Below are 130682 nucleotides of genomic sequence, written 5' to 3' on the forward strand. Positions count from 1 at the left end.
TGGTGACAGTTTTGTTGGATAAAGAATGGTGCATTAGAGAAGAGTTCTGTGATGTTGTGAATTGTTTTGTGAGAAATATCTTTGTCAAAAGGCAAAAATGTTGAGTTTTCATTCCACTTGGCAGGTATGGTAAGTCATCTGGCCTCAAAGGGGCTCTGTGGAACTTCTGTGTTGTGTTGCAAGCCGGTCGTTAGTTTGTTAGCGTACTCCATTTCTAACCTAACGTGAACTACCGTTTCCCTGTTAGCAGAGAAGAGAGAGGCGCTGAGACGAGGCACTCGAGAACAACAGCTTAAACATCGTCCCCGGGTTTGTATAGGCAACCAGGAGAGATGCATGTAAATTGCTACAAATTGTTACGGAGAAGCCCTTCAAAAGCTGCTCAGTCTGAAAGAATTGAATTAGCCTGGCTTTCAGTGGAGGGTTGTAGTAAACCTTGATGCGTGATGCTTGATATTGGCACAAAAACACTGATCATCAGCAGCCTCACACCAAATGTCCTGGTACTGGTATTTTGCTTTAAAAGCCCGTATCGGTCACACCCTGGCATGTCCTCGACACGTCCCTGCACGCACGCCGTGCTCCCCTCTCACCATGAGCTTGCCAGTGTGGAGCTGGTGCAACAGGCAGGGCTGTCATCCACAGATCAGAGGCAACAATGGTGCCTTCCTCGGGCCGCCTTTGAATATGTCACTGTGGGAACAGCATAATCAACCCCGTGTCACCACCAGCTGCTCCATCCGGACCACATTAGAATAAACAACAGGCTACGAAGAAGCAGAGGTATAAAGAGAGGGGACAAGTGGGCAGGAAAGAAAGCAATACACTTGTCTTGTCTGCCAAAAATGGAAAGATGATATTGTTCTTGGTTATTTGGCCCAGCGTCAATGCTTTGCTCCATCTGTGGCCGCTGGTGAATGAGGGGGCATGAAGCACAACTTGAGCCAGTAACTGAAGGGAGGAGAGGCATGAAGAACCTCCTCTGCTCATCTGTATAGTGCGCCACAGACTGATCCTGCTATGTGCAGGGACAACCCTCATTTTGTATTTCAGGAGTCTCCTTGAGGGGTTCAATCCTAAGTTTCCTTCTGTCAGTGCAGTTTTTTCCCCCACACAGCTGCCCTCACTTTTGGATTTTTTTTTTTTTTTTCATGCACACAAATGTGTGCAAACAGTTTGGTTAATACAGTGGCAAAGATTAACTAGTATCTCCTTGGACTGAAGATAATGGAGAAACCAAGAGAAAGAGGGATGAAAACAGTCTGAGCACCATGACCACAAGAGCCGCCATTGTTCTTTATCATGAAAGATTTCAGGCTTGGATATATTTGACGACAATGGGCTGTCCTTGGAAAACTCAGACAGAATATGAATGGAGGTTTTGTCATCATCTTTGACAAAGGACCGGTTCTACCTGTATAGAGGAGGCTATGCTTACAATTTCTCCAAGGTCAAACTCAGGTCACCCTCAAACAGGCCAAACATTTTGAGCCTCCAAAAAGCCCCCCGACAAGTCAAAATGTGTTCAGGTCTCTTTGAATAAACACTGATGGAGTAAAATTTCCCACCATCATTCCCCATATGCAGCAAATTACGTTAAATATAGGTTGCATGACGCATATACCACTCTCTATTCATCCTGTTTAAAGTGCCCTCTCACTAGCCCGGATCTCTTCTCATCTCCAGTACCTGTGAATTATACAAAATGATGCGTTCGCCATTGATTTTATCAGTCCACTGTAGTCGCTAGTAATTCCATTATAACATGTCTGTTAGTACAATAGCCAGATATGGCCTGAATAAAGGAAGCCTTTCTTTGCCTTGTCAAAGCCTTGCCTGTCTTCCAAATTACTTCTTCAGAAGTTAAAAGGCCCACTGCCTAATCAGTCTATTATACAAGACTAATAGATGACCAGTAATTGCAACTAATAACTTATTACTCATCTACACAAATATTCTAATAGCTTGTATTTAGAAGCCAATTTTTTCAATGGACATAGTAAGAAGGAGGGGGTCCTATTCACAAGCCAGACAGACAGCAACACAAAGAAATACTCCCACAAAGGAAGCTGAGAAAGCAACCTGTAGCATGTTTTTTCTTCTCTTAGCTGGATTAATATCTAACCTTATTCATGGGGATGTGAAACCTCAGCTTCGTCTTCATCTCCAGAGCTGTCTAGCAGCAGGGCTTTGTTTGGTACCCGGGCCCCTTTTGAGAGAGAGACGGCGCGGGGAATTATAGATAATGTCCTCCATCCTCTCCCCCTGCTAGCCTGCTAGGCCTCAGACACAGAGCTCAGTGGGGACCGGAGAGGTGGACACACTGTACATGATTTGAGCTACAGCAGCCATTGTAGTCCCGACAGGGCTCACAGGTGGAAATGCATTCAGTCACAGCCAGGCGGCGAGGAATTACCTACGTGACAAAATAATAAAGCCTTCACATTTGTTTTGTTACGGTACCTGTTGTGATTGGACAATCTTAATTTTTTATTATCTTATAACAGAATAGAATATTAGAATATTTAGATGACGATGAATCAAATTGAGTGCTATAGTGAACATCAGCAGTGTGAAGCTAAACATTAAAATTAATAGTGGCATTAGGGCACTCGTTACTTTGCCTTCATTACTCAGCCAAGCCAGAAGGTACCTTTAAACTATTCCAAATCTTTCCCCCCACACATCACATTATCTATGTGAAGAAATAGAAAATAAGACATTGTGGTTTAACAAGCAGACATTTTAGAGGTCTTTACTGACCATCAACAGCTAACGCAACGTTAGCCCATTGAAGTCACTGCACACCGTTCTCCAGAAATTCTGCCCTCATGGCTCACATAACCTCCGACTCCGAGCAAAACTGGTAAAGCACAACATCATAGTGGCTAATGATAGCAGTGCAAATAAAGTGTTAGCAATGCAGCTATGAACTGCGAGGCGAGAGTCACATGACCACCGTGGGTGTACAAGCAACCATCGGTGAGCTAATCAGCTAGCGTGTTTACTGCTAGCTTACCACTATTGACTGTGCCAGTTTTTATATTGCATTTTTGTGCTATGTGCTTTCTTCTAGCACACAAGTAAACAGGCTAACATGTACCACACCAGATACCTGCCATCTGAGCACAGAGAGACCAACCTGAACCTACAATAAACTCAAGATGAGACTGCAAACAAGCTGACCCCCAAACTGTTAAAGAAGGCTATAATAAAAAATAAAATCATTTCACATGTGAAAATAGCCTCCTTCACAGGTGAAGTAGTAAATTTCATATGATTTCATGGGCAATGTTTTGTTTCTACATGTGGAAATAACAGGCCTAATGTGACAAAAGTCAGTCACATATAAATAATATAAATGTAATAAATATGTGAAAAATTCATATGAGAGCATTTTCATCCAAAAAAACAAGACTTGTGAAACTATCCACTTCAAATGTGAAATTATTTTGTTTTCACATGTTGAATTACATGTGAAATCATGATTTTCATATATGAAAAGGCAAATTTTCACATGTAAGTGCGACTCTCAGTGTATATTTTGTACAACACGCTACTAATAAGACGCTGCGAAATCAGCAGAGATTTGGATCCATTCAAGTTTTACACCATGTGATATGTAACAGTATAGCGGCATAAGTGTAAATAGAACAAGCATAAATAAGTCGTTAATGAACCAGGCTGGGATGAGATACTTTTGGATTACCTGCTGTGACACTGGAATTTATATTGAAATTAACCTCATTTAAGTTTTCCTGCCTCTTTGAATTGAGAGTGCATTGGATTTTCACAATGAGGCGGAATTAAATTCAGTGGAACACAAGTCAAAATAATTTGCAAAAAACATTTGCACCTGTGACAGTGCTTCACTGAGCATCAGTTCCTTATCTATTAAAGGTTGCAGGTTTAAAAAACATATCATGGTCCATAGTGTGCAGACATACTTTGGACTGAATCTACACTTGGGAGGAAGCATCATTAACAAATATGTTTATTGACCGCAGTGCATTGAGGATTGAATGGGCAGAGTACAATAGCGGTAGTTAAAGGGGCAGGACACACAAAAACCCACTGGGAGTATACAGCCCCTGCTGATCAATGACCTCATCCAGAGTCAGTTTCTCTTTCAAAGGCGGCGAGACCAAAGAGCAGTGAGGCCTTTTCAGCCCCGCAGATAACAAACCAACACCAGACACCCAATAAAGAGACTTCCACTTCATTTAAAAGCAATTAATATTCTTGGCCGTCCGGCGTGATCTCTTTGGTGTGGCAGGTCTGTACACGCCCCCTGCACTGTAATGGAGTTGACTGGTTAACTTTGAGTCTGTGGCCACAGTGTTGGCTGCCTGGGTGAGAGCACTGATGCACAGTGGGACACAGTGTTTAGATCAGAGTGAATGGACCTGTCTCACACCCCACTGCACCCCAAAAGAGCCTCCTCTTCTCCGTCTCTTTCTCTATACGTGTCTTGCTCTTTCCGTCTCTCCCTCTCTCTGTCTTTCCCGTCCTCTTTCTCTCCTCCACGTTCTCTCAGAGTCTATCTCGGCTTTTGTTTCCTTTTTTCCCCCCTTTCTTTCTTTTTTAAGTTCTCTTCTTCAGTCGGTATGAATTGGCTTTCAATAGGAGCAAGGGTTTAAATAGTTAGCCTTTGTAATGTTTGGTAATGATTGTCTCCTGGGGATGTGAAAGACAGGCTAGAGGGAAAAAAATATTTTATTCCTTTAGGCACACACGCACACACACACACACACACACACACACACACACAAGGTTATCATAGACAAGAGCTGGGGAATAGAGTTCACATATTTTATATTAAATTTACTCTGCCTATACATTAACATTTGAATAAAGGTCGTAAATGCAGGAGTACAGTTCTTTACAGCCTTGTAGAACCTTTGATTGTTTTCATCAAAATCATATATTACTCATCTGCCAAATGTCTTTATTTTGACTTTTTGCTTCTTGCTGCTGCTGCATGATTGTAAAAACCTGGACCTTTCCCAGTTGAGCAGCTGAGAAAAACACAATTTAGACCGACATGGCAATGACCCCGCCAGTGACAGACATAAAACAGCGAAAAACATATACTTGAAAGGAAATAAAAATAAGCTGAAGTCACTTCGCTGTAATTGAAAAGATAGAAGCCTTGGCAGTTTTAATGTCCTCTGTGAAAGCAGGCCGCAAGTCATAGTCCATCCATTTCCTGTAATGCTTAACCTTTTCATAAACGCAGGTCCCTGGAGTCTCTCCGTTCATGCATTTGCCTAACAAATACAGACACACGCATTCACATCCATTTACGCTTAAAAGCAATTTAGAGTTTTCAATTCAATTAACCCGCTTGTCTTTGGACTTTGAGAAAGCTTTGAGTGGTGCTAGAGATAAGTCAGAAAACACTGTGAGATTCATCCTCTGTATGCTATGAATGACTATAAAAAACTTTGAGTCCATCCATCCAGTAGATGTTGCCATATTTCACAATGACAACTTTGACCTGCTCGAGGCACTAGAATAACCTGATGTGCCAGATGGTTTGTTACGCAGAACCATCTGGAAAGGTGCCGTTAGAAACTGTTTGGGAAAGGGCCAGCGCTTTCAAAAAAGTACTTGGCAGATGATTAGACGAACCATCTGTCTATCAGTTTTTCACCGGCTAACTTTGCCCAATCAGATCAACAATAGGAGAGCACTATCACCAGCAGAGCCAGTTGGTAAACCAAACTCTTACCGAAGCCAGACTGGAGAAGAGTGAAAACATATTTTTCTTTGAGAAAAGCCTTTAGTACCGTACACTCCAGTTCTAATGCCATAGCAGCATCTATGCCAACCTCCTGATGAACCGCCATTGTTGTTAGAAAATTAACAGTCACAGTCTGCCTGGTCAGCAGATCTAAACCACAGCTGTAGCTCCAAGTAGTTCCTCAAAGGATGCTGATTGGTTAAACCACTGTGGTTTGGCTATAAGCATAAAGCTTGAAGCCTGGCAAGGTCAATTTTAGAGATCATCACATAATCTCACAAATCCAGCTGCTTTGCAAGGCAAGCGATCGAGGAAGAGTCAAGGGATCACCAAAATCATGGGGATTCATTGTCTGGGCACCGTGGATGTGTGTACGATTTCATAGCAATACTTCTAATAGTTGTTTAGATATTTAAAAAAATCTCAACCTGGTGACGCCAGGGGTCACCAAAGTCAGTAGGATTCATCCTCTGGGAAGCATGAATCATGTCAATCCATCGGACAGTTGAGGAGATATTCATCAACAACATCACGAAGTCCTTTCAAAGGTCTTAGTGTCGTCAAAATGGTGAGGAGGTAGCCATTAAAACTGCATAATTTAAAGCAAAGCAGAAATGACTTCCTTTCTTTGAAAAAATGTGAAATATCTACTTTGATTTTCATCCTTTATTTTTAACGTGCGTACACACACAGTATACAATGACACAGCACTAGATGTCCTTGAGAATTGTGGGAGACCTTTTGCAGTTGAATGGTAATGACTAGTGCATTAGCAGTCGCCTGGTTGTTTAGTAGGCTGAGGGTAATGGGGAAATCAATGGTCACATTCAACACATCTTTATTCGCAGATTCACACCACTGAAAGATAAAGAGCTTTATCTTAAACACAATCAATGCCGATAACATCTTTCAAACAGTCGTGTGCCACTAAGTCAAGTCGGTGCGCCGGCTCAGTCACACGTCAGCAATGTCAACAAGGATGATAAGTTGACCAGTTAACTGTTGCTCTCTTATAGACTGGCCTAAGCAGCCTGTCGATAGCAGCTTGTAGCAGCCTGTGGGCTTCAATTAAATCCAACTTTTAACCCGCCAGTTAGTCAATGAGGGCTAGACATGCTACTATTACTGCCTCACACTTGTTTCTCTCACTCTGCTCCACACCCAGACAGTACTCCATCTTCATACTGAGGATTTTTTATCTAACCGACACATTTTAGTGTACCAGATTGACCCGAAAAGTTCTGCACACATTAAATTATCATCAGTACAGGGATGCAACACTATGTGTAATTACATTTCCTTTCATAACAGGTAAGTAAGATGATCGATATCTGTCCAGAAGCTACAGTCAAGAGGTTAGCTTAATGCAATGTTCCAGATGATTGAATCTTAAAACTTTCCGACCTCCTACTAGGAAAAAGTACATCGAACACTCAAAGTCGTGGTTTCTACTTGTTAACTCGGAGCACATGCATCTCCCCCAGCTTTGTGGTTAAGCAGACATCTGATGTCACACAATGGCAGCACCCATGTGGAGAAGGGAAGGACGTATTGGAGTATTATGATACATTTCTAAGTATAAAAGTGGCGTATAATGGCAGCTGTTACATCGTCGTTTTTCCTTCTCTGTTTGGTTTATACAAGGCGTCTTCACTACTGAGGGTTCAATTGTGTGTACACCTGCATATACACATCAGTTGGTAACAGTTAGCCATGTTTTTTGTAAACGTTTGGTATCTTAGCTTAGCTTAGCTTAGCTTAGCTTGGCATGAAGACTAGGGGGGAAACAGCTAGACCGGCTAAGTCCGAAGGTAAAAAAAAAAAATCTGCCTACCAGTGCCTGTAAAACTCACTAGTTAGCACATTGTGAAGACAAGACTGCATTCAGCCAAGAAATAGTCTGGTGCATAACCCAAGTAAAATGACAAATTATTGTTTTTATTAAGCAAACTAGAAATAATGTGTTAATTAATGAGCTTTAGTTTGCAAGAGCCAGCCTAGCCGTTTCCAGTCTTTATAAACTAAGCTAAGCTAAGCTAAGCTAAGCTAAGCGTTTCCTGGCTTCATCTTAATATTTAACGTATTCTCTCTGAAAGTGAAGCGTATTTCCTAAAATGTCAAAGCATTAGTTAAAATCTTTGTCACATACATGCGCTCTTCTTAACGCTCAGTTACAGACTTTAAGTCTTGTTGGGAAAATCATGTTTCTTCAATACCCCGTTCATCAAAACCAGGTTTGTTGTTTAGATGGAGAAGAAGAAATCAGATTAGTGCAGAAAGCCACATCAATCTCATCACTTACAGTAAGTGCATTTAGAAGTGCTATACTGCATAACCAGAGACTGTTTGCTCCCATTGCACCTGAAATGATGTGATTTGTGCCGTTTGTCCTGTGGGTGTGTGTTTGTTGTCTACCCATACATGTATTCATGTTTGGGGTTTTTTGCCTTCATGTCATGTGGTCGGTGATAGAATGAGACAGAAAACATTGGTGGAGTAAGAGTGGGTGGACTGACTAATTTGAGGCATACTCAGGCCATTATATTTGTCATCCATCATTTAGTTCTGCTTCTTCTGAATCACCAGGAAGCTGGATGTGGTTTATTCTTTGTGTGCCTTTGTGAGCTTTTCCTGGTATATGTGTATGTGTGTGTGTGTGTGTGTGTGTGTGTGTGTGTGTGTGTGTGTGTGTGCGTGTGCCTGGTATGACTGCCAGCAGGCGAGGCACCACTTCACGTCCACTTTGTCATATGTCAGTCATTGCCAGGAGGTCCACCTCAAATATGTGCTTCACATGCTAAGATACTGAATGCACCAATCCTCAGAAAGGCATTGTTTATTGGACTCAGTGGCAGTGTGCTATCTGATGTCGGTGTATCAATTTTATAAAAAATCTGTCTAACATGTGGATTTGAATTGTGTGGGTCGGTATGTAACTTGGACGTGCAGAGCTCGCAGACCTGACTGCTTCATGTGAGGGGCTGAAACAAAAGGCGTTACAGTTTTCAGAAACCTGCGCAAATGAAAATTCATCCTCATTATTCACAACATCAAACAGGGCTGGGGCCCAAGCGGGCTCATTTGCAGCTGAATGTGGGAGGCAGTGGAAACAGTGGCCTGTTTAGCATGTGTTTGTGTTGCAGAGGTGGTGGAGGGACGGAGGAGGAGAGGGTACCAGTGGGCCACAGCTGGTGTGCCACAGTCTCAACCTTCTACCTGCTGCTATCACAACTGACAGGCTGGGCCATGACCAGGGACTAATAGTCTGTCTCTGACTGAAGTTCAGGCGGTGGACTTTACCCACTCACAGACCTTGTTAGCTTCATGTCTGCTTCTTTATCCACCTGAACCAAAATTGTCAGCTTGTTTCCACCGCTGCTGTCTTTCATGTCAGCCTGTCTGCTCACGTGTCGGCCTCGATTAGCGACAGGGACTGAAAATTCCAGTACATCATGCGCCCCGGCATAATGCAGGGCAGTTCCCTCCTTAATTTTCCCCTTTCAATAAAACCAGTTCTACTTACCTTTATGCTACAGGCAATGAAAGATGAATGTCCAACTCATGTCCTTCCCTACAACTCCCTACATTTGTATGCATGCACGTCAACACGTATTACAGTGTCTTTTCATGTTCCTCTGTGCCCTCATTTTCCTGGTATGTGTGTGTCTCATCCTTCTGTGAAACCAGCTGTGTGTGTTTACTCTACCTGGTTAACCTGCTCCAGGAGAGCAGGCAGCCAGCAGCAGCCCCGTCATTTCACATCCACTCTGTCAGACCCCCATTATTGCCAGGAGGACTGCAAGTCTATCTCAAAATGTCCAGACGCTGGGTGTACAGCCAGGTCACTTTCAGTTGAAGTTGGTGTGTATGGCTTTGTGTGCATGTGGAGCAATTTGTTCCATCTCTCTCAAGCTCTATCTGACCAGTTGCGCGTGTTGACTCTACCTGCGTTCGTCTCCTGATCTACCTGCTCCAGGAGAGCAGGCTGCCAGCAGCAGAGCAGTCACACCACATCAGCTCTGTCAAACCTAAAGCAGGCAGAGAAACTAAGACAAGCAGTCGCTGCCTTTCTGTCACACAAGTTTTTGTTTAACCAATCACACTCCATCAGAATAAAAGAGAAACAGTTTATTTTTTCTGCACAGGTTTGTTAACACAGAACGTGGACTGCGGCCTTGAAATAGCAGCAGTGTAACATCACATTATGTTTGGTAGTTCTTCCTTCTTCTTCTGTGCTCTAAGAGCAGGTGCTGCAGTAGACTGAAGACACATTAATGGCAGCGAACAAGGACTATTCAGTCTATTTCTCAATAACCAGGAATGGCAGATATTGTATACTCTAACCAGAGACTCCTATCATCGAGTTACTACGATTCACCTGGTGTCACAGCTCAGATAACTGATAAAAGCTCAAAGCAGCTCTCTTGGTGCTGAGAATTTTATATACATTTTTAATACTTATACTGCTAATAAACAGCTGTTTTGCTTCAACTTGCGAGGTAAGTAAAAATTGACTGCAGAATGTAATGTCTATCGAATCATGACACCATCAGCGCTCGGACTGATTCCCCATCAGCCTCGATTTCACTTTGCTATTTTGTCTGCAACAGACAAGAAATCTCCTGGGAAAATAAAGTCTGACAGCCTGGCACCATTTCTGTCTGCTTTCAAGTCTCCATGATGGACTAAATTAATGAATAAAGTCATGTTTTCTCTTGTGCTGTTGCTCGTAGCTACTCTGAGGAAAATGGAAGCAATCTTGGTTGTCGGTGCGACAGCAGCACCAACAATGATACCACTCTCTATTTATTTCCTATATATTTCCTCTCTATGGTTTCCTTCATATCAAACCTATTGTTTTATACAATTTATGGTCAGCATTTATTCTGCTATAGCCATTAAATATATTTACACTCATTATGTAGGAAAGCCTGAATAGTTGTGTCGTCAGTGTCTGTACTCACTGCATGCAGAGCAGAGACAGAGAAGAGGAGAAAAGTCTGGATCCATTCTACAGTTATGAACCACTGTTTGTGTTTATTAATGTAATGTAACTTATCTTCAGGTTTCAAGTGTTAGTTCTTGCATGTAAGATATACTGTTATTGTCTTTGTAGGTCACAACCAACCATATTTATCATCAGCATTAGTTACCTTTCATTATAGTAGTTTGCATTGTCATTGGTAAGGTCTGCCTTTCCTGCAGTGAATGCATGCACATGCACAGGAAAAGGGAAAAAATGCATGCACTTGAACAGCTGGTCCTGGTCATTTTGAAAAATATACTGATTTTCATGTCAGTACATGTGTAGTTACAGGTCTGTGGATCATCCAAGGTAACTCGGATTGTGTAGAGACATGCTGCTGCCGAATTTATTTGTGAGAAGTGTACCATTTCTGTAAATGACAGAAAAAGTCAAAACTCAATTTACTTCCATTGTATTGGCGTGAGAGCAGACAACTCAGGACAAAAAATCAAACTCTGGACCGTCTGCGTGGCTCGATGCTACTACATGTAAGTGAGAAAATATGTATGATGGGTTAATCCAACTGACAGAATGACCAGTCTTTATATTCAACAGCGAGGATAAAGAGCTGCAGAATACTCAAAAGCAAACTATGTTTTGTCTGTGTTGGTCAATCTGTCTTTATCAGGTGGAAGAAAGGCAGGAAGTTATTGTACCTGTCGAATGATGAGACGCCTTGATTTGAAGAAAAGATCCAGCTGCCTTCAGAATTCTTAAAAAATAACTTGACATTTTTAGCTACGTTTTTGTTGTTGTCATTGTTGGTGGTGGTGGTGGTGGCGGCGGTGTCAGAAGACTAAATACTCTTCAGCCTCCGAGGAGTGGTTTGAATGAACTGGAACACTTTGAAGCTTGATTGTTTGAAGCTAACCTAGCCTTGTTGAAGGTTAAGCAATCAGAGTTTGACAAATCAAGAGGGGATCCTTCGAGCTACAGTCTTTTTAGTACCAGATTTTGTGCTGTTTCTGCGCTGCAGGTACTGTATACTAATATGGAGGGGAATTGCTGTACTGAATAGGCTGTAACTTTAGAAGATACCCATTTGATTTATGAGACTAAGACTGGTGAAACCTTGTGGAATGGTGAGTTAAAGTTTGGAATATATTTTTGCACAGAACTAAGTCTGTGTACCCCATTACTTAGACTTAAAAATGGCTTTTATATGTGTCATATGTAACCTTTCTGCATTCGAATGTCTTCAAGGATGGAGTCAGAGAGCGGAAAAGGAAGTCAGAGGACGAGACAATGTTAACATTGAAAACATTACATCATCCATGAAGATTTCTGCCTATCTGAGAGTAAAAAACACACGTGAAAGAGGTATATGTAACCTTGTCCGTCATGTCTGTACTTTATAACTTTTGTATCTGTATTCTGGTAATCTGTTGTACGGCAGACTGAAAGTGTGAGCAGTTGACACCAGAGTATGGACAATTCTGATTGCGGGCATTGCAGAGAATCACTTCCACTACTGCGTCTTACATCTTTCCCCAGAGAGACATAGTAACACCTGGCAAAGTATACTCCAAACTACCTCTGTGGTCGTTCTTGCCGCGGTGGGAGTTTTTTCAGAAGCACGTACATGGGCCAGTGGGTGTGTGTGTGTGGCAAAGGGGGAACACACCACCTACTTCCACCCGTTTTGCTCGGACTATGCCCATCGTTAAACTCGTGAGTTCTCAAATTCCTGCTTCTCAAACTTGCTGGTAGGGGAGGGGACAACCATCATTTCGGAAACATATCCACACAAAGCACCATTGCCGATATGCGTATCATACAAGAGTGGGCTATTGGCCTTGAGGCCTGTGCTCTCCAAGTACCCTTCTAGTTTTTCTGTTCTTTGGCGTCAACTTTATTCTGAATAAATAATACATTTATTTCAAACCACAACACGGTCAGTGGGAGGGAAAGAGAAAAAGATGAAGGTGCCAGACTCTCTTCTGATCTCCTCAACTCATTTCATTTGTTGTCGCTTTGTTTCCAATGTCATTCAACCATTTTAAATGACTTAAATGTGGTATTCATTTTAAGAATACCAACACTATGTGAGATACAGGATGATAGTCATCAATTTGAAAAGATCAGTAACAACAATTCATCTTTTTCAGAATAATTCTTTAATATATACAGTCATACTGATTTTTAAAGGAATCCTTCAATATCAAAACTCAATATCTTGCATAGTTCCCCTGTTTTTGAAGGGAGCTTGTTGAATAATTCGACATGAGACTTTATTCAAAACTTCACCTCCACAAGACTCCTCCAAATTCTTTCAGTAAAACAGATTATTTTGAAACCTTCACATTTCCTTTTCCCTTTCACTGTGTCCACCCTTTACGATGAATACAAAAGACGGTATATTTGTTAGTTCAAAACCCCAACACAGGTCTGACACATTCGCATTCTTTATCATGTTTCATCCATTGCTTGGCCAGTAGAGGCAAGCGGCTGAAAAAGTGATCAAGGATACCTACATCAGGCTTTAAAAGAGACCAAAATCGTAGCCTGGAAACAGGTCGGTGTGGTGGTTGGCCTGCCGGTGAAGTCTGGTTTTGGATCAAATTCTAGGCTGGGAGTCAAACTCTCTCAATCAAACTCTTTTTTTCCAGTGTTCCCACTAATGAACGGCACTAATTGATTGAAAACGCTGGTGGGAGGGGATGAGCGAGCAGGGTGTTATAGTGTGAGAGAGTGAACACAAACAGCGTCTGGATCGGGTCCAGACTGATGTGGGGGCCCACGGCGGAGAGCCCTGACTATTGTACACAGAGGAGAGGATATAATACGGGGTACAGTGAACACAGTGGAGCAGACACATAAAGGGACAGACAGCACCGACCCTCTGAAGCCGCTCGCCTGCTGAGAGTGAAAACATTTTGTGGTTAATTGCAATAATTCCTGTAGGTTAAGTCATGGTGTGCATTTGTGGCTAATTATAATGACAATACGTTTGGTATACATTGTGGGGAAACACTGACAGTAAATCACACTGGCATTTTTTTTCTTTTTGTCTTAGACTGACTTAATGCAACAGAGTAAACCTCAACCACCAAGAAAGTAAATCCATCACGTTACATTCAACTGCAAAGAACCACGTGTCTGTTTTTCTCACGGATTGCAACCAAACTAGCTTGTGTAAGCAATTACTGAGCTCCTCTAATGGGAAGAGAGGGGTCACCATCCCTGTGAAAAAAAATCCCTGATTCGATCACTTGCAATTTCATTCTTTCCAAAATGATCCAAAGCTTGTGACCAGCAGGTGAACAAGGATCAAACGGTGAATCAAATGCATTGCTTTGTTGTTCAGTTTTACCTTTACTCACTCGTACTCAACCCCACCATCCATTTCACCCTCACTAATGGAAAAACCTCGAGATGTCTGCACGGCTCCACTTTGGCCAGTTGTTATCTGTAAGGAAAAGGCCACATTTTTCAGAGGCAGAGTCAAAGCTTTCACTCAAATCCATTGAGACCAAACAGGCGGTGATTGAATTGGGGTAGTAGTCGCTCGTACAGAGAACAAGCACATTATATTTCTTGTCATTCTTGTTTTCTCAGTGCTGCCACTTTCTAATGAATGAAGGTATTATTTCTATTGTAAGCATCAGGTAAAATATAAAATATTAAATTAGATACATGTTAAACTTCTTGTTTAAACGAGTCAACAAAGGAGGCAAAAATGTGCAGCAATGTGAGGCACAAAATGTGATCGAGCTCGCCTCCAGAACTGACACTGCCATGGGCAGAGCCCAGAACATTTTGGTTACTTGTACATGTGGTTTACCAGCAGTGTTGAGCAGTAACAGATCACTACTACTTAATACCAGCAAAACAAAAAGTAGGGCTATATCTGGAGAATAAGTAATGACAGTAGATTACAGTTAGTAATCTCAGTGCCGCTCCCTTACTTTGACATTTTGTGGGGTCGGCCTGTTCACCATCTTATCGAGAGTTTCAAGATTCAAGGTTTTTATTTTTCATTCATCATTTCACAACACCTGGGTTGCCAAACTGAGTTTGAATTTCATTTATGCTACATCACAGAAAAACACAAACAAAACAAATTATTTTGTAGAGTGGAGTGTTGAGGATGAATTGAGGAGCCTCACAACCTGGGGAGAGAAGCTGCTCCGTAGTGTGGCGGTGCTGCAGCGGATACTTCTGTATCTTTTGTCAGAAGGCAGCAGTGTGAACAGACTGTGGCTGGGGTAGGTGTTGTCCCCACAGGAACTGTGCAGTAAACCTCTACAAAAGAAGGTAGAAATGTGACTCCTGCAGCCTCCAACGTTGTTGTATTTACACGCTGTGTCTTTTTAGCGGGCCTGCTAACATTAGCAGTGGCCTACATTCAGCGCTGGAGGGTGTGTTAACCCTGTGGCTTCACCGTAACGACGGAACTTGAGGAGTGCTGTGTGCTAACGTTAGCCTAGATGTTGATGCTCAGTAAATATGCAGGCTGCTGCTTGTTCAACCATGAGGTGTCGTTTTGTAGTCCATAAATATTATACAGAATATTTGACATGTGAGTGCTGAGGTTCTGTAGTTGCTGAAAGGCACGTTTGACAGGGCTGCTCCGAGTGATAAAAGTAATGTAAAGAGTAATCTAACAGCTAACTTTTGCTGTATCGTAACAAGTGAGGGAATGTAAATCAAAAAGTAAAAGAGAATGAGTGATGAGTATTGACCGATGTTCTTATATTCACTGAATATGAACATAGACACACATTTTTTGCAATGATTCCTCAAATGTGTTGATCGAATACTTGTGACAAGGGTGTGAACTTAATGGAGACAGGATATCTCACAGTTAAACAATAAACTGGATTGGGAATTATAAATTACCCCAAGCGTGTTAGTCTGCATTATATTATGTAAAAAGAAAAAAGAGAGAGAAAAAAAACCCATATCGGAGAAAATATACGCCGACACCAATGTATTTATTTCCTCAGGAGCACTCACATTTGAGTGGATGAGTCTTCCACATTTTTACGTGACTGAAGAACTTGCACACTGAAATTCTCAAGTGGTGTTACTGACCACTAGTTTTTCTTCGATTTCTCCTTGATTTTCTAAAAGATTACAATACAATTTGGAAATGTCTCTTCATTTTTAGTATACCGATTCATAAAGTGACTATATTATACCTCAACCAAAAGATTCAGCAGCAGTGTAAGTTGTCACAGAGAGGACACAATGCATAGATCGTATTACATTGTGAGTAATGGGAGATTTATGAGACCTTGACATGTATATATATCATATATAACCGGAACAACCTCAACACCATGAAAGAAAAAAGGTGAAAAGATGTGTATGTGTTTGTGGCTCCTGCTACATGTATCTGTGAGCTGAAGTGTGTTTTTTAGTGTCACTACCATGACGCTATAATAACCAGAAGTGGCAGAGACAGATGAGATTGAATATAGTGGCACACTATAGGTAGATTTCACTGCCATGTCAAGGTCTACGTTTACAACCTTTGCATCTTGTAGAAAGGCGTTCAGCAGCCAATTTAAGTGTTTGTCGTCAATGTGGGGTGTCTGCTCTTTATTTGCCCGTTGCATTTATTCTACATTGTCACACCACACCCAAGCCAATTGTGTGCAAAACAGAGCACAAGTGCTGGGTAAATGTAGAGAGGAAGGAACCCCCATTTCAAGACAGAAAATAATACATTGGAGACACAAAACAGGAGGTAAAGAAGAGAAGTCTGTCATTCTCAGGTCTATACTGCTTTAGATTCAAGACTTGGTCACATTATAATAGTGAGTACCACATCACTGGCATGCCTAAAAATGGCTGCAGTTGTATTCCCTGCTGCTCTATGTGCGGTGGAGGGTGTTCGACCGGTCAGCGCAGTAGAAGTGGAAGGAAGGCTACAGCTGAAATGAACGCATGCCAAGCTTGCTGGGGTAAACCGCATCTAATTAGGTGGCAGCTTTTATTTTCCCACCTCATAACTCAAGCCTTGATACTTAAAACTGCAAAGGCTTGTGGGAATGCATATCAAGGAAGATGAAATGTAAGCAATTAAAAAGACACAAAGTCTTTGAAGCGCTGCAGGAATTTCAATATTGACCTTTTTGATTGTCTTTAAATACCTTCTCAGGGATTTTCCTTTACAAATGGCTTCTTGTATGATTATTTACAACCCCTAAATCTTCTTGTCTGACCTCTTGATTTCTAGTTTTTAATGGACCTATGTGGGCACGTTCAATCTGCACTTACTTTGTTAACAAAAGATTTTGGCTTTCTCGTTCTCCAGAGCAACTACAGTAGATACAGTAGATGCCTCTACGGGTTTAGTTAGACTAGTAAAGTACATTTACTCGAGTGCTGGATTTATGGAAAAAATTCAAAGGGGCACTCCGTAGTTTGGGAGAAGAAATTTAAACTCAGATTTTTTACATTTACCATATTAATGAGGTAATAATACAAACTTAGAAATTTTTTTTTTTTCGTTGACTGAATAAACAAGCTGTTTCTCAGAGGAACACTGTTTGAAGCTGGAAAGGTGGCGGGGTCCGCCAAAACAAAGTTTGTTTATTCAGTTTGTTTGGGCATTAAAAAAAACAGTCAATGAAGAATTCTTCCTTAAAACAACATAGTGCACCTTTAAGTTACTGAACTAAAGTATTCCAATTTGATTCCACGTTATTCTTCCTATCCACTACTTTAATTTGACTTTACAAATCATTTTTTTACACGCAAAACAGGATGGGCTTATAAAATATGACCGATTGTCAAACATTCATAAAACGGTTAGAGTTTGGCTTCAGAAATGAAATCAGCTCCATCATGACATCAGAAATGTCTCAGGCACATTAATGCATGATCATATTAAAGCGACACTCACAGGGGCAAACATCTTTGTTGTTGCAAATACAATTTGCATTGCGCTATTGCTATATTATTTATTTAAGTGAAGGGTCTTAATACTTCCTACTGTCAATTCAGTATAATGGCTTTAGAGTGAATGATTGGGAAAATGGAGATAGTTAATTTAAGGAAGAGCTAAATCAACCGCTTGGGCTTATTATTATTATTATTATTATTATTAATATTATTATTATTATTATTATTAAAAGAAGAAGAAGAAGATGATGATGACGATGATGATGACGCCAACAGGCCCGACTGACTGAGCGTCGATGCGGCTTTATTACTGCGCCATAACAGCAAATGTAACACTTCTGAAACCGACTAAATGTCTTCCCCTGCCTGCACATCGTTCATCTGTTTCACCGCATTCTTAAAGCTCAGTGTGTCACACAATTCAAAAACGCTAAACTTTATGAACATTAGGCAGAGGAGGCTCCAGCTTTAATCGGATTTGACATGAAACACGTAGAGAACGTTGTTTTAAAGCTGAGAGACATGAAGATAAAAAAAACAAACGACATTTCTGATATTTTAAATTAAATTTATTCAAAAAAACAAAAAAAACAACGACTTAATGGACAGGAGTAAAATATTGTGCTCATAGACAGTATCACTTATAAACAAACGTATACAACACTTCTCCACTGAAATGTGAAATATCATACTTTACACGTCTTTACATAGGCTATAACTGCGATCAATACAATTGTCTTTCTCTAGAAATAGTTCCTTAAATAAAGTGGGCGCTGCTGCTGCTGCTGCTGCGTGTGTGTGTGTGTGTGTGTGTGTGTGTGTGTGTGTGTGTGTGTGTGTGTGTGTGTGTGTGTGAGCAGCGCGCCTCGGCAAGAAAGTGCAAATTTTAAGTACAGCGTGTTGTTGGGTGAGGCGCAGGGACTCTGAGATCTTTTTGATGAAGTCATGGGGATTGGCTCGATTCCATTCTAATCATCGTGACGCGTCCGTGTGTTGTGGGAATGAGATGCCCATTGCTGTTTTTAAAGTGCAACTGACAGTTTGGAAGGGAGTGTGGGGTTGTTGCGCATCCGTTGCCCATTTTATTCACAATAAAAACCAAATTAAAATAGAAAGTATCGTATTCTTTTGCAGCTCATAGTTACACACAATGCGCCTTTATCCAGTCTGATGGAATGTAGCGCTCCTTTTTTTGTTTTTTGGATTAGGACTTTAGTTTATTAGCTTTTGCGAAACCCATAGATCATTTTTCAGGGGGGAGACATTACAAAACAAAGTTCTGTTACCTTTTTACACCGCGGAAAAAAAGGAAAGAAGGAAAAAAAAGAAAATAGACGTAACTCCAGCTTAATAAGTCATTTAGTCTCATATTCAGCCTTGAAGGCTTTTTCCTCTTAAAGCAGGAGTGTAAGTGATGTTCCTGTTTTCTGTGCAGTCGCTTTGATTGCTTTGTTGGAGTGTAATTACCTTTAAATGCAGCACATAAAGACACGGCTCCACTTGTGTCAGAAAATATTTAAATAATTCATTTGTAATTCATAACGAACGAACATGTCTGCAGCAGCCCGAACAGACTCTGTTTTAGCCAAAGGCCTCAGATTCTGATTCTTTTTTCTTTTTTTTTCCAGAAGCGGAGAAACGTTACTGAAGTGTCTTTGAGCAGGACACTGAACATTTGACCTGCCCGAACAGCTGGATTTATGGGTGATGGTCTTTTCTATTGAATATGCTACAGTGGAACAGCAGAGAAAAGTCCTCTCAGACATTTCATCCGCGAATGATTTCGTTTGGAAACATCTGTGGGTCAGTGTCTAAACTGTAAAAAGTCAGGACTAAATGTGTTGCTGTGTACAGATCGAGAGTCAATGAGCAGTCTCTGTATGTGTGCGTGTGTGTGCGTACATGAGAACACCTCAGTCATTGTTTTTGCTCGACTCTTGGTCGCTCTGGTCGTCGGTGAAGCACACGTCCACGTCACTGTCATTGTCGCTCTTGTGCTCCGCGTCCTCGAACAGGCCGCCCGGCTTGTCGTCCAGCTTCTTGACGGTCTGCCCGGGGTGTCTGGACTTGACGTGCCGCTCCAGGTCCCGCCTCCGCACCAGCACCTTGCCGCAGAAGTCGCACCTGTAGGGCGTGTTCCCCTCCGCGTGCAGCCGGATGTGTTTGTTCAGGTTGCTGGGGTCTCCGAACGGCCTGAAGCACACTTTGCACTTGAGCGGCTTGTAGCCTGTGTGAGTCCTCATGTGGATTTTCAGGCCGTATTTCCTCGAGTACAGCTTGCCGCAGTACAGACACAGGTGTCCCTTTTTGGGTTTGCCAGAGCCGGGCGTGCTGGCGCTCCCGGTGGGCATCGAGTCCAGCCTCGTCCGGTTCTTCTCCGCGGCGATTTCAGACAGCTGTTGCGTGTGCATGGCGATCTCCCGGTCGATGTTGGTGATGGAGCCCAGGTCTTGGCTTATTGATGGCGCGCCAAAGTAGGACATGGACTCTGGGTACTTGAGGAGGTTGCTGAAGTGGAATTTTAGCGGATAGTAAGGTGAGCTGTACAGAAGCTCCCCGTTGTAGACGGTGAAGGGCATGAGTGGGATGTTACAGTCTCCACCGTAAGTCTTGACACCGTCGAAGTGAGGGAGAGAGAACCTCTCAAAATGGAGTCCAGGGGGCATCTGGGGGTAACGGGATGGAGACAGGCCGGAGTGCATCCGACTCTCCACGTGCTTAAAAGCTGACGTCTCCTCCACGTGAGGCAGCAGCGGGAAGCCTCTGATAGCGTTTGTGCACGGCACCATTGGAGATGAGGAGTCCACAATTGCAGGTGCGCACTTAGGAGGGTGGCTCCCTCCCCCGTTTAGAGTCTCACCCACATTACGGATTGGCTTCATGTTTCCAATCAGCTTGCTGAACCCCAGGCCGCTCAGCTTCCCGTTGGCGTCCTCTCTGGAGGAGTCCGCGCCCGGCACTTTGGAGATGCCGGTCGGTTTGAAGGCAGAGCGCACACCAGGGTGGAAGCCCATGCTGCTCAGCACTGAGGATGTTGCGCCCAGGCTGAGGATGTGTCCTTGGTTTCTGGCTGAGGTAACGCTCATGTCGAGGGCCCTGTCCTGCTCCTCTGAGCTGCTTTTCTTTGACAGTCCCGCTTTGTTTAGAAACGGCGAGGAGGGCACGGCTCGCCTGCCAGAGTCTGAGATGGAGGAGTTACTGTGACCGCTCCTCGGAGAGGTGGAGGTGTTGGGGATGTCTCCAGACTTTGGTGACCTGCTAAAGGTCTCCGTGCCTCTGGCCTGCTCGCTGCTCACAAACCCCCGCCCGTTGCTCAGGGCGCAGTGGAAGTGAACGTGGGCCTTGAGTGTGTTCGGGTATTTGAATATTCTCCAGCAGTACCAGCAGATGTACCGCTCCTCACCTGTAGAGACAGCAACAGACATGACATTAATGATCGGATGGATATGGGTCGTTAAGTCACACAACACAGCGTGAAGCCAGATAATTCTAATGACAATTTACATTTGATTCCTCGTGCGTAAAAGTGCACGCCCGTGCGTAAAATGTTAATAACAGGTTTGGCAACCTGTAGAAAAAAGACCTGCGAGTGCCAACACAGACAAGTGACCCCTCTTCACCTTTTAGCAGCATAACATACTTGAATAGAGGGTGTGACGTAATAAAAATCCATACATTTTTCACTGCATTAAAAGGGATTAAATCGAGGGATTTTCACATTAAAACAGAGCGATCTTGATTTGAAAATGTCCCTTCAAAGAGCATCATGTTCATCAGCCACTGCTGCAGCTCACCTGAGATTTACATTTAGACCTAATGGATATGATCCGGTTTCTAAGATCTGCTGCCAAATGGTAATAGACACAGGAAGCCATTTCAATGACCCCCAGACGAGCACTCAGAGGTTAATATAGATGTAATGATTTTGTAATCCTCATACGGGCCATTGTTTATGATCGCCATCAAAAGAGCAAACGCCCTGCCCAATCTGGCGCTCACAAACCGATGCATTGAATGCGGGACTTTCGCTTTCCCGTGGAAGTGACAGCAGCTGTGGCTTGAAATCGCAAGTCTCCAGAAACAATGGCGGCGGCCCATCTGTTGACGCCTCATAATGGGAGCGAGCGTATGTCCAGGAGCGCACACGGTGTGTAGGGCCGGAGAATCAGGGCAATATACACCCCACATAAAAGTTAGCATTCATTAGGCCACAATACCTTGACGCACCCACCTAATTTACCGTGAAGCACTTGTTTTTGAATTTATTTGCTTTTGAATACATGAATATTAACGACGCGCTGACATTTGTTAACCTCCGTCTCGCAACTGAATCGGCAGCCTCCTCTTCTTCCATGGCCGCCGAGGCTCGTCAATTTCTGCTCTTAATTGCTTTTTTTCCTTCTTTTTTTTTTTTAGACCGTGATTCAAGCACCCTAATTACTTTATCACAATTATTTTTCCATTCTCTCTCTCTCGACGCAAGTCTGATATCATTTCAAGCTTCTACATTTTACTCTTATTATAGTTAAGAGGCTCCTCCAGATAAAATGTAGAATCCAAAACCGTCGTCATTTGCTGGAATTCCCTGCAAAGTATCTGTTGATATTAATCTTTTCTCCCTTTTTTTTGAAAACGGATTAGTTCATGATGAGCTGGTGTTCTGCCAAGATTAGCGAATAATCCCCACGCGCTGACGCCAAATTATTATTACGAGGATTAGAGGTCCTGAACACGAAGGTCCTGGATGAAACTCATCCCAAAAAAAAGACTGTACGCATGAGTTGTCTCTAATACTCCTGCAATCGAAATCAAAATGAAATTATCATCAGCATTAAAGAATAATGAATACTGCACCTTTATCTCTTTAAACACAGACCCGATCATTGCAGGCCTGGAGCAGCATTTCATTTATTGAACGAAACGAACGAAAAAAATTTTAAATTCTTTTCTTTCAATTTTTATTCAGTGGAAAATGTAAACGTTTCTCTCGATCCTTCGTTAAATGAATCAACGGATGACGAAACGTGAATAAATAGGCTGCCTGAGGAAAAAGCAACTTCCAATCAATTTCCATCTCCGAGCGATAAAGGAGACACTATTGGCAGTCATTTAACTGCGCAGTGATGGAGCCCTCAACACGTCGATGATGTGTCAGTGTCAGTCCAGACACCAGAATTAATAATGATAATATTTAACATTTTTCGGCGCAAAGAAATACTGAAAAACAGCTGAAATTCAGTTCTTTCTCAAGGTTATTATTATTATTATTATTATTATTATGACAACTACAATTCGTATTGCTCCACATCTGCTGACATCATAATTTGACTTTAATTCCCGTCATTTAATTTTCCAGACAAAAGGCCCTTTCTTTAAACCACCCTCCTCCACCTCCTCCTCCTCTTTCCCTCCTTCATCATTATTAGCAATCTCGTTTACCTTTCTCGTCGTGCGTGGGAGTGGCAGTGGTCGGGATGTCGTACCACTGGGCCAGAGCGTTGGAGTACCAAACACTGAGCTCCTCTCCTGCGGGGATTTCTCTCAACACGCGATAGAAAATCTTCAAATAGAAAAAAAAGGAGAGAAGCAGAGAGGCTGGAGTTAATTCAAGTGTCCGAGAAAAAATAATCTGACACTGGCCTGAAAGATTGGTATGACAAAAAAGAGAAAAAGAAAAAAGAAAAAAGAATTCACCTGTCCACCAGGTAAGTCCGACACAGCCTCCAGGTTTTGCTCCTGGCTGTTCCTGGCGGCGCGGATGAATCCGATCCAGTCTGGCACGGGACAGCCCGACTCGTCCACGAACTCCCCTCGCACCAAGCGGATCTGAGCCGGCAAGAAAACGATTAGAATGAGCAAGAGTGTGACGATTGACAGTATGATGAAAGATATCAACACCAAGGCCACAATAAAGCTAAGTCTCAAACAAAAGGCTGTTTGAATAAACAGTTTTGTTTTAAGAAGTGTTTTTCTTTTTTCTCTCTTTTTCCAAACTCCATTTAAAAATCACAGTTATCGGTTATTATGCATTTCTCTGTTTATTCATATTTTATCGAACGGATCTCCTCACTAACATCTTCCCCACTGACTTGTCCTGCTTTATTACCTGGAGGTGCTGCGGCCACGCATGACCGCGGCGCGCTTAATGCGTCTTTATCCGCTCTGCTGATAATTTACTAAAGAGAACGACGCACGGGCCTAATTGAGTTGATATGGGAAACGAATTTGAAGGAGTGTCAGAGCGTTTCTAAACTGTTCAAGGACATTAAAGATCGAAGCGCGACATTTGACACAGAGATTGCACCTGATGATCGCCGGCAGCCCCGGGGGCCACGCATTTAGACGCATCAATCACAACCCGCTGACAGCTCCAACAATAACAGGGTGCGGTTATAGATGCGTTTATGGCCGCAAATTGTTTACTCCTCTGTGTGTGAAAATAATGACCTGCTGCAAGTTTGATTTTCATTTTTAAAGTTCTTACATTTTAATATTTAATGTGTGAAGACTTTTATTTCCTCTCTTTTTTCTGATTCTTTCAGTGCGCTTCCGCCACACCGCTGCTAATCTAAATAATCACAGTCTGAAGACATGAATACAGTTCGTTTCATTTTATTTATTATTATTAATATTATTATTTTCTTTTTTCCCTGGCCTGAGGCTGCGGGCCGGTCTCAGTGGCATCTTTCTGTGGCCGGATTACATTAACATTAAACGGCTCATCGGGATAACAGGCCCGCCAGGCAGTGAAATGTGAGGCGGCTGAGGGCATGAAATCCCACACAGCAGACCCGGGTCGCCCATTAGGCCGGTTAAGTAGAAGCACAGACTGACAAGTCGGCCACTAATGGAGCTCAATTATTTCCAACTTGACAGGCCAAACCAATTAATAACCGAAGGCCCGATGGAGTTTGACAGTGCAGCTTTAAAATCCAAATCCGGTGCGCTCGTTTTTAATACTGGACACGCTTTAATTTACAGAGGAAAACAAAATTGTGTTTTTGGATGTGCAATATTGTATTTTTTTATTTTTGTGCAATCGCTGGTTAAATGTGCACTCAACAACTAGACGCAGAATAGTTTATTTCTTTTTTAAAACTTTTTTTGATGCAGTCCTGGAATAAATAAATTGCTGATGAATAAATTCATAAATTAAAAGATATAGCAACGGAACTTTTAGTTAAAGCGTCTGATTGACGCGCAAATATTTCAAAATAAGACGCATTGTTGTGCTGCACTCCAAAAGCATAAAAACATTTTTAAAAAATTAAACATTTAACTTAGAGATAAAGTTTTTAAAAGTGCTCTAAACTCACCTTCTTTTTGGGTCCAACTTCCTTACGGTCCGACACGTACTTCCCGAGCTTGAAGATGCCCGGTACCGGTCCTATCCGGAGCCCGGCCGGCACGCTGCAGTCCGCAAACACACTGACTGTGGTGGACGCCCGGGTGGCTTGCATGGCGTGGGGTGAGATCAGAACCATGAAGACTGATGGAGACCGAGTGGGAGAGTGCAGGGAAGAAGAAGAAGAAGGAGGAGGAGGAGGTGGAGGAGGAGGAAGAAGAAGAAGAAGAGAGGATGAGGACCGGCCGATATCCGCCCTCAAAGTGACGCGGTGGCGTTATGCTCTCCGGCTTTTCTAGTGATGGTGCAGAGGCAAGGTAGACCCCCCCACACACAACCCGCCCGCCCCTCCACATCCACCCTCCACCCCTCCCGACCTCTCCAGCTCAGGATGCAAGTGTGTGTGTGTGTGTGTGTGTGTGTGTGTGTGTGTGTGTGTGTGTGTGTGTGTGTGTGTGTGTGTGTGTGTCTGTGCGCGCGCAGAGAGGTGATGCTGTGCTGTAAGGTAGTTTAGAGGGGAGGGGGATCGGCCCCGAGTTTGCTGCAGCAGAGCAGGAGTGTGTGTGCGTGCGTGTGTGTGAGTGAGTGAGTGTGAGAGAGTTGGGCTCTCCCAGCAGCTGTGAGGAGAGGGAAAACGGGCCGGCCTGGTCACATGGAGACTTTCCCTCACCCCGCCGCATAATGAATTGCTCCAAAACGGTCAAGAGACACAAAGGGCCAGGCGACCTTCCCATCCCCAAAATCCAATTTGTCAAGGGCAGAGAAAAGAGGGTGCAGAATCAAAGGTCCAGAGCGACCATTAATCCTCAGCATGTGGCTTTGTCCTCCAGACAGTTCCGATATTTTAACTGACAAATCCACTGTATAATTTATCCATAAATCCTCACCCTTTCCCATTCTTCCCTTTCAAGCCAGGTTTTGGAAATCAGTGGCTACTTTAAATCTACTTGGCTGGCATTCTTTGGGGTTTTATCCACTTCAAAGCGCTTTATTCTGCCTCCTCCTTTGTGTCCTTAGTGTAACAAAGGGAGCAGGAAAGTTTAGAGGACTTGTTAACTTCTATTGACTCTCGGCGTGTGCCGGGTTGAGATCAGGCAGGTACTCAAAAGGCAGAACCACCAGCAGGAAGAGAGGGAGAGGGAGAGGAAGAGAGAGAGAAGTGGAAAGTAACCGTGTGGACACTTGTGGTTTCCTTGTCTTCAGCTCAGGTGTGTGCTGCTGCATTCACGCGCAAGGGCAAGAAATATGAATGCAGCTATGCAAATGATTTTTTTTAAGTTGTTTTTTATAGTCTTTTTTTTTTTTCTTCATATTTTTCTTTTCATTTATTTTGTATAATTGCTGCCATACGAAACAGGGCAATTCACAACATTACATGTAAAAAAAAAAAAAATTTTAAAGATATTTTATAGCAAAAAATTGCAACAGATTATAAGGACAGCAGCAGAAGAGCTGAAGCAGTGGTCGAATCAAATGTTTAAATTTTGATTTTTCAATACGGTTATTGAAATCCAGGATGACAAAGTCCCTTTAGAAATGATTGAGATTGAATAATTGATTCAAAGTGCTGCCTGTCTTTATTGACTTGATTGATTTTTCAATATATAGTTTTAAAAAATCTAAATCCAAAACATTTCTGTCCTAAAAAAAAAAGTATTTCCAAATCTTTCTCATGAGCTCAGAAAAAAGCCCCGTGTTCAGCTCTGTGATGGTGTGTTTTCAGATAATCCATGATTTATATAATGTAACTGTACTGTTACTGTACAGGATGGGGAAGCAAAATGATAGTACACACATACAGATATTAAAATGCGACATTCAGAACATTCGACTCAAAAACCTTTGAGTTTCTTCATGGATTCATCAGTCTGTCTATATATTAATACTATACACTTCATATCATATCATATCATTACTTCAGAAGAGGATCCAAATGAATGATTGGAAGACAAATGACGTCTCTCACTGACGGCCTTCAATCGTGATAAATGCAGTGATCGGAGGAGAGGCAGCCTCCAACATGTGGCTCTGTGCAGCAGCCTTTTGATGCTGCGCTCATGAGCAGGGGAGAAGAACAAGAACCTGCAGGCGATCAATTCAGACCGTGAACACGCTGACCTCTGACCTGTCCGCTGTGGACCCTCTGAATATCTCTCTGAATGATGAGCAGCAGCCTAGATACACGTGATGTCACAACTATAGAACAAATCATATAAAAAAACCCAGGTGGTATACAAATAAACTAATAGACATTAATCTCTCTCTCCCTCTCTATCCCTCTCTCTCTCTCTCCCTCTCTCCCTCTCTCTCTCCCTCTCTCTCTCTCCCTGCGCTCCTCCACGGCCGCTCAAAGAGCCTGAACGACACGCGAACAATCTCATCAATAGGCGCAATGTTTGCGCCTGGCTGTGCGGGGAGGTTATTTATTAACGCCTCGCCATTTGCGGCTGGTTCCCATCCACCCCTGCGCCGCTTTAAAGCTCCGCACTTCTCCACAGTGAAATTAATTATTCTCCGAGGAGGGAGCGAGGGGAGGGGGAAGAAGGGGGCGAAGACGTTTTCCTTCGCTGCGGTGAATCCCCGCTCCGCTGTGCGCTCCGGAGCAGTCAAAAGGCTCGGTGTCAGAGTGGAAACAGTGTTGGGAGCAAATGGGATGGAAAATTAAATGAAATTAAATGGCTTGACCGGCGGTATTGTTCCTCCTCCCTTTTGAAAAGAAAAAGACACATTAATTACACGCTCGGATCTTTCTTCTGGGACAGTATTGCGGAGTCAATCAACAGCATTCCGCAAGTGTTTAATAATCTTAAATAACGACCTGAGAAGAATCGGAGCTGGGAGAGGAGGGAGACGTTTTTATGGGCGGCTCTACCCGGCTCTTGCCAGCCTTTTTCGGATTTTAACTGTCTAAACGGTGGGGCTCTGATTTAACTGGTTGGCCATTAATGAGCCATGAATATAGAGGAACAACCTGCCTGCAAAGCAACGCGGTAAATACAGAGAGCAATGCCCCACCAGGGATCTCCATTCATGCGCCCTGACTATACTTCAGGGGTGCCAAGGGTTCACCACCACCTCTCCTGGACTGGTTTCAATGGCCTACCATTTAAGACCCCTCCGAGCTCAGAAGAAAACACATTTTTTATGTCGACCCATAAACTTTGTTTGGGTCCATTCAGGAGAGCCCAATCATTGTCCCACTTAGCAATGTGGCCTATTTCTCACAGGTTCCCACGTCTTAGAAATGACGCCGTGTTTGTCTAAATCCATTTATTTCTCCACATGTAAGGCCGCACCTTCGGCACCTGTCACATTCATTTGGTCACACGTCTTTTAATTAAAACAAAGACAAAAGGAAAAGTTAAATCCTCATGCTTTTGCTCTTGTGGACAGACTGAACTCTGTGCGGCCAAAGAGCCACAACTTCTTATTATTCCTTTCAGATGTGAGCCCGCTCTCAGACAAAGAGGGACGCTTTGGACAGGCCTGTTTATCTTATTCCTCGCCTTTCTTTCCTTTTATTTAAAGGCACTCCGGTCATATTTAAGGTGTTTACCCTCTGAGAAACCTGGGGAAAGATGCAAGCTGCAGCGAGGGCAGACCAGCTGCCTTGATGCGGGTGGGACATTAGCGACGCGTTTGAATAGTAATTATGCTTGTATGGGACTCCCACCAGATGACATGATTGGGTTTTAACCCAGACTAATATTCAAGATCGCATTAGAGAGGAGCCGAATAAACGGCACCTGATTGAACGCTGTTCATGCGTGATTTCATTCAGAATGCCTTCTCTCTTTTTTCCTCCCTGAAGTGGGCTGCACCGTTTCGGTATTCAAAGTCTCTACAAAGTTTCTGCGCCGGCCTTTTCTTCAAGCCACATTTCCCTGACTTAAACTCACTTTGTCTCGCATGAGGAGACGCGGATAAAAGCGTGTGAAGTTGCGGGAATTGATATGTTTCGGTGTACCTTATAAATTCATACCTTTTCTCACTCGAGCGCCTCAGAAAGAGCGTGTCACTCAGGCCGATTCTCTCTGCTGTCCAACGCATTTAGCAGGAGATCTATTTGGGGAGTTCATTCCTAGGCAAATGTATGCAGGCCGGGCTGTGCATGAATAGAGCAGCGTGTCAGCCGACCCTAATTGGGATTTAGCCACCAAAAGCATACGCACAAAGTGACAGAAAATCACAGGTTTCAAAGAAAGTCACAACTTTTGCCCTTCTTGGTGAATATAAGCTGCTCTTTCCCTCGGCTCGGAGTTAAACTGCATTTTTCTTATAGGATGAAGGTTAGTGACCCATTTGGCTGTGCGCTGTGCATCCGCAAAACAACTATAATGGCAAAGAGCACGTTTAAAGACATGTAACCTTGACTGGCCTATATGTTTGAGGCTAGATAATCCAAGTCATGCTTGTTAAATGAACACAGTTCCCCCACTTCATTTCTTAGACAGCAAAAATGTGTTATTTCTACAGAGATCTGTAGTTTGTTACGGACATTTTGCTGTAATCTACAATAATAATAATAATAATAATAATAATAACAATAATAATAATATAGTAATAATAATAATAATAATAATAATAATAATAATAACAATAATAATAATAATTTGATTTTAAAATTTAAAAAAATCCGCGTCACAATTGCTGATCGGAAAATGACACACATTTTTAGAGGTTGTTTTTGGTCACTGTCTCTGTGAAGGCATCATTTATTTCCTGAATTTTTTATAGCAAATTTACGTTTCATTTATTTATTTATTTATTCATTTATTTTAATGACAAAACCAGACTGTCGTTGGTTGTCTTTTTCCACTCTGAAGACGAAGCACCATGGAGAGCTCCGCACACACTAACCATAAAGACACACACTCTCACATGTCTGTTACTGATTTAAAAAAAAAAGACATCCGTCCCATCATATTGATGCATTTGTCTCCCTATATATACATATATATATATATATATATATATATATATATATATATATATATATATATATAATTCGTTGTAAGAAAATGTAATCTAATAATGTGAGCGTCTCGCGGCTCCTCATTATGACCCCGATTGACAGTTCTGTGTTCAAACTAATTGCCCCCCGTTTGTTCGGGTGGGATGAGCTTGTGGAAATGACGTCCGAGAGAAATATTGATTATTAGCCCGCAACATGAAGTCTGTGCATAATCGTCATAAATGAGTCACAAAGCAATGATAAGATTTTAAAGGGCCGGGGATATTTCTTTCCATTTTGCTTGTATTTCATTATGTTTTTAGTTGGAGTCTGTTAATATTGAAATGTGAGTAAATCATTTTTTGTTGCGAATTTAAATAACTCACTTATTCAGATATTTTACATTTTTGCTGTAAATGTCATTGTTTTGTTGCAGGAAATGTGTGTATTACACATATCCTAAAATGTTGTCTGATCACATTTGAAGCGAAAACATTTGTGCTTTTTTTAAAATTACTTTGTCCTGACAATTTTCACCTTCAAATAAAGAAACCCATATTAGCTCTACACTGTTGTAATGTAGGACTCAACAGTAAAAATTTTTTAAAAAAGTATTATTTGTATCTTTGTTGACCTCAGTCAGAATTGTCCCATTATAATAATAATGGTAAAGTAATGTTATTGCTGCTGTGCCTGTCTTTTGTTGCACTTTCTGTCAGAGGATTGGTGTGTTGCATGTCTCTGCTCTCAGCCCCTGAGCAGGACACTGAGCGTGTTTGGCATCTGCTGGCCGGATCCAATCACTCCCAATCAGCAGCAGGAGGGAAAGGTGTGGATGTGGATGGAATGAGGACAGGAAACGGCTGCGTGCCATCACTCTGCTGCAAGAAAAATCATGACTGACGGATTCCTCAGCCCTCCAGAAAGTGTCAGGGCGACCGCCTTGACCCTCAGGTGACTCTGTCTTTCTCTCTGCTTTGCTGTTCCCTCACTACTTTCTCTCCTTTTTTCACTCTTTATCCCTCAAGCCAGTGCTCTGAAAATAAGCAACATCTCTCTCACTTGAACAAAAATGTACTTTTACCAGCATTTCATGAAAATGGTATTGGATAGCATCCTGTGTTCTTGTAAGGCACCTCAAACACTGAAAAAGACATCAAATAAAACAGGACAAGGCAATTGAATGCTGATAGCTTTATTTGTAGCAAATAGAAAAAAGGGAGGGGGTGTTGTAAGGCACACAAACGTTTGGAGACCATGTTGAGGCATATTTAAACCCTATGCAGTGAGGGTTTCACTATGTAGCAAAGGGTCAGTCATGGTCTTCTTGTCCAGGGCAAAGGGCAAAGGTCAGTGTCCAGACATGGGGTTTGGTCAGTGCAAAGCTTAAAGGGGCGGGGAGGTTTAAGGGCGAGAGGAGGTCACTTGGGAATTCATGCTGGTCACTCGTTGTCAGAGTCATCGGCCGCACCAGTGATGGTGTAGGTTTGTTCCTGGTGGTCCATCTCCAGCACGTCGTCCTCATTTTTGACCGTTCTGTAGGGTAGGAAAGAAAATGGAGAGGGCTGATGTGACTAAAGAAGCTTGTAACGACCATCAAATATGATGGACTTCTAAGCATCTTTATTCTGGCCTTATATTTAACCCTGTCATAAAGCAGGTTAAGACATTGTGAGTCGGTTCTTATTGAAACGTGGAGTGAGCAATTCTTGAGAAAAGATTGAGACTATCTTTTCCTAAGTCATCATTTACCAACATTGTTGGGTTGTTACTGATGTGGCTCGGACTGACCACCAACCCCAAATGTCAGTATTTGACGGCCTGGGAATGAGACTCATCAATCAACTTTTTTTCTCCAGTATCGCTCACCTGCCTTTCATAAATTAAAATGTGCTTAAAAGAAACAGAAAAGATACCTGATGGTACCTTTACCTGATGAGCACCGTCCTTCTCTCCGTCAGTTCAACAGCCTGCTCTGCATAGGCATCAGAGTTGGCGCCATATCCTGACCCTGACAGTGCACCTACATCACCTCCACCCACACCCTCAGTTCCTCCACTGCCTCCGATTCCGCTACCCATTCCGGTAGGACCCATTCCACGATCTTTACCTCCATCCCTATCCATGCCTCCACCAATTCCATTACCTGTCCCTCCACCGACACCACCATTTCCTCCACTCACAGCCATGCCAGTGCCGCCGATGCCACCTGAACCTGCAGTGCCACTACCTGCACCCATTCCAGCACCACCCACACTGCTGTCACCCTTGCCTCTGGTGCCAAGTCCCAAATTTCCACCAACACCGGTACCCACACCTCCAGGACCAGTGCCCACACCTCCAGCCCCTTTGCCCAACCCCCCAACACCAGCCCCAGCGCCAGAGCCAACACCATGTAATCCTCCAGCACCCACTCCTCCACCAGTACCCACACCCCCTGCACCCCCAGCTCCCAATCCATGACCATCGACCACGTCTGACCCACCTGCCCTACCAGCAGGACCTTTCTTGTCATCTGGACCTCCAGCACCCATTCTTCCACCCATTCCTCCAGCGCCACTGCTTGAACCAGTGCCCATGCCCCCTGTACCCATTCCAACTTCACCACCCATGCCTCCAAGGCCTCCACTACTACCTCCAATCATTCCGCCACCCATTCCACCAACACCACCCATGCCACCCCCACTGAAGCTCATTCCAGCACCAATGGAGGTGGTGCTAAAGCCGGTCAGAGACAGGGTTTGCACCATGCCAGAGAGCCGCAGATCCTCTCCTTCGATAAGTTTTCTGTAAGAAAAAAATAAATAATTAAAAAACAAAACCTTTGTTTTCATCGAATCAATTAAATTTAAGGCACTAAATCCATTTTTAAGTTCTCCTTCACCTGTAGGTTGTGATCTCAATCTCCAGAGACATCTTGACATTCAGGAGATCCTGGTACTCGCGCAGGTGCAGGGCAATTTTCTCCTTGGTGGTTTTCAGCTCAAGCTGCAGGGCCTCAATCCGAGCCTGTTACATTAACAGAGCCATAAAATCACTGTGTAAATGGATTATTGTGGTGGCTTTGGGTCCTGCATGCACGAAAACAAGTGTATGTGTTCACAATTGACTCTGATGTGACCAGGTGCACACCCTGGGGCTTCACAAGCATAGCTTCACCTGCAGGTCTTCCAGTTCCTTCCTGTACTTTTCTTGCATCTCTCGGATCTGGGCCTCAAGAGCATCATTCTTGGTCCTCATGCTATCCAGGTCACGTTCTTTGCTTTGGATCTGGAAACATTTTTATATGATTAAAATCATTATAGTCATTTTCATATTACTGTCAATTAATTCTCAAGTAGCCATTTTCACTTTTGATACTCACATCCTTTTTGGCACCTGCTATTCCTTCTCTAATGCTTCGAACCTTATCCACATGCCTTGAAGTCTTACTGGTGAGATCTTCAAACTTGTTTTTATACCATGAATCCATCTCCTAAAAATATAGGATGGAATTTTTTACACAAATGTACTTTGAGAAATTAACTGCAGACAGTGCTGACGTGTGATTAGTTTACCTGGAGATTTTTGGCCGCAATGTCGTCATACTGGTTTTGGATTTGTTTCATAGCAGCTGCCAGGTCAGGGAGGGTGAATGCACTCTCAGCTGAGACGTGAGCTGCATAGATCTGTTTCATGAGCTCATCAATTTCCTGGCAACAAAGAAATCTTTTGTACACATTAAAAATATCAGGCAACCTAAATATGTAATTCTTACAAGAAGATGTTATCCACCTGTTGATGGACGCGCTTCAGGAATTCAATTTCAACTTCCAGCTGTTCCAGCTTCTTCTCCAAGATGATGCGAGAGGAGGTGGCCTTGTCAACATCCTGAGGAAAACTTACTGTTATTATCATGTCAGTTTGGGACTGTAAATTAATTTGATGGTGGCTTATTAAATGTAACCTACTGGACGGAAGGCTTCAATGTCCAACTCGGCTTTCCTCCTCAGCTCCACTGCCTCCTCATATTTGATTTTGATTGCCTCTAGTTGAGCAGCTGTGGACTCCTTAGCCGCCAAGGAGATGTCCTGAAAACCAAGAAGCCAGAAGTAATATGGTCGTCTATCAGATTTGGAGGTGTGTGCACGGGTGTGTGCAAAATGTAGATCAACCTCTTTTGCATTTTATATTTTAACTTCATTCTTGTGTGTGTGTGTGTGTGTGTGTGTGTGTGTGTGTGTGTGTGTGTGTGTGTGCATCTGCCAAAGCATAATCAAGCCATCTCATCTGTGCATAAAACATAGCTGAAGACAGCTGTATTCCATGACACCTTAACGCGCTCAGGCACCTCTCCATTTGCCTGCCAGAAATAAGCCTGTTACCAGGTAAGGAACCTTGAAAACACCAAGTTGACGTCTTGTATCATTGCCTGGCTGGATCCTCTACAGCTCAGTGAGGTGTAAACCTCGCCCGAAACAAAGAATTCAGTCTTCACGCTCTATTGAGCGCCTGAAGTGTAAGAAAAGAAACAGGCGATGTGTTGCTTAGAAAATTCTGCCTCACCCGCTGAACTCTCATCTGGTCAGCAATCTTTTGCAGCTCCCTCAGCTGCTCCTCATATAAGAGGCGCAGACCTGTTGGCTTTTCAAAGCGGTTCTGGTAGGCCTCAATCTCTGCTTCAAGTAGCTTGTTCTGCTGCTCAAGTGACCGAACCTGTAAGCAGAAGAAAACCTCCTCTGTGATTTCAAGAATGCCTGAACCACCACAATATGTTTCCTGTCCTGGTGCTCACAGAGGTGAGAGTAACATGCTCCCATTTTTCAACAAAAGGCATTCTTAGCCAAGCCTGAAAAATCTGGATGAAGTAAAATGTGGTGAGTTTGAAGGCTGTTTTACCTTGTTGATGTAGACAGCCAGCCTGTCATTGAGGACAACCATCTCCTGTCTTTCACTTGTGCGGGTGCTGAGGAATTCTTGGTTCTCGGCTGCAGCCACATTCAGATCCATGGCAGGTTCTCCACGTGGCCCAACACATACCATGGCTCCTGCACTCACACTGAAAATTCACCCATGAGCCAAAGATATAAAATTTGAATTTTGACTATCATACCATGAGAGCTTGAGGAAGAGGTTATTACTTTGACATAAGGTAAAATATGTCACATAAGGAAAAATATATCTGTATGGCTTTTCTCATTAACACTACCTCTTTCCATATGGAGGTACAGTAGCTGACAGAGCTTACCCTGCTCCAATCATGCGAGTCCTGCGTGCAGCTGACACGGTCCTTCGTCCCACTGACTCCACACGCATGCTGCTGGCCCCGGCTCTGCAGGGGTAGCTGGCGGAGGCATGACGGACGTCTCTCCTGGTGGGGGATGGGCTGGACACCCTGACCTGGTAGGACGAGCTGCTGCTGTCCTCAAAGTGACGGCGGTAGGAAGAGATCCTCTCAGGGCTGTGGCTCATGGTGGCGGCAGCGACTGTTTCTTCTGGTTCTCTGAGGGAAACAAGAGAAATACTCAAGCAGGATCTGTCTGTAGTTTACTGCACTTCACGGCTGTTCCACCTCGTTTGCACTCCCTGCTTATCAACCCGGTCTCAGGTTTTATACTTCCCATTGCAAGCCATGTCACAGCTGTCAAAGACTGCCCAGTTCATGAAGCAACACTTGTGGAATCTTGAACCTCTGCATCAAGAGAGGCTTGACCTGCTGCTCAGATATCTGTCAGCAGCGTGTGAGGGGCAGAGCTGGGCTGGGATAGTGACTGACGACATTACTGGAGGGTTCACCCATTAGTCTCTGTTCAAAACAGAGTGTGATCATGTATCAGTCTCTCTTTTATCAGAAGCGTAATGGGTTTTGCCAGGCTTATGGTACATCCACCACCTCGGTGTCCACTACAGCACTGGGCAGCAGACAGACATGCAGGCGAGCGTGCAGGGTCCGGTCAGTCAGAGCAGCCAGTAGGTGCAGCACTGATGTGATGTGCTCTGATGGGACGAGGGACTTTAATTGAATGCTGAGCAGAAGCTGGAGGGTGAGCTGATGAGGCTGCAGAGGAACAAAGAGCCCTGGCAAGATTTGACATAAATTAGTACTTATTAGTCTGGTCGGTTTTCAACATATTAAAAGCAGAATGTGCAGGGAAAAAAAAGAAATTAACTGCTTCTGAGGGAAAATAAGGAGGCAGAAGACAAGGAGGAGGGGGGTTGTAGTCTGGAGTTTACGGTTGACATGGCACAGTGATATGAGGGGAGAAAACAGTGGTCAGGTCTTTTCAGAGCAGTTCTCCATCGACACCTACAAGGTCACACGGTCAGGGGTCAGTAAAAGCTACGCTGCCCTTAACATATACTGTAAGCATAAACTGCCAGTAACATTAATTCTCACAGAAAACTTGAGAAACAGAGAAACACAGATAAAAAAACATAGATCATAACCTGTCCAAAAGCCAGGTAATTAAAGCACATTTGTGCCAATATAACTTGTAGAACGCTTTTTAATTGTTCTGTTCCTGTGAAACCCTGTCACGATGTATTATGTGAGCTTCTATTATTTCCCATTGACCTCAGTTCTTGCAGCAGTGTGGGACTTTTGGGAAGAGGTGGAGTCAGTTATGTGAACAGTCCATCTCCACCAACAAGCTCTCTTCATGTTGCAACTAAATAACTCTTCACTGTAGTATTTTCTATTACCGTAGTAATGATGCCTAATTTCAAATGTGATTTGTGTTTTGACATTATGATGTCTATATTGTCTATACTGTGTTGCAGAGATATCTACCTAAGTTAGCATGCTAACCAGTTAGCTCCGACCCGTCCTGGTCCAAGCACTAACACTCCCCTGGACCCCGAGCTCCCAGTCCAAACCATTAGCAGCACGGCTAACTGAGATAACTAGCTCAGGGCAGCTAAAGTTAGCAGCAGTTAGAGGCTGTGATATGGTGCCCCGTTTGTTTTGAGCATGACTTTGACAAGTGACCGATTCTTACATATTGCACCTTTGAATTAAGACAACTGCAATTTTGTATTACACGTTTTATGATACTTTCTGTTAAAATAATGCAGCATCCTCTCACACAATGTCCCACACACAACACTATCTGACTGGTTGTTCGATATTATGACACCAACAGTTTAATATTTACTGTGAATGAACATTGGTCCCAAATATGGGTTTTTAATCTCCTCGATTTCTAATACTCGGTATCTGCCTTGAAAAAGTCGACCCCTAGTATTAACACTTCTGAATGAGATTATTTACGCATGCATCTGATAAGTCACTCAGAGGTCAGTGTCCTGTTCAGTGATAGTGATTCAGTATCACCTGAATTAAGGCACTTGGGTTACTTATAAATCCTGACTGAACTGATCCTGAGAATCTAATATATGTGGTCAGTATGGACTTTCAACCTCAGCTGTAAAAGGGGGAGTTAATAGAGAACAAAGGTCCATGGCCATGGTCGGCATACTGTAGTAGAGGCATTCTTCTCAGTTGAAAACAAACAGATTCAGTATCATGGATGATGAAGAGACATGTTAATGTTTCCTGGAGGGTGGGTGGCAAATTCATACTGAGACTTATTGGATATTAGACATGGCCCTTCAATATCATAGATCATCTTAGCCCCAGTGGCTGTCACCTCAGCACTCAGTGCCTATTTATATCACATATTTACCATTCTCTCATGTCCTTTTAATAGACCTGTTGGACATTGTCCACAAGTTGTAAAACAAATACAATAAAACACAAATTCACCATTACCATTGATCAAAACTATACTTTTATTTATTGAACGATGTTGGCAACAACTCCACTGACAGTTCCATCTATGAGTTATTGAATATTCACAATACATCAACTTGAAATGTTGAACTCTTCATATTATGCAATCAAAGACTTCATTTTAACTCAGTCATACACAGTTTAGTAGTCATTTGCATAGATAATTAAAAAAAAAAACTTTAGCACTTCATTGGTTGTTAATATTTGCAGTAATATTTAGAATAAACAGTGGTTATTTATTATTCTTGTTTATTGTAAAGAAGTTGTAAAGGGTAAATAAATTGTTCTTTCAAGCAATATTGCAAAAGATTTGAGATCTTTTAGCAGCAGGCGTGATTGCTGAGCCCTCTGGTTTCAGTCTTTGGGATTCACAAATGAGGAAAACACCAGAAAAGAGAACTAACTTTTAAAAAAACCCTTAACAAGACTCCTTGTTATGCATTCTCCCTTTCCAGTCTGATCTCAGATCAATTCTTCTTAAAAAGAACTTCAATAATGTTTATCCCTGGGTCAATTATGTTGTTCATTTTTCACCCAGTCCTGCCATCCACCAGGGTAATGCTGGACACTGAAAGAGAGAGAAAAAGGAAGCAAATGAAGGAACTGTTGCATCAACAGAGCTGTGTCAAAACTGAAACTGCATTTAAGTTTTACTGGTATTACCACATAGTAATACGCTGCATTTCATTTCATAACTTCATTGCTAGCCTCTTAAGCTAACCAGCTTTTTCTTATCATTCAGATACTGGAGATGTGGTATATCAGTGCTCTCAGGAGAGAACTGCAAGAAAGGTTGGCATTATGCAACATGAGGTCAGTAACCTCCAGCTGGAGAAATTTAGTACTATCTCGTGGTGAAATATAACAGACATAAAATTCAGTTAACCAAATTCAGCCATAAAAAATGTACTCGTACTTTGGCCTTTGTCTACACTAGAAAAATGGTAAACTTTAACAACAACAAGAAATCTTATTCAACATTTGCTATATGGCTACAAGAGTTCAACAATTTGTGGACTTGATGAGGTGAAAACATTTCTTTTAAACAAATACTGTGTAAGCCATGATAAACATGTCTCACTCGTTGTATCCCAGCGAGACGGCTGTGTTGAGTGCTTTCTTGCTCCTGACCCCTGCCAGACAGCTGAACACAATGTTATCTGTCTGCTGGGGCATATCACCACCGTACTTTTCTTTGTACTCTTCCGGATCTAGCTGGAGGGCAGTGTTCACCTGTCCCACTGCAAAATCAAAGAAGCAAAGATATTTAAATATATAAAACGCCACTCAAACATAAATAAAATATAGCATGGACAAATGTCATCAGTAGTACTTTTAGTATGTGCATTTAAGTGTTTGTGGGAACTGTTGTAAGTGGTGTCAAATCATTGTACCTGGATACACTTATCAGGATTATTAAAGGAATGTCAATCATGAAGAAAATTAGGAGACATGTCTTCCCTCAAACAATCTCATCCATGTTGAATTCAGTATTTGCAATTGAATAAACTTGCCACAATAAAGGCCTGCAATTATAAGCTGAGACGGAGCAAAGAAAGTGTAGTTTCATTGCAGCTCCTAGGGGTTATCTGATGTATGTATGTATGCTTAGTGTAATTCAGTGATTTAGGGTATTCTCAAATGTACTCGTGACCTGCAGAAAACACAAACGATTGAGTACTACATTAGTTGGTCTTAGATCAGTGGATTTGACCTCATATTCCTGAAACCTATCTGAAATTTTGAAGTGTACTTTAGGCGGAGCAACACTCACGGGGAACGTTAGTCGCCCCGGGGATGAAGCCGTACTCCCTGAGCTCCCAGGGCTCTCTGACATCTATAACTACAGATTTCCGGCCAGCCAGGAGCAGCTTCAGCTGGTCATAACTCACATCTGTGCTCGGGGGTCGTGTACTGAACCTGCGGAGCAGCAGCTCTGTGTCTGAAAGCAAAACAAACAACATGTCATATCCATGAACGACTTGAAAACATTATAGTGAGTCACGAGCCGACGAGTTGACACACACACATGGACAGGAGACAAGCTAGCACATCGATACAACGGTAAAACTCACTTTTGCAGAAGAGGTGAGTGTTGTCAAGGCTGGACACAGGGCTTTGTCCTCCAGGGACGGACGCCCCAGGCAGGACGGTACTGTTCCATAACGCCCGCTGGACAACCCGTGTAAACCTCCAACACCTTCTGAGAGCCATATGTGATTATTGTTACACCCTGTATTAACACGTCTTCAACATAAACTCGTAATTGCGCATACAGCGTGAGGAGGCGACCATAACACACACCACTTCCGATGCCAACAGTGATCTGCGCGTGCGCAGAAGTACGGAACACTTCAAGGACAAAAATAATCTCTCTTTTTAAAATATTGTCAAACTCAAACGCAAAGTCATGAAGCTAAAATATCAAAGGTCAAACAATTATGAACACAAATAAGCGACATGTAGCGCAATCTAGTGCACGTAAGAATGACCGAGGTCATACATATGATAAACATTGACTTATCATGAGTTCTCACAACACAGCCGTGCCATGTCGCTCTCAGTTGCATTTTTACCAAACATTATAGATTTCTCTTAAGATGTATCTGTAACTAAAATATGATAACAAACGTATCACTCTGTGCGTGCTCTTGTATTATAAAATGTGGAAAACGCCCTTGAATGCCTCGGAACCGGTGAAACTATGCCTCTGTATGAGATTTCCCATTGTACTTGAATGCAGCCTACGACCAAACTGAGCTGCCGTAGTGCGTCACATGTTGACTAAGGCTTTGCTAGTTGATGCTACCGAAAGCTTGGCAAATTTTATAGTGTCAAAGGCAAAAAACGAAGAATTATTGAGATAACTGTTCCATTGTTGTCGGAACTCCGTACTTTGCCTCGAAATGACGTAATATATCTCTGTATTGTTGGATAAAGCACACGTGTTAATGTTTTATTTATTCTGACCAGCTAATGTAGCTAGCTTGTTTGCTAGCCAGGAAGACTTGACATCTCCCCGTTGGCTTCAGGTTAGGTAACATTGTCAACATAGGAGCCAAAATAAAGAGGTGAGTTTGCGTCACTTTTTTGCCAAATGTCACTTTGGAAAAAGTTCCTCATTCATTGTTTACATTTCTTGAACGACATGAAGGCCTTTCATGCTCTCTTAAACTGGAGGGACGGGGCTAATTGAGGCTTCTTAACTGTGTCATAAACTTATCCGTTGTTACTTATCCTTGATATAATGTCACCTTTTATCTGACTGACATTATTTATTCTAAGTGACATAATATGCAGTCCCTAAGTATTTTGACAGTTGCACATTTTCTGTTTTGGCTCAGTCCTTCTGTATAATGGTTTAGAAATAGTAATCTGACGAGGGATCAGTGACTTTCTTTTTATAAATACTTAACAGTTTATCTGCTGCAAATACAAATACGCTCAAAATAAAGCTTCAGTTAGGCACTGTATACTCACAGTCATTGATTCACTTAATATCCACTGTTCTCCAGTACAAAGGCAATACATTCAGATGTGTTATTATACAAATGCTTTGGCAGTCTAGCTAGATTTCAAAGTATTGTGTGCTTCACTTAATACAATGACTGAGTGCAAGCTCTGCTTCGCTCAAGTGTCTTTGTTAAAACACAGTTATGCTGAGGTAGCTTCACCTTGTGTAGTAACACCTATTTTGGTTCTCCATCCTCCCATCCAGAGCTCCAGATGCGGCTAAAGGACCCCTTCTCTTTGAAAGCCGCCGATATGACTAAGCGGACTAATAAACCGCGGAAACCTCGAGATGAGGAGTCATCAGATGAAGTCAGTGGTAAGTCTGTGAAGTGGCACAGTGCACCAGACAAGCTGAAGTTCTAGCACAGTGGATAGTGAATGATAGTGAATTAGCTCTTTTAATTATGCCCTAACAACAAGGACTATTTAGGACAAAATTACTTTACTTTCTGTAAATTAATTACCAAGTACGTTCATTTACTGAAGCAAGAGGAGACAGCACCAGGTGCTCTGTCGTGTGAATTAGTCATTTCTAGGTGAAGGTGAGATGCTCTTGAAGTTAAACTGATCTACTTAGAAAAAGGGAGCACATAGGCTTACTTCAGGCACACTTGCACAGAGCCAAGGATGGTGTTAAAAAGCCATTATTTAGAATAACACCGACTGGTTGTCCGACCAGACATCCTTAAGGATAGACTCAAAGTTATCCTCTAGGTAGCAAGGGAGCCCACTGGCACAAGAGACCTGTTGGGACATTTTAGTGCATGCAAACTAGTTGTAATCATTGTTTACAGTTTACAAGACAAGGGAGGTAAGTAAAAATCAATGGTTTATACATTTAACTCCACATATGAGGTGTACCGCCTCACTCGTTCATGTAAGTTTTTGTTTTTATATTGGGTGCACTAAGACACGTTTGAAAGATAGAGTGGCGGACCATAATTAGATTCCCCTATGGCGTGCCATTTCTTTAAATGTCATAATAGCAATAATAGGCTTTTAAAGGGGAGGGTTTTGAGTATGTGGAGCAGTCTATTAGAGGAGGTTATCTGCAAGAAATTGCTTCAGAGAGTGACTTATTGGATCTTAAGTTTGATGCTTTGATATACCCAAGTCTGAATGAGGAAACAGACTTGAGACTTTTTTTTGTAATAGTGACTTTATTTTGTCATTGTTTGATGTACTGGTTTGGTTTTATGTTAAGGACATAACTACCTTCGTCACATATTTTACCTGTGCTCTAGTCCCTTTATGATTTGCGTGCACAGTTCTGCTCCCTGACCACTATATAAGGAATATACACAGCAGTTCACTCTGTTTGACTATCTTCCCTAAAATGAAGGCTTTTTAATGACATCCTTGGCTTGGTGCGAGTGTGCCTGAAGGAAGCCTGTGCGCTTCCGTTTTCTTCATTAATTTACAACCCTTGAATATTTCCAGCATTATTAACACAACATTGGTTTCAACAGAAATATTATAACCTTGTGCTTTCTATCAATTTAGTAGAATTACAAGATTTTATGAATGTGTCCTATCAGACCGGGGCAAAAACTGTATGTTATTGAATCCCCATGACAGTAGTGGAATATGTATTATCGGGAATTCATCTTATATATATATATATATATATATATATATATATATATATATATATGTATATACACACACACATACATATATATATATGTATTTGTATGTATATGTGTGTGTATACACACATATATATATATACATATACACACATATATATAAATGCTGCTTCTATCTTTCATGTGAAAAGGTCCCACCTTGTATAGTCTACAACAGGTGTTGTGCATATTGTCTCAGATCACTCAGAATTCCAAATTGGTGCCTGAAATTGATTGGAAGGTAAAAATATCATTATTTTGTTTTTTTAACCAGGGTTGACTTGCCAGCATGTGAGTAAGGCTGTGGACCTGAACTCAGTGAAGAAATCGGTTCTCTCCAGCGTGTGGTTAATGTGTTCTGAGTGCCTAAAGGAGAGGACAATGATCGATGGAGAGCCGGCAGCATCCCATGACATTGTGGTGTGTTTAAAGTGTGGTTTCCAGGTAATGATTGCTTCTTCAAAATTAAAAAGTGCAAACACAATACATCACAGCACACTGTGGCTTAGCAGTACACTGCATTAACCAAATATTTGGTATATTTGTAAGGATCCAAAACAGTAGACAGAAGGGCATTATTTAATTGACTTATGTGTATTTTACTTGGCCATTTATTTGCTTTTATGCATATGTAACAGGAAGCATTTATGGTTTGATAGTGTGTCCGCCACCAAAACATTTAGCGGGAATGTTACAGACACCCACATCACAATAAACAGACTAGTGATTTATTACCCCAGAAATTACAAAGAGGCAAGTTTTGTCTTCCCTTTTCTTTACTTAAAAGAATTAAAGGGACATTTTGTACATTGGAATGATTGCAGATAAATCAGGTACAACAGCAAGGAAAATCATGACTTTGATGCAAATTTCATGTGTTGTTGTGACTGTTGTGTGTGAGTGAGAGAGGGAGAGGGAGAGAGGGGGAGAGAGAGGATAATAACTGGAAAATCTAACATGAGCGTTTTTGAAAAAAAAAAGTGTTATTTAACTTTATTTAGTCTAATTATTATTTTAAATACTTAATGAAGGGAAAAATGTTCTGGTCTGTTAAAATGTGATGATATTGATTTGAGAGATAACGTCATAAATGGTATGTCCATATACAGTGTATACGTATATTGAAGAATGGCTTGAAAATATGAATATATGGGGGCTGCACAATTAATCAAAATATTATCAAAATTTAATATGACAAAGTGCAATATCAAAATCACGAGACGCTGCAAATTTTTGATAAAGGAATACAATATCATGGAGACCTTGCATACATGATTTTTTTTTTTTTTAACCATATAGCTTTAGCACTACCACATGCAAATGTGGCTTTATTGACGTGGGATTTTTAACAGATTTTTTTTAATTTAACTGTCTTACAGGGCTGTAACCAGTCAGGGATCCAGCACGCTGTCAAGCACCACCAAGCTTTTCATCCAGAGTCTCACTGCATCACCATCAGCTTAAGCACATGGAAGGCCTGGTGAGAAACCTCAGAATGACATTCATTATAAACTAATGAAAAAGCCATGACTGTACACGCTACCAATGTGTGTCAACTTGGTATGACACGCATCAAGATGGCGCCAGTATTTGTGCTTATATAGGAAACAACAGAGAACTGATTCGGGTGTTTTTGACGTGCATTACATACCATGGATGTTTGCTGTCTGAAAATTACCTATTCTTACCAATTCTTTATAAATAAACTAGTATTATATACTTTTTCACTCAATTATTATATTTGATTGTGTTATCGAATGGTTTCCATTTCAGCCATGTAATTGTAGTCATTTCAACATTTATGTGAGTTTTTAAATTCCACAGTAACTTAAAGCCTTTCTGTGTTTGTCTATGACTCCTCATTGTAACAGGTGTTTTGAATGCAATGAGGAGCTCTCCACTCACTGCAACAAGAAGGCTTTGGCTCAGACCTTGGACTTTTTACAAAAGCACTCTGTCAAGGCAACATCAGGTAAGGTGTTTTCCCTCCGAGAGGTCTGGCCTCCTACTGTTGTTGAAAAACAGCTTTTATTGGGCACATACCGTACATCCTCATTACTATTTCAGCAAGGCTAAATTCAGTTCAGTTGGAGTTTTATACAAATATTTCTTCAATTTAGAAGCCATGTCTTCAGTTAAAGTAGACAGTGATTGGCCTTGAACACATACAACTTATAATAACAACCAGATATTAATGGCACATCATTCTGTGGAATAATCTGCACTGGTGTACCTCAAACAAGGTTTCCTGTGCTTTAGTGTCCTTATGCACCAACAGTACAATAACACAATGACTGTATACCAGACTATTACTGGCTGTCTTGTTACTAGTTCCATGACTGTTGAACAAAGTACCTTTTAGACAGATGAACTGGATTACCTGAACACAAAGGTTCAAATTTGCTATTGTCAGTGGTCCAGCTACTTACCAGGAACTGACTGTAGTACACCTGCTCCCCCTGGTGGCTGTGATCATCTGAATCCCTGGACTTCATTCTCAGTATAGAGACAGCCTATGTGTGTGTGATGAGCGAGACCACTCAGTGTTACAGGCATTACTTCATACGGATGCAACCTACTCTCCATTGATTTATTATAGCTGCATAGGGTTTACAGAGCTCTTTTTTCATGCCTTCTTAGGGTCATAAAATTAGACTTCTACATCTTTGACACTGACAAGCAGTGTAACTGTCACTGAAAAGAAAAAAAACACATTGTCTTCATGTATTGCATATCACTTACTAGAATTTGAGTTTGAATTTGAGTTTGAAGACAATTTGAGTTGTATCATAGCAGGTTGTGTTCATACTGATACAGCCTGACTTAGCCCTACTTTCAGTCTTATGTCCTCTCACCTCACTCAGGCCACCTGAGCTTCCTCACCAAGTCAGTCAACCATATAGATATTAACCCCCCTACCCCCTTGCTGTGCTTACACATTCATACTCCTTCTGTTCTGTAACTCTCCTACTGTGTGCTGGCATGTTGAGAGGCCTCTTACCAGGCTGAAGCTGATCAGGGTGGTGGGCATCACCACTTTCGGTCTCACTGGCTGCCTCCGCTAAGCCCAGTTGTCAGTGGCCAGAGGCCAGCCGCCATGGCCCAGTCCGGCTGGTTCACCATCGGTCTCTCAGCCACAGCTTTAGAGTTGCGGGATGATGATGCTGCAGCAATTCCCCCAACCCTCACCCCCACCCTGCACATTGCATGACTGCACACATTAGAGGAATTAGGCGCTTGAGTGATGCTTCCCGGCTGGGTTCCCTGAAGAACAAGAGCAGCTGCGTGGGGTTCAGCCACTGCTCTGTCGTTCTTTGTCTTTCCATCGCTATCTCTTTCTGTCCCTTGCTTCCTCTGTCAAGCCGCTGTATGTCTCACCACCTCTGGGCCTGTGTGCTGCACTAGTGGGAGCCAGGGTCCTCAACAAGTCAGAGCTACTGGATCCTCACAGCTGGAGTGCACTAACTCTCAGCGGACTCGCACTCACAGATACACAAACACAAAATGTAGAAAATAATGACCAAATCCAGCAAATACCCTATTTTCTTTCTATTTGTAAGTTATGTTTTCTGGCCATTACAAAGGAGTTTATATTTGAGTGATAAACTTTATTGAGTTCTCATGGCACAGTGTATTCTTTGTAATGGAAGCACAAGCTCTCCCTGGACAGAATCTGAATACGTTTTATTTGCCAGGTACATTACATACCCGTGGAATTTGCAGACTTTTTGAGTAAAATGTGTTTTTAGAGGGCTATAATAGTTTGTGACACACAGCTACACCCAGACACACAGGGCTTGGGGCACAAACAGACCTCAAAGAGTACAAGAAATATCTTACCTAAGTATTTAGAAAGTAGACATGCTGTACAGTTGGTTGATGAATGCAGACATTAATGCAGTTTCCAATTTCCATCACTTTTTCACCATTACTATTCAATGTTCATCTAAACTCGAAGATAAACTTACGTGTACAGTACCATTTTTTTGAACTAGATAAGCAAAGAACCACATGCATTCGCAATTTGTGTTGAGGGGACGTGGGAAAAAATCGATTCTAATACCGCTTTTCAACCAAAATTAGTGGGTCTACACACGTTTTTAAAACGCAGGTACACCTGCTAAAAATTGCGTATTGACCCCATCCCCATTTCCCGCATGCAAGCCCATTCTGTCCAATAAAATGTGGAAAGTCTAGAAGAGCCACATGATTAAATTATTTATCCCAATTCAAGTTAGTGGGGTGTCAAACAGGAAATTAGCTGGGATGTTGAGCTTTTTTGGCTTCAAAACACAACTGAGCAGCTTTCATAAAAATGAACGGGGCTCCACCTCCAACACTGTGTCCAGTAATAAAATATCCTTGAATAGACCACATCCAAAATTCCTTCCCTATTTAAGTGCCACCATGGGATGTTGATGTGAAATTTAGCGTGTTTACCCAAGTCTTACGATCAAAGCCGAGCCGAGCCAAGGTGATAAAAACCTTGTGTCTACTGCAGAGTCAATTGACCCAGGTGTAAATGCACAGTTTACACATTCCCATTGCACACAAAAGCCTGATCTTAGTGGGTTTAAGTGGGATTTTTGACGAGTGGAAAAGGGGTGTTAGATGCATTGTGATTCTCTCTTGAAAGATCATGTCTTGATGAAGAAAATTCAAAAATATAGAATTTAAACCAAATTCTCGACTATGTGATTACCTGTACGAATATCATAAGACCAGGCTGTACGTTTTTTTTTACGGATGAACCAATTGAAGGTTGAAATGTAACAGACGGGTTAGATAAATATAAATATACGTTCATGTTCTAAGATAGACTATTTCTGGAAATTCAGGAAAAAGGAAATTCATTGGTTAATTTTATTTATGGATCATTAAAAAATAATGTATATAAGTAAAAAAAATCAAAATGCATAAATAATAATTTTAGTATCAAACCGTAGCCCTCTGAATCATGATCATATCAAATAGTGAGCTGCACAGAGATTCCCACCACTATGAGTGTGTATTTTGTATGTCCGTATACCTGTGGAATTGCCCTTTAGTGGACACGATGCCAACCGGGGTCAACGTTGGTGGGAAACGATTTGCTAAGCTGGGCAGTCGATATCTGCAGCTTTCCCCTTTGCCTCTTTAAATTACCTGTCACCTTCCCTGCCACCCAATTGTTCCACACCGGTCGGCCAAATGGGTATAGAGGCGGGCAGCCATTGTTGCAGCAAAATAAGTGGTTGTTGTCTGCTGAGGAGCTTGTGAAATTGCATTTCAGTATGAAGGCCATGTTTTCAGAAGAAGCTGCTGTTGTACTGTCTTTCCTATAGACCCCATCACAAAAGATCCCCAGCAAGGATTTTTTTTTCAGAATCTATAATAATTTTGTACAACAACAGCTCAGGGTAGAAAGAAAGTCGATTAACTGTGCTCTCTCACCATCAAGGCCTTCAGCTCAAGTACCAGAGTCCCAGTAAAAAGCGAATTGACCTCAGGGAGCTACACTCACTAGTCTTTGTGTAGCAAATTGAAATGTTGGTTCTGAATAGGCATCAGAGCTTGTTTCTCATTGGAATCTGACAATTCTGTCTTGTTTAATGGTAGTAATTATTATCAATCGCTATATTACCACATCATTGGGTTCTTTCATTGTTAATTTTGCAACTTAAAGAATCAGTAATAAACTTTTCAGCTTGATGCCATAGGTATATTTTAAAATCGTTTTTCTGTGTCTTCAGTCCATTTAGACATTGTAGATAGAAACATTATATTCATGACATTGTCTTGGTTTGGCAAAACATTTTGATACAAGGCTATATACTTTAAACAAATAGTCCGTCCTATCTTTCAAGTTACTTTGACAAATATAGATGCACCAGTAATGAAGCAATAAAAGCAAGCTATATTTTTATGTCTACACGAGCGCAAGGCAGAATTATATAAAATCAGGCCGTGGTTAAAGGGTTGTATGGCATTGCAAAGTGCAAATAATAATATTGCAAATAACCAACGCTAAAATCATAAAAGCAAGATGTGAGTCACAGCATTTGTTGCTGATGAGTTCCCTCATTTGCAAAACACAAACACAATGACATATCTTTAAAGATAGTGACATACTACTACTGACAACAATAAAGTGCACTGTCAAATTTGAGATTTGGCAAGGGTGCGTTAATCCTAAGTACCACTGTGTGTCTTTCTCATACACACGCGCACACACACACACACACGCACGCACGCACGCACGCACGCACGCACGCACGCACGCACGCACGCACGCACGCACACACACACACACATACCTAAACAGGCACCTTCACACACAAAGAGCAGAGTCACAGCATCACATGGAAGTTGTGTCAACAGCCTGATGTAGTTGTCTGTAGAAGCAGTTTTGTAGGTCACCAGTTTATAGTAATGCCAGTGTTAGTCTTGGTGTCCACAGTACACCTAATCAAAGTAAATAGACAACCAAATTAGTTTTGTTTTTTTGGCTGAAATGGCTGTCAGAGTTTCAGATTTTAAACCAAACATGTGCCCAGTGTGTTGGACTGAGTGCTGTCATGGTGTGTTTACATGCTGTTTGTCTGCATTGACTGTTTGACACTACTTCTACATGTTAGTACTTGCATCTAACAGTAATTTAGGTAACTGTCATGTGTTCATTTTCTTCATTGATATCTCCTTTCACTTTTCCTCCACTCTAAGACCTTGACTTTCTGCACCTTATTCACCTGGTTTCCTGCCTCTGGTTGTTGATTTTGGAAACCATAGTCTTTAGTTTCCTGTCAGTTTAGCTCAGCCGAGTGAGTCAGTAGCCAGTAAGATGCTTGTCCCCTGGTGGTGCTTTCATGGAGGTAATCAAGGGTGATTCTGTCTTTATTCCCACCACCGCACATGAAAGTAGGCCAGATTGTGTGGGTAGCAAAAGCTGTGTGTATAAATATGTGTGTGTGTGTGTGTGTGTGTGTGTGTGTGTGTGTGTGTGTGTGTGTGTGTGTGTGTGTGTGCGCACGCACGTGTTTGTGTGTCTGTAAGTAACATGGCACTGGGTTCTCTTGGCCTCAGATGGCAAGGAAACAGGCTTTTCATGCCCTGCAGTCACAACAAATTAGCGAATTAATAAGACATTTGGTGTTGCCTGGCCTTCCTCTTGACTGCCTGCTCTGCATGAAGGGAGCTGGCCTTGGCCCTCCACACTGCTGCACTGCAAGTGAACATGGAGGCACAAAGCCCACTGGCCATACAATTTTATGGCCTCTCAGCCCAACTGTGAACCAGATAAGGAAGGATATGAAAACGTCATTAAAAAAACTAAACTAAAATATACTTTTTGGCTTTATTAAATTGTCATCAATCAATCAGCATTACACTTTTTGAAAGATTTCAGTTAAGCGTGTGTGTGTGTGTGTGTGTGTGTGTGTGTGTGTGTGTATGTGTTTTTGCAAGCATTGTAGTACTGTCTCTGTAAAAGTAAACAAGTCCAATGTTACTTTCTGTATCTCTTGTGTGAAAAAGAGCAGGGAGTGCAGGAGGTGTTGGTGTACATGCGTGCATGTGGGCGATCCTGAGCACCGTGATGCTTTCCTCTACCCTGGGGAAAGGCTCCACAGTGTCACTGCTGCCTATACTCGGTGGCTGAGCAAGGAGGGCCAGGTGGTGGTGCCGAGTGCGGCACAGTCAAGCGTGGAGGCAGCGCATGCTGACATTTGCCTTTGCTAACTGCTGCAGGGAGAGGAAAAATCTGCTTTTCCATATGCTTGTGCTCGTTGCAACCCTTCCCTCCACCCACTGCCCCTCCCGCCCTCCTCTGCCCCCCTCTCCCCAGTCTCAACCAGATGGCTCCCTGAACATTGTTTACCTTGGGTGACGGTCCCAGATGCAGAGTGTGTCCATCGGCATCCCCATTCCGCCCAGTTAGTTTTCTCATTCCTCTGCTCCCCCTTAGCTGAAGTGCCAGTCGCAGCTCTTACACTCAAGATGCATTAAGTCTGTTGATTTTATGTCTCTGATCACAAACACCACAACAAGTAGACGCACTCATTAACACACTCTTTCTCTTTCTCAATTACTTTCTCTTTTGCTCAGTTGTTCACACTTGCGTAAACACATCTCTTCACACCTTCTCAGTCTCACACCAAATCCAGAATACGCAGTTTGTTTTCCTGATTGGGGCTGCGGTCATCCCCTAACACCACTTGTTTTCCATGCATTGTGTGTTGACATATGGGAGCTCCCTTATGGCTGCATATTGAAGATGGAAATAGGCCTCCAGATGTTGCCAGCACAGAGGGCCAGATGCATTTAGCACCACTGGGTGGAGCACCACAAAACCATGTCGTCCCAGCAAGCTGAACCTCACCCCTTCTTAGTCCCAAAACTACAGGACGAGCCTAAAAATGCTCCCGTCATTTATCATCAGCGTTGTTTTTTGTTGTTTTTGTTGTTTGTCAGTTAAGGCAGTGTACATTTTAAAGCTACAGCCAAAAAAAATACAATAATGCAGCAGACCTGAAAGAGACTATGTGCTATATGTGTGTGTGTGTGTGTGTGTGTTCAAGTGATTTTTGATTTTTTTTTTTTCTGATCAAATGTGTTTCACAGAAAAGTTGCCCTTTTACCCTCATCCCTTTGAGTGGAGTCGGATTGACAGTATAAAATGCAAATCGCTTATCCAAGAATAGAAAGCCCACAGTTCACATTCCAGCAAGTGTGACCAGGGCCTTCCTGTTAATGGCCTTGGCCTTGAAGAGGAAAAGCTTGCTGGGTAGCGGCCAGCAGTGGGTTTACCACCACTGTAGGTTGAATAGCTTTTACAATTAATGTGTTGTGCACAAGGAGTGGTTCTGTAAATTTAATATGTGGAAAGGCAAGGCCATTTGTGTGTTGAGGGAGAGCGGTGAGAGTAAAGGTTCAGGTTTTTATAATGATGGTTTACAGTTCAATTGAATTTCCTTAGTTTGGATATCAGCGGGTTCAGGCCAGTGACCTTTCTGCTAGCCTGCTCTCTTGGCTGGCTTACATGGGTGAAGTACGCGTGTTTAGTAGATTTCTCTGCAGCCTATAGGCCTTAAGGTACTGCCATCTGTCCCTGTACAAATGTGTCATTTCGCACAGGTATGTCTTGTAATCCTCGTACAACAAAGGATCTTATAGTTTCATTTAGTAGAAAACTCATTCAGTCCTTTTAGAAAAGGATTGCACTTTCTCTCCGCTCCACCAACAGAGAGCAACAGTAGCTAATGGAAGTTTAGAAATGGAGTCCGAAATAAACTAACTACGGGCATCCAGCCGAACACAGAAGTTCCACAAAGCCCCTTTAATTGTACTTGGGTGCGCCGTGAATTTATAAACTGTTACAGTATGGGCAAGGTGTTGCTTGTTACTTGTTTGAACAAAGCTTTAATCTTGCTGATAGATAATGATTTTGACTGAATACACTTAATTTCTTTTAGAAAGCTGTTCATGGAGGCTTGACCATCCTCTGCTGTAATCTCCTTTTTCAGGATTAATTATTAGTTGGCAAATCAGGAGCTACTTACTCGAATCAAATACATGTTATTAATATTGATGTCATCATGGTGTTGGCTTTGTTGTTAGCTGTTGGCACGTAATCAGCTCACAGCTACCTACTGTAGTCTGTCCCCAGCAGACTATCTGTATGTCACTGTTAGATTCTGACCATCTGTGTCGGAGTTTCTGTTTAAGGTTAATTTTCATTGATGATCAGGAGGAACAGCTGGCTCCGGAGAGCCATCTCTCCAACCCCAGCCCCCTCCCCTCCCTCACTAACCAGCGGAAACTTCTACAGCTGTCATCTGCTTTCCCAAATGACCCAGCTTTCCTTCCAGCTGCCATCCCAGCACCCTGCTCCCAGCCCCAGTCTTGCTTCAAGGCTAAGTCCATTTTTTTCTGGATCCTACCACAATCCAAATTTTAATGGAGGCCGAAATTTTCCAGCTGCAAGGACGACATCCACCCTCAGTCACAACCAAGTCGCAACCCAGCCACCACCTCAGCTGTGTCTTTAAGCTTGGCTGCCAAGTTTTAGTACCAAACATAACCACAAAGTAAAAAAAATCAGAATTTAGTAACAGAATCTTCATCATGTGTCTGTATTTTCCAATTATAAATCTTGAATTTACTGAAATACATTGTTTCTGAGTTTTTACTGCTTTGCATCACTGACCTGTTTTGCTTGTCTGTGTTTCAGGAGCAGCACCCAAAATCATCAAGTTGCAAGAGGAACCATCAGATTACACCGACCTGCCCAAAGGCAAGAGTCCAGCCGTCAACAGCACCCTGGTTCCTGTCAAAGGCATAAATAACCTTGGTAACACCTGCTTTTTCAACGCTGTTATGCAGGTTGGTATAATTATGAGTTGGTTCAAACCTAAATCTGAACTGTGCCTTATCTGTGTGCCTCAATACTGTTAGGGAAGAAACCAAGCTTGTATTTAAGCTAGTGCAGGATGCATGTTCTCTACCTTGAAGTTATTGTTAACAAAAAACATGTGATTGGTTCTATTCCTCAGAAAATAATGGAAGTAGGTGTGATAAAAGGTGTTGTCATTATAAATCTGAAGCACAGTCACATTATTTTAAAGTGCATTTCTTTTACCGCAGATGGCCTTCTTACAAGTCTTTGCTTCTTCTCAAGAGACCTTGTGATAGAATGGAAATCATTGGGCATGACAATATGAATATTTATACTTTTACAATGTGTTAATACTTCACAAGTGCTACTTCTTAGGTGTCTGACCTATAGGAAATCAGATTACAGTCTTACAATGACTGAGTATAAACAGGATAGTCCTTGAGGTCATTTTGAAGTATATTCAATGCAGCAGGAAATGCAGTGCCGGGACACATTCACCTACCCACACACGAGTGGCACTCAGTTGGTGCAGAGCATGCTCACTATACAACAAAGCTATAGAGCCTCCCCAGTCTTTCTCTGGTCGTGTCATGGTGACTGCAAACTGACATGCCTCTTCAACAATGAAGCTGTTTTTTTCCGCCATTTTGTTAATCACCCTCAGGGCCTTCCTCATTGATTGAAATTTGAGTGAGCGCGCTTTACATGCTTTTCCTTCCCTCTCCCTGTCTGTTTGTATTGTCTCCTTGAAAATTGCAATCTTTCTGGTGAAAACACATAATTGTCAGAGGATGAGCTGTGTCTGCGTTCACAATGCCAGTTCCATTGTGTGTTTTCCATAGCAACTGTCTTCATTGCCAGGATGTGACAAAACAAATATCTCTTGAAATGGAAGGAAAAGATGTTTCTCTAACATGAAGGGACAATGACTGCTTCAGGCTACGTCCTCACCAAGGATCTTCTCCACATTTCAAGCTCACAGATCATAGATAGATTTGAAAGGCTCTTTCAGAATAATCAACTTGCCACAAGTTTCCTAAATTCTACTAAAATTGAGATAACTTTTCACAAGGGTATTTTAATTGACCACATTGAATTGTCACAAGCTGAGTGTGAATACAGTTTCATACCTTTGAATGATTCATTTAGTGAATAATAAAATCAGTGTACACGACCGGTTTAATGATCCATTGATTTTGTGAATAGTATTTAGCTGCTTTGCATTTGTTGATTTTATGGCTTATCTGAACAATACCTTTACACAATGTCATTCAGTGAATGGATTTATGGTTATTGAAGCAATCTTAAAATAATTCTGTTTTCCCCACAGAACCTGTCTCAGACACACATGCTCATTGACCTCATCCAGGAAGTGAAGGAGAAAGGGTACAAACTGAGGATCTGCCCCCCTGTCGAGACCAATCTGGTGCAGTTTTATGTCCATCTCTTCCACTTTCCTAAAGTTGTATTAATCTCTAAACTAAACAAAAGTAGGAACAAATACAAATTACATTGCTTTTGAAATGATCATCGTAATGCTGTCTGACTCACTGTTCCCCGTTGTATCTGTAGCATTCATTAGATGAGTGTCAGACCACTTAGAAAATAAACAAAAAATGTATAGTTTTAATGAGTTACCACAGTGAATAACTGAAAATTGATTTTCGCAATGTCATTCTTTGATATATTTTGGCAACTTTCAGTAAGCAAATACACAATAAATGTGCTTTGGTGGAAGTTAGGTGGATAAGTGTAGCCTGTTTTGTTCATGTGTTCAAAATTTGGGAAAAAGTGTCTTATTTTTATTTGATCTCCTCACATTCCAGAGTCCACTGACAGTAACGCTGCCCAGTCCAGAGCCCCTGACTGCAGCCATGTTTCTCTTCCTTCAGAGCATGAAAGAGCCAGGCAAAGGCCCAATCAATCCCAAGATCCTGTTCAACCAGCTCTGCCAGAAGTAAGGCGCTTCTTTATATCAACTGTCATACATTCACCCACGATGTTACACCGACATCAGACTCTGTATAGACAGATATTTTATCCTAGGAGCATTGAAGTTGTCAGATTGTGCCTTAATTGTAAGTATTGTGGTTCTTCCTCATCACAGCTGCAGTTTATAACACAGGAGCCACAGCTTTCACCTGCTTTCATTCCCTCAATACTGTAGTGACCACTTTAACCAGCCAGATCCAGGTAGCACCTGGTCCCAGCTGAATGCCTTTCTAAGCTCAACATACACAAAACACACCAAAGGCACTGTACCTTTTTAAATGTGTAGCAGCAGCTAGCTATTTTTCTTTCTGATACTTGCCACACTGCTGTGCCACCTGTGTCATATTTGCTCCAGAGCCAAGGTCTAACAGGCTGTGTTGTGTGACAGGCAGAAACAGCCTCACATTTGTGAACTGAGCAGTTGTTTTGTTCTCTTTTATGAATAGTGTGAATGTTTGGTTGGCTGGGTTCTTGTTTGAGCATGGTGCACTGCTGGTTGGGTCCACCTCGTGTATGTGTATGTGAGTGGGGGGGTCCTGCACTGTTTAGTAGTGCAGGTGGGTGACCAGAGAATTTGACGTTGGATGACTGAGTACATCTCTGGTGCGGCTTTGACAGTTATTCTGGTACCTAGCTTTCATCAGAAACTGTGTGTGTGTGTGTGTGTGTGTGTGTGTGTGTGTGTGTGTGTGTGTGTGTGTGTGTGTGTGTGTGTGTGTGTGTGTGTGTGTGTGTGTGTGTGTGTGTGTGTGTGTGTGTGGTTGCCACCTCACCTGGTACCACCTCAGCCTGCAACACGCATGCAGACAATTGTGCATTCAGACAGCAAATATTGCATACACCTTTATGCATTCATACGTGTCTAATATCAAGTAGGGCTAATCCATTCCACTGACATGCATTTGAATAGAGAAATAGGACTTCAAGCCTCAGCACCCATTACCCATATGGTACACTCATACCACAAGTGAACTTTTATTAAGGTCTGTATGCATTGGTTTTGTGCAAAAAGTTGGGCTGCAACCAACGATTATTTTCATTATCAAATATTTTGCTAATTATTTTCACAATGAATTAATTAACCGTTTAGTCTATAAAATGTAAAAAAAAAATTCCCAGAACCAAAAGTGACGTCTTCAAATAGCTTCTTCTGTCCAACCAAAAGTCTAAAACCCAAAGACTCTTCATTTACTATTAAAGATGACAAAGAAAGCAGCAAATCCTGACATTTAAGAAGCGGGAACCAACTGCTGTTTAACAAATCAATGAATCACATAATCGTTGAAACTCAATCAAACAATGTTCATGTAACAAACAGTTGAAAACAATAGCACAGCCCTCCTAAAAATTCAGAGCCTTTTTTCTATTAAAAACATAGTTCCATAGCTATAGAGCTGAATCAGTTTGTCAAGTAACAAAAATATCAATCAGAAACAATTTTGATTAAAAAAAACATTAGAGTGAAAGGACCAAAAAAAAAACACGTTGATCAATTACACCAATTTTATTTACTTTAATCTTCACAGGAGCTGCACTCTTGTAGGTATAAATGTCGGTGATGAAATTCTTTTAGCATCTTATTACAAGAATTCATAACTGGTGGCTTTGTTCTGTGTGACCTTGTTAATTCATTGAAAAGAGCACCTGATTCCAAGTAGTAGTAAGTATTAAGACCGAAAAGATACCAGCAAATATCAAATTCAACAAAGTTGGTGTGCTAAAAAGGCTGCGTCAGATCAAAAGCTTTGACTGTGAAAGTACCAAGGAATCAATATTGAGTATTGAGTTAGAAGCTCAAGCATCGTTCATGCAGTTATTAGGTCTGAAGAGACTCACAAGAAGTCATACAGGTGAGAAGCCAGTCAGTCACAGTGCTTACATTTTGTCTGTGTCTTTTACTGCATATGATAATTCATACTCAGAAAGTAGAACTTAAGTGACATTCATTACAAGATGATTACTAGTTAAAACATTTCAAAATGGACCTGTATTGTTTTGCATTTTGTGACTTCAGATCAAATAGAATTTTTAAGACGGTTTATTAAAAAAAGTGTTTGAATATTGTCTCTTTCTCGAGAACCCAAAATCGTGCATCGTCTCATCTCGCTGAGCTGTATCGTCACACTCCTAGTGTTTTCTGAGTGTTTTCTTACTTTTACACTAGTTGACAAGTCTGAGCTAACTTCCATTTAAAAGTCAGGAAAATTACTCTTTAGGAACATCCCTATAGAGAACTGGAGATTTATTGCATTTTCAAGGTCTTATTCACTCACATCTTCCCTCTAACATCCACAACGTGTGCGTTATTGCAGTAGCACTTCTTCCACACAGCAATTCACCTGCATTCAGTCAGGTCTAAAGCTTTGAGCCGAAAGGGCAGGGTCAAGAACTGCTCCTGTATACTGGGACATTTTTCTCCAGTTTAGTGGCCTCTATGAGGGATACACTCTGCGTATCTAGCCTATCATCCTCACCTGTCACTGCAAGCTCTTGCCATTCAAAGAGGTTTGGGTCTGCCCTTGGCCTGTGGGGACTGAGAGTGCTTTTCCATTTCTCTGCCACTGTCTTTCCTTGTATGTTTGTGTTGACAGGCAGGTTAATAAGGCTTTCTGACCCAGATCGGGGCCAGTTAGAGTGTTTTTGTGCCACACTGAAGGCCTACTTAGCCCTGTTTTGTGTGAGCGTTTGTGTGTTTTCACATGTGTGTACACACATGCATTTGACCTCAACCAGCTGAGTATCCCACTGCCTGACTCTCCTGCCAGCGCAAGGGGTCTGGTCTGGGCTTGGACCAGTGCCAAGCTATGTGGGTTGGATGGTCAGCACCACACTCTGTATCTGGTGCCAGAGAGGGTCCCAGCTTGTACCCACACCTAGTTTTACTACACAGTTATTCAGTGGTGGCAAGACAGGGAAAATGTCACTTAATTAATGACTTAAATATGTATCCACTTCCCACAGGGACATTGGTTTTTATAAAGTTTTTCAACTTATTTTGTCAATCTAAAGCATTATAAAGAACTATTTATTGAGAGTTTTAAGACTTATTATCACTATCGGTCTACTGGGATGCTCTCTCTCTGCATGTCTAATAAATAAGCCGGACAAAAAGGCCACGAGAGGCATTCGTTTTCACCTGCTTCTTTCAAGAACTGATTCAATTTTGAGGACAGCCACTGGACACTTTCTTGTACTGCAAAAAAAAGGAATTATCCTGGCTGTCTTCTCCATCCATGTGCTGTGAATAAATACCACAGCTTTCAAATGTTGTTCAGAAGCCTTTATGAGAAGCCTATATCCCTGATAGAAATAGCAGAGGACAACAATGGATTCCATCTAGTGCTCTGGCATGCAGGACACAAACACACATCTGCAGTGACACACAATGCACACGCAGAGATGCAGGGCTGGCATACAGGTCTGCTCAGGATGAAGACCTCTTTCAGGTCAAAGAAAAGAAGCAGATGTTCATAGTTAATTTAAAAAAATAATACAAATATTGCCCCGTGCACATATGAGGAGCCAAGAACTTTAGTCCGAGGATTCAAACTTTATACTTATGATTAGGTAATAATAATAGTCCTGAAAATAAGGATGTTGATGGTGGCTTTATGTCCAACACAGGAAAATAAAACCTGTGCAAATGAGCACAAGTTGTTTACAAATACACCATGGCAAAGGTGGACTTTTTAAAAAAAAATGTATGTATTCTTTCCTCAACATGTGTAAATTGCAGCATAAGACACACATTTCCACAGGAAAATATGTCAGCAGAACCGAAACGGTTATTACATCTGTCCCCTGAAAAAATAGAATACAATAACACCAGATAATCATATTTTTGTACAGTGTGGTTAAATAACAGTGATCTGCAGTATGATAGATTATGTTTTTATGGTGTTGGGATGTGGTCTACATACTATACCTTATTGAAGCCCGACAAGTACTGGATATTAGTCGTGAATGCTGCTGCCAAAATTAGGGAGACATTTTTTGATCCCTCAAAATTGGTCATCAAAGACAAAAATAAATTTAAAAAAAATAATTATTTTAAAAAATAAATAAAGAAATAAAATGAACAAGTAGAAAATAAAAATCTCTTCAAGGTGTTTTCACGGACCTTTCTGAGGGTCTGAAGCAGTGTTAATTTTGTCGGCTATTTTTCAGTTTAGTTTTAGTCTTAATCTTGTGTCAAATGCCCTTATTAGTTTTAGTCATATTTAGTCAGCTTGTATTCTTTTTTGTTTAGTCACATTTTAGTCGATGAAAAGTCTTGGCATTTTAGTCTAGTTTTAGTCAAAGAAAATCCAAAGTATTTTAGTATAGTTTTAGTCAGTAGTCTTTTTTTAGTCTTTGAAAGCAGATTGACAGTAATGTTAATCACAATTAATCTAGTCAAACCAATAGATTCATTTTAGTCTTTTTCTCACTCATCTCACAAGATTTATGTCATTATTACCTGATGAAGTAGCTCCACATGTTGAATGATTAGGAATGCTACATTGCGCAACACGCCGGAGAGTAGAGGAGCAGCTGCAAAGACACGTGTTGCTGCTTTCTGTCGGCCCGTGCCACACCGATGTGAACCAAAAACACTGCTGACGTGATGTCTGAAGTAAGATAGGTTGCCAAAGATCCCACCAAATTTTATTTTTTTAAGCAGGTAAATCGACCCAGATGAAGCTACGACATCTCAGGAATAATACGTTTTATCAGGCAGGAATACATTTATTGAAACATGGGTTAACACTTGAAATTACTCTGTAGCAAGTTTCACCAGAGAAGCTCTGTTTGTACTCGCCGCACTTAGCACAGAGCCCCGGTGTTGTGTGTGCTCCTCACTCAGGCACACACACACACACACCCCTGGCAGCAGCGCAGGAGGAGAAAAAAACTGACGCGCATCCAGTGAAGGCACTTTTTGGATTGTAATTTAAAAGTCTGTGACGAAAAAAGAAAGAGACATTTTATTAAGTTTTTATTTGATTAAGTAGATTTCGTCTCCTCTTTTTTCGTCAACAAAAAATGCGTGTTAATTTCGTCACAGTCAGTGTTTAAGGGCATTGATTTTGTCTCGTCTTCGTCTCGTTTTTGTCATGAAAAAAAACATCGTTGACGAATATTTTTCGTCTCGTCTCATCTGACGAAATTAACACTGGTCTGAAGGACAACATTTTGATTAAAAATCTGTTCATTTTAATGTATTCATATGCCACTGACTTACAGGCATTGGAATACACCAACACCTCATGTTACAACATGCATAAGTATGACTTCACCAGTATTTTCTACAAGGTGAAATTTGACTATGACATTATTATTATTGTTAGTGACTGATCGGAGGATCATGCAGAATGATCCTCCAAACAGTGGTACTGTATTCCAAAAACACTTGGTAGCCAGGGTGAGAGGTGGTTTATATTATTTTTGGTACAATCAGCCAAGCAATGCAAGAAACAAAAGTCAAATATGTATGACTATTATTTTGTAAAGCCCTCTATATCTGTACATACACACATTCTTTAAAGAACATATTGTAAATGATTGAGTCATATTTCTACTTTTATGCCAATGTGTGAGTGAATGCTGGATTAATGTTATTATGTTAACTGTGTGCGGGTGCATTGTGTTGCGCATACATGTGTGTGTTTGTGGGGGGAGCTTGTGTGGCCTTGTGTCTGGTACTAACTCATCCGGCTATTAATTGTGTTAGCACCGCAGCTGTTTGCAATGGCCAGATTGAGAGCAGCGCTACAGGGCCCTTCTGCTTCTCTCCACTGGGATGAGCTTCCAGACCTTGTCATTCCCACTGATCCCAACCAAGCTTTTCATTTTTTTTTTTCTCTACCCTGTCCGGCGTCTGTCTCTCACTCTTTTACTGTCTCACTCACTTCCTTCTCTATTTCACTTTATATTTCTCTCTCTCTGCCTCTCTCTTGGGACATCAACAGACTAGTTAGCAGAACAACAGGGGGAACATTTCTTCACATGCTGTTCACTTTTAGGGCTGGCGAGTAAATGACATATGTGCTCTCTACCATCCTCAGCCCTCCACCCACCCTTCCCCATGTGTCTGCACGAAATGGGCATAAGTGACAGAGATCATGCATGTGAGGGTGGGGGCGGGGTGACTTTAGGCTCCTCCAGACCTCCTGGTTATGACCTGTGTTGAGGGCAGGTGGTTGGCCATCTCTTCCCTAACCACGGACATCTATTCATGGGCCACATGGCAGCTTGTCTCAGAGCGAGGGGCATTTTAAGTGTATTCTTCCAATAAGTAGAAATATGAATGGCCTTAAAGATTAGCTGCAAAGCCTTGCAGCCAGATTGTTCTTCCACTCTAAAAAAAACCCTGAAATGGCTATGTGTGTATTATAACTATGATAAGTATTAATAAGTCATTATCAGGTTGGTACCAGCGATCTGCTGTTTCAAAGAATTTGTGGCTTAAAGTCATTTAAAAACACCTCGTCAAACAAAGGAAGATTCCACCGGTGTAAACCTTGGAAGTACCAGTTAAGGATTCCCATAGTACCACTAAAGGAGTTAACTCATCACCGCAAAACTCCCCCCTCCGAACACCCTCCATGTTTGACTTTTCTCAAACCAGTGGTCTCTCTGTGTGTTGTGCCTGTCGGACCAACCTGTCCTGTGGTTATGTGGCTGGCTTGGCCCAACAGGTTGCAGTGGCTCTAGCCTTGGCTGCCCATCTGCCCCTGGCATCTGTCCTCACATCTGCTTCACCATGGACAGCCAGGGGACGGACCCAAGGAGAGCCTCCCCTCTAACCACTCTGGCATCAGTGTGCAGGATATATATCCTCCAAAAATGCCAAAACAAAGTTTCACAAAATTTCAAGCAGATGAATTGACTTCCACAATGGGAGAGCTGTTGTTTGACTGCTGACTTATATTTTATTTATACTCACTTTCTTGGAATGTCTCCCATTTAAGAGTTCCTACCAGCATAAATTATGAATTTTGTGGATGAACATTTGAGTAGTTTTGGGTTTTTTTCTTGAACTTAAATATTCAGTCCCGCCATAATGTAAGTCTATTATCACACATATTGTTCAAATGTAACCTTGTTAGATGATTGTAGGCAAAGACTTCTGTGTTTACTTGTAAGTAGGTGGTCGTCCTTTCTCAACTGTATTCTGCTTCCTTTCACCTTTGCATAAGATTCTGTCCTTCTACTGTTCTTGACTTATCAGTGTTTCTCTTTCCTAGGGCCCCACGCTTTAAGGGCTACCAACAACAAGACAGCCAGGAGCTTCTGCACTATCTAATGGACTCGATACGAGTAGAGGAAACTAAGGTGAGCTTATTCCTCAGCAATACACAAATACATCTGTATTTTGACAACCTATAATAGCTTTAAACCCACATGCTTTGTCCATAGTATTTGTTGGGGATCTTTTGTTATATTCTTGCAAGTTTGCCAAATTTTGCTTTTTTGTTCAAACCTGCACAAAGTAGCCCCTGTACTTATGGTATTTGTGGTTTCTTTACAAATGCATTTGAATATTTGCTAGAAGAAAATGTGCAAAAAATGAGGACACAGTATGCACATGTTTAGTCACGTTAAAACAACACTACCTGGCTATCATTCTTAGCCACAATTATGCTAATAAGCCCCTTATACTTTACTGGAAGTACATGCTAACTTAGCATTTAGCTCAAAGTACACGGCTTCAGATTCTTAGTTTGTTTTCTTCTATTTGATTTAGCAAATTGTATTTTGTTTTTGAATTTTAAAAGATCTGGATTTCTGTAAAATACATTGTGTTTAATGGACTACTTTGAACAAATAATAAAAAGTTAATAAAGCAAGGGCTGTTCACTGTAGTATTAATGCTTATATTTGAAATTAATCTTTAATTTGATAGTAGCACCCATAACAGAATTATCTAAGACCCATTACTGGCATTCCGGGTTTGTTAATTATGGTACGTGGTGAAGTCATTTTTTGGTCAGTGGCATTTTATACTGTAGCTAAGTAAATATCTTACTAAATTAAAATCCATCCTCGACAAGTGTAGTCAGAATGGAAGACATGCAGCTGTGGGTTTGTGGTTGCCTGTGTGCTCTCACATAACCTGATATCTTCTTTTTGATTGGCTAGCCAGTTTTTGTGTTTTAACCTTATGGTGCCATGTTTTTGGCAAGTACAGAGAACCCCCCCCAAAAAAAAACCTTCGCAGGGCAATTAGGAGACCCCACAGCAGCCCTTTGCAGGGCTGAGCTGCCCCCCGTGGCCCACCAGTGGCTACGTGAACCAAGGAGGAGAAGTTAGCGGGTGTGTTTAGTGGTCAGCCCCAGACCCAAGAGGGGGCCACGGGCTGGGCTCCCCTGCTCTCATTCAAACTTGTGAACGCTGACAGTTGTGCCACTTAGGGGACTTGCAAGTGGCACGACCAGCATCATTGTGTGATCTTGGGAAACCCACAGCTGCTGAATGAGCTCCAGGGCCGTCCCATTGTGCTTGAGGGTCACCCACAGCCCCTCCTATACACACAAACACACACACACAAACACACACACACACACTCATCAGCCCGTCTCCCAATCCAATCAAGGAGGTAAAGAGGGAGGGGGTACACCCTCTCCTATTCATTCACTCAGAAACTCATTTATCCTGCCAAGCACATTCAGAGATACAGTGTTGTATTAGCCTACATTATTGAATGCATTTTTAAATGAATGCAAATATTAATCCTGTTTGTAACTTTCCTATCAAGATGTAATTGGATTTGGAAGTTTTATTAGTGTAGCTTCTTCAAGCACAGAACACATTTTTTCCAGAATATTTAAACCAAGTGAGCCTGAAAAAACCCTTTCACTTTGAAAAGGTACGTTTGAATAACTCAAATACTGTACAAATCATATAAACACATTGTCCCGTGTGTGTGTTCTTATATACGTGTGTGTGTGTGTGTGTGTGTGTGTGTGTGTGTGTGTGTGTGTGTGTCAGAGAAGGACACTGGTATTTTTGCAGTGGGTGCCACCAACCTTTTAGAGGCCCTAAGTGTTTGTGTTGATTGGCCATTAGTATCAGAGATCTGAATATGCTAATTTGGCCCCAGTCAATTATCACCAATTAGCTGAGACGGTAGGTATTACTCTCTCAGGGCATGGACTGTCCTTCTTCGCCCTGTCTTCATTTTAGTTTCCACCCTGTACCCTTGTACCAGCAACCCTCTCCACCCCCCCTTTCCCCCCTCATCCCCCAACCCACCCCCTCCCTCAGCCCATCCTGTGTGGGACAGTGCACGCTGTTACATTTGGGAGGGGAAGAGGGAGGATGGGGGTTACTGGTGATTAATTAGTAGGAGAGCCTCAGCCTGGTTTGACTGTGCTGACTGAGTGGGGTGCAGGCTGGCCAGACTGGGATTAACAGGACTTTTTGACCTAAATAGCCAGTCCAGTGCGTGGGTCCTGGGACAATGGGGGTGACTGGTCTCGTCCACAGACATAGACCATGGCCAATTATCTATTGATTGGTGCTTTACTGTGGTTGTGCCTCTTCACAGCTCTCACCAACACACTCACTGACCATGTCACCTTCAATAAGAGCGCCCTGTCAAGAACTTCTACACACACACACAAACATGCACAGTTAATTAGGAGATTTTAATGTTTTTAGACAAGCACAATAATTATTTTACACTAATGATGCTTATAATAGGTTTACCTGTCAAACTGAGCTGTAGGCTAGAATTTGATATTTCACTAATGGATGTAATGGACAGAATTCAAGAAAACAAATCTTTTTTATTTCACATTTTATTTTGCATCTAGAAATATCACTGTACATCTGAATTGTTGTGTGTTTTGTGTTTCCAGAGGGTGAAAGCAGGAATTCTGAAGGCTTTCAACAATCCCACAGAGAAGACAGCAGATGAGGACACCAAACGCCAAGTCAAAGGTTCACATGCTGGCTGCACTAGATTGCCAAGATGGCCAAGATCAATAGTCCCATCTTGTGGCAGTTAATGGAAGTACAGCTCAGATACTAATCAGGCAAAGGGTAGTTTGATGGAAGAGAGAGAACAATGTATAGTCTTTAGATAAACCTACAGTGTTACCTGCATATATTCATTCATATTGTTAACACTGATGGCTCTGTCTCTTGATTTAATAGCCTGTGTTTCACCTTTAACATTTAGACCAAATCAGGCGTTGCTGCGAAACACCAAATTGGCAGCCTTGCGGTGAAAAGTTAAAGCAGAATTAACGCAGAATTAACGTAGAAACGCAACCCGAATCCACGGCTGTGGCTTGGCATACCACTTCAATACTTTTATAAGAAGAGCTGCTTCATGCGACACATTCAGTATCAGGGCGAAACAGATGAAAGTCACACATACAAACCAAATGGCTCTGAGTTTCTAATATGTTGCTTGGTGCCCAAACCAACATCATGCTGTCATGAGACATGGAGAAGGCCTCTCTGGAAAGTAGGCAGAGGCGGAGGCAGACCAAACAATGATACTCTTCTAGTTGTGTCCTCCCACACCGCCGCACAACCCTGTTCTAATCGCGGCAACGCCTGATTTGGTCTGAATACAGTTTAGACTTGCTTGACAATTAATGTCATCTTAATGTCAGAAAAGTCATTCTGCATCTGCACTTTTTTATTCAATAGTCTTGGTTAATGCAATAGAACACAATACAGTATAATACAATAATATTAGCTTTTGGCCTTCAGTGGAGATATAATAGTGACCAGAATTGTTTAGTGGAATGAATTCTATTGATGATATAATTCACCTATGCAATCAATTAAAAATGGATGTCTCTCTTTCCAATTAGCATACGGGAAGGAAGGTGTGAGGATGAACTTTGTTGACCGCATCTTTGTGGGCGAGCTGACCAACACAATTATGTGTGAGGAGTGTGAGCATGTAAGTGCATGAATGTGGACTATAGCAAAGGATCTGAATAGTCAGAGTGAACCACTCAGCATAGCTCAATGGGTTGCCCTCAGTGGAGTACATATGAAGCACAATGGAGTGCGCAAACTTTTTTTACCCAACCTTATTATGCGACAGCAGTTACTTCTGAATACTTGTGTAACCCAAGTAAACTTTGTTGTGAAACCTTCACCACTTTTTCTCAATCTTTCATTTTATTTTCCTACTGAAGGAAATACAATAGATTGTCAGCAGCTTTCCAGCTACACTGTTATTCTCCATCGGGTATACTTGTCACAGGCCTGAAGTGAAGCTAACAGACATTTAGTTACAATTTCTGTTCTAGCTGTCACATCCAGGGAACATTTTTTTACTTAAAAACCCACAACCAAAGGATGACGATTTACTGAAGTTAGATAAAACAGAAGTCAACCTCGGAAAAAAAACAGAAAAGCACTTCAAGGACCAGCTCAAAACACCAACGGCTTGCAGCAGGCATTTACAATAAAATGTGGGAGCTCAGAGTTGTTAACAAAGCAACTGGCACTATGAAAACTAAAGAATATCCTTGAAAGTAGAGAGCACCAGGTGTGGGGCTGGAGAGGAAAAATCAAAGAATCAACTGCTTCCCAGATCTTTTCTTAGACTTGTTGAAAATAGACGTTTATTCTTAACAAATGGCTTTGATTATGACTATTAAGGAAGCTGATGAATATACTGTACATGCTGAAACGGACTTTCATGTGATTTAACTTTCAGATCTCCACAGTGAAGGAGGCTTTCATAGACATCTCTTTACCAATCATAGAGGAGAGGGTGAGATACTACAAATGTTGATTAAAGAATCAGTGCAAATAATATTAAAAGATGACGGTTTCTTTTTTTTTCTTTTTTTTTCTTTCAGGAGAAAAAGCTAGTAATTACCACATCATATTATTTATGGTTCCCCTTAGAATTGCTGATGTTTTATTTGTTGTGCTTAGATATCAAAACCATCCAACCCTGGTAGGCTGGGGAAGGGCAGCCGGGAGCAGGACACCCACGTGACTCACAGTGACCAGGTCCTATCTGCAGTTCACTCTGTCAACAGAAACACCAGGAAGCTGAGTGGACAGGTAGGGATGTACTGTATATGAAGTATGTGATAGTAAATACATATTTTTGCATATACAATATACAATATACAATTAATACAATGAAAACGAAGGACATAGTTTGATGATGCTGTGAAGCAGTGTGGGATCATGGGAGTTGTCTTCATTGTTAAACAAGCGCCACGCAATACCATACAGTGTGAATCAAGCAGAAATGTTTATGGACAAGGTCATATATAAAAGTTTCACTCCAGTTATGTTCAGTGTTTCTCAGTCTCACTCTCGCCATGCCTAAAAAAGTATTGTTGCTATTGTAGCTTTGAAAAGTCTCTCCTCAGAACCACGTGCTACTTTAAAATGATGAACGTAGGGCTGCAGCTATCGAATATTTTTAGAATCGAGTATTCTACCGATTATCGCATCGATTAATCGAGTAATCTAATAAAAAATAATTTTGCATTATTAAACAACAATACCAAATAATGCATAACGAAAATGACAGGCCTGTTAAATAGACCAAGCAATTGGCTTTTATTCCTGAAAAAAACGCACAGGTATTTATTCCAACTCCAACTCTTGGCTCCAAAACTAAGCCCAATTATTGCAACTTAGCCATTTAGTGCATTTAAGTATCAACTGACCTTGCAGAAACAAATAAATAACAATATAGTAATGTCAACTTACTGTGAAACATGTATAACATGTAAAACTATGAAATACAACTAAAGGCTCTTTGGCCTTAGTTTTGTCTTCTTAAGACAAAAGAGAAAAAGGATTGTATCTCCTGCAACAACCCATCTGAGAATAAAGAATTAACAAAAATGTAAGAATAAAAAATAACAAAAGAGGTATACAATTTATAAAAAAATAAATGTATATAAATAATAATTCCAGGCCATTTGGTTTTAGTAGCTGTAATCACAAAACAAACTTCCAAAGGTACCCAGATGAGGTAGAGAGAGAGAGAGAGAGAGTGTATACCCTTCACACTTTAATTAGCACACATGTACACCAAACAAAAAAATGGTAAAATATTCACTTGTTTCATTGGCTTCAAGAAAGCTTACGACTCTATTTGGCATGAAGGGCTCTATTACAGGCTTCTACACTGTGGTATAGGGGGCAAAATGTACGATCTGGTTAAATCAATGTATTTGGAAAATATGTATGCTGCTAAAATTGGAGACAAACAAACTGAATTCTTCACCCAGAGAAGAGGTGTACGCCAGGGCTGCAATTTAAGTCCGACTCTATTTAAAGGAGCAAAAAGCGAAATCATTTCACCGCTAGGTTTGCTGTTGAGCACTGCCTGTAGACCAAAACAAAGTGTGCCATTAGCCACACCTCCCTCTGCCTCTGCTCGACAATGACAAATGACAATGACAATATTTCCTTCTTAGCAACGACTTTTTAGCAAACCCCCAGCTGGATTGGAGGTTCAGTGATCAAGTTGTTAGAGCTGGTAGAAGCACTGCATAGCTGTGAGTTGCTCCAGTTGCCGATTGCAGCTGACTGCTATCGGCTGATTGGGCTAGAGCCATGGCCGGATCCTGGCTAGTGCTAGCACCGGGAGCTAATGCTAACGTTCCTACTCTTCTCCGTGAGTGAGACCGATGTTTCAGCCTGGTGTGACAGCCCGTGAGCCCCCCAGGTTGTCCGCCAGGCAAAATTTTACAATGCTAATTGAAATGTTAGCTGCCTGTCGGGCTACTCACCAAACACAACCGTAACGCCTGACCCATTGCTGAGGACCGAGCAATATAGCGGCAAGTGTGTAAAGTTACTGTAACACAGACAATAAAACAGACATTTGACTTTATGGTGTTACTTGCCTGTCAAGAAGAAGAAGAGCCAGCTCCGAGTCCAGCTGTAACCCCATTAGCTCTCGTAGCTCCCTCCACCTCGGAAACGCCAGGCCAATGTTAATTCTGGTTTTATCCCTTTCTTTATCGGACAATTTCTTTGCCAATGACCGTTTTTTTTTTTTAGTCTGCTCCTGCTCGTCTTCATTGGAAGGTTTTGTTCCGCTGTCTGCCATTGCAGTTCGAAAATGCTGCCGCTGCCGCTGTCACTACTCACTGGCTGTCGCGTTTTACAGGGAGGGAGGAGGCGGAGTTTCACATGAACGCACATGAACGCACATGAACGCGCGGCCGGACCGGCTTGTAAACATGAGGCTGGAGATCAACACAGAGAGCGGGTGTGTGACGTCATCCTATACTCCAGATGAAATTACACCTCTCGTTCTCCATGTAGCGATTTTTTAATTCCTTCAGTCTTAAATAATGCATTTCCGCTTATTGCTCCTTTAATGTGTATATAAATGGACTTGCTGTTGAGTTAGATCAATGTGCTGCTCCTGGCCTCTCCCTCCTAGATAGAGAGGTGAAGTCTGTTTTATGCTGATGACCTTGTTCTACTGTCTCCTACTGAACAAGGACTACAGCAACAGCTGGACATAGTAGAAAAGTACTGTCAGAACTGGGCCCTGGCAGTAAATATGAAGAAAACTAATGTCATGATCTTTCAAAAACGCCCCAGATGTCAGGAGAACAAACACCAATTTACCATAAATAATCATATCATTGAACATAGCATGAGTTATACCTACCTTGGTATAACCATTACATCATCAGGGAGTTTCAACATGGCAGTGAATGCACTAAAAGAAAAAGCTCGAAGAGCCCTACATGCAATTAAGAGAAAATTGTATAATTTCCAAATTCCAGTCAAAATCTGGCTTAAAATATTTGATAGTGTCATCCGGCCCATTGTGCTGTACGGTAGTAAAGTATGGGGTCCACTCAGTCATCAGAGCTATACCTGTTGGGACAAACATCCAACAGAGTCGTTACATGCAGAATTCTGCAGACACATTTTACACGTACAAAGAAACACACCACCAATGCATGTAGAGCAGAATTAGGCAGATACCCACTGATAATTAACATTCAAAAGAGAACGCTCAACTTTTTTAACCACCTGAAATCCAGCCCCCGAGACACCCTCCACTCCAAAGCCCTCCAAACTCAAGAGCTGAGCCCAGAAAAGAGTCCCCTATGTCAGTTGGTACTGAGGCTAACTGCCCCCTCTCAGACACAGTCCGACCAGCCTCACAACAACACTGCTCTCCAAAACACCAGCAAATTATAACACAATGTAAAGAAACCTATCTGGAACATTGGAAAGAAGAAACTAAAAGCCAAAGTAGATTTGAATGTTATCTAGTCCTAAAAAGAGATTATAAATGAGCAGAATATCTCTCTACTGTCAGAGATAGAAAGCAAAGACAGATCCTCACCAAGTACAGGCTCAGTGACCACAAACTGACAATCCAAACAGGAAGACACAAACAATCATGGCAACCAAAAGAAAACAGAACATGTGGTCACTGCTCGACAGGTGAGGTTGAGACAGAGATGCACTTTCTCCTACAATGTAAAACATTCAACGAAACCAGGAACATTTATTTTAATAAATTCAATTTGGTAATCTCAGAGTTCAAAGAGCTAAACGACAAATCAAAATTAAAAATACTCCTTGGAGAGGGAGATAGGGCATACCTTGCTGCCCAATATGTGTCAACATGCCACAACCTGAGGGACAGTGAATGAACGACACACACACACACACACACACACACACACACACACACACACACACACACACACGCACACTGTATATATAGTTAATGTAAATCAATCTTGGTGTTGTGTTTGTGTTGTTATTTGTTGTGCTTTGGCAAAATTGTTGTTAAACTTTCCTGCCAATAAAGCCCCCTTTGAATATGAATTGAATTTAATTGAGTGTGTGTGTGTGTGTGTGTGTGTGTGTGTGTGTGTGTGTGTGTGTGGAAAGGAGTTATTAGGTGTAGGCTATTAATCTCTTGCAATTTAACACAAATTAGTTCCCACATCTTAACATGATGTCTAGTCATACCGACATCAGGCTACAGCCTCCACAAATGCCATACGTTCTAACTAGCGATGGTAGGCTACGTTAAATTAGCTAACATCAATGTTTACGTTACATGGTGTCGGCGACGCTCTGTGAACTGGTGTTAACAACTGGATGCTTTCGGTTCAGATTTTGAATCATTGTTAACGTGCTGTTGTGGTAGGCCAGTTCTGCTTTGCAGTAGACACATTGCACTTTGTTATCTTCTTTTTTAAGTATGAAATGATCCTCAACTTTGGACCTTCTCTGTCTTTTACGGACAGTTTCTTGGCTCTCCGCCATCGCGCCAACTCAATTCTGAAAGTAGTGGTGTGTGTCCGCATTAACAGTCCGTGTGGAAAAATGATCTCTGAGCTAAGCAGGCCACATAACGCGGGTGATAGGACTTAAACGAAGCCTCGAGGCAGAGATTTTGCTTCAACCATTTTTTGTAATCGAATTATTCAAGTTACTCGAGTAATCGTTTCAGCTCTAGATGAATGCACAGAATTTGAAGCATCCCTTTCTAGTCTACAATGTCATACATAAGAATGTTGGAACCTTTGCACACCTTTACTTGCAGTGTGAATTTATTCATATTTGAGTTGGGCAAAAAGTAGTCCCAGCCCTTATGTAGTTTGGAAATTCTCTCTGCAACGTTCCAATGTATCTGTTCTTCTTTCCTCCAGAAGCAGCAGAGCAGGAGGTCTTCAAGCTCTGTCGAGGAGAAGGGAGCAGGCTGCAGTGCGGAGCGGCCAGAGGAAGAGGGGGTAGCTGGTGGATCAGCCCGTGGTGTCTCAGTTTGCAAGATGGCCGCTGCCGGCAGCCTTTCAGATGGCAGTGAAAGAGACTCGGGCGCTCAAGACAGCAGTAATGACGCTGACAGTGAGGCCTCAGAGAGCGAGTGGGCTCCACGCATATCCTCCAGCCATAGCCACGGGCACACATCCACACCATCATCCTCTTCCACCCTCACTCCATCTCCTACGCCAATTTCTGCCTCCTCCCCTTTGTCATCAACCTCAGCTAGGCAAGGTGGCGCTGTAGAGCAGCTAGTTACTGCAGTGTCTAAAGTTAACCTTGGCTTCACCTCCGGGGACTTCTCTTCTTCTACGCATTGTTCTCAAGAGGAGCAGGGAGAAACACAGTCACGAGATAACCTCCACCATCAACACCACCAGGGAGCCTTCCAAGCACTGTCGCACAGCTACACACCTAGCTCCAAGGAGTGCTCAATCCAGTCCTGCCTCCACCAGTTCACCTCTGTGGAACTGCTCATGGGCAACAACAAGCTGCTGTGTGAGTGCTGCACAGAGCGCAGACAGAAGCAGCTGCGCAAGAGCAGCTCAGCCGGTAAGACAAAACCTTTGTAATGATTAAGAGCCTTAAAGATGAACAAGCAGTCTGCAGGTTACTAACATGTAAATAATTGATGTAGAGCAGTTTCATGTACATCTGCTCATTACGACAGAGGTTGTCGGTAGGAAACCCTTAAAGTTAGGGGTGTAGCGATTAAAACCAAGACCTAAGCCACGATACAAATGTCCACGGTCTCGAGTCCCAGCTTCTGGAACTGCGGCCCCCAGCCCCCACCAACCTGATGCCACTATGTCACAACTTCATCTCTTTAACTTTTGCTTTTAACCTGACTCACATTGATGTGTCATAAAACTCTTAGCACTGTAAAACTGTTTGACCCCCTTAAACCAAACTGTGTTGGACTGTTGAACCACGTCCAGCACTAAACAGCTGCCTGCTCTGTGCTCTACATGGTGCATTCAGGTGTTACTTTTAAAGCGTTGTGTCGCATTTCATTCATATTATCTTTGTTAACTAGCTAGTTAGACTGCTTCCCGAAATAGTTGTTTCATTTTCTTCCCTCCTAGCTTGTCCCGGTTGTTGCTGCCGTTGTTGCAAAAACAGCGTTAGCAACATGGCTACGTCTAGCAGTCTGGCTAATGTCCAAAGCCAAAAACAAATGGCAGAAGCCCAGGCAGAGTAAAACATCTGGGTGAATGAATATGTAGGCAGGTTTCCCCTCATCTTATCAGTACATATCAACAGGGGAACAGATTTTGACACACCAGAGCGCTCTGCATCAAGTGAATGCCCGTCTATTCACCCTTTATTTAACTCGGTTACTATTACTGTCCCTCCTGACCTCTGCTTCCCCCACTAAAAATGATTCACACTCATCACCCAAAATCCATCTTTTCAATGTATCACCCTCATCCCCTGTAGGGTTGATTGTTGTCTGTAAACACTTTGTAATTTCCTCCCTAACAGAGACTGGAGGACATTGCCAGCTTGAATTCTTTTCATCTCTAATAGATTCCATTAATGACCAGTTTATCTCTAGAAAAAAGTATGAAAGCATCCATAGAAACTTTTCAATCAGCAGCATAATCTACGTCTTTGTGTCTTTGTGCTATGTGCTGACAACGTTCCAAACCGTTGTATTTCTGCATCTCAATTGATGAATGAGACGCCTGACCCTCACCCTGTTCATCAGTAGCAACATGTGTTACTTCACAAAATGAAGGTTAACAATCTGCATCTATGTTTTATGCTTCCACGCCAGCAATAGACCTGGCTGGAGGCCTTATGTTTTGGGTTGTCCTTAATGTACGTACACTGGATGCGTACAACTTTATGTTCAGAATCAGCCTCATTGGCCATGCATGCGAACACATACAGGAATTTGACTGCTTTTTGCTTTCCTCAATTAACGTTACACAGCCTGATAGACATGCAGCAAGTGGACGAACACAAGTTCATTAGTTTTGCTGATATTGAGCTTCAAGTGATTGACGTTGCACCATGTGACGAAGCTGTCCATCAGTTCTCTGTAACTCCTCTGTAAAAGTAGTTCCGAAATGAAGATTGCATGATTATTCATACTCATTCACTGAAAAAATTACACCTAATACCTTTTCATTAAATCTAGACAGACATTTTAACTATAACTTGAATGCACAAATTTGAATTGACTTTTTGTTTTTTCGTTTTTTGCAGTCGTCGGTTTCTCTATGGCTCCAGATGTTTTTATGATCCTGTAACAAACATTTGCTATTTTCTGTTTGTTTTAATCACTGATGCAAGTTTTTTTAATGTCATGACTTTGCTCCTTTGGATAGAACAGAATTAATGTTTTAACAGTTAAATCTGATGCTGATGTTGGTGTTTTTTGTTGTTGGCATAGATAAGAAGTTGGAGAAGATTTACACCAGTGCTAGGAAGCAAATGCTGATATCCTCGCTGCCTCCTGTCATCACATTGCATCTTAAACGTTTCCATCAGGTGAGCACACATAGCCATTTCTTGCCCTTCATTTTATCATGCAGATTGTCTAAAGTTGTGTGTGTTTTTTTACATATCCTCAACAGTGACATAAATGTTAATGTATAGCGGTTCTGTTTTTGTATTTTAAGGCAGGGATGAACTTACGAAAAGTGAACCGACATGTTGACTTCCCCCTGATTTTGGATCTGGCTCCATTTTGCTCGGCATCCTGCAAGGTATTAAACTACTAAAGCAAGGTCGAAGAATATTCAGTATACTTGAAAGTAAACTAATCTCATCCATGTCAAACTTCTGCTAAAGGAGTTTACAAACTCTCTTTTTTAACACTATTTTTCTGTGACAACACTTAAGGTTTCTGTTATTCTTTCTTCAGTAGATGAGTTTGTATAGAATGTCCTTGCTTGTTACTGTTCCTGGAGACCTTTACCTCTGTAGCTATCCCTTTATGAATGCGTTTCCCTTTTTGCTAATCCACTTTCTCATTATTTGATAGAACCTTGCAGCCGGTGAGCGTGTCCTCTATAGCCTGTACGGGATTGTTGAGCATAGTGGCTCAATGCGGGGCGGCCACTACACTGCGTATGTAAAAGTGCGTGCTCCACAGAAGAAGGCAGAACAGCACCACAAGAACCTGTCAGGTCAGGGTTTGGCTCTTTTGAGCTTCTTTAAGACCTTCTATCTTCTCTGTCTCTGTGTGTTTGTGTGCTACTCATGAAAGCAGCCAGTGTTTTGCAGTAAAGGCCCCACTTGTGTTACATTGAAGATGTCCACAACATGAACACAGGTCTTCTGTGTTGAATAGATCTATGTTGTTTTTGCTTTTTTCTTTTTCTCTGCTTCTCAAGGAGATTGTCTAGATTTCACAATACACAGTAGAGCTGAAAGGAAGTTGAAAAACTTGTCCTTGCTGCTAACAAGATAATGTACGACTTGACATATTGTCACTGGATCCATTGGTTGGTAATGACATAAGGATCCAACATGTTAGACTGACAGCTGGAAGGGTGGTATACAGCATCGATCTGTTGGAACATCTACATCATCACAGCTCTGAGAAGTTTACACCAATGTTTCCCACTAGTGTAGCATTATTTTATCTTTGGCATTGTGCTTGTTCACAAAATGCTTGATTTGATAGCAGTATGCGAAATTCCTCCAATACTGCCTGAAATAGTGAAATTGGTATCAGCTAGTACTAGAGGTGTGAATCTTCACCGGCCTCACGATTCGATTGCGATTCAGCTGTCAACAATTTGAATGCAAAACGATTCTCGATGCATCTCAGTGTATGGCATCCTCAATGATCTGTTATTGCACATGGCTAATATTTCATCATTTAAATTCCCCTTTTATTCAGAAAGTCCTTCCAATAATCAGACTACAGCAGTCTGCAAAAAAGAAAGCTGCAACTCTTCTCCTGCAACTCCTCAATACATAAACATTACAAAAACAAAACATTTATCCATCTGCAGTGCTTTTCACGTTTGTCTACAGTAATATTGTTTTCACATAGCAGCTTTAAGATAAGACATCTATTGACTCTGTGCACACACCTCTCTCAGAGTTGGACTGCAATGTTGACAGGGCCTCCTCAGATCTGGCTGATTAGCTGGGCTTGCTGTAACAGTTATTATTTATGGCTGCAGACATTAGCTTTGGCTGAAAATGGCTGAAAGTGTGATTAGTAACTGTTGTGAGGCAGAAGTCACGCTCAGCGTTGGTCTCATCCAGTTCGTGCTTCCCAGTAAGTTCATTAAATCCGACATGTGCCCCAAGATGTCCGTTTAAAAAAATACTCAATCAGGTTTTGTTTTTTTTATCATGTTGTACATTTAAAAAAAATATACTAGTATCAGATTGGGATGCTGGATCAGCAAATACACGAAGTTGAGGTATCGGAAAAGGTATCAGGGTGGAAAAATGGTATTGGTACATCTCTAGTTTATGTACTATATCTGTACACTGAACACAACTGTTAACCTACACCACCAATGGATGAATGCCTTTCTGTTTTTTAAATGACAAATGCAACACCAGGTAGTTACTTATTTCACAATTGAATCTCTGTGCCCTATGATATTAACACCTTGTGCGTGTTTCAGGTGCGAGGGATGCAAGCAGCAGCTCCCAGGGCCAGTGGGTGTACATCAGTGATACCACCGTTCAGACGGTACCAGAGTCAAGGGTACTCAACTCTCAGGCATACCTGCTCTTCTACGAGGAAATGCTGTAATGTGACTAGCATACTAGAAGTATTTTCTCCTTAGATCTCTGTTTTGCTTTGTATTGTTTTTGGTACATGCCTGTAATACTCCTCTTACGGCATCTGTGAGTAGGTGGAGGGAAGAAAAGGTAAAGATTTGACTGTACATTCACCTGTTTCACATGAGAGGAAAGACTGATGTGTCTTTTGCATACAAATTCTCGGTTAAAATAGGGACTTCTGAATATCTTATATAGATATATAAAACACATCAGATGTTTAAGTTATTATTTTCTGCTTTGATTTAGCCCAGATTTTCATTCATGTTTCCTGTTTTAAAACCCCTACCCTTTAAAAAGAGGTCAGGAGAAACAAGTTAATGAACCTGAGCTCAGTTTATCATATATCTCTGTCACGATCACGTGCCTCAGATAACTGCATGAAAGAGTTTCGCTACAGCAACTAACAGGAAAACAAGCAGAATTATCGCATGCTAAACTGCGCTCAGCACTGAAAAGTTGATGTCAACTGTGTGTGCGCACACATGTATGAGTGAATGAGTGAGTGAGAGATGGGAGAATGTAGATTTAAGGTGCTATGTGTATCATTGGCACATCAGTAAACCATTGCCACATTAAATTTGAGTAAGTATTAAACTTAATTAAATTAAAGCGTAATTAACGTAAACAAGCATGAAGAAGATTTGCTTCTATCTGCATCGTACACAAGGTTTTTTATTGTGTGGCACTGGCTCAGGTTTGATAAGAAGTGTGCTTGATTGTTTCTGGCAAAGGCAGACGATGGATGGTAAAAAATGCACCGAGAAAAATGACTTCAGACATGTTTGTCCTTTTCAGCAAAGAGAATAACGCATGGTGACAAGAAGCAATATCATTGGTGACAGAGTTTATGGGAATTATGGTTGTACATCAGAAACTCAAGCACTAATAATATAGCACCAATGGTGGTAAACCATGGCTAGTAATGTTCAAAGCCTGTGAGCTATTTATGATGATGATGATAATTAAGCTATCAACTTATAGCAGTTTTACATGAAAAACTGGTTTAAATTGCTACACATAGCACCTTCAAGGAGTAGCACAACAGTTCTTTTACAGCCTACTTTGAATGGATTGTTCTTTTTGTACATCAGAATGTATAAATGTAAGACTATCAGTGAATTACATTTGCCAAAGACGAGTTTTGCAGCTGCAAGTCAAACACACAAGGAGTTTACTTCATACAGTTTCTTTAACATTGATTCTCTTACGGTCATCAGTTCGATACTCGAGTGTTGTTGCACAAACGTACTCGGGTGTTTATCAGACCAACAAAGCACCTTGTCTGCCTTCATTGTATTTCAGCTCTACTGTAACTGCAGGCGCACACACAAACTCATTATGATGTTCAACCAAGAGTCAGCGCTGTGACTTTTAATTCCCTCATACTGTCAGTAAGGTTGAGCAAAAACTAAATAAAAAAAGGAACCCAGAAGGCTTTTAGCCCAACTAGAAACAAAACATCTTTGCTATAATGTGCATGGGTTGATGTTCTAATGAATGTATTGCCTATTCTTGAAATGTCTATGTCAAATGAGCTGTTCATCTTTTTGTATGAAAGTATTTTAGATGAAAACATTTTTCTTGCTTGTCGGTCGGACATTTGCCAAAACAGTAGAAGGGAAAGGGTCAAACACATGCATCAGAGGTTTATTATTTTTCTTTTGAAACAAGGACAAATTCAGTGCCTATGCTTCAGGTTTAAGAAACCTGTGCATGGTGAGAAGAGAAACATATGCAGAGTCAAATGCAAAGAGGGAGATGTGTGGCATATTTATGTACAGTATAACGTACTGTAAGCAAAAATAATAAGGAGTATATGTTATTGTAAATACTAGAAACAATACAAAATCATGGTGCTTATGGCGTGCAGGGACAGAATGGTTTCCAGAAAATCATTTAATTTCAGTTATGAAATGATAAAATTTGGAATGAGTATAACTCCATACTGTATCAAAATAAATCTAATTTATGAACTGAATATTCTACAAGACTCGTCTTTCCTTTTAGCCTCTCTTGTACGACAGATGTACGATTCACTAGCAGAAGAGGGACCGCAAGAGAGAAGGTTTTTGTTGTTTCTGCTCGAGACTCAATGTCATACCGTTTTTTACTCTAAGCGAGATGCTCTCGGCTGTCGCTGTGGATTCAGCAGTGCCAAACTCAGCCCATCTTCACCGGTGATCCGCCCTGACGGGTGCAAAGCAGCACTGCTTCAGAACATGTCGCGAGCTGGTGAAGAGGAGGTGGGTGTGGAATCTGGAAAAGGGCAACGTCCAAAAACATCGCCTTACACGTCTTCTTGTTCCCACACACTGTGACACCCCAGTCATGCTGCTGGAACATTAAAACAGGTTGTCAAGCCGCCACCAACAAAAAGAGCAAATCTTCTCTGAAATGTATTTGTCTATTTTTAAAGCAGGAGGAGGGGAGAGGGTGGCTTTTGGCTCGGGGACATGCTGCTGAAGCATTAGATGTGATTTAATCTCACTTAATGAAAGGCACCCCTCCCCCTGTGTGAGACAGTTGGAAGAAACTAATGCTGGAATGCTCATTACTGTCCCCAAACGTACCAGCAGCGGAGGTTAAAACCTCACTGCTCTCACCATGCACGCCATTGTCACTGTCAGTCTCACCTTGGTTGACACCACACTGCACACACCCTGCATTAACACACAACACGCTAAACACATTTTCTCATGCAAACGTCCACATGCTCAGACTGCCTTAGGCTGTGCCCCTCACACTGCATGTACATCACCACTACTTATTAATACCAACACAGCACACGACAGAGCACTGAACAACACCTGCACGTAACCCTTTCCTAAAACAGAGCATGTGTTAAACCTATTTCAGATACGGTAACACCCAGTAGGAGTTACAGAGCAAATGGACATCAGGCCTTTCAACTCACACTAGATGTAGGTGGAGTGTTTTCGTTTAACCATACTCAGTCAACACCAAATTGGGTATACAGCCTAGTGGGACTAGGATACATATTTCTGTAACAGATGAGCAAGACTGGTTGAAATACAGCTATCAATCAAAATATCCTCGCAAAGGGTGGGGCTCCGAATGAATTGGCCATAACTCAATAAGCATTGGCCCAAAACTGATGAACAACATGTGGTCGAAAATAAACATGATACTGAGGTAAAGTAAATCAGTATTTTTATTGAATTTTCTGTGGTGGTCCCTTGCAGACGAAACGCCCTGTTCTCTCTTACAATCTAGACAGATGTAGCCAGTCAAACTATTTCACACAGGCCAGTGTGAATGTTGTTGGCAGCTGTGATGGGTTTTTTTTTAATTGAGGCCCACCTTCTGTTGATGTGTGTCTCTTACCTGTGAAAGATGCAAGTGGACATGCTGGGATACCTGATAGCAACAGGGAGATTCCATTTTCTTATACCTGCCTCCTCCTCCTCCTCCTCATCCTGCTCCTCCTCCTCCTGCTCCTCCTCATCCTCAGGGATCAGAGGACAGGCTCATAGAGAGCTGCACACTGGGGTCTGTATTAACTTAAGGGGATAATCAGGGGACTACCTGCTGATCAAAGGACAGCTTTGTAGTACCTGTATGTCTGTATGATTGTGGGTTAATATCTCTCATATTGTTATTTATGCAGCAATATATGAGGGACGACATGCCGAAGCCCATAATGGCTGTAGGTTAAATTTTTGAATGCCATTATCTTGTGATAATGTGTGATCGTTTGCTTGTGAAATGTGAAAGGGTATTACTTTATCTCATTATCTCAAGAAAACAAGCAAAATCTAAATTGTTGTTCCCTCTTATTACTTATAGTCTAATGTTTATTAGATTGATTAGGTATAGAGGTGTCATGTTTGTGCCTAGCTGGCCTTCTGACAAGTGTAGCAACTGATTTAAGCTAAAATTGTCAGATCAAGTCATACCCAGGACTGATCAGTGCATCAGACTCTACATCAATCTCATGTAATCATATACATACCTTAGGAGCACACAGGAAGGCAAGTGATTGGAACGAAAAGCGAGCTTTAATAACAAAAGCTGAAAATCCAAAATGTAGCAACTAAAGGCAGAAAACAAAACAGGAGAATTCCAAAAAACAAAAAGCAAAATAAAGTACAAACCAGAAGAGCAAAGTACAAACCAGAAATAATGCGAGCAATTGGGAACCAAAAGCTGGAAACACACGACAGGAAGATTGGACAGGGAGTTTCCACCCCCAGTCCAAGCTTCTCAAGTGAAGCACCTTCGCACACATTCACTTAGATCACTCTTTGGTTTCTCTGCTAAATTTGCAGGTCAACATGACCTAAAAAACTAATAATATACACATCTCTCATATCTTCCACTCTTTCCTCTCTGTTGTCTCAAGATTGTTTGAGAATGTGGAACTCTGCCATTCCTCCAGTGACACGATGGAGAAACAATTCAAAAAAATGATTGCTGTGTCAAACTCAGAGTTTGACAATGACAGTCAGAAGGTTTGTGCGCTTTTTATTTACAACACATAGCCCAGTACCACTCTTAGTCAAATGTGTACCTTCTGAAGCTCTTTGTTCTGTGCATTTCTCTGCAGGACATGTATGAGTTCCTCCACTGTGTGCTGAATGAGATGAGGTCTCTGTCCGTGGATCTGCAACAAGCAGCATTCCACATGGCCATGAGCTACACCTGCCCCGTCAATGCTCACATGGCCTTCCAGATGCTGAGCACCAGGACCTGCATGGGGTATGAACTAAAAGCTACAGACTGATTTATAAGTGCAATCAGTTGCACATCTGCTCATTTACTGAGATTATTCTGTGCTTTAAACCTCACTCCCCACCAAATATTGTTTGTCACAAGAAAATTGAAACTAATACCTGCCTCTTGCCCCTGTTCCCTCCTGCAGCAGCTCCAGTTGGATTATCACTGCGACTCCTGTAGTACTCAGGACCAACAATCTGCCTAAACTGGACTTTTTCGTTGGCTCACGTACAATGACAACATACTCAAAGAGTCAACCACCAGAGCGATCTGTCAACTGTGGCAGAAAACAGCATACGTGCTGTTCTACCAAAAACAACAGTAGCTGCACAGGAACCAGCTTCAAGAAGAAGTAACCAGAGAACCGGTCAAGGCAGATGGCCGCCCACCATGAGCCCGGGTCTGCTCCGAGGTTTCTGCCTATTAAAGTGAAACTCTTGCCAAAATGCAACCAAGGCTTTTTTTGTGAAGGAACCCGAGTCAAACCTTCGTGTAAAAGCATAATTACCACGAAAAAGCCACTTTTAAGATTTACCGTATTTTCGTTTTCGGGTCAAAATCATTTTCAATGGCGTGCTAGGGGCAACTTTACGGTAGCGCCAAAATCGCTATTTTTAAAACACTGTCGCCAAGTGCTTGATCATGGGGGAACATTGGGTCTCTGATTTTTTTAATTTCTTTTGGTTTGGTATTTGAATGAACAGAACTCATCATTTAATTTCACGTACAGTACAATGTAGGTCTGTGCTAAGAAGCAGGAATTGTGGTTACGGGGTTACTCCGGAGCAAGTTATCTTTAAGATAGCAGATCAACACAACCCTCTGACCATTTCATTGTGCTTTTTTACAGCAATATCATTTTACAACAGAGACAGATTGAAACACGCTATAATATATGACTCTATAGCTTTGAGTTATGTTTTTATCTTTATTTTTTATTTGCTCCAAAGTCCATTTGAAAGAATAAGGCTAAAACTGTCATACACATCAAAAGAATGATGCGTCCAAGCAATACTTTAGTTTGATGGAATACACAAATCGTGATGGGACAACGATATTTTAAGCTTAGTTACGCATTCTTATTGCAATTTCAGTTGTGATTGCACTGCTGATTATGTCCTTCAGATCAGCATTTCCCTCCTTTGGCCTCAATCTCTTGCAATGCTGCCCTCTATCGGACACATATTGCTCCTTTCTTTTTTTTAAATCTCTATTGCTCATAGTACTTGTCATATGCAGATTTTGGTACACAGAAAGTTAAGCAATACAAATTGTCCAATCTTCTTTCTTTGCATGTCATCTTTACAAATTTGCCCAAATTTGTACCTGAACTGAAAAACCCTGCCTCATATTTGACTTTAAGTAGTAAAGTTAAAGTGGTAAACATGACAGTGCAGTAAATCTGTCTGACACAAGATGTGGACACAAGCAGCTGCTTGTGGCAGGTGCCAAATACTCACGCCAGACTACTGGCCAAATGGCTGTGTGCAGCTCAACCACTGACATGCTGTTAATCCACATTAATAACCAACCAGTCATTTTAAAGCAGCTATAGTTATCATATATAGCATCATCAGAAGAGGCACTGTCTTTTTAAAACACGTGGAATCAAATGTTCTGTTGTTGTTTTTTTGTTTTACACCCCATGTTGATATAAAAACATGAAATCTCAATGGTTTAATATACATTAATGTTATATTAATTTGACAAAATACTGCAGCTCTTTGTAGCTGCACAAAAAACAGGAAGCTGAGTCTCAAGGCACCACTGTGCAAAGCAGTTTAAGCACAACTATTGGGGGGGCCACAAATGCCACAATCGCGTATTTAAAAATCTGCCGGACAAAGGGCAAGTATTAACCAAAACTGAAGTGCCCTATTGATTGGTACGTGGCCTCACTGGAGACATCCAGACTTGTCTCCCGAGCATACACACAGAGTTTGGTGACCCAGTCCTCAACTGTTTTTGTGACTTCAACAGCCATTTAATGAGCTGCTGGGAGGGCATGTTGAAGGTGGTGTTTGGAGGAGGCAGCCAGAGGCCTCAGAGGACTTTGGGAACCATCTCCATCACCTCCCTTGGATGGAGCAGTTTGGAGCTGGGGGCCTCCTGGTGCTGCTCGGTCAGGCTCCTGGTGTACTTCTGAGTCTGGCTGATGATCTTGGGAAGTCTGTAGGTTACCATCTTTCAAAGCTCATTTTAAAAAAACACTTCAGAACAATACAGAGACGTCACAACAACTGTACCTGAACTGATAATAACTGTGTTGAATGTAATTCACTGAAACTTTGAATTTCACCTATGGGGGATCAATAAAGGTACATCTTCATCTTATCTTAAACTGAGAAGGGCAGGCTTCTGGTGAGCTGAGCGGCCTTCTGGCTTCAAAGTCAACATCTCTCATCTTCATGCTGGTGTTCACCGCCAACACCTGAAAGAAAAGCCAAATTCTCATCAACCTTTGCAGAGAAGCAATAGAAAGCATTCTGACTGGAAATACTACAAATTGGCATAGTTTGTGCACGAGTCCAAAGGTTACAAAAAGACAGCACATACCCTAGCCATATTCTGTTAACCCTGCTGCTGTGTGGCAAAAGATACAGAAGTATCTACTGCCATACCACCAAACTACTCAGGCTGTGAGACTGTGGAGCTCATCGTTCCACTGTGAATAGTTTATATTTGTGATTTGATGATTATTAATCAGTCTTTATATATATATATATTTTGTGTATGTATCTTAGGGAATTATAATAGAAATGTAATCATACAGTCTTTTATTGCATAATGGAGATTAAATTAATCTTGAAATGCACTCATCTCAGCAGGGATACCTCGTCTCAGTGCTACCTTTACGTACCGCTCGTAAGCTTCTACTTCAAAACGAAGAAGTTGTAGCGAGACTCTTTGATTAGTGGGGAAATGGCCCACAGGTGTGTTACTCATAGTTTACCTAAGTAATTCACCCAAAAATTAACAAAGACTACCCACAAGAATGCGCTAAATTCAACAGTGCTGACATTTTTTGGTGACCCTGTTTAAATTGGTTGATAGCTAGACTAGTCGAATATGTTTACCGATTGATCTAATAAGGATCTAAATATGATGAACGTACGTATTTAGTACCTTGGAAATGGAAACTACGATGTTGACTTTTATACGACAGGCATTGTCACAAAATTATAGGCTTACTAAAACTACATTACAACTGAACCACAATATTCCGGGCAGCCCTGAAGGCATCAGCACAGCCTCGGTTCACACTTCCCCCGAGTCGGAGTTCGCTGCTGGAGGTGCAGCCATTTTGATTTGGAAGCGCAACGGTGGAGAGAAACTGTCTGGAAAAGGTGGGGGGTTGTGTTACTTAAAACACATCGCTGATATTAGTTTCCATCCCACTTTCACACTCGTATGGAATTTAACTTAAATGCGAAGACACTCTTGTTCACCCGGTAAATTAATAGTGCTACTATCTGCTAGCTTTCAATTTAAGCTCAGCTAACGTTAGCTCCCGCTAGCTCGGGTGAGCTTCCTTAGCTCACCAGAGGCAGCATAAGAGGTTGTGTTTCACCGGCCCCCGAATGTATTTCAGAATCATGCGTCAGTAATGACTCAAGACCCCATATTAAGTAGCATTTGCTACCGCCATTAACACAGGGAAGGGTTCCTAGTTAGCTGCAGTCGCTAACCTACAGACAGCCGGTTAACATTAGCACTTATGTCGAAGCTAACACTCGCTCTTTTCTGGTCCAATAGACGAGACACCGGTGTAACGTTATAGCACATAAAAGGCTACTGCTCTTCTCATGTTTGCAAAATATATGCTGAGCTTCGAAGTAAAAGTCTAATTCGCGCTGGCCTGGGTATTTCAGGTGTGAATCCAGAGGAGAGTGATGTGGGACCAGGGAGGACAGCCCTGGCCGCAGTGGCCTCTGAGCCAGCAGCAGTGGATGCAGTCTTTCCAGCACCAGCAAGATCCAGGTTAGTGAGTGATGCACATGCACCAAGAAAGCATTTTTTTCTCAAAAATAAAATGTGCATCTACAGGCAGCCTCTGCACACCCACCCACTGCTCAAACAGCCGCTATAAATAGACTTTCAATACCTTCTCTATCGGTGTATTTTCAAATATGTGCATATATATTTTCTGGCATTGTAAAGGTCAAGTGGACTGGGCTGCCCTGGCACAGGCATGGATAGCTCAAAAGGAGTCGACAGGATCAGAGCCGCAGAACATTCAGCCCAATGGCCAGGACATCCCAGGCCTTGAACCTGTTGGACAGAGCAACCATGGCGCCTTCCAGGGTGACCCAGCGTTTGGCAGAATGTGGCAGCCAGGTATGAGTTTAACCCCTTGAACTGTAACAAGTTTCTATATTTTGCTATTGACCCTTTCTTCTTTACCATTCTCTTTCCTTTTTTGTACTGGAAATGGAACAGGAATTGGTCTGTAAGTTCAGTGCTGACTTGCAGTTGTTTGTTAAGAGAATTTGTGTGATTTCCTTCTTTTTTTGACATAATTTGTGCTGCTTGGTGTGAATATACTTAGATAAACTAGGAAGTCCCACTTCAGCAGATGTTGACAAGTATGATCAGTAGAAATTCCTTTTGTGGTTACACCTAGACATGTTGCTTTGGCTTTTGTTCATTAATTACATTGTCATCAACAGAATGGGGAATGCATGGCCAGCCCCCTCCTCCTCCACCCCCTGACCAGGCCTGGATCCCTCCAGGGTCAGGACCGATGGATGTGGTGAACCCCAGCGAGGACAGCAACAGCCAGGACAGCGGAGAGTTCAACTCTGAAGCCCACCACGGGGTTTACCCCCAGAACAGCCATGGGTATGGGGCACAGCCCGACAGCTACGCCATGGCCCCCATGGCCATGAACCAGTTTGATTATCAGGTATGCAGATGCTACAGTAGAAAATGTTGAAGCGTTTGGGTTTTAGTGTGACTACCAAGTAACACAGGAAGGAGCAATCCATAGAAACTGTGCCGGGTCCAAGCATCTAGGTGTATCAGTCATTGCTTTGATGCGGTGCAGAGGAAAGTGTTGGCTTGTTGAGGATCCAGCATGGTTTGGTATTACTTTAGTAGCTGATTTTCTTTTCTTTCTCTTTTTTTCTAAACCAAACAGGCTTTCTAGCCCAGTCAGAAGTGATGATGAATGTCAGCTAACTAAATCTGGGAGACACCAACAATCCCCTGTTCACTCAGTGCATGCCAGAGAGGACCTTCTGTGCTTTGAACTACCTTTTTAATTTTCTGTTTGTGCTGTCTCTCCACAGCATGGAGCGGCGTCATCCTTTGCCCCCACACCCACAGGCTTCCATCCTCCGTACTGGCAGGGTCCACCTCAGAACAGACGAGATACCAGGCCGCCTGGGTTCAGAGAACGGCCCAGATCCCCTATCCAGCTCCCTGTCAAGCAGGAGGCCCCAGCACCGCTAGGTGAGTGTATTTGCACTCAACTAATAACGAGCTTTCTGTTTGCCTTAGGTGCATGAATGTGTTGCACAGTTTGTTACACCTCAAAGAAGGTGACTTCAGTTTATTATTTATGCAACATGAAATGTGCTTTTAATGTTTTGACACAGTGGGAGATTGACTTGCTGCTAGGTGTGCCAGACTAGATGAGAAGTACTATTAAGTAGTATTTTTTTTATTATTGTTAGGTACAGTTTACTGATAAGTGTTGTTTGGATTTTCTGTTGTTATGTATCACTTGTCATCCCTTACATGTTTGCCCTAATGTGACTTAAATCAAAAGTAAAATGTGTAGAAATGACCCATTATTTGTCAAATCATGGTACTGTTATCACATTAGAGCAGAAATTAGAAGTTAGTCAGTTGAAAGAAAAGTGATTGGCAACTATTTTCATATTAGTTAGTTGTTTCAGTCAGTTTTTAAGCTAAAATGCAAATCACCTGATTGCAGATTTTCAGTGCTGCTCTTGTAGGTTTGCTCCAAAACAAAATATTCCATGACCTCACCTTGGGCTTTGGAATACTCTGAATGGCATTTTCACTGTTAATTGACATGTTTTTATACCAAATGAGTAATCAAAGACAATATCAGCAGATTGATCGCTAACAAATATTCACTAGTTGCAGCTCTGTAACACAGTGTTCAGACCAACTCATTCTTTCTCTACAATAAGAAAAGAGGTCATTTTACAAGTTGTTGTAAACTAGAACATAAAGGCTCAAAAGGGCCTTATTTATCTTAACAATATGACAGTATGTGGGTTATTCATTTTGACCTCGGACTTCACCTTCAGATGCTGTTAAAAGGCGAACACTACCTGCATGGATCCGAGAGGGCCTTGAAAAGATGGACAGAGAGAAGCAGAAGAAGCTGGAGAGAGAGCGAATGGAAAAAGAGCGTGCGAAAATGGCAAAAGATGATGGCAAAGACCATGAGGCAGACGAGGAGGGGGATGGGCCACGTGTGCCCCGCAAGAGTAAATTTGTAAGCAACCCATTTCTGACCTTGACAGCAAAATTGTTTTATTTTAAAAACCGGTTGCAGGTGTGAGTTTTGTTTGAAATAAAAGGACATCCAAAGTCATGAACTTGTTTCTGTGGCACATGTATCCAGACTGAAGCAATGATGACCCTCACAAAAGATGCACGCTTTGTTGATTTAATGTGTGTTTATTTCTGTCTGCATCAGGACAGTGACGATGAAGGGAATGATGACAATGACGATGACGAGAAGACCTCCGTGAAGAAAGAATTTTCTGGCCGGAGCCCATCTCCTCCTGCAGAGGACAGTGAACCTGAAATGACTGAAGAGGAAAAGGAATTTCAGCTGGTCAGTGTGACCTCTCAGATTATTTCTTCTGCATGTAGTTGATCTGTTTCTTGAAGAGGGACTTAATGAAAATATTTTTATGTTTTTCCACATGTCTTTAGATGATCATCACAAAAACACTTCTAACAGAGATCCTTCTTGAGGTCACTAATGAAGAGATCCAGCATGTGGCCAAAGAGGCTCACAGGAAAGCCACTCGAGGTCTGCTCTTGACTTTTCCAGTTTATGCATCATCTTTACTTATCACCAAGACATTAATTTTATATCTGAAGAGAATCCATTTTGTGCATAATTATCTCTTTAAATTCAACTCAGTTAAGCCCTGTAAAGTAGCACAGCAAACATGGGAGTATGTCTGATGTGCAGTTTCAACCATTCTCTGCTAATGCATCAGAAGGAGAGAGCAGAGCCATGTTTATCACAAACATTATTTAAAAACCTTCTGGTACATCGTATTGAAGGTCCTGCTGAAAGACTGTATGATATGACTGAATAAAGTCTCAGCACTGACTGTGACCAGCATCCACCTGTAGATACAAGTGACTTCCTCCATTGAAGAGACTGTGCATTAGTACAGATTGGTCCGACTGTTTGACTTGGATTGTGTGATGGAACTTTGTTTGTTAACCTTCTCTCTTTTCTCCATTCATTTTTTTCATTTTTTTTTTCTCTTGTTACCAATGGCAGCTCTTGTGAATAGTGCTTGATCTGTGACCCCCTTCACTAGCGACTCTCTTGCCTTTGAGAAAATGGCAGTATGTGTTTTAACATGTTGTTCCTGTTGTTGATGTGAATCAAAGCTCCTGCAAAACAGCTGGCACAGTCAAGTGCACTGGCTTCTCTGACTGGTCTCAGTGAGTATCCCTTTTTCTGTCACTGGGGGGGAGGGAAGGAAAATATTTAATTTTATTTAATGGCGGGTTGTTTGTAGAAACGTGGGAAAATCTGTTGGCACGAGACAAAAGACCCAAATACACAATCCAGTTTTAAAGATTCATTCAGATGGAAGTGGAATCTCAGTGACTGAGTTGGGTTTAGTTTTGCACCTTGATGATAGAGGCATGCATTTGAGTACAACATATTTCTATTAGTTTTCCTTTGAGAGATATGTATTGGTTTGTTAAAGGGGTTTATTAGTGTGAAATATAAAGTCATACAGGATTAAGTGCTGGGACCTTGGGTTGGGACAGGGCTTTTAAAAGTGAAACCTGGTTGTAAGAATGGATCTTCGTCCTTTCCAACACTCAACAATCGGGGGCTCTGTTGTGGCAGGTGGGCTTGGTGACTATGGTTCAGATGAGAGTGAGGATGAGGATGATCGCAGCGTGCATGGGTCTGAATCCTCCGACACCGACGAGGAGGAGTTGCGCCACCGCATCCGGGAGAAGCAGGACGCCTTCCGCCGCAAAGAGCGGGAGATGCTGCAGCAGCAAGAAAAACAAGCACAAGAGGCTCTGCTCGCACGCGGTAAAACACGATAGCTTCTTCTCTGCACATTTAGACTAGGAACACACTACAATCCCTCAAACTGATTGAATGTTGAGCTACAACACTGAATCAAAATAAACTTGATATAACTTTTTTTCCCCAGAACTTTCTGCCTAGTTTGTACTAGTAGTGTTCTGAATTTGCTTTTCTGTTTGCATTCAACTTAGAGTAATAGTCAAACAGCAGAGAGTTATGTTGAGACTTTTTTGAAATAAGATGTGAAAACGTGAATCCATGCAAATGCTCACCGTGTGACCAGGAGTTAAAAGATACAAACTAATGCTGACTTGATCTCATCTTAAACATCATTCAAGATTACAACCGTAGTTCATGTGACAGCCACATAGATTGTTCCTGATGTTTCCTTGTTTATTTTTAAGACGAGTCTTTGTTGTTCTTTTTCTACAGAAGAGATGTTGAAGGAGAGATTGAGCAGAGAAAAGGGGGAATATGATGAGGGCCAGCCAGAGAACCCACACAAACAGGAAGTAAAAGAGAGGGAGGCGGAGCCCTTGGTAGAGAGGCGTAGGTCTCGTAGTGAAAAGGAGGATAATGAGAGTAAGCACCCGGGCAGAGGGAAGGAGCGATCAGGGCGAGGCAGCAGCGACTCCCCAGCCAATGGTCACAGCAGCAGCTCCCGCTCCACCTCCAGTCACAGCAGCCGCCGTTCTTCTTCCTCCTCCTCTTCCTCCTCGGCATCTTCCCGCAGTTCTTCTCGATCCTCCTCCCCTCGTAGGAAAAGAAGGCGTAGCCGTTCCTCCTCACACAAGGCTCGCCGGCGAAGCCGCAGCCACAGCTCCCACAGACATCGCAGTGATCGTAATGAGAAGGGCAGGGACAGGAGGAGGAGCAGTGCTGAGAGATCAGGTCGTCACAAGAAAGATCGCAGTGATTCCAGAGAGCACAGGAGCCGCAGGAGCAGGTCCAGATCCAGAGAGAGGGACAGGGGCCGGGCCAGGGCCAGAGACAGCCGCAGTCGTAGCAGAGACAGAGACAGAGAAAAGGAGAAAGAAAGGGAGAAGGAGAGGAAAAGGAGCAGGGATGGCAGAGACAGCAGTCACAGTCGTAGCAGCAAACACAAACAGAAGGCCTCCAGCAAAGACAGAGAGAGAAGGAGGGACAGGAGTCATAGCCATGAGAAAGAGAAGAAAAAGAAGGATAAGGATAGAGAGAAAGATTCGGATAGAAAGAAGGACAAGCCAAAAGCCAAAGAGAAGGATAGGGAAAAAGAAAAAGGAAGCTCTGCAGTTACCGAGGAGAATGGCAAATCAAAGAAAAGGAAAGAGAGTGACTCATGCACAGACTCTCAGAGTGACAAGCACTCACGGCAGGATAGCAAATCAAGCAAGAAGGGCTCCGCCAAAGCTAGCAGGAGGCGCTCAGATTCTGACTCAAGTAGATCCCCTACACCTGAAGTTAGTAAGGAAAAGAAATCTAAAAAATCCAAACGTAGTCGCTCAAGATCGACGGAAAAATCTCACAAGTCTGGTAAGAAGGCAAGCCGCAAACACAAGTCTAAGTCGCGATCAAGGTAGTATTCTTTTTTTTCTCTTTTATTCCTACTTTATGTTTTCATTGTATGTCTCATTGTGATTTCTCTGGAGTCCTTTTTAATCAATACGTTTAAAGAGCAAAATTCTGGACTGAATGTTAGGAAATGCACTGTCATATGCAGTCACATCTGCTTAACTGTGTAAATTTAAAGTCTGATGCAATAAATGGTTCAAATGTGTTATGATGGTTTTATTGATCAGATGCAAATTTGCCATTTCTGAATTTCTAACAAGAGTCAAATGAGGTCTCAATATTCTCCCTTGTTGCCTCTGTAGACTCCAGGGCTGTTTTGTTGCACCTTGTTAAAATGTGGAAACCTAAATAAGGCTTTAGTAAAACAGAAATGTCTTGCCTTACACTGCAGGGTAGATTTGCTTTCTAGAGTTTCAAAGATCTTGTATAGCTTTTTGTACTCAAGAGAACAGTATGTTTGGTGGGAGGGGGTATTTGTGCATGTTTGTATTGTGTAGTCTGCCTGGGCACGTTTGATTGGTGCAGTATTAACGTGATGTCCACGCCTCTCTTTCAGGTCGACATCCCCCTCCCGTCGTAGCAGACGCTGAGGAGCACAGTTAACCTCCTGATCTGTGCACTTTACCATTTTGAATTCCATGAGTTGAACAGGCTTGTCTCATTATAGAGGCAGTTGTGTAGGTGAACCCCTCCTCATACATTTCTTTCATCTTTGTACATATGTTGTTATTTTTAAAGTGTGACTGAAGAACATGACTTTTTTGAATGGTAGGAGTTTTCACTTGTATCATTATGCAAAGCTTAATAAGACTCTGTGGACACTAGACTCAAGTTGTATCATTTTAAAGCGTAACAAGACTCACTTTTTCTCCCAAACATTATTGTAAGATGTCCAATAAAACTGTTTGTTCCTTGGCTTGTCTCAATGTCTCTTTACTGCAGCGTGAAACAGCAAAACATAACATAACGCATGATGAGAATTCATAATGTTACATTATAAGTCGCCACACAATCACACTGAAGGCTGTATGGTTAAGAAAAACCCATAAGGCCAGAAGGGCTACATACTTGAAAATGTCATCCCATTCATCAGTGCGGCTGAAGGTTTTCTGTTGAATTGATTCACTACAGTGCAGATTTGGTCTTGAAGCAGCTGAATTAGGTTCTCATTAGAAAAGAGTAGATGGACACAAAACCTGTTAAGGTGATATGAACTCTCAAAGGACAGTTAAAAACCTTTGCGAGGGCTTAGTTCACTGTACAGTATGAAAAACTTGATACTTAGGTTAAACCTGGAGCGAGTTGAAGCAGCAACGACCATGTGGTGCTGACAACAACCCAAACATTTTTTTTCATGCCTGCACCCATAATTAAAATGTTAATTTGTCATTTATTGAACAATTAAATCGCTTTAACTTTCCCCCCGGTATGTAGCCACTTGTTTCCGGTCGGAACCGATTTAATGTAACATCCTTGGTGGGAACCAAGGATGCAGGTGTCTGACTCGTAGGAACCAAAGTGTGTTGTGTTTCTACCCGAGTGGAAACTGTGGGAGCACTCTCGGTCAAACTGAATTATGTGGTGGACAAAATTAGCGTAGCTTGTTCAAGTGTGTCATGACAGTATGTTGTGGAATAAGTTCGGCCGCCTCATGTTCGGGCTGTACAGCCGTAGACGGAGCGCTGTGTGCGGTGTGACCCGGAGCGGCTTCAGCTGGACTGCGGTGTGTAGACAGCGGACACTGTGGCTGCAGAGGAGCGCCTGTCTGAAGACCCAGCAACATGCCGTGCCCTGTCACATCAGGTACAGCAGTGAAGGGGGTGTACCCAAGGGTGAAAGGGTCAAATGTGAATCTGTAGAAGTAGCTGTGAATGGGACAGTTCGTCACCCAACATCTACTGAAAGTGTCAAGTCACGGATATCTTTTCTGGGCGGGGGCTTTGAAATGTGGGCTACTGGGCTTAAGAAAGATTGGCAGTAGGACAACAGTTTCTATTATGAATCAACCTGTCAGATTGTGTGTGTCAAAGGTGCAATGTGTAAGAATATTAGCAGTAAACATATAACTGACGTCATCAACACAACAGTTTGTTGCGTTGTGTTGTGCTCCAGAGATATCTAGTATTACTAAGATAACATGCTAACCATCTAGCCTGTGCCCATCTTGGTCCAAAGCTCCTGTACCAGCAGTGTAAACAGCAACACTAACACACAACACCACCGCTCTGAGCTACCAGTCCAGACCGCTAGTTGCACAGCTAACTGAGCTAACTAGCTAATGATAGTTGCAGCTAGCAGTTATTCTGGTGATATGCTGCCCCCTATTTGTTTTGAGCGTAAAGACGTCAATTCTTACATACTGCACCTTTATTAAATTGACAAGGATGTCCATTATTATCAAGTTCACTCAGTTGGTTCAATTTATCCAAACAACAAACCAAGACCCCAAAAAATGTAATATTCAGTCATATAAAATGAAGAACGTTATCAAATTTAAGAGGCAAAAACCAAGCAAATGTCCAAAGAAAGATTTAAATGACTGAAATGGTTGATTGCTCATCAGAAGTTTGTATTTTCTTTCTTAACCCAGTTGAGAAATGAACTAATCATGTAAGCACAGACCGGAAGATTGTGGTGCATCATATTAAATACAGCAACTTTTCCAAGGTTGTGTACTTCCCTGTATCAAATGTCATGTTTGGTCTTGATATGTTCCTGTCTTTTTTTTCTCGCCATGCACAGTTTACGGTCAGTCTCCCAAACCACAGTGGACCCAGATGAGGTGAGAAGGTTCCAGTCACTGGCCGGCAAGTGGTGGGATGAACAGGGAGAATTTGCAGCTCTTCATGCCATGAATGACCTGAGGGTGCCTTTTATACGGTGTGTGCTTTTACACAATATATGCACTTTAATATTCATTCTATTTTTTGAAATGCCAAGATGTCACGCCCGAGTCACTGTCAACACAGGGGACTGACTGGCAGAGGCGTCAAGCAACTGTGTCAAAACATAACCTGGAGGAGAAGCAGCCTCGTGCTATTTGAATGCAGAGATAACACGAGGAATGCACTGAAGTAACGTACATCTGAAGTGACAGGATTCCTCCGCACATCAGCACAGTTTCAGCCAATAGCGTTTCAGCCGCCCTGATGCTACATACGTGCATGATTTGGGGGCTGTGGCTGTTTTGATTGATAAGATCTGCTTGAGGGGCCCCACAACATCATTACATTACCCATCCAGCCAAGAGCCCGATGCCGCTCTCCCCTTCCCCCTCTGTGGTCCTGTTGGTGGTGGTGGTGACGATGATGTGTGTTTATGGTGACAGTATGACAGATCCAGTGCCAGTGTATGTCTGAGTGGGGCTGATTTGCCTGATATGGGTCTGCCCTCAGGGTGTGTCTAAATGAGACGCAGCAGCACCACTGCTACTGTTGCTGCTATACCTTGTAGACTGTAGACAGAGTCTTAGTATGATGCAGCCAATCCTGACTTTTGAAAGCTTTCATTTTATTTATTGAACATGCTGCATTACTGATAAGAATACTTTCTGATCTGTATCGATCACAAAGTTGGTGTTTTCATTGACCAAATCAATCGTAAGTAATTCAATCGCTTGTAAGTTTAATCGTCTAAGATACAGCAAGCTAAGTGATAAGTGTAATGCTGTAAAGTATATCACGTTAAACCGCAATTGAATACTATAACAAACACTTAAAGGTGCAATTTGTAAGAACTGGCCACATGTCGGATTCATATTTAGCATAAACAGGAGGCAGCATATCACTAGAGTAACCGCTAACTGCTGCTAACCTTAGCTGCAGTTAGCTCAGTTAGCCGTGCAGCAAGTGGTCTGGACCAGAAGCTTGCAGCACTGGACAAGTGTTGATGTTTATACCGCTAGCAAAGGAGCTTTGGACCAGGACAGGCCGGGGCTAGCTTATTAGCATGCTAACTTCAGTAGATATCTCTGCAACACAATACATAGATTTCATAATGTCATAACTGTTATTCCTTCACATTCTGGTGATAATTGTAGCTAATTCCTGATTGTTTTTAAATAAATCTTACATATTGCACCTTTTTAATCCAATGCAACATTTTGACAGCAGCCATAAAGGAAAAAATAAGCTTCTTATTTGTTTTTCTTTCCCCCAATTGCCACACATTTGAAATAATGGCAATTGCAATAAAGAAATTGGCAGTTAATGTTGCAGTGCTCTCCCCTGTAATGCCAAAATTCGCCAAATTTGGAAGGATGCACACACATGTTGCATAGATTCAGAGGTCTGCAGGCCCTGGTAATAAGCCTTTAGTGTTTTACACTTTGCATTAAAGATATAATATGTCAAATTTCCACGATTAAAAGTAACTTTTACCTTGGTTATATATTTTGTTGGATTTTCTACAAACCCAGAGAAATCCATAACTTTACTCAAGGTAACGTTTTATAACATGTGGCGCCCTGTGGCTGTGATCCCACACTGCTGCACAGAGTTATCGAACCACATCTTTTGTACATACTGTGTGTTTAAAGTTGAGTCGGTTTGGCTTTCTTGCCGTTACAGTTTTGCACATGGGAACTCTGTCGTCAGTACTTGCAGCAATTGTAAAATACTGTACTTCATTAAGTTCACCTTGAGAATATAGTCAGGATTTTCAGCTGAATGTGAATTCAAGTGAAAGACGACGACACGTAGAAGCAAAGAAATAAATCTCTTCATTTTTATTACCACAGTAATTTGAATATTTTTGTATCAGTAGAATTATAGATCTTATTATAAATAATAATCGTTAATCTTGTGCAGATGGCTTGATATTCCCCTCAGACTGTGTGCTTAGTAGCTTTTGATTGTGTCTGTCTGTGTTGTGGTGGGGCTGGGAGCTAGTTAGGTGGATGTCTGCCAACACCTTATCTTCTTTCCTTCACTGTTTGCACAAATGGCTCTTGCACCCCAGCAGAGCTTTAATGAGGATGATGCTTTCCAGATCTTGGCCTGCTCTGCATGTTTACTGCCTGAGGCAGACAGTCATCAGATTGTGTGTTAGAGAGGCAAGGAAGGAAGGAAGGTAGGGAGGGAGGAAGGAGAACACGTGTGAATTTTGTAGCCAGAAGATATTTGTGGTTGTTAGCTGGCTGACGCCGGAGCTCATGGTGAAATGAGGGTAGATGTGACAGAATGTGGATGTTCTCGTGGTCTCCAACCTCGCATAACACCTCCTTATGCTAAGCAGCATCATGCAAGCTGTGGTTGTTTAAGAATACACACATCTTTTCTCAGTCCTTCTCCTTTCAAATGAGTGTCTGTAAAACAATGGATGTATGGTGGAGGAGGACAGGTGAGCTCGTGGGAGACTTGAAATGTAACCTTCTGCTCATTTACCTGTTCAGGGATAATCTGCTGAATGTGCACAACACGCGTAATCCTGGGAAACCACTCGCAGGACTCAGAGTACTGGATGTCGGCTGTGGAGGAGGCCTGCTTACAGAGGTAAATGTGTGTGTGTGTGTGTGTGTGAGTGTGTGTGTGCGTGTGTGTGGGAGGGTGAGAAAGATGCCGACACAGTACAAACAAGGACATGCAGTCAAAAATATCTTTCCCTCACGTATACATTCTCTGTTCACTCCCAATAGTTTCAGTTGCTGCCTTTCACATCACATCGAGTCTTTTCTTTGTCTTTTGCACTGTAAGATTCTGCTTTCGGTGCATTACAGTGGCCCGTCCTTTCACATACATACCAGTGGCCAGAAAAACATTTAAACGTCAGCCTAATTCTCGTTCCCTTCTGATTTGACTGGTCTCGGTTTGGTGGATGGGACAGCCGGTCGTTTACAGTTGTTTATCTGTTTGTTAGTGTTGATAGCTGGGCAGCCAGGACAGCGCCTCTGTCTTTGCCTTCATTTGAACTGAGGACGTACCAGCTGTGTTGTGTGATTTGAAAAGACAAAATCAGGTCCTGTATTTATAAGGCTCTGCCACACAGGCTGTCATTTTCAGACACACACACACACAGACACACACACAGACACACACACACACACACACACACACACACACACACACACAAAAGCAAAAAGCGTCTGTTAAGATTGAGGCTGTGCTTGTGTCTCTGGGCGTCTCATCACAACAACCCTTCCCATCAGGATCAGCTGTGGGAGGATGGAGATTGGCCCCTGGGCAAGCAAGCTCAGCTCACCACAGAAGCCTGTGTGTTGAGCTTTTGTCCACAAGAGGGCGTTGTAGTTCACATGTTGACATCCAACCACTTTTAACACTGTTGCCACCTTTTAAAATGCCCTTTCTGTTATGTTACAAGCATTTGTCTGCACTCACTTCATGTTTTTAGAACTATTCATACAGTCAACAGTCAATGTGGACTTAACAGTGGATCACTTTTCACTGCTTGTGGAGACACTACAGTGAAAACGCCATATGTTCATGCACTGGTCAACTTTTAGATTCTGCACTATTTTGCTTCTATAACAAATCTTCTTTCATACTAGAGGAAAGAAAACATCCAGAATATACTTTATAATAATATAAAATAATATATAAGTGTTGTTTAGGTGTTTAGATTTCTGTTCTTGACATTTGTGCATATGAGTACATATTTAATTAGATAATGTTGTTTGCATATTTAAACAGAAAATATCAGAAAACTTCAGTAATGGTGATATTTATTAGTTAATTTTATACCCTATTCACCTTTTTTGTCTGAAAATGTAATTTTCTTTAAAGGCTGTTTTCTCAGAAAGAGTTTTTTTCTCATATTCTCAGCCAGAAATGTCCCTGTCCACTTCATACTTCACCCATTTCATAGATTTATCTCACATTTTCCTAAAATCATGGTGATTTTTTTTTTATGGCTGTATGCTATGACAGTATATTCTGATTTATGGAGTGATAAAATGAGATTCCCAAAAATTCCCTTTGTACAAACCTTTGATAATTATATGGCAACAAAATGAAAGTTTTGAACCTGGCGTTAACCAGTGTTTATATTTCTGTTCTGGGGATGTGTGCAAATTAGTGAAGTTTCAAGTAGATAACGTGTCATTTACGTATTTAATCATACATTTTCAAAAAGCTTGCAATACAAAAAATAATTGTCTTAATGTAAGTAATCAACTGGGGAAGTAGTGGTGATAACTATGAGTTTAAAATGTACCATATTCACCTGTTCCTTTTAAATTTTATGAATTGTTTTCTTCCTCAAGTTCAACCTCCACCAAAACTCTCATACATCCATCCATGTTAATATACTATTCAAAAAAACATACAAAATTACAATCAGCTATGTTTACGCCCAAACAAAAGAAAATACTCACAGGAATGAAAGTCATTACCAAAATCAGAATTTATTTTAGGTTTTCACATACAAGAAAATTGTACAATAAACACAGTTAGAGACATTAAAAAGATAAAAAGCAGAGTGTCCCCATCAGCTTGTATTGTTTGTAAAACTGTGTGGTGAAGCTGAAGACAGTTTTCTACAATGTGGAATGAAATTGAAAGTGAAGTTTTGCTCTGTAAAGCATTTTTTAAAACTTGACACAGTAGATCCAGGTGTGACTTCTCTCCTCCCTCCTCCTTGTCCTTTACAAGCCCCTGGGTCGCCTGGGAGCCAGTGTGTTGGGTATAGATCCAGTAGAGGACAGCATCGGCACAGCCCAGCTGCATTCGTCTTATGACCCGGACCTTCGCGACCGGGTCTGCTACCGGGCCTGCACTCTGGAGGAGCTCTCTGCGGAGGAGGAGCAGGGGGCGGGCCAGTTCGATGCAATCGTGGCGTCCGAGGTGGTGGAACATCTGGCCGACCTGGAAACATTCGCCTTCTGCTGCAGCCACGTGCTGAAGGTGTGTCCTGGGATACTGTGTGTGTGTGTGTGTGTGTTTGCCTCCAGCTGTTATCTCATGTACAGTATGTGTCTGTGTGTTCATCTGAGCGTATGCTGATGTGCTTATGGTGATTTCATCCTGTTTGTTGTGTTTGCATCTGTTGTGTGTCTCTGGGGAGAGGTTAGCATGTGTTTTTATAAGTCACATTGAACGTTGACAAGCTTTAGTGAAAGCGGTAAATCAATACTGAGAGCAGCTGATTTCCTGGGTCAGTGGACCAGAGGATCCTCCTCTCTTAATACCTCTGCATTTGGTTTAGACACGACTGGACTGTCTCTCTCTCTCTCTCTCTCTCTCTCTCTCTCTCTCTGGCCCAAATCTCTCTCTTTTTTACTCAAACAACCTTTCAAATGTATTTTACTTCAGGGCATCTATGTAGAGAGGCTTAAACATGAATTCATGTTTTGTTTGGATTCAATTTAAAGCAGAACTGCACTCTGGCTCTTTTATTTTCTTTCTTTTCCACTCTCCTTCCAAGTTGTTTAATCTTGACCGAGGTTGAACCTTGAGATTTGGCACCGTTCCTCTCCTGTCTGACTGAAAGCTCTAAATCCATTCTATAAATACCCAAATGACCCAGGTGGAACTGTGCTTGTGCACATAGTACCTTCAGGGATGTGTTGTCATCGTCAAATACGTATTCTGAAGCAATACTTCCTGTAAATACTGTGATACTTTCATACTTAATAAACTGAAACTGTTCCTCTTCTCTCTCTGCAGCCAGGCGGCTCACTCTTCATCACTACTATTAATAAAACCAACCTGTCGTACGCGCTGGGTATTGTTGTAGCCGAGCAGCTGCTGCGCATCGTTCCCAGCGGGACGCACGACTGGGAGAAGTTCATCAGCCCAGTAGAGCTGGAGCGCCTCCTGGAGTCCAGTAAGCCCCTCTAATATCTATATGACAGGATGAGAGTGGTTTCCACAGTAAACGATACACAACACTGGCTCACTCTGAAAGATGTTTCACTCTGTTTACAAAGCCTGGTTAAACAATCCGGTCTGTTCAGCAGATACAAATTTAACATGTAAATTAATAAACATATTTTTCATGTACATGTTACATCTTCGCATGATATTTAAAGGATCAGTTCACCCAAAAATCAAAATTCAGTCGTGATCTACACAACCCCATGCTGATGGAAGGTCCGGAGAAGTTTCATAGTCCACAAAACATTTCTGGAGCTTCACAGCAAAACAGTGTCGCAGCGTTCTCCTAAATAACTGAAGTAGATTGGGACTTGTTTTAAAATGTCAAAATAAAAATATGAAATGGCTCCATAATGTTGTAATCCAAGTCGCAGAAGCCCCGGGATCCAAATGGTGTTGTGGATTAAGAAAACAGAATTTTCATTTTTTGGGTGAACTTAACCTTTAATAGTTTTGGAGAGATTTCTTTAATTAAAAAAAGACTCTGCCAGTCACTAACTAACTCATTCTGAGCGGCAAGAATTGATTTGAAATTATTATATAACAGGTATTTAAGAAAGAAAAGTTTGTGGAGTTTGTGATGCTGTCATGCTTTTCCTTCTTCTAACCCCCTGTATCCCTTTCACCCACTCTCAGACGGTTTCTCAGTGCAGTCTGTCCAGGGAATGCTGTACAACCCGGTGTCAGGAGCCTGGAGCTGGACTAACAGCACCGCCATCAACTACGCCCTCCACGCTGTCAAAGTGAGAGACGAGCAGGCTGCGGAGAGCGGCTCCCACCCAGAGGAGGACACTGCAGCCACACACAGCTGAGCCGAACAGCCGGACAACAGTCAGAACATAGAAAACCATCAGTGCAGATGTGTGCAGTCCTAACTTACCTGTGGAAGACTGAGATTATTGAAGGAAAGGGACAAACAGTCTGGAGACAGAGTTAGAGATGTACTGTAGTTGCTGGTTTGCCTTCAGATTCAGATTGCATTGTGTTGCTATAGGCTGTTTAAGAAATGTTCTGTGAGCCGTACGAAGCATCTGTACGTCCTGTAATCCCTCACAGCAGTTACATAACGTTCATATTCATCATTTTCAGTATACACCGTACTGAATCAGCTTTATATTTAACCTTGAGTATTTTGTGATTTGCCATTTCCTCGATTAAAATGCTCCTTTCATCAGCTGCATTCCTGAAGAGTGAAAAGTCTGATTTATTTGGCCGCTGACAACACAACCAACATGATTTCACGTGGGTCTCTGCTGCTCACTGGAGAGTGTTTTTAGAAGCTCATGTGTCCACACACGCGGATGAGACAGTCACATCCTCTGGGATGATTACTATGTCTCATGTGGAAGTATTATATAATACAAATCAGGCCCGTGGCAGAGGGGAAGTCATGCTTGCATGGCGTTCTTAAAGAGACTAATAAGTTGAGTGGGTCCCAGCAAACCAGAGACTTTCATTTCACTGTGTAGAAATGACCAAATTCAATGGACTGTATACAATTGGTGATGATTGACGATTATATTAATTGTTTATTATTTTCTTGATTGATCAAGAAGTTGTTGGGTCTAAAAAAAATCAGAAAATGGTGAGAAATGCCCAGGATGACGTCCTCAAATGTCCTGGTTTCTCCACAACCCAAAAAAATTACCCAAATGAATGATTTTATTATCAAAATAATGAATCTCTGCAGCGCTAAACGATCACCACTGTGTTGTATATATAATAAGGGACACGGACAGCCCTGAGAGCTGCCACACACTTCACATTTGGCTGCACGGTGCCTGCAGTGCACTCTTTTTTCCCCCCACACTAGTTCAGCTGGCTACAATAACAAACGCTCCTGCTCTGATGCGCGCTCCCTCAATCCGCGGGAACGCACTCCTAACTTGCAGTGGCCATGGCTGCAGGGAGGACTTTAACGCTCATCACCGCGCCATGGACTTAACTCAGACCGTTTAGTTCAGCTTGTTCTGCTTAAAACACAGCAGACAGTCACCTGTTGGCCGGCAGCGGACGGGAGGATTTCACCGGTGATGTAAGCTGCAGGATCTTCACCCAAACCTGCTTTTCCTCCAAGTTGTCTCCGTCCTCCTCTCGGCATGCTCGGCAGGCAGACCCAACATACAGCCGGTGGACTCAGCCGTCAAGATGAACGTCTTCATACACTTTCGAAGTTGTGCCAGAGTGAGTACACATGACACCTGCCTGTGTTTACCTGTGTTTACCTGTGCGCACAGTGTGACCTCAGTCTGGACCTGCAGGTGATCTGTCACCTGCTCTGAGCGGCAGCAGCTCAGGTAGAATCAAGTGTTTTCTGCATAGCTTTTAACTGAGTATATGCCTACAGTATATTGTAACACGATAACAGTTAGCTATTTTAAAAGAATACTTAAGATTTGTTGTCAGACACACGTTAGTTTGAGCTGCTTTAAGTCTACTAATGTAAACAAATAGCCGCTCCAGGCTGCAGCAGACCTCCTGTAGGCGGAGCAGCCTGTAGTTAAACTATATATAACACAGAGACCTGTCGTCATGCAGCGCTGCTGGCCAATAGACACTGTGCTCCTCGCGGTGAGCCACTGCTTTCTCCGGGATGCGGGAGGCTCGTCAGGGCGGGGTGGCTCCTCCACTGGAGCAGACAATAGGCCCGCTGCGTCAAGCCGCCGCGGTTTAGCGTCCACACACCGGATGTTGACCTGAGCTCGCCTGGAAAATAAAAGTCTTTAGATTTTGAATGGTATTTTTGTTCAGACTGCTGATCAGTTGGCTGTTTCTTTTAGTAATGCAGCCATGTAAATGTTATACTATTAAGTAATGTGATGAGATTTTTGTTAAAAGAAATGAAAAATTAATTTTAAATCAAGGTCCAGGTTTTTCCAACTTTATTTTATTGCTCCTCAATTACACCGAGTGACATTAAAGGTGCAATAGGCCAACATTAACTGAAATTATCAACAGAATGTGAAGAAATAATAGTCATGGTGCTATGTCAAAGACATCTGTTTAATGCTGCTGAAGTTAGCATGCTAACCAGCTAGCCCTTGCCTGTCCCTTCTCATAATACCACTTTGAGCTCCAAGTCCAGACCACTACCTGCACGGCTAACTGAGCCGTAACCTCTATTTTCTTCCACAATCCTAATTTGTATTACTGACATGATTGAAAGTCAAGTGTGTTATTAGCTCTCTCCACAACTTTCACTATGTCTCCTCCTCTTTCTTCTATTTCTGTCAGATGCCCATGGTCGAGAATGAGCTTCCATGCTCAGATATGACAAGATGTCTGTACAAAGCTGTGTGAAAGACCTGCAGATATTCAGAACAACATAGGACGTTAATACAAAATGTATAATGTGCCTGACCGAAAACATAAAGGAAATTTAATGTAGTACAAATGAATGTCTCAGGCATCATGGACACAAGTGCTGTTGCAACAACTGACTTGAACATTATTGACATTTAAAGCAGAAATAATGAGTCACTCAGTTGATTAAACAGAGAATTAATCATCAGCAGTTTCTTCATAATTAAGTCAATTTCCAAGCAGAGCTGCTGGTCCATGCTCTGGCTCCAGCTTCCCAAATGTGATCGTCTGCTTTTCTTTTGCCTACGACAAAACAAATAATATGAATGTGCCACTGTTGGACCTGGGAAATTGTGACATTTGTGACATCTGACAGAGAGAAAAATCCGAAAAATAGTGACCTCTTATGCTTTAATTATTTTTGTAATTAGTTAATTATCTGTTTATGCTGTGACACGTTTTCATCAGCCTACTTACATAAAATGTCTCTGAAACAGTGTGAAGTGTTAATATTATTGGTGGCGTGTTTACAGAACATAAAAGCCATCAGATTAAAATTGCAATACGCCTTCATCAGTGACATTTATTTTTTAAATCTGTGACCGGAAGTCGATGTGTTGTACTCTCGATTAGCTTGACGATGCTCTCTGAAACCTGCAAAGGAAGGCGAGCCTGGTGCTGCTGAGCATCGTCCTGGGGAGGGGGAGCCGAGATGTTTACTCCTTCAGATTATCTGGAGAAATTCGAGCCCCGCCGCCGACATGCCGTAGACAACCCGCCGGGCGTTTAGATGAAGCCTAACGGGGACTGCAGCAGGGAGGACGCCGGCTGGCTGTAACCGGAGGGAGGGGAGGATGTACTGGGCTGCTGGCTTCGCCTCTTCCCGGCCGTGTGTGGTTGAACTCGGGCGGAATCACAGCCTGCCCCTGGGGCTGTGCGGCTCTGAGCAGCAGCAGTCTTTGTATGGCTATATCATCACCTTCCCTTTACAGGACTACGGAGGCATCATGTCGGCCCTGGGCTCGGACTCCTGGTGGAAGAAGACCCTGTACATCACCGGGGGGGCGCTGCTGGCTGCTGCAGCCTACCTACTGCATGAACTGCTCGCCATCAGGTAGGGATGGGCAGCTCTGCTCAGTTTCTCACCACCACTTTATTTCTCTTTATTTACCCCTCAGAGCTGCGGGTCTAGTTGTTAATCACACCCTCTGCCAGTGACTGACGGTGTCATTGGACCGGGCTGTGATCACACAATGAATGGATGTATATGGGAGCCCTTCCATAAGATGCGATTTCTGCGCAGATCTCGCGGTGCTTGCTGAGGTTTCAGTCCGTGTTTTCCTCCTCCCAAGGACACGACTCTAGATGGGAGGAGAACATTTTTTTAAAAAATAAATAAAAAAAAGTCACGCGTCCGCTCGTGTGCCAGCTCTCGTGCCCGCCTCGGCGGCACCTGAGCGTGTCTAAAGGAAGCGCTCCTCAGGCGCTGCGGAGCCACTGCGACCTTTAATGAACCCAAAGAACACGCCTAACATCTGCACACAGCTGTGCTGGAGGCGGCGGAGTGAGATGCGATCAGTCCGTGCACGCCTAATCGTGATTATCTCAGGACTGTGCAGTGCAGGAAATGCGTGTGTGTCAATAGAGGGATTATTTTGGGCCGGTGCCGGAATCTAAGTACATCCTGTAACAGTGGCCTGGTAGTTTCCACTTTCACCCCTCCTCCCCTCCTCTCCTCCTCCCCCCTCTGGTAATCTGTAACGTTGCGTTTCGTGCAGGAGCGCTGCTGCCGGATCACGTGCGGGCTACTGAGGCTGGACCCGCAGCCTGCCGGCATCATCTGTTCCTGCCATGTGACACTGGCAGCAGCTCCTCCACAGCAGCCCGCTACTATCCTCCGCGTCCCCTCTGCGAGAGTGTTTGTAGAGCCGTTGAAGCAGCTCTGCAGGGAGGCTTCAGCTGCATTTCAATGGGCAGAGACATGAAAGGAGGATACAGGACAGATCAGACATAATGCTGCAGTGGACAGAGAGACTTAGAGCAGGCTGCACAGGGATTTGGAAAGGGTTCAGCACCATGTGACAGTGGACAGTGACATACAAGACTTGGAACAGTTTCAGCACCAGGAGACAGAGGACAGAGACACGGTTCAGAGTTCATAGTATACTTCACATACTGCACACACACCTGGCTAAAACTAATGTAGTCTAATACAACATTTTTTACAGTAAACCGCCTCCTCATGTGGTGTTGGTTCAACTTTATACAGTCCAGTCACCAGGATTAAATGTTGGGAAACCACTTCCAAGTTCACATTTGTACGTGTCACAGGCTACATACCATATTTACATTTCCACAAAACGTGTCATATCACGTTGACATGACGTGTTTATGACCTAACTGTCATATCAGGAGGTGGAGGGCATGGTGGTGGAGTCACTGGTGTTTCAACATGTATAGCATGGCATCACAGGATAGTTTTGAGGAGACCTCTGGACATTTCCAGCCGTGTTTGTGGACCCAAACAGGTATTTTAAGCTAAAACATGACCTCTTCCAAACCCTGACCAAGTGGTATTTTTGCCTAAATCTATCCAGAGCAACAGAACAGCTCTGTCACAACATAAAATGTAAAGTTAAACAAAGTTTGCAGAAAACGTACACTGCCCACATTTATTCTGCCGAGGGTTGACTTTGTGATGTAGGATGTAGTTTATGGTGCTGTTAAACTATATTGTATCACACAGGTTCTGTAATCCGGCCCACACATATTTATTAAATATCAACTGAGTTTCATGTGAAAAACAGCCACCACCGTAAACAAACAAACAAACAGACCCAATCTACGTCAGCATATGTGTTGTTGACGTTGGCTTGACTGCTTATTTTCTTCCAGATCCCACTGCTCCATCTGAAGAGGTAATATTAGTAAATGTTAATTGTTAGAAAACAACAAACACACTTCTAATCTGGCTGTATTAAAGCCCAATATGTATGTGAAAGTACTGAAGAAGAAACCCTTCCCTTCGCGACAAACTGGGCCACTTGTTCATGGAAAACATCATAAAGAACTGTTATTACACCAAATAAGAAAGTATTTCATGTTTTATATGTTATACGGGCAGTGTATGAACAAATGTATATACATTTTTGACACAAAAGTCATTAACAGACAAAGACAGGTAGTGTTGAATGGTATGTACAGTGTTCTTGTTTATGTTTGCTTAAATATTACCTGACCCCAGAGAGGTCAGACTCTCTGTGAGACCTCTTATGAACAACCTCATAGACTGATTCTGGATTTGGGAGGGTCGTGCTGCATGTACAGTACAGCCAACACAACTCTTCTGAACTTCTGAAACATGTCATCAGTTCAAAATCAGATTGGAAGGCAGGTGAAACAATTTTCTGAACAGAACATTGAGTTTAAAGGAGCAGAAATAACATTAAAGGGGCAGTCCAACTGTGCTTTCTCATTCATTTCTTTAAGCAGAGGCCTTTTGCACAGCTCAACAGATCTGACCCAGTCGTGTTACAGCCCAAAGAGGTGTTGATTCAACTTTACGGTCATTTTGGAAGCTGACGTTTGGATTGTTGTTAAATTATATTGTGTCACACCGAGAGGTGTTCATCGTTTTTTTCCCCAACCTGTTTTTATAACTGAGGAACTAAATACATCTTCCTCTCTTAGACAATTGTAATAAAAACTGAATCTTCATGAAAGTGGGTTAATGCAGGGCTGTTGTATCAGACTGCACCATTTTTATCTACCTGTAGCTAATACCTTCACAACTGATTGTATGATTTATAAATAGGAAATAAGATTAAATTATATAAAAAGTAGAGCACATACTGCCAGCGCCTGTACAGATATAATAAATTATTCAGACTTAAAGAGGCAGTGATAAAAGAGATGCTAATCAGACCAGACAGGATCTGTCTGCTCGCAAAATGAGGCTGATGCTGGTGTGTAAAGTCTGCTTTTACCACTTCCTGTGTGCTGCATTAATAACAGCTGCTGAGAAACCGAGACCATAGACTGTATATCCACTTCAGCTTGATGTTGGTGATGTTATTTGGAGTCTGGACAGTAGTGATCAAGTGCTAAAGCCACAGTTTTGAATCCCCCTATACACACCTGAGCGACTCAGTTGTTGCTACAGATGTGCCCCTGCCTTCATAAGTCACAGGTCATATTCTCAAGATGCAAGAGGACAGTGTCAAGTGAAAATCAAGTCAGTTTTTCGTAATTGATTTTCTTTGTGGGTAATAGTGCTGCCTACATTACCCACAATGCAATTTAGCCACAAAGTGACATCACTGGAGGCAGTTTATCAGATTACATGGAGCTTCCTCTGGAGCCACAAAAGGCTTCATACTACTTTCTCCACAATAGTAATCCCAAATACCTGTAATCACACTTTAATGTGCAAAATTGGTGCTGTTACCCTTAAAGTATTAAATGATGTAGTATGTAGTAATATAATAGTATATTAAAAATGGTAATAAATAAAGTTTCCATGTAATGATCAGTAAAATAGTGCAATCTATTTCAAATGTTGGATTTCTTTTTGTTTGTTTGTTTTGTATGAGACCTGTTTTACATCCCACTTGATGTTAATTCTAACAAACCGAAGGTAAATGAAATACACAGGACATGGAAAGAAACATCAGTGTTGGTTTGTAATCTGATTTCATGTCAAAAAATGTTACCTTTTTTTTATTGTTTTAAATGAGATCTTAAATGATCAATGTCTAAAATAAATCAAAGTCAAACATTACTCACCTAGTGCATGTTGCCCTGGTGATAATAATATTTATACACATCAGCACCAATAACAGGACCTCACATTCACAGGAGTCCAGGATCACAGGCAGAAAAAAAAGCCCATCAGTAGAACAGTTTATAACTGTTTGTGTTTGGACAGCAGGCACTCAGTGTGTCTGCAGACGAGCGCTGGGAAATGTCCAGCAGTGTGTTTGATGTAACTTGGAGCAGCGTGATGACTCATTTATTTAGTCAATCATTTCAGTTCTAACAGAAGCTCCGGATGCCGCTCGGCTTAGCTGGAGAGATACAGAAGATCAGTGTCAGCAGTATTTTCCACGTGAACTCAGTTTGACTCAGTTCGAATGACAATCTGCCCTTAAACACTTACTGTTAATATGATACCATCGGTTACCTAAACTTAGCTTAACATGAACAAGCACACATATGAATTCATTAACATATGACAAAATAAACAACCTGTGAACCGCTGAGCGCTGCAGATTAACAGGATTGATTTTTTCTTCTTCATAGAGTTCAACCAGGACAACAGAATGTAGGTCTGCTGCACAAAGCTGTTGTCTGAAAGTTAATGAAGTGAAGCCCCCGCGGTCGCTGAAAATACAAGCGTGCATGCTGCCGGTGGGTGGGTTTAAAAAAGCGGAGCTCGGGGACACAGGGGCTCTCTGCTGTGTCACCGCGCTATAATAAACTACAGGTGCGACCTTCTCCTCCCAGGAAGGTTTGTTAGAGCGAACAGCAAGTCCTGCCTCCTGTTGTGTTTATCCCACATCTCTGACTGACCTAGAAAGCAGGTATTAACACAGGTCGCTCTCACTCACATTTGTGACAATTTCATATTTGAATCAATTGATGCCATTTTGTTTGTGTTAGCGCTCCATTTGCTATTGTTCCTGCTGGCGTCTAAACATAATTAAAACATATCAAAGCTTATATTCTTCCCTGAACAATCAGCCTTTTGATGCTGTTTGTTCCTAAAAAGCATGAAACACAACATTGGCAGATTGAGAAAATCCGTCAAAGGAAACAAAAAGCTTTTGCGTTTTACTTCTTGTCAGTCAGATAATTCCTCAAAAGCAAATATTATTGTTGTCACATTAATGTCTTTTTATCTGAAGTGACAGATGCAGTAAAGTCTGGTTTTAACACCATAAAGTCTGTTTCTCTCCTACAGGAGACTAGTCCCAGAAGCCACTGTTTATTTACTGAGGATCATGTTGTCTCCATCTGCGCAGGAAGGAGCAGGAGTTGGACTCTAAAGACGCCATCATCCTCCATCAGTTCTCCAGGCCAAAGAACGGCGTGCCCAGCCTCTCACCCTTCTGCCTCAAGATAGAGACGTACCTGCGCATGGTGGACCTGCCCTACCAGGTGACGCTCTGCACACTGTCACACAGCTCATTAAACACACAGAGATACAAGAGAGGACCCTCACGTGCTCCTCACTGGGATGTTTTTCAACTACACTTCCCAGAGATCACCAGCTGCTGCTGGCTGCATATTCTCACACAGAGCACTTTGTCTCTGCAGAACTACTTCGATGGGAAGCTGTCGCCGCAGGGTAAGATGCCCTGGATGGAGTACAACCACGAGCAGGCGTCAGGGTCCGAGTTCATCGTGGACTTCCTGGAGGAGAAGCTGGGCGTCAACCTCAACAATAACCTCACCCCGCAGGAGAGAGCCGTGTCCCGAGCTGTCACCAAAATGGTCGAGGAACACCTCTACTGGTGAGTCACAGCTGTGTTTGGGAACCTGTTAGAACGTTTGGTTCTAATCTTGTTCCGGTCTCCAGTGATTTCAGTGGAAAAAAACAACTTTGAGCTGATTTTAAAGTCAGAATACAGCAACTTTATGTAACTGTTCTGCATGAGGGCTAAAATTACGCATTTACTGACTTGAATATGTACAATTTAATTCACATATACATATTTAAATGCATGCTTTAACGCATAAGCCCAATGTTAAGCTGTATCAGAAACCACCCACACAGATCTCAGTGAAAATCGCTTTTAACCGCTAAAAAAAGACACGTTGAGTCTTAAGCTCTTCCTGTTTTAATTTTCTTACTTAAAGATCATATGTATGCCTTCTGGCCCTATCTGAAACAACCCTTACCATCAGCGTTGGGTTCTCAGCCATCCTTCGCTGTGGTGAGTCACTCTGGGTGAGAAACACGCTGCTGCTAGGAAATCGTTTACCACTCCTCCCACGCCCAGAGAGGCTCCGAGTGTTTTCCATTACCTAAAAGCTCCATCCATCTTCCGCATAGCCACCCCCCTCACACACACACACACACACACACACACACACGCAAACACACTGATCTAACACTGTTTGATCCAATGTGACGGGGCCCATTCTCCTCTATTCAATAATGTCAGGAGACATTTTGAACTAAACATTGGACATTTAAGGCTTTTTATCCATTAAGAAAGAGCATTAAAAAAGATGTGACATGTGTGACCTCTCTGTGTAGAAATGTTGTGACAGGGTCAAATATAGATGTGACATTTCTCCAAAGCTTTAAGGGTCATTCATGTAACCCACGTCCTCCCTCCATTCCTCCTTTCTCGCCTTTCTCCGCTCCTCCACCCGCCCTGCTCCATGTTTAGACCCACATATAGACCTATTGATTGAATTATTTATGTCAGGGAAGGGCAGTGTGGCGGCTTGCTGCTCTTTTAAGGAGCTCTAGAGCTACAGGCCAGCGGCAGCGGCTGATGGTGAGGTCATACATACACAGTTTCCCACTCGCCCTTCTGACTGATGCTGCTATAAAAATAAGATAACAGGGAACTGAAGAACAAGCGACTCTGTGCCTTGTGCTGTCCACCATTGCTATCTGAGAAATCACACGAATGATTAGTTATAGGTTTACAATGGAACACATGTAGTGGGAATGGGTCGCTTTTTAACTGAAAAAACACAGTTAATGTTTGATGATGTCATGTAAGTAGGAGACTCTCTTATGCGCCAGTCATTTTTCCTTAATACAGCCATTTCTCCAACCAGATTTGGCTGCAGCTTGCACCTTGTCGGCGCAGAAATCACCAAAGAAAAACAGAGCGTGTTCCTCTGATCCACTTCATAAATACATGCACGGTTGTTGCTCCCCTGTCTACCTCACAGTGATTGGCTATATCTCAAATTGATATTTTATTCTGCTAATCAGGGTTTTTGTATTCAAACATTTTTTTTTTTCCAAATCTGGAAACAAAGGACGTATACTGAAAAATCCACTGAAGAAGCCTCTTGAATAAGTCATGAAACATCTTAAAATCTATTTCAATTCAGCAGACCTGGTCCTGATGCATGTTTTATTTTGTTGTAGCAGCAATCTGTAAGATTTGTGTCTTACTCAATTATTCAAAATCAAGTCAAATGTAATTCTCAGTGTAACAGGAAGTAGCGTGTGGCCACTGTGCAGTCACCACTCCCAGATGTCGTATAGGCCTGATGCTCTAATTCAATTTATATTGAGCGACCAGTCATCTAGAGTGATCCACAGGACTGCAGGCTGGAGGCACAGGCTCCTTTACAGTCATATCACAGCACTACCAGCAGAAACTTGACATGAGGCTCCAAGGCTTTCAGACGAGCTGAGGCAGAAGCTCAGTCTGTATTGATGAGCTGGTGTGAGAAAGTGCAAGTGTGTAAGGATAAAGTTTAATCTTGTTAGTGTCTACACGCACAGACAGCTGGCCTGGAAAAACATCAACAGAGCAGAGTGGACGCTGAATGCATCCTACATCAGAGACAGTCGCTCTTGCGTATTTTAATTAGATAAATGCAGGTAAAACAATCGTCTCTTATTGGCTTCCTATATTAAATCTATTACGGTCACAAAGGAGGAGATGCAGCTCAATAGAAGCTGAGCTACAGAGGGATTTGAGGCTTTGAGTCAGGCTTGTTTGCACACAGACACATCGGATCTGTCTGTCTGCTGCTGTGAGACAAATCTCTACTTGACGTCAGGACGGCTCACGTAGCTGCCCGGGCTTCCTTACACAAGCAGGAGGGAGTCTGAATCCATGCGCTGCAGCAATAAGTGTGTGCTTTTGTTCAGCAGTTTTTAATCCAAATCTGGAATGGAATTTCTCGGACGTGTGCACAGTCACCTTTTCTCCTCTGACCTGTTTCTGTACGAGAGGCGGCGACAGACTCCGAGCATTTCCTCTTGTGCATAACAGCAGCGGGACAGTTTCAAGGGCTGAATATCTGATGTTGTCCTCTGGCAGCCAGTTGAGAGCTGACAGCTAATAAATGGGCAGTGGGACGGATGCGGCGGTGCACTTTTATTGATTGGGGCGAGGTTAATTGCCAGTGGACACAAAGCTTTGTTTGTAACAGGACACGGGCTGGATCCCTGCTGAAAAAGTCTTATTGTTGACATTACAGAACTGAAATTACCGATAAGGAGTAGTCTGCTGGCAAAAAGAATCGATTTTAGTATCCATAACTTCCTTTTTCTTATTCAGTTTATTTCTCTGGGGCGGTGCGTAATAAGAAACAGTACGGTAAATATGCCTGAATTAGCCAAGAGGCTGGTTTTCAGCCAGTCAATGAAATCACGAAACAAGTTTAAAACAGCAATCACAATGTCATTTACGTTAAAAGCAGAAAAAAGATATGGGCAATAGTAGAAGCAGAGCAAATTACAAAACAGACTCTAGCAGACATGAGATATGAGAAACAGGACAACAGTAACACTATTGTGGGCCAAGCAATGGGGCAGTTTAGCAGCATATGAGTTGTATATTGACAGACGTTTTACAAATGATGATTGATGGTTTATAATCCACGTCCTTCACTGCCCAGAGAAGAACCTGTAAGTGGTGAGTTCCCTGATGTGAACTGGTAGAGCTGTCCATCCACATGCTGCTTAAATCGCAGAGGCAGATTGGCTGAAAACAGATTTGCCCAGTGGGATAATGCATATCATTATATGTTGCTATAAAAAGCCTTGGATTAGAGCTTTTCGTCGTCTTTTTTGACGATGTTCAGTGAACAGAAAACATGCACGATATCTGACATCCATGTTTTATAGATCTTTACTGATGTCAACAGGAAACAAGAAAAGTTCTGCCAGAACGAGAACTGAACTGGCTGCAGACTTTAGGTATGGAACTAAGTAACATTTAAAGGAGGCAGTAGTGACTAGAAGGCTTGGTAGATCTGATACAACAAGGTGAGCTACTGGCCAACAGTGGGATTCCAGTCTTCTAACATTAATGTTCAGTCAAAATTCAGTGTTTTTCTGTTGTTAAAAGTGGGTTTGCATCTCTCTCTCTGATGCTGTAGTATGCAGAGGATTGGTGCGGCTGTCAGAAGGCGTTGTATGTTTGGTAGCGTTTGGTAGCAGGTTGGTGTGGTTTCGACAGATTCTTTCCTTACAGTTTATTTTATGAGATAATAATGCAGAAATGCTGATGTTATTTTAGAAAAAAGAAGGCTATAGTTAAACCACATTTGAGGGCTTATTGTAAAAAAATGTGTGTATATTGGTATTTTTGAGTCCATAAAATCTGTTTTAGCATCGGCCCCAAGGATTGAGTGTTGGTCAAGCTCTATTAGGAACCATTGGATCTTCATCTAGACCTGAGGAAGAGCAACAAGAAGAGAAATACCATCTTATTATTACTGTAATATAATGGAGAGGAATACTTTACAGAGCTTTCAGGCACGAAGAGAAAAATACTGTCTGTAATTTAGTACCTGACCCATTCCCTCTCTGACACAAGTAGGAATCCAATGATAACATGATGTCGTCTCCTGTGTGTGTTCTCTCAGGACGATAGCCTACTGTCAGTGGGTGGACAACCTGGAGGAAACTCAGAAGCTCCTGGCGATGAGCGGCCCTCTGAGCGACACTCTGAAGTGGCTGCTGAGCCACCTGAACGGCAGCATGGTGCGCAGGGAGATGTACGGCCACGGCATCGGACGCTTCTCTAAGGAGGAGGTCTACGCCCTGATGGAGAAGGACATGAGGACGCTGGCCACACTGCTGGGTACGCAGAGGACTGTGTGTGTGTGTGTGTGTGTGTGTGTGTGGATGAGCATTCTTAATGCCTCTTCTCCAAACCTTTGCCACTAAAGTGTATTTCCATTAGGATGAACACTTTGCTCATCAAATTTATGAGCGGCAACCTACGAGGGATTACTCTGTTATATAATGTGATAACAGAGCTACCAGATTTTTTATGTAGGATAATAGAATTACATGCATTTGTTACTACAAATCCCAAAACCATTAGTGGAAAGAGTTTTGTTTTGTCTCTAACCAGTTCCAAATATATTCAGAAACTCGGATGGTTGTGGAGAAATGTACCAACATTTCCAGACGACTTGCTTTGTGTTTCCTTTAAATCAGCAGTGAAAACAGTGACGGCCTGAAGAAAAGCTCATCTGTCCAGTCAGACGCAGGAAGTGTTAATATGAGTGATGTTGAAGCGACATCTGCGTCAAGATCATTTGTTACAGCATTGCCAGGCCATAATGACCAACATGAAAATCGTTTGATGGCGCTGGCAGGCTAATGTTGTCCAATTAGGAATTACAGTTAATGACTAATAGACCCTGACAAATTATTACAGAATGCATATGCAAACTAATAAACCTTATCCTGGCATGAGAAGACATAATCTAATATATCAAGAGACAGTGTGCATTAAAATTAAGTAGCATATAAATGTGTTTAATTTCCTTTCAGATGATATACTACAGATTCATTCATACAGTTTATTTGCTTTATGTATAACCGTATATGTCCATACAGAACATATTACCTCTGTGTTTGTACTGAGCTATATGAGACATGAATGAAAACTGGGAAAGTTGTGGACGTCAGCCACAGGGATACAATATCAGTGTGAGTGTTGTCAGATGGAAACAAAGAGTCGGAAGCTGGAAACAAAAGTAATCCTCATCGATCTGTTTGTGCCGTTTCAACCGACGACCGGTTGTTGTAAAACGGAAAGTTTCTCGCAGAGTGAAAGCATCAGTTCACTCAGCAAACATAAAAATAGTCTTTTAATGTTTTGCTGTTCCACATTCAAGTGCCGGGAATGTGAATGTAAAAGCTGTTGCTGCTGCCAAAAGTGCAGCTGTACCAGCTTCAGTATGAAGTGAACTTATTTTGAAGTGTATTCTCTGAAGGGACCAGGAAGGAGAAGATAATTGATTTAGCATAAATTGTATTAAAGGCCACACATGTTTAATTTCTTTTCTCTTTAATTAACATTGGTTACAAGTTTTTATCAAAAAAATTACAATAGATTACATTTCAGTGTGTGTGTGGGGAGGGGGGGGGGGGGGGGGGGGGGGGGTAATGTGTTCCTTTCTAAAGCATTGGAAGAGACTCTCAACCAGGGGCACTAGTATCCCAGGGGTACTGCTGCAGTAGCCAGGGGCTACATTGGAAGATTGTAAGGCAGATTTGATTTTTAAATAGTTGGCTAAAAGTAAAAAACAAATGGCTCAAATAGTTCTCTGAAAGTAGTGGAACATCAGTTGAAATAATGAGTAGCGCATAAACAGTTGAGACAGTTAGCTAAAAGTCATGGATACATTATTAAAAGATCCAGCTTCTGCCACTTCAAGTGGCAGTGGCAGGAAATTAAACTATATAAAACTTGACTTCATCTGAGAGGGCTGCGGGGCTGCATCTGGCGGTGAAGACATGGGGAACCACTGCATTAGAGTATTGATAGAACTTATTTTGTTAAACCAAAACAGGGTTTTTATGTCCAGTTAACCATCATTAGCTTGTTTATTTCCATATTTGTTCATTTAGGAAAATGTTTTTAAAAGTAAACTAAAATGTTCTCTCTGAAGTAAACTTTAAATTGCTTTTTATTCTCTGTCCTGTAGGAGATAAGAAGTACTTCATGGGCTCTAAGATTTCCACTTTAGACGCCACAGTGTTTGGGCATCTAGCCCAGGCTATGTGGACTCTGCCGGGGACACGGCCAGAGCAACTCATCAAAGGTCAGTGGGACTGTAAAGGACTCGGATATGAGTGAAACAGAATATTCTAGTAAGAAATTAAATGAATTAAACACATGAATTAAATTACTGTATGTTTACTGTAGATACTCTTTTTTGCAGTATCTGAGCATAGCATACTGTTCATTGTCATCTACAGTTTTCCTCGCTGGTTTGGCCTCGATGTATTTGTCTATTACAGCCACTAGATGGCAGCGATATTCTGCTGCAATGCAGTGTAGCTGACACAGGCTTTGAATGTTGCTTTCATATCTTGCACAGAGTAGGAGACACTTGAGTCTCTTATCTTTTCAGAGAGCAAAATCAGAGCTTGTAATGTCACAAATGAAGGCTCTCTGTTGTCAGTTTGATAAGTAATTTGTTATGAAAGGGCTCATAATGAAGGGATAACACAAAATGTGTCTTGCAAAGTGTCCCAGATGTATTGTCTGCCGCTGTATCAGACTCAAAATGTCTCCTGCTGGTTTCCTCTGTACCTGGTAAAGCTTGCTCATGTGAACCAGCTCTGTCTGATGTCTTTACAGGGGAGCTGATCAACTTGGCTATGTTCTGCGAGCGGATGCGGAGGAGATTCTGGCCCGAGTGGTTTGTGGAGGTGGAGGATCTTTACTATGACGGAGACAGTGAGACCAGCAGCGGCGGCTCCCCTACAGGTCTGCTGGACTTTGGCCTCTTCTCCAGGACTGACACTCTGGAAGACAGCGACGGCAGCAGCAACTCAGCCGGCGGACACACGCACACACACTCTCCCGACTCTGACCACTCGCTCTTTGACTCGGACGTGGGCACGGGATCTGACAATGACATTCAGCTAAAGGAGGACTTAATGCCCGACCTGGAGGTTTGACCTGAGAATGGCCGTGATTGGCTGACAGATTGAGACTGACAGGAGGCGGGAAAAGTTGTGTCGGTTAGCTTGATAGCTTGGCGGTCTGGACAGGTGAGCCAGACAAAAGCTCTCACAGCTGAAGAAACTATTCCAGCCCCTCCACCCTCAATACTCCAAATGATGCACCCTTCAGATGAGACTGGGTATTAATATGCAGAGCATTCAAACTGAACCTCATAACACACATGCTACTGTATGGTTTGTCCCCTCCTGTAACGTCAGAACTGTCCCTGTGGCAGTTTCTCTTTGCCTTATTTGTCTCGTCCCAAGACACAGAAGCTGCTGTTGTGAAAGGTTAACACAAAGGAAACATCTCATCTGGTGAAAAGTGCGGAGATTACAGAAGAGTGCTGTCGACAAGACAGGTGGCACTTCACTTGCTATGAAACGATGCAACTAATCACCACTCTGCCATGTGTCTTAACGCACAAAACCCATTCGAACAGGTGGAGATTGATCATGTGGCTAAAAGGAACAGCTGCCGTGTCTCGGCTGTTAACAATCTGCGTGCTGGAGAGGAAACACAGATGACATCGAGCGCCGGTCCATGCTCTAGACTGATCCTCACGTCATTTCCTTTATGCTACTGTCTGTGGGAAGTATCCGTATCAAAAGATGATGTATGTCTCCATCAGACCACAACCCTTAGGTGTACATGTAGTCCTACGGAACGGAAGTCAGATGAAGAGACGAGCAGATTTGTGCCTGTTCCATTTACTTAATTCTCTCCATGTAGTAATTATTTGTTTGCACTTTTGTTAGTGGTGAAGTCGGAGCTTCCAATCATTCATTTCAACAACTCTTTGGTATGAGCTGTAGTTTGTATTTTTGACCACTAGATGGAGTCAGCAGCCTCCTTTATTCTGTAACATCAAGGTCATTCCACCCTGATGACCTGCAGTCCGTTTAACACAGTCGGTGGTTTCTCCTTCAGTCCCAAACTTTAATATTGTGGTTCCCATTCATAGGTAACCTGTCAGTGTGTGTGTGTAGCTGTGACTTGTGTGTGCTGCAACAAATCAGCCTTAGTTCTTTCAGACTGGAGAGGGTGGAAATAGTCTGAAACAGTTTTTGTTGTGATATAATTTATTATCAGTGCCACTTCTTGATTATTGTTTCTAAATGATCGTTTGTGTCAAAGTTATATATTTTTTTGTTGATCTTTGTTTTTCTTATTGCTCTCAAAGAGAGAAGTTATTTTTGCACTAGTGGAAATTTATTTTCACCTTATTTAAACGGGAGCAGTCTGCTTTGGAGGTAGAGGACAGTAAAGGCCAAATGAATGGGAAACATAAATGTGTATATCAGTAATACAGGACGCTGAGTGTCCTGGTGATGATTGTGCTGCGAGGGGACTGTGCTGCTTATGTTGGCTGTGTGTGTGAATATTACTGGGTGTGAATGTCATAAATGAAGCATTTGACGGAGACTTTGCGGAGATAGACAGGATACCAAATCAACAGAACTTACCGTCGCTAGTTTAAAAACCTTGGGTTTAAAATGGACCAAAATGTCTCTGGGAGTGTTTTGTCTATCTTGTTAAGCATAGTTAAGCACGTAAGCAAGTGCTCATAATGGCAATATGATTGCTGTAAAAAGATTGTGGTGCATATAGAGTAGAGTTGACTCGAGTTAAAGGGTCAGTTCACCCAAAATACAACAACAACAAAAAAACATTTTCTCACTTGCTGATTTGTACATGTGTCTGCCTCCATACAATAAAGGGTGGTGGTATTTTCTTTATGGTGCTCATACTGTAGTATTGGAAAAAAATCTCATTCCAATTCCTGTTACTTTGGATAATCCACAGAACAAACTGCCATCAGTTTTCATTTGGGCTATTTCTTTGGTCGAAATGAGTTCCAATGAAAACTGTTTTGAAAAAAAATCAAGCTCAAGCAAATGATAATGAACACTTAAACCATTCAAATAAACACAATACATATGGCATAATCCTGAACAGCCTTGTCAAATTGACATTCTGTTTATTAGTGGCGCCTTCGTTAATGACAAGCTAACATGGGACTTCAGATTTACTGTTGTAGTAATGGTACAAACAGCCTCACTTTAGCTATGATTTTTCCATCTTTGCTGTCAAATCTAAAAGGCTTTTTCTCTCGCTCAAACACTTAAAAAAAAGTGACAGCCAGGTGTTTGGACATTTCTTCCAGACTCTGTGAAATGACAGCGTGTAGTGGTGGTGATTGGTTTCTTTTAGTGATGAACCTACAGAGAATTATTACTCAATTCTGCAGATTCTCTCAGCTCTAAGGAGCATTTTGGAGTCTTCTTTTATTTTGGTTTCACAGCCCACAGCTTAACTGGTTTGGTGCACTCTCAACACTGTCATCAGTGTCTCTTTTAGACCCCAAAAAACACACTGCACACTCATGGCATCAGACAAAGTTAGCTACTAGCAAGTGAACATAGCTTCACGTCTACCATTTAACTGCCTGGGAGAAAGATATTTCCCTCAGGAGTTGGGGAACGCCAAAAGGCAGAGCAAGTATTGGATTCACATTCATCAGATGGCCAGAAACACGACCATTAATGAATACTAGTGTTGCTCCGTGTCTGCTGGATGTGTAAACAAGCAACTCTTTGCTAACAAGTTTGCCATATCACTTCAAAAGTGATAATGTGTCAGTGTTAACATGTTAATGCAGCTTTAGATGTTACCTTTCAAGGCTGTGAGCACCATAAAGCCATATTCACCTTCACTGCATTGAGATGGAGACACAAACCTAAAACTAACTCATGGTTACACGCCACATTTTGGGGTAATTGAGAAGATATGTGAAGATGTGTTTTTTTTGCATTTTTGATGAAGTGACCCTTCAAATGAAGACAGATAGATGAGTTAGAAACAAGAAGGCCAGAGTTGATCCAGTAATGGGACTCTTGAGACAACCTTCTTCCATCATGTCGTCCTGTGGTTCACACCCCGACCCGCCCTGGCCTGGGTTGGGTGCTTTTCAGTCGCCTCATCCGGGCTGGGCCTCATATACAGTTGGACTACTTTAATCAAGCCATATTAAAAACAAAATGTCTTGTTATTGGAACCATGTCATAGCATTACTGGGTAATGTAAATATTGTATGTGTGACAAAGTGTACCATACTGTATGTAGAGCTGACTGACTGACCAAACTACCTACATGGCTGTGCAGTCATAAACTGGAGCGACTGGATGATTTCAATAAAGAATAGCTGTGACAATTTTAAACAGGCTGTCGTCATGAGTTTAATCTGAATCCTTCTCACGTGTTGGGTTCATAAAAGAGTGTTTATTCTATGACGCTGCTTTATTGAGTTCTGCACTGTAGTTTAACAATCTGTGGTTATACTGTCATACGTCTAACTGTATTTTATGTATGTGGTTGTGTGTTTTCAATCATGCTAACAAGTCACAATCACTCAAGTGCAGAGGGGGGCTGATTAAGACTCTGCCAGCTGCTGGAGGCAAGACAGGAGGAGAGAGGAGCAGGAACTGGAAGAGGTAAAGTTACAAGGGGGGTGAGACAAAAAAAAATTGGGGGGTTAGGAGGAAGTTGAGCCAGGGCAAAGAGGCAAAACAAGAGGTGGAAGTAACCAGGAGCAAGAGGAGAAGGAGGGATAAAGAGGAGGAGAGGAGCAGGTGGTGGAGAGGAGAGATGGGGTGAAGAGGCCAGGACTGAGGAGTGAAGGGATAGAAGGAAGTCACTGGGGAGGAGGGAAGGAGCATCAGGAGTTTTTAGGAGGGGAGCGATGGAGAGTTAACGTTTAAGAGGAGGAGGATAGAGGCTGCAGAAGGGAAGGAAAAGGAGGGAAGGGGATGGAGAGGAGAAAAAACAGAGAGGAGCAGAGAGGAGAGGAGAGGAGGCGGCTGGGCTAGGGGCCCGGGGAGAAGAAACGAGGGCCACGGATCAGGAACCAGGCTCCCGGGGGACGGAGCAGGTGCAGGCTGTGAGCGAGGCCTTTGGGCCTGAAGGGGCTGCCAGAGCTTAAAACAATCTGCACTGCTCCTTTTTTAATTTGGCTCTGTGAACAGCCCACCCTCCTCACTGACTGTCTCTGCCTCTCTCTCTGCTTAACAGATCAGCGATCCACAAAGAGGGGTAAACACACACAGAGCAAAATTAAAATCGGAACTCCCCTGGCACGGCAAAACAAATTAGAGCAAACAAATTACAGAGAGTCAACACACAAACAGTGGAGCATCTGTGGCTCTCTGGACTACTGGAGCCGGTGGCTACCTCCCACACCACCACCACCACCACCACCACCTATAGTACATGTTCACAATAAACTCAGTGTCAATACTACACACGCTTTACATATTCCCTTAAAATCACTGTATTGAAAACAGTCCTTCGTGCAGTCTTTTCAAGAATATAGAGCCTTTTTTGTATTAAAATCATCTTCAGCAGGTTTTAAAAGAGACTTGATGACAGGTGGATGTACGTTTATGAGCATCCGCATGTCATACATAAATACATGTACTGTAGTGCAGTCTTCTCCGGTCTAATTCTTAACATGACACACCGGCTTTCTCTCCTGTTCAGCTGTGATTTGAGCTAACACCATTGTGCTAACATGGCCACAGTGATGATGCTAACAAGCTGATGTTCAGCAGGTATACCGTTAAAGACGTTCATCTTAGTTTAGCGTGTTAGCATGCTAATTTGTAAAAGTCAGTACTAAACAAACCTGACAAACCTTTGACCTGACAATGGCAACTAGATGAAATGTGCGGGAGATCATAAGTTACTACGGTTCATCCTGCAGGGGACATGAATGGTTGTACCAAATTCCATGGTGTTCCGTGAAATTGGTGTTAAGATATTTCATTCATAACCCAAAATCTCAACCTCATGGTAGCATACAAGGAAGGGCAGAGTTTCAACAAAGTCAACAGGATTCATCATCTGGGAACGACGAAGATGAATCCTGGCAATCCATCCAAAAGATGTCAAGATATTTCAGGCCAAACCAGTGTAGCCCTAGCCATTGCTAACATGGCTACAATTATAAGATAAAATCTGTGAGAAACAATAGGGTTTGGTACCGGTGTCAGAAATATCAAAAGGCAAGAAAATAAATTGGGTCTGAGGAATGTTCAGATATTTTTTGGCATCCAGCACCTTCTTGTCTTCTAGCAGTTTCTAGTAGTTTGGCAAAGTTTTCCTCATGAAGGTAAAAAATCAGTTGTTGAAGAGGCACTGAACAATTGTTTCAGAAACTATTGTTGTAGCAGTTGACAAATAACTTGCAGCTATATCTTTCTAGCCATTCTTAGGCCACTTTCAAAAGGCATTGTGGGAAATAGTGGGACTCACCAGCTAAAGCAGGTAGGTCAAAGGATAATTCCACTTTGTTACAACTTCTTATTTCTGTAGGTTTGGCCACCATTTCTGTCATTTATGTTAACTTTGTACAGGTCCAAAACAAATTGCTAACATCTGGAATAACATCTATATACATAAGGGAAGCTGTATTGAGCACAAATACAAACACAGGACGATCGAACAGTTTTTGCTAAATCATCTAAGCTACTTTATTTGGAAAGTGAACCCACCAAAAATGTCTCTAACACTACCTCATTACACAGGAACACTGTGCACACAAAACTACAGCAAGCACGGTAGGTCAAAGTTAAACCCAGAAAGTGTATTTGTAAACAGATTGTGAGTGTTTGGGTCACATTTTTACCTTTAGCTTAAATTTTCTCTGTCACATAAGTTTGTCTGACCTGTTATCACAGTCAATGTCAGTGACTGCCGAACTCATGTAAATAAGGGAGAACTTAATAATACATGTTCCTGTACACCACACATCTTAATAAACTTCTCATCTGTTGTCATTGCTTGCAAATTAACTTGAATATCTCTCTGTGTATATCATGTAACGTTTTGCAGTGCAAAATTCCAGGATCAGTATAAATGCATCATGTTTTGTACTTCACATGTATTTCATCTGTTACTGTGTGTGTGTGTGTGTGTGTGTGTGTGTGTGTGTGTGTGTGTGTGTGTGTGTGTGTGTGTGTGTGTTTTCTCTCTTTGTGTGAGCTCAGTCGGTCTTGGCTGGCCCTCTCCTGCGGCCCTGTGGCCCCTCTGGCCCTCTGGCAGTGGCTGTGGCCTGTCCATCTGCCTCCTACTGTCTGGGTCTGGTGGGACAGGGGCAATGGAAGACCCCCCACACCCCTTTCAAACCTCCCCCCACCCAGCACCCTCTCCAGCCCCCAGGCCAGCTGCTCAGGCCCCAGAATCTGCACAGCGCTGCCAGGTGGGCCCCAGGACACGCAGTTGGACCCCTTCGCGTACACACTCCTACACGGAGGCGCACACAAACACACACACACATACACGCACACACACACACACACACACACACACACACACACACACACACACACACACAATACCAACACATATGCTCAGTAAGCCTCTTTACAAATGGAAGCCATGCAACACACATGGTTACACGGGTGGCCCACATGAAAAAACTTCCTCTCTGTCTCGCACACACACATCATGCATGCGTGCCAACCCTTTAACACACAGCCTTTGCATGCTCAGGTGTTTCCCACAGCACCCCATAATGGTGCGAGTTCACAGGGGTGGGACGCCAACAGGTGGCGCTGTTTTCTTTACTAATTACAGCTTTATTTATTCATTGGCATGTGAAAGCTTCCAGATGACTTTGGCTGGCCTGCTCATTTACAGGATAAAAGCCAGTGTGCATGTGTGTGAAAGAGAGTGTGTGTTCCAGGATGCTTTCTTCTCTCCTGTGGGACACAAGCCATCACCTGCCTTTTAGTATAATATACCTCACAGTATTTCTGATATGTTCTCCCAGTGAGTATTTTCCTTCCTGGAACAAAATGAGTTATCAGATATTGTGTCTTCTATAATGCTGTCTACCGATACCAACAGTCCTAAAGGGTGCTTGCTAGGCTCCTGAGCTAATGATAAATAATAAGCGTACAAGTAACCGGGTAGGTTCCTGACTGCGTGACAGAGCCACAGCCTGTTGTGTACAATAATACTGTAACTACCAATTCTAAGGTCAAATACGGAGGTCCACTGGGATCAATACTTGAACCACTTCTGTTCTGTGTGCACATGCTGCCACTTGGTCACATCGTTATGAATTTCATTTCTTTGCTGATGACACACAAATCAGCCAATGACCCCTCCTAGCTTGCCAGAAGTTCATCACTGGATGTATAACAACTTCACATGTTTAATTGCCCAGAACACTGAAATGTTGCTTTGTTGGTCCAGCCAGACATGGATCAGCTTTAGACACAGCTTTAATTGATGTTTTCATTAATTTTTCATTAATTTTGATGGCTCATTAATACACCAGAGCCATACAGTCAAGTATTTTTGTGAATAGTCTTCAATCGCTCTCAAAATCAATCTTTCAAATATCAAAAATGTCACAAAAACTAATTGCTAAGATCCATCCCATTTTATACAGTTCAGACACCAAAATCCTCTAACCCACTTGTATAACATCCAGATCTCATTACTGCAATGAGTTTGTCTCTAGCCTGCCAATGCAAGCATCAAGAGGTCTTCATTTGGTCCAGAATGCAGTGTTACACCTGTCCTGATGTCTTTGCTTTGGCTACCAATGCAAGGCAGAGCTGACTTGACAACCTGTACTCTGTCTTACAAGGCTTTGGAATAAGCTCCCACAACACACATCTTTTTTTCCCCCAGGCTATGGTCTCTCCTAGTTTCACTGGCTGGTCCTCCCATCCCAGGGCCTCGACCTGAAGTTGCCCCACTGTCTGCAGCCCTGGTTACTGGGAATAAGCTGCAAACACAACACCAAGTGTGTTTCTAATCACCTGTTTAATGCCCATTTTCAATGTGTGCATTAAAAAGTGAAAGCACAGACATTTTAAAGAAGTGCAATGGAAACCCACTTAAATAATGACGAATAAATCATGATGTGATGACTTAAACATCTGCAGAAACTTCCCCTCCACTGGAGCGCTGAATAATACTGGCAGGCAGAATCATGAGATTTATGTGAAGCAATAAGGAGGCTGTTACAGTTTTCAAATGAATACATGAACAACCACAAATCCTGCAGTTTCAAATTTGGAGTTTGAGTTTTCCCCACCATTACAAGGCATAGGTGCAGCACTCAAGCCATTTTGGGCACCACTGAAGCCAAATTAATGCAAAATGAATGTGGAGAGCATCAAAACTAACTAAACGATCTAATGGTTGTTGTTAGTCCACAGTGGACGTCTTTAGCAAGTCTGATCATTGAGATATTTGTGTGTTATTTATTTATTATCTGCCCTAGCTTTTCCTATTGTCTGTACATAGATAATGGCCCTAAATTTGCATTTTGATGGAAACCTGGCTACAGACATACAGTACCACTTATAACATTAATATGGCTTAACATGTTAGCAAACACATCTGGCAGATACAGAGCAACACAAGCATTCATTTGGAGTCATGTTTCTGGCTACCTGATGCATGTAAGAGTGATTTTCACTCTCCTTTTAGCAGATTTGGTCTCCACAAACTAAATATCTGGCTCTTTAGCTGCTTCATTATGTTCACCAGCTAGTTGCTAATTGCACTTCTACTACTTGGTGCTGAGCAGGGAGCATACATTTGGCATAATTAAATTTCTTTTACTGAAAACCCCTGCTGGCTGTGACTGAAAATGATCCTTTGAAAACCTTTAGACCAAACCACAACAGTGAAATCATGGACTGGTAAAAACCAAAGCAATGAGTTGAATGTTGTTATAAAGCTCCGTAGAGCTGAGAAGAGCTGCACAGCCAGGTGAGGATTCTCTGTGGGTTCATCATCGTGAGTGATCTCTGTCACATACAAGAAGTCATGTCATCCATTGTTAATGAGAGTTATGAGAGTTGTTGTCTCCACTGATAAGCAACCATCACTGCTGATGATAATCTATCTACGTGACCAGGCAGATATGTTGATGAACAAGCTACTGTTTTATTCACGTTAGTTTCAGTCTCATTCGCCAACTTCCTTCCTAACTCTGACTCTCCCAGAAGCCATAGTGACAAAATAAAACACAACGGTCTAGTCGTTTTCAGACATTTTAATGCAGGAATGTTACAGATCATATCTCTACGTATGTAAAGTGTGAAGTGTGAAGAGAAGTTCAGGTATTCCATCATGGATGTGTTCACCTCTGTTCTCCTTCCCCTTTTCTGATTTCTGTCGATTAACTGTCCAACATTCAAAACTTTTCCTTGTCAAGTTTCCTTCACTTTTCAAGATCCTTGGAGACAGAGTGAGTCAGCGAGTCTCCTGATACCGTGGTGTGTTGTAGCAGAGAGTCAGAGACACCGCCACGGACCAGACCCTATCATAGCTCCCCTTCTGTCAGCCCATTATCTTTCTCCCACATGCTCCTTTTCCCTTTTCTCTCCTTTCCCTCCCCTCGCCTTCCTCTGGATGTTATCTCCAGCCGCTTATGCCCTAATACCCCAATTGTTGTACTCTAAAAACAATAATTAGCAATCCCAAACGAGACTGAGGGAGCTGATTTAACAGCTTTCTTCTGATGTGTTTCCCCCCCTTTTTTCCTCTTTATCTCCCCCTCCTTTTTTCATAAGAGCAAAGAGAGGTGGAGGGGGTGGGGGGTTCGGGGAGGTATTGGCAAAGCCTCTTTAAACTCTCTGGTATTATGGAGGATTATTTTGTGCCGAGATCCTGGCTTGTGTGTCTGTTTTTTTCCCTCTTTCCTTTTCTCTTCCTGGTTGTGGCAGACACGCTAGGTAAACAGTTTGTGTCACACTTGATTGCGTTTGAGAAATTAAAAAACAGGCATGACAATAGGCCAGGGCTGGGGATGAGGACTGGGGGGACATTGACACCATAAGACCCTGGCTCTTTGGGGACCCCTGGTACGGTGTGTGACAGAGCCACAGCCACAACAATACAAGACCTCGTCCTTCAGAGAACACTCCTTGCTCCCAGTCTCTGAGTCTATCTGCACTGGGCCATCTGCTCTCCTTCCCTCTCCTCTTCCTCCTCTTCCTCCTCCTCCTCCTCCTCCTGTTGGAGAGACGATGTGTTCGAATCTGGCTCATTTATTCAAGTGTTTACAAGCACAAACACTCTGCCAGGTTGGAGGTGTGTATGTGGGTGAGTGTGTTTTCTAGACATATTCCCCCTGTGATTCACATACAGTCTGTGTATATACACATAGACAGTGCAACATCTGTGCCTGTCACTGAAAACAGTGCAAAAGTTAGAGTCAAGCAAGACATTTACAGTTTACACTGACATCGAGCTCAACAGAGAAAAACATTGCTTAAAAGATTCACAGCTAAATGTGAGTCTCTGTGCGTTGAAAGGTAGATCTGTAGAGCTGTGACTACGGCTTGAGAGGGCATATCACTGAAACACATCTCTGTGTTAAGGATTAATGCAGCGCAGTTAGGATCCTTCCCCATAGAGGGCAGTGTGATACTACAAAAGAGAAGTGGTCTAAACATCATGTTTTCAAAGACAACATCCAGCATTGCAACTTCAGAGAGGTGTAACTATCAGTGTTCAGTGTTGACAGCCTATACATATTTCTACATGCTGTTTGTTTCCAATGACCTCAGCTTTGAATAGGACCAATCACAAGGAGTGAATTATATGTGGTTTTAAATGTTAAGTTAACACTTTCTCTGAGGAGGGTGTTCATACATGTCTTTTTATGTTTTCTTCCTCTCTTTTGCACATTTAAGTTGATGGCTATTTTTTTTCCTGTAAAATGTTAAGTGTGTGTTCGCACATGTAGCCAGATCAAGTTATTTTGGCTACAACCAGCTGAACAAGAAAAATACTAGCGTCAAAGCTAAAACACCAGCTACAGTAAAACCTTAAGAGTACAGTAAATTTCAAATTAGAGACTCCAATACCTAGCTTATCTAAAACCGAGCTCAAGCTAATATCAAGCTACAGCTAATGTTTCACCACTGAACTTAAAGTTTAACTCCAGTTAAATCCAAAATCCAAGCTAAAAGTAGCCTCAAGCTAACTTTAATGCTAAAAAATAACCTACTAAAGATAAAAATCTATAAACTTTCAATCAAATTTTTATATACATCTCAATCTAAAACTAAATCAGAAATATTTACGTAAACCAGAGACTAAACTTGTAACGCTAAAATCTATCTACATCTTACCTTTAAATCTTAATCTCAAAGTTGAACTTAAATTAAACCTTACTTAAGATCAAGTAACCTCAAGCCAACTCTCAAGCTAAAACATATCTTACTAAAGATAAATCAATAGACTTCAAGTTAAATCTAAATTTAGACCTACATCTAAATCTAAAACTAAAGCAAAAACATTTGGCCTATATAAACCTGAGACTAAACTTCATTCTAAAGTTAATAATAAAGTGAAAAGCTATTTCCAGATTCAGGCATAACCTGAACCTGGTCACCGGGAATTTTGTGAAATTGTGCACTTTGCATGTGAAAACTGAGAGAGAAATACTGTCTGCCTCCACCACATAAAGGACTAAATGAGGCAGCAGTGTGTCACTAAAATGCTGCTATAGAAAGCAGAAGTGTCTGGGTGGAGGAGGGGATCCAGTTAAACTCCATGACAAACATTCACGTTGCACTGGAGAGCACATTTCCTAATCTTCATTATTACAGCGGACTGTTTCAGTTGCCTAACCTCACCGCTGAACTGAAACTATTAGCATGTTTCAATGTAAAACACATCACAATATCATATTTATGTCTTAAAGCTGAAATCATTCATGTATACGGAATCCTCACATTATTCATGTTGTATCTGTGTAATCTGCATTTCAGAGTTCATCCACATTTAAAGACTGTGATAACTGCTGCAGGAGGCTTATATCTCCAACTGTTTCAAACAAGTTTGTGTCAGCCTCAAACACCCATGCCCGGTTCATTTCCTCTAGTCTTTATTTTGTGTAGGAGCATTTACTTGTGGCTGGCCAGAGCCACGGAGACTAGCTTAAAGCCAAACACGGGCACTAACCCATTTATCACCCTGGGTTTTCTTGCCTCTGTTTGTGTTCTCCCTCTGTTACAATCAATCATGTTTAATTCAATAGGCCTCACTTTGCTAAATCAAATCTGGAGTTTTGGATACAAGTTTGTGTTTACTCGTGCAGCACATTTACTTATGATTATTTGCATTTGACAATTTAGCAGGAGTAAACCTGAGACAGGTTCCACCCAAACTGTCACACGTCGCGCTCCTGTCGAGGGACCAGCCTGCACCGGCCTGCCGGCAGCTTGCAGGCCTCCCCCAATATATAATCTGTTGTTATACTGTCACCGCAAGGAGCACAACCAACCCTGCAGAGACGCCACCGAGATTCATTAATCTAATTAAATATGTCGTATTGCCCAAATGAGACGCTGGTATGGCTTTGCTGCAGGATAAGAGCAAAGTAAGGCTGGGTCCCACAAGAGTAGCATACAGCCGACGTGCGCTAACGCTACTGCGCTTCATTACACTCTTAATTACCTATTGTTTCTAACTAGTTGGTGGCGTTTTAATGAGAATCTACAGGCAGTTAAATGTAATCTAAATTTTCTAATCTACTGGTCCATTACCAAGGAGTCAAAATGTTATTGGTTTTGTGAGTAATCAGACTTTTAAATGGTGCTGATATCACTCCCGGAGGGCAAGGAGTGGGTTTCGACTGTGTAATTGAATTCTGTTTTTTTTTCTTTTTTTCTTCCTTCTCCTACTTCTTCTTCCTCTTCTTTTCCGGGGAGCTGAGAGGAAGATTTTTCTGTTGCGGCTGGTCGCTCAGGTCAAGGAGCATGTCTTCGGTTCCGGTTGGATCACAAGGTTTTTCCGCTCACGGGTCACCATGGCGACCCCTTCAAGAAAATGTGTGTCTCTGCAGAATGTGTGTTTATGTGGAATGTGAATATGTGTGTATGTGTGTGTGTGTGCATGCATTTTTTCCTGTGTTTGTGCCCCAGTCAGCCTCAGTGCTCTGCTGTGCTGTCACCTGCAGCCAGATAAGCCAAAGGATTTATCACCCAGTGAATTGCCTTTGAGTGGTGGATAAAATGGCTCCAATACATTCTCATATGAAAACGCTGCGAGGTTAATGAGAGCCAAATTCACAGAGGGCTAAATCTATTAGGTTTTCATGGATGGAATCAATCAACATGCACCACACCGGCTGATTTGTCATATTGAAGCATTGCCCGTTTGAATTCCAAAACACAATCCTCCTCACGGAATGATTCACTTTGATTTTGATTGCCTCTTCATCAAGCAGATGACAGCTATGAACTAATTTTCTTTTCTATCATGTTACACACTTATTAGCTCCGGCTGTCCTTGGCAGATGACTGATTCTCTCCTTTTATAGAGCTACAGTTGGATTTTCCTCAGGTCTGTTCAAACAGTCACAATGTTCCTGTATTCTTTTTTATATCAAATGATTTCGTTTTCAGGATTTTCATTTGAGTAAAGGATTAGCCCGACTAATTAAATTTGTCAGTTTGTCAGTTATTGCTTATAGTGCTTATATAGATTTACATCCCCTGTGGTACAATGTTCAAAATGGTCAAGCTAAAGGTAT

General features: G+C 42.1%; 7 protein-coding genes across 9 annotated transcripts; 4 read left to right on the forward strand and 3 right to left on the reverse strand.

Annotated features, from left to right (window-relative positions):
* Positions 1 to 19540: 19540 nt before the first annotated feature.
* On the reverse strand, positions 19541 to 25111 carry prdm13 (PR domain containing 13; the record flags this gene model as incomplete). Its single annotated transcript, XM_084356827.1, has 4 exons — positions 19541 to 21030; positions 23067 to 23187; positions 23322 to 23453; positions 24944 to 25111. The coding sequence occupies 4 exons, from the start codon at positions 25109 to 25111 to the stop codon at positions 19541 to 19543; spliced, it is 1911 nt and encodes a 636-aa protein (XP_084212953.1).
* A 6101-nt stretch (positions 25112 to 31212) lies between these two features.
* Positions 31213 to 35377, reverse strand: LOC311260149 (desmin; the record flags this gene model as incomplete). The annotated part of the gene is made up of 11 exons (XM_084357663.1): positions 31213 to 31462; positions 31859 to 32713; positions 32811 to 32935; positions 33086 to 33196; positions 33291 to 33401; positions 33484 to 33618; positions 33701 to 33796; positions 33877 to 33996; positions 34472 to 34621; positions 34805 to 34964; positions 35154 to 35377. The coding sequence occupies 11 exons, from the start codon at positions 35375 to 35377 to the stop codon at positions 31369 to 31371; spliced, it is 2181 nt and encodes a 726-aa protein (XP_084213789.1). The 3' UTR covers positions 31213 to 31368.
* A 2299-nt stretch (positions 35378 to 37676) lies between these two features.
* On the reverse strand, positions 37677 to 40010 carry tstd3 (thiosulfate sulfurtransferase like domain containing 3). Its single transcript, XM_084357168.1, has 4 exons — positions 39773 to 40010; positions 39472 to 39639; positions 38779 to 38938; positions 37677 to 38265 (listed from the first exon to the last, which is right to left on the reverse strand). The coding sequence occupies exons 1-4, from the start codon at positions 39909 to 39911 to the stop codon at positions 38208 to 38210; spliced, it is 525 nt and encodes a 174-aa protein (XP_084213294.1). The 5' UTR covers positions 39912 to 40010; the 3' UTR covers positions 37677 to 38207.
* A 455-nt stretch (positions 40011 to 40465) lies between these two features.
* On the forward strand, positions 40466 to 78693 carry usp45 (ubiquitin specific peptidase 45). Of its 2 annotated transcripts, none has more exons than XM_084358684.1 (18): positions 40466 to 40768; positions 41416 to 41526; positions 43113 to 43282; positions 44218 to 44318; positions 44710 to 44810; positions 53046 to 53197; positions 54541 to 54636; positions 55037 to 55167; positions 62432 to 62519; positions 65048 to 65129; positions 66017 to 66108; positions 66877 to 66933; positions 67101 to 67232; positions 71837 to 72500; positions 74350 to 74447; positions 74579 to 74665; positions 74944 to 75088; positions 76553 to 78693. In XM_084358684.1, the coding sequence occupies exons 2-18, from the start codon at positions 41424 to 41426 to the stop codon at positions 76681 to 76683; spliced, it is 2430 nt and encodes an 809-aa protein (XP_084214810.1). In that variant the 5' UTR covers positions 40466 to 40768; positions 41416 to 41423; the 3' UTR covers positions 76684 to 78693. The 2 variants fall into 2 exon arrangements, with proteins under 2 accessions (XP_084214810.1, XP_084214811.1); XM_084358685.1 differs by having other exon boundaries at positions 71840 to 72500.
* Positions 78694 to 84698: 6005 nt separating this feature from the next.
* Positions 84699 to 92202, forward strand: pnisr (PNN-interacting serine/arginine-rich protein). Its single transcript, XM_084356889.1, has 12 exons — positions 84699 to 84799; positions 85325 to 85433; positions 85614 to 85790; positions 86123 to 86358; positions 86744 to 86906; positions 87737 to 87927; positions 88132 to 88272; positions 88374 to 88473; positions 89073 to 89126; positions 89545 to 89739; positions 90169 to 91291; positions 91844 to 92202. The coding sequence occupies exons 2-12, from the start codon at positions 85346 to 85348 to the stop codon at positions 91875 to 91877; spliced, it is 2502 nt and encodes an 833-aa protein (XP_084213015.1). The 5' UTR covers positions 84699 to 84799; positions 85325 to 85345; the 3' UTR covers positions 91878 to 92202.
* A 579-nt stretch (positions 92203 to 92781) lies between these two features.
* coq3 (coenzyme Q3 methyltransferase) lies at positions 92782 to 101298 on the forward strand. Its single transcript, XM_084356890.1, has 6 exons — positions 92782 to 93090; positions 94030 to 94167; positions 96680 to 96779; positions 98895 to 99146; positions 99909 to 100068; positions 100755 to 101298. The coding sequence occupies exons 1-6, from the start codon at positions 92912 to 92914 to the stop codon at positions 100928 to 100930; spliced, it is 1005 nt and encodes a 334-aa protein (XP_084213016.1). The 5' UTR covers positions 92782 to 92911; the 3' UTR covers positions 100931 to 101298.
* Positions 101299 to 102014: 716 nt separating this feature from the next.
* faxcb (failed axon connections homolog, metaxin like GST domain containing b) lies at positions 102015 to 120327 on the forward strand. Of its 2 annotated transcripts, XM_084357394.1 has the most exons (7): positions 102015 to 102302; positions 104414 to 104535; positions 109445 to 109580; positions 109740 to 109936; positions 114000 to 114217; positions 116079 to 116195; positions 116738 to 120327. In XM_084357394.1, the coding sequence occupies exons 1-7, from the start codon at positions 102267 to 102269 to the stop codon at positions 117058 to 117060; spliced, it is 1149 nt and encodes a 382-aa protein (XP_084213520.1). In that variant the 5' UTR covers positions 102015 to 102266; the 3' UTR covers positions 117061 to 120327. The 2 variants fall into 2 exon arrangements, with proteins under 2 accessions (XP_084213520.1, XP_084213519.1); XM_084357393.1 differs by lacking the exon at positions 102015 to 102302 and having other exon boundaries at positions 104075 to 104535.
* The last annotated feature ends 10355 nt before the right edge of the window (positions 120328 to 130682 follow it).

This window comes from Pagrus pagrus (genome assembly GCF_965226575.1).
Source record: "Pagrus pagrus genome assembly, chromosome: 7".
Taxonomy (NCBI): domain Eukaryota; kingdom Metazoa; phylum Chordata; class Actinopteri; order Spariformes; family Sparidae; genus Pagrus; species Pagrus pagrus.

Excerpts from the sequence above, each read along its gene's own strand:
- tstd3 (XM_084357168.1), bottom strand. The coding sequence starts at position 39,911 with ATGGCTCTCAGAAGGTGTTGGAGGTTTACACGGGTTGTCCAGCGGGCG. Across the intron at positions 38,939-39,471 it reads CGGGGCGACTAACGTTCCCC|TGGGACAGGTGAACACTGCC; the intron begins GTGAGTGTTGCT and ends TTGATTTTGCAG. Across the intron at positions 38,266-38,778 it reads GTCTCGCTGGGATACAACGA|TGTCCAGCATTACCCTGGTG; the intron begins GTGAGACATGTT and ends TCTCTCTTTCAG.
- usp45 (XM_084358684.1), top strand. The coding sequence starts at position 41,424 with ATGCGGCTAAAGGACCCCTTCTCTTTGAAAGCCGCCGATATGACTAAG. Across the intron at positions 54,637-55,036 it reads CCCCTGTCGAGACCAATCTG|AGTCCACTGACAGTAACGCT; the intron begins GTGCAGTTTTAT and ends CTCACATTCCAG. Across the intron at positions 66,934-67,100 it reads TACCAATCATAGAGGAGAGG|ATATCAAAACCATCCAACCC; the intron begins GTGAGATACTAC and ends TGTTGTGCTTAG.
- pnisr (XM_084356889.1), top strand. The coding sequence starts at position 85,346 with ATGTGGGACCAGGGAGGACAGCCCTGGCCGCAGTGGCCTCTGAGCCAG. Across the intron at positions 86,907-87,736 it reads GGAGGCCCCAGCACCGCTAG|ATGCTGTTAAAAGGCGAACA; the intron begins GTGAGTGTATTT and ends CTTCACCTTCAG. Across the intron at positions 91,292-91,843 it reads AAGTCTAAGTCGCGATCAAG|GTCGACATCCCCCTCCCGTC; the intron begins GTAGTATTCTTT and ends CCTCTCTTTCAG.
- coq3 (XM_084356890.1), top strand. The coding sequence starts at position 92,912 with ATGTTGTGGAATAAGTTCGGCCGCCTCATGTTCGGGCTGTACAGCCGT. Across the intron at positions 96,780-98,894 it reads GAGGAGGCCTGCTTACAGAG|CCCCTGGGTCGCCTGGGAGC; the intron begins GTAAATGTGTGT and ends GTCCTTTACAAG. Across the intron at positions 100,069-100,754 it reads GGAGCGCCTCCTGGAGTCCA|ACGGTTTCTCAGTGCAGTCT; the intron begins GTAAGCCCCTCT and ends ACCCACTCTCAG.
- faxcb (XM_084357393.1), top strand. The coding sequence starts at position 104,276 with ATGTACTGGGCTGCTGGCTTCGCCTCTTCCCGGCCGTGTGTGGTTGAA. Across the intron at positions 109,581-109,739 it reads TGGTGGACCTGCCCTACCAG|AACTACTTCGATGGGAAGCT; the intron begins GTGACGCTCTGC and ends TTGTCTCTGCAG. Across the intron at positions 109,937-113,999 it reads GTCGAGGAACACCTCTACTG|GACGATAGCCTACTGTCAGT; the intron begins GTGAGTCACAGC and ends GTGTTCTCTCAG.